Here is a 144179-nt window from a genome sequence, read left to right as displayed (position 1 = left end):
TGGAAACTACAAGTGGAGCTGGAAGTAGGAATTGGGGAAGTGGGAATTGGGCAAGTTACTGAAACTCAGAAACTGAAAAGAGCCCTATTTCCTTATTTGCAGAATGTAGAGCAAGTGGGGTACTTGTAAAGACATCTTCCCCTCACCTTCTTAATCTGTTTTTCATATCTTATGAATTTGTAAGATGGGCTTTTTCTCATAACTATAGAAATAAAACTTGCTGTTTTTTAAACACCTCTCTCTTAAATCCTTATATTTTAATGAAAATGTGTGATCCCCAAATTCTATAACAAATTGACCAAATTAGTTATATACATTATAAAGAAATTGCCTCCTTCATATATCCTTTTTTGGGGGAATTGCCTTTTTATATATATCCTTCTTTATTCCTGATCATTTTCATTGTTCCGAACTCATTTTCATTTGTTTGCCATTAGTACTGTATATGCTATAGTTTGGATATAGTTTGTCCCCCAAAAGTTCATGTACTGTAAAGCTTGGTCTCCAGTGTGGCTTGAGCTCCTGCTTCCTGCCTGGTAGTCAGGAAATGGTCATGGCAGAGGGAGTTGGTATGATCCTAGATCTCATCTTATAGGCTTCTTTTTTTTTAATAGGCTTCTTTTTTTTTTCAGCCACTATAATCTTGTACTACCTCTTATCTCTTTCTCAAAAATAGCTGCTTCATATTTTTTTAACCATCTTAATAGTTGTTTGTGGCAGGAGAACTAGTCTGGCACCAGTTATTCTGTTATGGCCCAAACTGGAAATCTCTTGCTGTGTCAATTCAAGCTTTTGGAAGCCAGACCCCTTAGAATGTCAGCTTTATCCTCACCATTTTGGGCAGTTCATTTACTAGTATAATTTCACCTGTTAGGAGGCATGAGCGCTATTTTGAGAAACATTATTCCAGGTCTCTTTTTGCCATTGGTGAAGGTCTTGCTGTGTTACACAGTACTTAAAACCTCTTCCCCCACTTCTTTGTGAGAATTAAAACATTCTGGATATACAAAAAACATCAAATCATTGAAAGACAGTTCCATAGGAAAATGGGCAAAAGAATAAGAATTAGAAATTATAGTAGAAGAATGTAGATGACTAATAAGTAAGCATTTGTCTGGTAATTATAAAAAGGACTCATTCTACAGAAAGAGAATTCCTTTCTACAGGGAAGAAATTAAAGACTTTTTTTTTTTTTCCCCCTTGTACTGGAGATTGAACCCAAGGATACTTTACCATTGATCCACATCCTCAGCCCTTTTTATTTATTTTTTTATTTTGAGTCAGGGTCTCATTGAGTTGCTTAGGACCTTGCTAAGTTACTAAAGCTGGTCTGGAACTTGCAATCCTCCTTCTACCTTCCCAAGTTGTGTGCCACTATGCCTGGCAAGAAATTAAGATGTTTGATTACATATTTTGGCCCCAACATAAGGAAGTGGATATTCTCATACATTGCTGTTTTCAGGTGGGAATGTGCATTAATACAGCTTCTTGAAATGACAATTTGGCATTTCTCTTATAACATAAAGCAAATGAATAATCCAGCAATTTGCCTTCTAGGCAGTTGTCTAGAGAAATAGGTGCACAAGGAGCTTTATGCAGAAATACTTATGGAAACTGTGTTAGCAAAATGTTGGAAACAACAGAAAGCTCTATCACAGGGTATATTGTCACATTGTTCTGTGAGCTTGATGCATATCAACATACTTAAAGTTCTAGGATGCAAAACAGCATAAAATCAGCATACAGTGTGCACTTCTGTAGCATATATGCCAAAATTAGAATGATATAGAGATGATTAGCACAGCCCCTGTGCAAGGATGACATGCAAATTCACAAAGTGTTCCATTTTTTAAATTCTTATTTTTTACTATGCCAAGTTTAGTTTTTCTTCCATAGGATTTCATACAAAACAGGAATAAGCAAATTATGGCCTACATGGCAGATTTATTTATTTTCTATTTTACTGTGGCCCATGAGTATCTTTGTTGTTATTGGTTATAATTTCTTTGTAGTTGTTGTGTGGTTCTTAGTATTCATGTGACTTAAACTGTGTCTTTAAGTAGCATTATACCATTTTATATATAAGAACCTTGTAGGGGTATACTTGTGTTTATTTCTTTCCAGTACCATGCTTGTTGTGTACTTTACTCCTACATGTTATAAACCCCACAAAAACTTGTTATTATCTTGCTCCAAGTGGTCAACACATTTTTAAAGAATTTGAAAATAAGAAAAAATAAATCTTTACTCATCCACAAAAATAACACATTCACAAAAAAATACATGTTGACTAATTTCTCTGTTGTTTATGTGTTAAGGGTATAAATAAAAACTTCTGGAAGAGTGCCCACACCTAGCGGTGGTTTCCTCAGGGGAAAGCAAGGACTTGTGGGTGGAAGGCAATGGTAAAGGGAGACTTTAGTCTTACTTGTACTGTTTTATTATTTTTTCCCAAAGGAGAACATGGTTCACTTATTATTTGTATAATTTAAAGTTACATAATTAAAAACTAAAGCCTAACTCATATTTACAGTGACACACCTGTCCTCAGCCAGCCACGACTGTTTCCTTTGCACTTGGGCATGGCAAGAAGACATGTGGAGGTCACTTCTGTGTTTAACCCTCATTACAAAGCTATGGAAAATGTTAAGACTCTGGGTGAGATGGGGAAGCTGTGAGCACTGCCTGTAACTCTTTGCTTGTCACCCTGCAGCAAGGGGGACTAAAGCTGATTGCCATTTAGGAACATGACCTCTGTTTGTTGCATCCAGACTCAAGGGACAGGATGCAGAGGCAGGTAGACTGTGGAGATGACCTTCCTCACTTGTTCATCTCTGGGGTATTACTTGGCATCCTTCCTTGAGTTCAAAATGCAGGATGCTGGCTCCTGGGTCAGGCCCATACTGTTCCAGTTTTTGTTGGTGCCATAGGATCTCTGTATCCCACATTGTTTCTTCAGCAGCCTTGTTGGCAGTAAGGTCTGAACTTGGGTAGCTTAACTAACACAGATTGGTGTAAGGAGAGAGGCATCCATGCAGTGGAGCCAAACTGAAGCCAGCTCATATATGGAGGCCAGGTGGTCCTCACCAGATGACATGCCTGCACCCTTCTCAGAGCTTCAGATAGTCTTCCCCTGTCAGATAGTTAATCTAACTGCCTCAGGGCCATGAGCCCTCGAAAGAGACTTGTCACTGTTTTTCTAATTAAGTTTTCCCTTATAGTACTATCATTAAAGGAAATGTAGTACAGAAAGGCACTATTTAGATCAAGCAAGAGGATCAAAGTTTTATTTTATATAGAGCTTTAATTAATCTTTACTTTTTGGGAATACATCCCACTTTCCTGACACACAGCAGCTAAATACTGTAGGGAGATGCCAGGTGGCGGGAATGAGAACATGAGAAACCTATGACTCAGTTCCTTTCGGCTTGTTGCCTCTTCTCTGAAGTCTTCCCCCTCATCAAGCCACAAAATTACTAAGAGTCTAGGTCCATACACACATGACAGCAGTGGAGCAGACAGTCCACCCTTGAATAATTGGACATTATCTGTCTAGACTTTAATGCCATCTTTTATAATTTTTTAAATGGAACTTAAAATTACTCATATTTTTTAAAATAAAATCTATAGAAGCCATGCTCTTTGAGATATATAGTAAGCAAATTATTTTGTCTGCTTTGCACATGGGAAAAATAGACTGAAAGAGAATTTTGATGTGTCTAGGAAACAAGTACTCTTTTCTTTTGTGATGGTCCTGATTGTCTGTTTCTTTGTCATTCATTCATTCATTCAGTCATTCAGTATATAACCACTGATGGCTCCCTGTGCTCTCTGCATTGCACAGGAACTGGTCTACAATGATAAGCCAGCCAGCTACTTCTACCTTGTGGAGCCTCACAGCCTAAACCTTAATCAGAGAGTATGTAAATAGTAGACTTCAAAGCAGCAGAGATAAGCATTGCTCAGGAGAGCTCCACAGTGCTATGAATATGACCCTCTGCAGAGGCACTGATAAACCTTCCTTGAAGCTGTGACTCACCTTCAAGTGGCAGGAGGGGTGTGGGTCCAGAAAGCATGGGAGCAGCACCTGCCTTGAGGAGCACAGACCTGGGGCACTTACTGGAAGGGAGTGGGTGTTGGAAGGCAGGGATTGATGACCATCATGAATTCAGTTTTGGAACGGTTGCTTGCAACCCTTGAGGGACCAAGAAGAAGGGTCCTAGAATTGGATGTGGTTGTTCTTTCTGTCTGTTCCCTGAAGTGTTTCTCAAGTCTGAGGAGATTAATGAGTCTTTGCCAAAGTGAGCAATTTAGTGTTCTTGGTGACAGTAAAACATAATGAAGATATATTTCGCTTTTTGTAAAGTAGAAAAAATGTTAAAACTTGTGCTTGAACTTGAAACACCACAACCAAAAACTTTGTCCTTCACTGTGCCCATATCTCACGCAGGCTAACTACACAGACCCCCAGAGCAAGCTTCGGTTCAGTACTATTGAAGAATTTTCCTATATTAGGAGGCTGCCATCTGATGTCATCACTGGATACCTGGCTCTAAGGAAGGCCACAAGCATTGTTCCCTGAGCCTGAGCAGTGGAGATGAAGTGGGAACTGTTTCAAAGGCAGACTTTGGGCTCGTGATTTTGTTTCATGGAAACAAACTCATTCTGCTGTCAATCTCAAAATGTCAATGCTGTGCCTTGGAAAGAATGTTTGGCTTTAATTTAAGGGTTTTTAAAATTTTTTTATTTCTCTGTTTTCCCTCCAAGTGTGATATTTCCTGTTGAATTAAATTATATTTCAGTTGTTGCCTCAAGTAAAATTGTTTGACAAGAAAATACAATAAAATTGTGCTTTTAATTTAACCCAAGTAAGTTCCATATTTTTATTTCTTAAGCTGTGAACTCTTGTCTAACATTTAAAGACTCTGCAGTGAATCCACAACAGATCTGAATTATTCTTGATCCTAGTGACTCTTTTTAGAGCATGTTACCCTTTCTCTTGGATTAGAATGATCGGAAGATTGGAAGAAGTCTAAAATTTGGAATGAAGAAGAAAGAGCTGTGTGCCCCATCCTATCACACTGGACCAGTCCTTTGCCCTGTGTCTCAGCCTTTCCTTGTCCCTGGACACATGGGAACCAACACTGATGTTCCCTGTCTAAGAATAATCTTGTCTTGGTGGAGGATGCTGCCCCTTGGGCTGCAGCCTGCTCCAGGAAGTTGGCATGTGCTTCCCTGTTCTACAAGGAGAGGAAACATTTCCTTGGACCAGGAAAAGGAGTCTGGAGACATGCCTGGCTTTGCTGAGCCCTGTTGCCAGTTGTCATGTTTCTGTAGGATAGGTGGTAGTACCAGGCCTTGGATCTTCTGGGCCAGGGCCACCTCTACTTTATAGAGGATTGGACACCCAGATGCCCTTTCTGGGGACAGCCCCTCCTACAACCCACCCCAGGCATAGAGAAAAGAAAAAACAAAGCCTCATCAGCTGGGAGTGCAACCTGCTAGCTGGTAGCAACTACCTAAAACTTGAGTTTTCTCCTGCCAGGTACAGTAGCCCCAATGTCCTTCGGTACCTTCTCACTAGTGGTAACAGAGAAGGGGTGTTGTGTAGCATCCCCTTCCCCATAACAAGGGACCTATGGTGACTAGGAAAGGAGGGAGCTTTCCTCAGCCCATGGTCACCAAGCATTTGAGCCTCTGGTGCCAGGGTTCTCAAACCACAGCCACATCAGAGTCACCTGAGGGCTTTATAATAAGAGATGTTGTGAGGTATGCTCTGATGGTGAAATTGAGGTGTCTGAAAAGTCAGAGGCTTCTGCCTGGCTCCTACACTGGCCTTCACACTTCCTGCCTTCAGGAAACACCCCAGCTTCCTTTTCAATGGAGTACAGTTAGTCAAGGACACTTCCTGCTTCTGCTTCCATTTTCTATTATGTAGAGTAAACTTGGGGTCAGTCCATGTCTTCCTCGAAGACCCTCTCACCAAATGGGCATTTCCATTCAATACTGATGCTAGATGCTGCCTCAGTCCTACCTATTCAGGCTCTATGGGTTGTGAGGGACTAAAGAGAGAAGCCCTGCCCTGCACATGTCCTCTGAGATGTGCAGACTGTTGCTTCCATGGGCCTCAATGTTTCTGGATGTGTATTCCATGAACCCTCTGAGTCAAGTGGGGGACTGCTAAAATGCAGTCTCCTGATTCACATTTGAAACCCTTCTGGCAGACTCAGGGAGTGAGGCTCAGAAATCTGCATTTAAAAAGTGTGGTTATAATACACACAGGAGTTTGAGAATCACTACCTTCCACAGGCAGAACGCAAGATTGTGTACTGGACAATTTGGTCCTATCTTTCCTGTTCCTCTGCTAGGTTTTCCCCATGGGCCTCTGTGCTGAAGAGCTGTGAGTTCCAAAGTTCAGGTCATTTCTCACCCCAATCTCCAGAAGTTCAAGCTGAGCCAAACCAAGCATCAAACTCTGAATATTTTCAATGAGTCCTATAGGTTTAGAATGGGCAGGTAATCAATCCAGTGCTGAAATAGCCCTTGCCATCCATGTGGTGGCCCAGCCCTGGCTATGTGTAAGAATCGTTTGTGTGTGACTCACTTTCTCCATTTCTTTTTCTATATTTTTAATTTTGTTCTAAAGCAGGAACTAGAACCAAATAAAATTAAAGCATTGTTTTGGTTTGATTGGTTTAATATTCTTCAAAGAGCTGAGGATGACTCACAGACTGTGCCCCTTTTATTAGTAATTAAACTGAAAGATCATATCAGCTCATAATAGCTGATTAAATACCAAGGCTATACCTCACTGAACAATACTCCTAAATTTAAACTGATATTGTTTAATATTGCTCTCAGATAATTTTAATATTTGATGTTTCAGGGTAGTTATAGCAAAGTAGCATTAAGTACAGCCATTTTAGTTTGTTATTTTCATTTTTGTTGGAAAGGGGTTTTCACTTTGAGTAGAAGAGAACACAAGATAAATAATGTGATATCTATGGATTTTATTGCATTGACAATGCTTCTGTAGCTTTCATGTTCCATTTTTGTGAATTTAAAAAATTATTTGTTTTACTCTTAACTAAGTAATCCATGTATGTTCTAGAAAATTTAGGAAGTACAGATAAATAAAATGAAAAAATTCAGAAACTATGCACAATCCCCCACCTTGTAAGAAACTACTCTTAACATTTTAGTGTACATCTTTCCAAACATTTTACCCATGTACATTTATGCATGCATTTAAAAAGAATATAAACCTTAATATATTAAAAAAAAAAGAATCCAGCTATGCGGATGGGGAGGGGGAATGGTGAGGGACATCTTAAAATACCCAGAGAGATTTTGAGGTTTGTTTTAAAAACTAGATTTATTAAAGTATAATTTAAACAGTATAAATTGCTAATTTTAAGTTACTATGCAGTGAGTTTTTTTAAATATTTATTTATTTTTTCTTAGTTCTCGGCGGACACAACATCCCTGTTTGTATGTGGTGCTGAGGATCGAACCCGGGCTGCACGCATGCCAGGCGAGCGCGCCACCGCTTGAGCCACATCCCCAGCCCACTATGCAGTGAGTTTTGACAAATGAATACCATCAAGTCTCCCTCAAAATCAACATATGGAAATTTTCATTCACCTCAAAATGTAGGAGCTTTTTTCTAAATCATTCATATTGTAATGAAATATAAATGGAGGAGTTATATATTTCCAAGTTTTCCTCATGCTCATATCTAATTTATAATTAACTAAATTCCTGGCCTTAAGAAATTAAAAAGCTCATATTCTGATTCAACTGGGCTGAGCAGGGTCTAGGCATAGTATTTTTAAAACTCTTCAGATGATTTAAATATGCAGCCCCTTTTGAGAATTTTTGTTAGAAATACAAAGAAAATATCTCACATGGGATATGTTTTCTTATTCCCAGATCAACCTTCTGTCTCAGGACCATGGACAATCTGGAAGGGGGTTCAGGGTGTGTGTGTGTGTGTGTATGTATTTTTCATTATATTAATGGAATACCTGAGGCAGGCTAACTTTATAAAGAAAAGATATATTTAGATCACAGCTCTGGAGATCGAAGGGCATGGTGCCTGAACATGTGTGAGAAGAGGGATCGCATCGAAAACCAGGAAGTCAGAGAGAGACTGGGGTGGTTCATTTCCTTCAGGGGGCACACCGGAAGACCTAAGGACCTCCCACTTAGAGACCTCACCTCTTAAAGGTCCCACCAACATTGCCACACTGAGGACCAAGTTCCCAACACATGAACCTTTGGGGGACAAAAACATAGAAATCATGGCAGTGTGTATTTAGGATTCCTATTTATAGCATCCCACACTGGAGTTGGAAATCTGAATGTCACTGCAGACTCTTTCTTCCTGTCTTTTCCCCCTACATTCAGTTTCTTCCTCCTCAGTTCTCACACTGTCCCCCTCCTCTTCTACTTGGCCATCCTCCAGCCTTACTTCAGGAGTACCCTACCTCGGGCTTGCACACTTTCAATGTCCTCCTAACTCCTCTTTCCTGGATGCTGACTCCTCCCTTCTGCTCTCTACTTTGCTGTCAGAGGGGTTTTGAATGACTTTGCCCATCAAGACCTGTCCACGAGTGACTTGTCTCTGATACCTGGTCAATTCTGGCATTGGCCTCTAGGGCCCAAAGGATAAACACAGCCCTTAAGGAAAAACAACAATGAGCTGGATTTGAGAAATCAGATTTTCTTTTTGAAACCACACTGAGATACAATCTAATCTAACTGGAGTTTGAAAATATCTGATGCATGTTTTCACAGTAAGATGAGAACAATCTAGGCATATTTTAGGACTATGTGTAATGTTGGAGATGTGCTTTCCAGAACTGTGGGTAGCACTCATGGGTGAAGGAGACCTATTTGTCCTACCTCCCAAGTTAAAGCATGCATCCATCCAGATTTGGTATGTGTTTTGAAATTGATTTGGCACCTGATGGAGGGCTAAAAGTGTTTACAATGAGAAATCTCTATTTTATGAACTCATGGCTCTTTGGAGGAGATATCAGACACCTGATGCTGTTTCCAGAGCTTTATCTGTAAGTTGGAAGTGTTTGTTGAACTAAGTAAATGTAAAGGAAAGAAGCAGATATTGGCCCCTCACCGAACAGGACAGACACTTTGCGGAGAGATTGCAAATTATGTCCTCTTACAAATGTGTGGAATAAACAAGTGTTATTTACAATGTTAAAAGGAAAGGTTCATATTCTTAGAGACGCATGTTGAAATATTTATGGGTGGAATGATATGATTTCTGGAATCTGTTTTAGGATGATGTGGGAGGAAGGAAGTGGATAGGAGTAGTGTTGAAACAAGATTGACCATGGGTCAGTTATTGTTAAAGCTAAGTGCTAAGTACATGGAGGTTTATTCTACTTTTGTTTGTGTTTGAATTTCTCTGTAGTAAAAAAAATAAAAACAATTTTAAAGAATATGATGTTCTCATTCCTAAATATCGTGATGAAATTGATGATCTATCTGCATTTACTTGAATTGGCTTGTGGATGCTGAAAGTTTGAGAAATGCTGCCTGAATGATGAGATGTTGAATAGAGAAAACACTCAATGCCTAAAGCAACTCACAAAGAAGAGATTAGGAGAAAAGAATAAGGTAGATGACCCTGTCCTTTACATGTTCTTAATAGAAATCTTTGTTGGATGTTCAGTTGTTCTGGAGGATGGTCAGAGTACTTAGGAGCATCTTCTGAGAAGTAAGTGAGCATGAGAATAAGGAGACCAAAGATATCAGCGTTGAGTGTCTCATGGGATATAAATAAATCATGCTAAAGAGGGTTTGGGACACACTGTAATGACAATAGTTTGAGAAAATACCTGTTACTCAAATTCCAATAGATTCTACACATAGAGAAGATTGGTAATGAGAAGGCACACATGCTTAGGCTATAGTTTCTCTACAAAACCTTCCAGACAGCCAAGCAAAGAGTTTGGGGGAATTGTACAAATGTATATTTTTGAAGCATTATTTTCAAGGTCTGGTATGGCTTTGAAGAGACTTTTTTTTTTTTTTTTTTTTTTAAGACCAGAAATTCTCATCTTTATCTCTAGTTAACAATTTCCTCCACAGTTGTTATGAGGGGAACTATCAGTCAGCAAGGCCTTGGCTGGATCCCCATGAAAGGCCCTTGCAGTTCCATACTGCAGACCCCTAGGCCATGCCCTCCTGCTTTCACCTGGAAACACAGGGAAGGGAATTAGATCATCAAAGTACTAAAGCGCATAATTAACTGTTGGGATTTAAGAAATTGCTATCACTAAATTTCAACTGGGTTTATGCTTTTCAGCTCTTATATTAAGGAACTTCACTGAAAGAGGTGAAACAGGCCTTCAAAAATAAAAATGCCTATTATGTCTTTGCAGACTCACCCCCTAGAATCTCCCGCTTCCCTGCAGGGTAAGCTTTCTGGTTCAGCACCCAGATATGGAGGAGCCTGATCACCTGGGTTTGACTGTCACTTTTACATTGGAATAACTCTGTAGTTTTGGAAGTTACTAGCTTACTCTTGAATTCTTACGTTTTCTTATGTGTAAGATGAGCATAATGGTGTCCACCCCACATGATGTGTCAGGATCAAATGGGAAAATGTCAGCTGAGCATCAAATTCAGTCCTTTGCCGGATAGATGGTGATCAGCCACCTCCCCTGGTCTGGGCATTACAAAGGCAGATCTCTTCCTGACTTGCACCTTCTGACTTGTCTCTTCATTTCTTGGACTTATAACTCTTCGATCCAAATTTGTGGCCCACTCTGGTAACTGAACTACATCCTGTGATAGAAAATAAAGAGGAGCATGTGACAATACCTATCAATTATTTTCCTTATCTTTTTCATGGATTATCTTGGACACTTACTCCATCCTTTATTCTGTGCATTTTAATAAGCCAGCTCAAAAATTTTATGGGACAAGGGAAAGAATAAATAACCAGCTAAAAATATAAGTAAATGATCTGTGATTGAGGCTTGGAGGGGAGAGAAGGTGAGGGGGTCTTAGGGTGGACACTGATGGATGAGCTCCTACAGAATAAAGATGACAGAGGAGGAACCAATAGAAACCACTTGCTGGACTTCTTGAAAATCATTGCTTTATACCTTCTTTGGTATTCATTGTATATATACCACTGTTTGTTTCCCATGTGAACACAAGCTGTAAAACGCTAAAGACAAAAACAGGGCTCATTGCTCACTTCTTTTGGAGACAGGGTTGGGTGGGGAAAATGGGGGTCCTTCTTCCCAGCGCAAACACAGGAAACTTGGATCCACCTGGGTTTCTTCCATGACTGAGTGGCCTCTGTCCTTCTGTTCCAATTGCAGACAAAGGCTTTCCTGGGAAGAGTCAGTGTTTTCCTGGCCTACAGGATGCTGACTGATGACAGGTGTGCGGTGTGCACCGATGATACCACTTTCCTCTGCTTGGGGTCAGGAAGATGAGTCATATCCACCAGCCCTGGTGACATGGAACTTTGGATCTTTCCAGCATGAATGCAGGAGGGCATGGCCGGGGGTCTGCAGTGTGGAATGTAACAAGGGCTTTTTTTGCAGAGATCTAGCCAAGGCCTTGCTGGCTGATAGCTTTCCTCATAATAAACAGAAAGGAAATTGCTAACTGGTGATAAAGATGAGAGTTCCTGGTCTCTTCAAAGAAAAAGTCCCTTCAGAGATAATACCAGACCTTAAAAATGATGCTCCAAAAGTAGATACCTTTGTATAATTCCCCCCAAACTCCTTGAGTAGCTGTTTGGAAGGTTTTGTAGAAAAACAGTAAACTAAGGATCTGTACCCTCTGATTTCCATTTTCTCTGAAATTTAATGCTGCCATTTCTTTGCTTATGAAGTGGCAGAGGGCCAATGCTTTTGGCTCAGCCTGAAAGGCAAACATGACTACAGAGGCCAAAAGAAAGACAAGACACTCTAGGGATGGAGTTAGTAACTGGGTCTTCTAGGTGCAGGTTGGGTCTCAGAGACCAAAGGCAAGAACTCATGGTCGCATTGACTAGGCCAAGGCCCTTTCAAGGGAAAAGGGGGCTACATAATGTGGACATTCCCTCTCAGAAAACTGATTTCCTAGCAAGGCTCATCTTTTATTTGTAAGAAATCTTTTTTTCTCTCTCTCTTCTCTATTTTAATAGAGAATAGCAAAATTTAAACCCCCCACACACAAAAAGTCAAGCTTTAGATATGAAAAGGCACATATGGTATGTGGCGAAGTGAACAACAGCAATAAAATCAGAACACCATAGACAAAATCTTCCATCCTCTGAAAACATCCCCCAAGTTCACGTGCTGGAAATTTACTCCGCGGTGTAACCGTGTTGGGAGGTGGTGTCTTTAAGAGATGATCAGATCACAAAGGCTCTGCCCTTATAAATGGATTAATGGTTATTAAAAGAGTGGGTTAATTATCTCAGGAGATGGTTCCTGATAAAAAGGATGAGCTCAGCCCCTACCCCTGTCTGTCTTGTGAGTGTTCAACTGCCCTTCCACCATGGGATACCACAGTACAAAGCCCTGCACCAGGAGGTGCCATGTTCTTGGACTTCCCAGACGCCAGAACCAGGAGCCAAATAAATTTCTGTTGTTGATAATTTACTCAGAATGTGGTATTCTGATGTAGTAGCAGAAAATTTTTTAAAACAAATTTCATTTTTGTAGCAAAAATAAAAAAAAAACATTAAGAAAAAATGTGAAATGATTTGTGCCAAGGAGTTAATAGTTGTTTCCTTTGAAAAAGGGAGTAGACTGGGGTAGTTTGTGATGAAACAGGGGAACTTAGACTTTTTAAGTTGAATTTTTGGAAAAGAGCACATAGTAATTTAAGAAGAGAGAGACACTCAATTTAGGAGCTCAGGGCTGGGAGAATTGCTGATGCTTTCCCATGAAAGCCACTCTCATCCTTAAAGTTAGTTTTTCCTTTCCCTCAAGGAAAGTCCACCCAAAACATGGAACCCTTTCTGCCCCTCTCTATGTCAGAGCACTCTAGCTCTTCCTGATAGGGCAATGACTGAACTTAGGAGAAAACAAACACCGCCACCCCCCCCCCCAATACATTATTTCCATCTCACACAATAATCCAGCAAGATTGGTAAACAGAGTAGTGTGCTCACTGGACATGAAGGAACGTGAAGTTCAAGGGTAAAAATGCTAGGGGAAGAGAGGGCTGTGAGCCAGGTCCCTCTGTCCATGCACAGGATCTCCAGCCCCCCACACTCGCTGGCAGAAGGTTGGCCTAGAGCTACCTGAACTCCACCTGCATGTGCATGGGGACACCAAAATTATCCTGTAGTTCGTCATCCTGTGTCATGTTCTGTAATGGTTAATTTTATGTGTCAACCTGGCTAGACCACAGTATTCAGATCTTTGATCAAAGGTGTCTGGCTGTTACTGCCAGGGTACTTTTTTAGATGAGATTAATACTTAAACCAAAAGAGTTTAAGCAAAGCAGATTATCCTCTATGATATGGATAGGCCTTATCTAATCTGTTGAACCCCTTAAAAGAACAAGGTCTCCCAAAGAGGAGGAAATTTGGGACTCAAATATTCCCTGGGTCTCTAGCTCACTCATCTTCTGTGTGGTTCTTAGATTTTCCAGCCCCTATGATTGTGTGAGTTAATTCCTGAAGATAAATCCCTCTATATGTATACACACATACCACCTTCTTCAGTTTCTGGAGAATCCTGACCAGGGATTCTTTAAAGGGAAGACTTGACACACTTAATTCAATCTACTTTCATAGGCATTGCCACACCTAACAGTGAGCTTTTTACATGCTTCACAAATTTTTAAGTGAAAATTAATGGTAAACCAGGTGTGATGGTGCTTACCTGTTGATCCCAGCTCCTAGGGAGGCTGAGGCAGGAGGACTGCAAATTAAAAGCCAGCCTCAGCAACTTAGTGAGGCTCTAAACAACTTAGAGAGACCCTGTCTCAAAATAAAAATTAAAAAGAGCTGGGGATGTGGCTCACTGGTTGAGCTCCCCTGGGTTTAATCCCTGGTACCACCCACCCCTGTCCCGCCCTAAAAAAAAAAAAAAGAAAAGAAAAAAGAAAGAAAGAAAGAAAGAAAAGAAAAGAAATAGCAAGACAAACCACTGGATGGTTTTGCCAGATGCGGTATTTATTTAAACTACCACTTTGTTCCCCTATGAGTCATTTAATCTAATGGAAAGGAACAGAAATTGTTTTGATGAAATTGGCGGGAGGAGGAGGAGGTGAGGTTCATTCAACTTCTGACCCATCATTATTCCAGAAACTCTTAGTTTTTGTTTTGTCTTTTATTGTATTTTTTTAAATTTGTCTTTTAAATTAGAGTAAACAGGGGCTAGGAGGGCCAGAAAGAGAGCTCTAAGGCAGGCAGCATCATCCTCTTCTGACCCCAGGTACCCTGAGCCTCTGTGCAGACCCTTCCTCGCAGAGAAGCCCCATTCCATTCCGTCCTTGTCGTGAACACCACTGGCTGTTTTCCTTAGCTGTTCCCAGTGCTGTTCCCCTAGGACTCCTTAGGCAGGCATTATTAATTTTGTTTTCAAGAGACATGGAGAGGTGTCAGGAGGAAGTGTCCTGGCTTCCCTGAGAGCCCATGACCCATCTTTTCTGCTGCCTGAAGAGCAGATCCTGATAAAGGTATGAGACTTTGTATTGTGGCTTCACCTATATTCTGGGTATGGAAGAGTGCTTCTTAATTCCCATTAACGTTTTTGGCCTAAAAGTAAGTTGTATCCAACATAGCATTTCATTTTCCACAACATGGCAAGCTTACCCGGCCCCTTGTCCTCTGGAGTGCTCCCTTATCCTTCAACTCTCAGCTCAGTAGTCACTTCCTCCAGAAAGCTTCTCTGTCCCCTCCTCTGCCCCGCCTTTCTCCTATGGCAGGCACCCTGGCAGTCCCTCACTCCACAGATGTTGCCAGCTCATCAGGTTGAGGTCCTTAAGGACAGGGAGGCTGACTCCCAGCTGTGCCTTCCCGTGGCAGAACTCTGTATGCAGTGGTGACCAAGCTAAGAAAGCAGCCCACAGCAACGTGATATGAGTTAGTAAATCAGTGAATTTTTTGATAGGAGAAAATAACTAGAAATTACTAATCATCTCTTACTCAGTGTTTACAGTATAATGTGTAGTTCTTCAAAGTGACAATCATTAGATGGGTGTGGTAGTACAGGTCTGTAATCCCAGCTAGCCAGGAGGCTGAGGCAAAAGGATCACAAGTTCAAGACCAGCCTGAAGCAACACAGTGAGACCCTATCTCAAAATTAAAAAAAAAAAAAAAAATTAAACAATTTTAAAAGGCAGCTTGATGGTAAAGCACTCCCAGGTTTAATCCCCAGTATCTCCGTGACACACACTAAAGAAAAGAAAAACTGACAATAATGGATGGTTCTCTAAACTGGAGAGAATATTCTGAGAATAAATATCTTCTCCAATCTAATATGTGCTGTGGGGACACTGGGTAGTACCACTGTCATTTCTGAGTAAACATGCCAATGACTAGGAAGAAAACATTTTCAATATTAAGTTTTCTTCTCAGAATTTTCCAAAACTATAGGCATTCCTTGTTGCCTATCTAAAATCTAGTAATTAGTCCCAAATTTAGCCCCAAACTATGTATTATAGGTATTTTAAACTTGAAAATCCAATATGACATGATTCTAGGGACCTACCACTTATTTAAGATACATAAAATAACATGTAGACCAATGGTACAGAATAGAAGACACAGAGACAAACCCAAATAAATACAGTGATCTCATACTAGACAAAGGCTCCAAAGGCATACACTGGAGAAAAGATAGCCTCTTCAATGAATGGTGCTGGGAAAACTGGAAATCTGTATGTAGCAAAATGAAACTAAACCTCTATCTCACACCATGCACAAAACTCAACTCAAAATGAATCAAGGACCTACCAATTAGACCAGAAACCCTGCGCCTAACAGAGGAAAAAGTAGGCCCAAATCTCCATCATGTCAGATTAGACCCTGACTTCCTTAATAAGACTCCTAAAGTGCAAGAAATGAAATCATTCATAAATGGAATAGACTCAAAACTAAGAAGCTTATTTTCAGCAAAGAAACAACCAATGAGGTGAAGAGAGATAGAGTACTAATCTCCTTATATATCCTGGAGATTAGTACTCTGTCATGCATGTGGCAAAAATTTGCTCCCCAAATTTTTGCCACATGCATGACAGAGTATTGGATATATAAGAATATATAAAGAACTCAAAAAACTTAACACCAAATAAACAAACAATGCAATAAATAAATGGGCTAAGGAGCTGAACAGACACTTCTCAGAAGATATACATTTAATCAACAAACATATAAAAAAATGTTCAATATCTCTAGTAATTAGAGAAATGAAAATCAAAACTACTCCAAGATTTCATCTCATGTCAGTCAGAATGGCAGTTATCAAGAATACAAACAAATAAGTGTGGGTGAGGATGTGGGAGAAAAGGCACACTCATACATTGCTGGTGGGACTGAAAATTGGTGCAACCACTCTGGAAAGCAGTATGGAGATTCCTTAGAAAACCAAGATTGGAACCACCATTTGACCCAGCTATCCCACTCCTCGGTTTTTACCCAAAGGACTTAAAATCAGTATACTATAGTGATATATCCACATCAATGTTTATAGCAGCTCAATTCACAATAGCTAAACTGTGGAACCCACGTAGATGCCCTTCAACAGATGGATAAAGAAACTGTGGTATATATACACAATGAAATATTAATCAGCATTAAAAGAGAATAAAATCATGGCATATGCAGGTAAATGAATGGAGTTAGAATATTATGCTAAGTGGAGTAAGCCAATCCTCAAAAACCAAAGGCCGAATGTTCTCTCTTAGAAATGGATGCTGATCCATAATGGGGGGAGGCATGTGCAAAATGGAAGAACTTTGGGCAAAAGGGAGGGAGGGGTGAGGCCATGGGGGCAGGAAAGATGGTGGAATGAGATGGACATCATTACCCTAGGTATATATATGACATAGGGTGTGACAGTACATGGTGTACAAACAGAAATGAAAAGTTGTGCTGCAATTGTGTACAATGAATCAAAATGCATTCTGCTGTCATATATACCTAATTAAAATAAATAAATTGATTAATAAAAAAGATACACAATTTTGACACTTCAAATCAAAATTTCTGTCCAATTCAACAAATTCAAATTCACTTGGTTTAAGTGTTTGGCATCATTATAATAGTTCATTTTCCATCCATTCTTCCAGCCATTCACATGAGGAATGGGAGAAACCTCCTGACAAAAGAAGTTTAAAAAAAAAAAATGGTCAGTTTTCATGTGGAATGTAACTACTGAATTTCCTGGAAAAATAAAGTCAAAAGATGGTCAAGGCTGGGGATGCAGCTCAGTAGTAGAGTGCTTGTCTGGCACGTGTGATGCCCTGGGTTCCATTCCCAGCACCATAAAGAAAACAATATGGAAAAAGATGGTCAAGGACACAAAAGAGTGATAAGCAGAAAGGAGAAGGGTCACCATAGATGTGTGTGCCTGGGCCAAACTGAGAAGGATGGGCTTGACCCTTGATCAAGTAGTCAAGGAAAACTAGGTAGAAAGAAAAGCCAATGTAATGTTATAGTCAGAGGTGAAGGACAGCAGGGATGGGATCGGCTTGATTTTTTGAGCAGGACGCAGAAAAGGTGAGGAGATAACTTAGGAAGGGAAACATTTCTGAGGTAATAAATGGTCATTTCGTGTAGGCAATAAAAATAAATCTGGGGTGTTTATGGAGAAAAGAAAAGGACAAGCAAACTATGGACAGAGGCCTGGTCCTTAGGCCAAGCTGGAAGCAAGGCAGTCTGGGGCCTGAAGCAGTGACTCAGGCAGGAAGAATGTGGCTCAGGCTGCCTGCAGCTGTGATAAGGAGGACAGGATGGGGCACTGCTGAGGACATCTTGGAGCAGCCTAGGGACTTTCCATGCAGGAGCACATGTGGAAACACACAGTCTGAGAGAATTCAGGCCTGTGCCAGGCAGAGTCCTTGAGTGTGGACAAGAGGGCTGGAAATGCTCTCTCTTCATCACCCAGGGGTAGTGGGTTTGGGGACATGGGATGGCCAACGTCCCCTGGGTTATACAGACCCTGTAGGCTCCTGCCTTTTGGGGCCTAGCAGCCCATTAGTTGTGCTAAACCCTTTTCCTGGATACTCTGGGGTATGCCCATGCCCTGCAGCTCCTGGCCCACACTTCTGAATCTCAGGCATGTTTCTGCTGCTGGCCTGGTCTGGTTTGTGCCATATCTGCGAGGAGCTTATGCCTTAATGTACTTAGGATGCTCCTTAAACAGGCCCATTTTAAACACAACGTCTGCCCCTAAGCCGATACCCATATTCACAAACAAAAACTCCTACCCAAGTCAGTGCCATCCCCACCCCCAAGAGATTCCTGGGCTTTCTTGAAGCACAGTAACTACCCATTTGGATATCTTCTCCCAGATACCAGGTGGGTTCAGGTGGCAGGCACAGGTTCCCTCCTTGGAAGCAATCTCCTTCCCTCAGCAGTGTAAGTGACAGTGGCTTCTTGGGAGGCACTCTCAAGGTCCCTGCCTGGTTGAGGTTCTATCCCATTTCCATTGCTGGATCTGGAGCCCAAACCCCTCTCCCTACAGCCTCTTGCACACATGCCTAGGAACCGGGTCTGGCCCACCCTTTAGGAAGCTCTGTGCTGCCCCCAGGAGGTCAAAACCATCTTATTGCCACTCACAGTGAAAAGTCACTTTGATCTCAGGAGTCCTTGGTAGGACACAATGAGAATGGTGCTTCATCTCTGTGGTTTCTCCAGAACCCAGGATGCCCAGTCTAAATATGAGGACGTCAGATGGACCCCACAGGAGGGACAGTCTACAAAATACCTGACGAGCACTCCTTAAAACTGGGGAGGTGATCAAAAATAAGGAAAGTCTGAGAAATTGTCACAGCCAAGAGAAGCCTAAGGGGCCAGGACAACTCCATGTAATGGGGGTGTCCTAGATGGGATTACAGAACAGGCAAAAGCTAAGGAAATCTGAATAAACTATGAGCTTGAGTTAATAATAATATATCCATTTTAGTTCATTAATTTTAACAAATGTAGCATACTTATGTTAAGACATTAACAATATGGGACACCAGGTATTGGGAATATAGGGACTCCATGTAGTATCTATGCAACTTTTCTATAAATCGAAAATCAGTTTTAAGTTAAAAGTTGATTAAAAACAATAAAGGGTCCAAAGACATCCTACCACTCTCAATGGAGCAATAGCTGCTTTTTTAGATATTGTGGAAAGAACTCAGGAATCCTATGGACTGCCTTTAAAACTACAGGCCTGATAAAGTATGAACTAATTACCAAGCAAGAACTCATCTGCTTTAGTTTCCTTATTAGTATTTTAAGTATTTTTTGTACAAACCACAAGAATTGTTAATATGTACTTTATTTTTATTTATTTATTTATTTATTTATTTTTAAAGAAAGAGGGAGGGGGGGGAGAGAGAGAGAGAGAGAGAGAGAGAGAGAGAGAGAGAATTTTAATATTTATTTTATAGTTATCGGTGGACACAACATCTTTGTTTTGTATGTGGTGCTGAGGATCGAACCCGGGCCTCATGCATGCCAGGCTAGCGCGCCACTGCTTGAGCCACATCCCCAGCCCCTATTTTTATTTTTTTTAGTAACAGTTTGTTTTTTGTTGGTTTTTGTTTGTGGGTTTTTGTTTTTTTGTTGTTGTTGTTTTGTTTGTACTGGGGATTGAACTCAGGGACACTCGACCCCTGAGCCCAGCCCTATTTTGGATTTTATTTAAAGACAGGGTCTCACTGAGTTACTTAGCACCTTGCTTTTGCTGAGGCTGGCTTTGAACTCGTGATCCTCCTGTCCCAGCCTCCCAAGCTGTTGGGATTACAGGCATGCTCCACAGTGCCTGGCTAATAAGTACTTTAAAATTCTGTTTGGACTTATTTCTGACTCAAAAGGCAACTTGTTACTTGGTAGAACCTGAAAAAAACAAATTGCTGTCAACATTGTTTCTACATTAAGAAGGAGTATTATTTGAAGAAATTCCCTTAAGAGAACTTCTGGAAATGGCTCAGAATGCCCACTTAGTCCACCACATTCTACCCAGTAGATAAAGAAGCAGCAAGAGCCAGGTGTGCTAGCCCCCAATCAAGTAGATCCCTTATATCCTTGTGAATATGTCTAGCCCATCTTTCCTGCAGTACTTCATGAGGTTATAAATACATGTTATTCTGATTTTCATCCCTCATGTGTTTCTCATGCTACTCTTGTTTTATAGAAAAAGGGAGGAAATGTTATTAGGGGAAAATTTGGGAAGGAACTTTTCTCAGTAGAAATATCTCAAATATAACATTAGGGCTTTAGTTGGCCTATTTGTGTCACATAACACATCATGATACCATTCAAGTTATGGAAGATGTTCTATTGAAGGAAATAAATGGAAAAGAACCAAGTAGGCAAATGCCTTTGAAAAACTGAGCTATAAACTGGGCCTGGTGGCACACGACTGTAATCCCAACGACTCAGGCGGCTGAGGCAGGAGGATCACAAGTTGCAACTTAGCGAGGCCCTAACCAATTTAGGAAGAACCTGTCTCGAAATTAAAAATAAAAAGGTCTGGAGATGTGGCTCAGTGATTAAGCAGCCCTGTTTTCAATCAATCTACAGTACCAAAAACCAAAAAAGCTGAGATATACATCACGAAGCTTACACACACAGACCTGAGTACCTCTGAAATCCTAATAACATCTGTTTTATTTTACCTACCATCTCTCCAACTTTCTTTTTTTTTTGGGGGGGGGTGTGTGTGGGTGGTAGCCAGGGATTAAATTCCAGATGCTCAAATTCCACTGAACCACACCCCCAGCCTTTTTATTTTTTATTTTTTATTTTTTTTTTTATTTTGAAACAGGGTCTCCTAAATTGATTAGGGCCTCATTAAATTTCTAAGGCTGGCTTGGAACTCGCCCTCCTCCTGCCTCACCCTCCTGAGCCACTGGCAGTACAGGCATGTGGCACCATGTCCGGCCTCCAGCTCTCTTATCTCTTGGGATGTTCGTATCTCAGCCCTGGCCTCTTGTTTTCTGCCCTTTGCCAGCTTCTTCCTGGCTTCATGTCCAGGGTATGACCTTTACCTGTAAATGAGTCAACACAGAAAGATCTATCCAAAAGGGTAGAGTTGAGGAGGTCAGAGGTGAGGAGGCAGTCGGCCTGACTCACTTCTTTCTTTCCCTCTCTCTCTCTCTCTGTATTGAAAGTTTCTTCTTCTCCTATAAGGGGTTGACACGACTTCTATTGAGTCCCCGTGTATGCCCAGTTCTTTGTCAAGCATCCTCATGGCTTATCTCATTTAGTTAGCAATATTTGGGGCATTTCATGATAAAATGAGGGTTAGAAACACAAATCAATCAGCCTGTCAAAAGTTTTAAAGCAACCGAGGGACTTCAACATCTTAAAATGCATGTCTGAGGCTGGTCCACAGCCACAGGGAAGGCCCAGTGGAATGAGTCTCTTTGGGCAGTGTCCTCACATAAGTTAGTGGTAACCAGTGAATTAAAGGATCCCCATGTTAAGCAAAATCCAAGTGGTCTGCTCACACTTGGAGGTTCTAATGCTGCCTGCTGCCACCAAACAACAGCTGGGAGTTCCCCCCACCTTCGTTGGCCTTATGTTTGCAGTTTACACAGCACAAAGTAATGCTGGGATAGGCAAAGATATCTGGTTGGCTCTGTCACCATTCTATACATTTAGTAAATGTTGTTTGCATGTGGATTCACTCCCCACCCAGCAACCCCGTGCTGATGAGGCAGAATTAGTGGCTATTTCTATTTCTATTTCCTGGCAATGCCGTAGGAAATACTTGACCCGGAGTCTGAAGATCTGGGTTTCAGTTCCTAGCCTTTACTTACTAGGTGGGTCTAGTCAGTTACAAGAATGTTCTGGAATCTTAATGTGTTCATCTTAAAAAGAAAATAAGAATCCCTGTGTGTTGCGGGGCTCATGTAAAATTTCACATGACTGCCCTTTTTGCGGGGTGCTAGAGATCTGAAGTGCTTTATTTAGCATTGGCAGTATAAAACCATACAGAAGATGCTTCTTGAGCAAGCGTAGGTATTACGCAGGCAGTTTCAGAACTGTCAATTTCATCATGACATTCAAAATGTGGTTCTTAATGCCATAAGTGCCTAGAGGTTGGCTACCAATTGAATGCTAAAAAGAGTGTTGAGAAAGCTACGGCCTATTGGTATTTGCAGAGATTTCAATAGAAGTATAGTATTTGCTGTTAGAAAGCTCTTGAATTGGGAGGTGTTTTAGTCAGCTTTTTCACTGTGGTGACTAAAAGAACCTAACCAGAACAACAGAGGAGAAAAAGTTTATTTGGGGGCTCACGGTTTTAGAGGTCTTAGTCCACAGAAGGTTGGCATCATTCCCCCATGCTTGAGGTGAGGCTGAACATCATGGCACAAGAGTGTGGCAGAGGGGAGCAGCTCACAGGATGACCAGAGAGCAGAGAGAGACTCCAGGCTCTTTTAGATACAAAATATATACCCCATAGCCACGCCCCCCACGGAACCACTGCCACCAGCCACACCCCATCTTCCTCCAGTTACCACCCATTAGGGATTAATTTGCTGATTGGGTTAATGTTATAACCCAATAATTCTCCTCTAAACCTTGCATTGTCTCATATGTGAGGTTTTGGGGGACACCACATCTAAACCATAACAGGAGGGTTGTACTCATTTCTCACAACTTGTTAATCTGTCAGTCTAACTGAGAGAAAGATGGGTAGCAATTGACAAGGCCTTTTTTTTTTTTTTTTGGTACCGGAAATTGAACCCAGGGGTACTCATCCACTGAGCCACATTCCCCGATTTTTAAAAAAATTTATTTAGAGACAGGATCTCACCCAGTTGCTTAGGGTCTTGCTAAATTGCTGAGGCTGGCTTTGAACTCACAATCCACCTGCCTTAGTCTCCCCAACTGCTGGGATTAACAAGAGTGTGCCATCACACCCAGCTTGCCATTACTTTTCACTTAAAAAAATTTGTGAAGCACGGGCTGGGGTTGAGGCTCAGTGGTAGAGCGCTTGCCTAGCACATGCGAGGTACTGGGTTCAATCCTCAGCACCACATTAAATAAATAAATAAATAAATAAATAAATAAATGTATTGTGTCCATCTACAACTAAAATTTAAAAAAAAATGTGAAGCATATAAGATACACAAGGCTCACTCCTGGGCGTGGCAATGCCTATGAAAAATAGATTGAATTAAGTGTGTCACCTGGCTTGACAAGGTCTTTTAAATGATCCAATCCTTTGGAGCAGGAAAGTGAAAAGCCAGCAAGTTGCTGGGGCTAACGCCACTAAATAGAATGTGAGAGTCCATCATTCTTGTAATTTCTAAATGATATCTTTTGATGAGCCGAGTCTTTTTTTTTTTTTTTTTTGCAGGGGGTTGGGGGCTAAAAGGGATTGAACTCAGGGGCACTCAACCACATCCCCAGCCCTATTTTTGTATTTGATTTAGAGACAGGGTCTCACTGGCTTTGAACTCGAGATACCCCGGTCCCAGCCTCCAAAGCCACTGGGATCACAGCCTCTACCTCAGAGCAAAGCCTGTCCAAGGAAGGGACATGACCTTAGTCCTTGGAAAAACCCACAGAGCACTCCTAGGCACATTCCCACCCTGCTGAGTTGTTTATCTATAAATAACAGGAGAGATCTGCTGCACCAGGTGTCCCTGACTCAGTCAGGCTAGGTGGGGATCCATAGCAGCCCCCTAGCAGCCACCAATCAGCATGAGACAGGGAAATACCTGGGATTCCTGATGACCCTCCCAGTAGTTTATGGTGGTTGATAACAAGTTGGGAAACCATGCAGTTCAGCACGTACACCCCTCTTGGCTTAAACCAATCAGTTCAAATGAATATCCCTTTTGTACTGACCAATCACCCCTACCCAACTTGTTCCCGCCAGTGAATGTGCTAATCATGTTTTAGAGTTGTTATTTGATTTTCCCGCGGTGTGTGATGATTTGCTGTGATGTATGTGAAGTCCTTGCCCTCTCCAAAGAATGTATAAAACTGCTGCAAACCCTGGGCTCGGGGCCTCTCAGCGTCACCAGTTGCTGTGTGAGTGTGCGCGCGCGCGGAGGACCGAGCTAGCTTGCAATAAACACCTCTTTGCTGCTTGCATCGGTCTTGGGTCTCTGGTGGTCTTTGGGGGTCCCGAATTCGAGCATAACATAGCCACCACACCCAGCAAGCTGAGTTTTAATTTTGATGCCCTTTTGAATCTATTGTCCCCTTTGCAGTTGGTGCTTTTTGTGTTCTAAGACATCTTTGCCTACTTCAAGATCATGAAGATAGTCTTCTTTCCTTTAGAAGTGTTATAGTTTTACCTTCCATATTTCAATTTGTTATCCATCTTTAGTTAATTATTTTGCATATAATGTGAGATAGGGTTCAAGGTCCCCCCACCCCAGGACATTCAGTTATTCAAGTAGTATCTTTTGCAAAGACTTTGTCTCCCCAGTGAATTACTTTGGTGCCTGTCTTGAAAAATCAATGAGACATCATTGTGTGAGCTTATTATCTGTCTTTTCTGTTTGATCCCATTGATGGTCTTTTTATGCTAATGGGGAAGCCACATCCTGAGTTAAAAGACTTTTTTTACTCCTCCTTTTCTTCTTTCCAATTTCTACAACTTTGTTTTCTTCCTGCACTGTGCTCCACATTTAATGACTAAGTGTACAATTAGTTAAAATGCACAGGCCCTTTCCTTGTGCACTGCCCATCCCCAGGTTACAGGAAAGGTCACAATTAAAACGTAGTTGTCAGGAAAATATAAAGCAGAGACTGGTTGTGATGGAAACCAGATGCACAGACCTTCAAATAACAAGCCTCTGAACAATCCTTACTTTTTTAGAATCACAGGTCCAGGACGCTTGTGATCTCCAGACCAAGATAGGTGGTTCACATGGCATGTTCCAGAACTGGAAATTTCTCAAGACTAATTAACTAACCTGGCACTTGCTTGCCTGAAACTGAGATAATATTCCCACAAACGGTGCTATATAAACCTTCTCTTGGCAACACGAGGCAAGATGGTCACAGGCATTAGCTGTCGGGTTGCTAATAAAAACCTTTCCTCTCCCACCACTCTTTCTCTGGGGTTACTGGCTCTCATGGGCGGTAGCAGAACTGGACCTTTCAGTCAGTTAAAATACTTTGCTGCCACAATGACTATAGATTTACAGAAGTGCTGAAGTCAGGCAGTGGAGGTCTTCAACTTTGTCTTTTTTAAGATTGTCGTAGCTATTCCAGGTCCTTGTTTTTTCCACATAAATGGTAAAAGACTATTGTTTTCTAAACAAAAGAACCCCCCAACAAAAAAGCCTACTAGGATTTTAACTGAGATTGCATTGAGTCTATAGATCAATTTGAGAAGAATTAATATCTGAACGGTATTGAGTCCTCTAAAATATGAACTTGACCTGTCCCTGCATTTACTTAGGTCTTCTTCAGTTTCTCTCAGTACTGTGTCATGGTTTCCAGTGTAGAGGTCTTGAATATATTTTATTATATCTATTCCTAAATATTTCATGGGGTTTTTTTTGGTTACAATTAGTAATGATATTTAAAATATTTATTTATGCACAGTAATATTCAGAGTTGTTGTTTACATTTCTATGTTGCAAATACTCTTTTTTGAAAAATTAATATGTAATTTACACACAATAAAAACCATTTTAACATATATACTTCAATCATTTTTAGTATACTAACAAAATTGTGCAACCATTACTACTACCTGATTTTAAAACTTGTCCACCATCTCCCTCAAGAAACCCCATATCTACTTGCAGTATGTCTCCATTGCTCTCTCTTCCCAGCCACTGATGGCCAATCTCATTTTGTCTCTATGGATTTACTTGTTCTAGATATTTTATATAAACAAAATCCTATAATATATGGCCATTTGTATCTGATTTCTTTCACTTAACATGATGTTTTCAAGCTTTAACCATGTTATAGCATGTATCAGCACCTCAATACTTTTTTTGCATTTAAAATTTAAAAAATTTTTCTAATTAGATATACATGACAGTAGAATTCATGTATGCACTTTGATATATGAGTGGAGTATAATTTCTTGCTTTTTTCTGATTGTACATGTTGTAGAATCACATTGGTCATACAGTCATATATGTACATAAGGTAATAATATCTGTTTCATTCTACTATTCCTACCCCCATATCCCCTTCCCTCCTTTCAGTCCCCTTTATCTAATTTAAATAATTCTGTTCTTCTGCATATCAGAGAAAACATTCAGCCTTTGGTTTGGGGGGACTGACTTATTTTGCTTAGCATGATATTCTCCAGCTCCATTCATTTACTGGCCAATTCGATAATTTCATTCTTCTTTAAGGCTGAGTAATATTCCATTGTGTATATATACCACATTTTTTTTATCCATTCATCTGTTGAAAGGCACCTAGTTTGGTTTTGTGAGTTGAGCTGCTATAAACATTGATTGAGGATACATCACTGTAATTTGCTGTTTTGAAGTCCTTTGGGTATAAAACAAGAAGTGAGATGGCTGGGTCAGATGGTGGTTTTATTCCAAGTTTTCTGAGGAATCTCCATACTGCTTTCAATAATGATTGCACCAATTTGCATTCCCACCAGCAATGTATGGGCATGCCTTTCCCCCCACATCCTCACCAACATTTATTGTTGTTTGTAGTCTTGATAATTGCCATTCTGACTGGGGTGAGATGAAAGACACCTCATTACTTTTGATGGCTGAATATTATTCTCTATATGGATATATCATGTTTGGTTGGCACATCTATCCATCAATAGATACTTGGGTTGCTTTTGCTTTTGGGCTACTGTGAATAACTCTGCTATGAGCATGTGTGTACAAGTTTTTGTTTAAATACTTATTTTCCATTATTATGAGTAAATATCTAGGAATGGAATTGCTGAATCATATGATAATTCTAAGTTAAACTTTTTCAGGAACCACCAAAGTGTTTTCCACCTTGGCAGCGCCAACCTACATTATAGCAGCCATGTGTAAAACTTTCAATTTCTCCATATTCTTTTCCACACTTGTTCATTTGGGTTTTGTTTTCATTAAGAGTCATTTTAGTGGGTATGAAGCAGTATCTCATTGTGGTTTTGATAAACATTTCTCTAATGGCTGGAGATGTTGAGCATCTTTTCATGTGTTTATTGTTTGATATGTGTATGTAAAATCCTTGAGCCACTTAAAATCAGATTGCTATCTTTTTATTGTTCAGCTGTAAAGTTCTAAATATTCTGGATACTAGATCCTTATCAGATATTTATTTGCAAATGTTTTGTCTCATTCTGTGGGTTATCCTTTTACTTTCTTTTTTTAAAAATATTTTATTTTAGTTGTAGTTGGACACAATACCTTTACTTTATTTTTATGTGGTGCTGAGGATGGAACCCAGGGCCTCGAACCTGCTAGACGAGTGCTCCACCGCTGAGCCATAACCCCAGCACCCCTTTTACTTTCTTGATCATGTATTTTGATACACAAAACTATAACATTTTTGAAGTCCAATTTATTTTTTCTTGTCTTAGCCAATAAATCATTGCCAACTACAATATCATGAAGCTTTTTCCTTAAGTTTTCTTCTAAGAGTTTTATAGCTTTAATTCTTACATTTAGATCTTTGATCCATCTTGAGTTCATTTTTTTATATAGTATAAGGTAATGGTCCAACTGCATTTCTTTGCATGTGGACACCCACTTTTTCCAGCATCATTTCTTATAAAGCCTCTAGTTTCTCCAATATCTGACCTTGGAATCCTTTTCAAAAGCCAGTTGACCATATACATGAGGGTTTACTTCTGGGCCCTCTATTCCATTCCATTGGTCGGTATCTGTTCTTATGCCAGGTACCACACTGTTTTGACTACTGCAGACTTTCAGTAAGTTTTGAAATCAGGAAGTCTGAGTCCTTCAGTTTTGTCTCTTTTAAAAATTGTTTTGGCTGTTCAGGGTCCCTTGAGATTCTATTTGGATTTTAAATGGATTTTTATTTCTTTTTAAAAATTCTGTTGGGATCTTGAAAGGAATTGCATTGAGTCTGTAGATTGTTTTGGATAATATTGCCATATAAACAATGTTAAGTCTTCCAATCCATTTTTAAAGATCTTCTTTAATTTCTTTCAGCAATGTTTCTTTTTTCAATATCAAACTTTTTTCTAAACAATGTATTATAGTTTCCAGTGAACAAGTATTTCACCTCCTTACTTAAATTATCAATGGTATTCTTTTCAATGCTATTGTTAATGGAATTGTTTGTTTTATTTTTTTGAGGGGGGGTGGTACCGGAGATTGAATCCAGGGGCATCAATCACTGAACAACATCCCTAGCCTATTTTGTATTTTATTTCGAGACAGGGTCTCACTGAGTTGCTTAGTGCCTCGCTTTTGCTGAGGCTGGTTTTGAACTCAGAACCCTCCTGCCTCAGCATCCTAAATCGCTGGGATTATAGGTGTATGCCACTGCGCCCAGCTAGAATTGTTTTCTTATTTTAATTTCAGATCATGCATAACCACTACCACAAATGTGAGTCCATCCCAAAGTCTTTTCTCAATCTGACCCTCTCTAGTCAAATGATATTTTTAAAAAATTAATTTTCCAATTGTTTGTTGCTAGTGCATAGAAATACAATTGATAAAGGGATTTTGCATCCTAAGACCTTGTTAAATTCACATAAGTTAAATTCACATAGTTTCAGACAGTTTTAATTCTTTTTTTTAATATTTATTTTTCAGTTTTCGGTGGACACAACATCTTTATTTTATTTTTATGTGGTGCTGGGGATAGAACCCAGCGCCCTGAGCATGCCAGGCAAGCGCGTTACCGCTTGAGCCACATCACCAGACAGTTTTAATTCTTTATTCTCAGTCTTTGTACCCTTTATCTCAATTTTTTTTGTCTCACTGTAATGAATAGTAATCTCTAATAGTAATCTCTAATAGAAGTGGTATAAATGGACATCCTTCCCATGTTCTTTTTTTAAAAATATTTTTTAGTTGTCGATGGAACTTTATTATGTATTTATTTATATGTGGTGCTGAGAATCGAACCCAGTGCTTCACACATGCTAGGCAAGTGCTCTACCATTGAGCCACAACCCCAGTCCCATGTTCTCCTTTTTCACCTTAAAAGGTGAAACTTTCGATATTTCATTATTATGTATGATGCTATCTATAGGGTTTTTTTTTTAAATGCTCTTTATCAGGTTGAAAAAGTTCATTCTTGTTCCTAGTGTGCTTAGAGTTTGTATCATGAAGATGTTATGAATTTTGTTAAATGCTGTCTCTGCATCAATTGAATTGGTTGTATGATTTTTCTCTTTAGTTCTAATAATGTGATGAATTATTTTGACTGATTGATATTGAAATAATAAAACAATCTTGCATTCCTAAGGAAAATTCCACTTGGTTGTGTTGCATTTTCCTTTAAAACAATTTTTGGGGTTCAGTTTGCTAATATTTTGTTAAGAATTTTTGTGTCTACAGTTGTGAGGGATACGGGTCTGTGGTTTTCTTTTATTGTAATGTCTGTCTGGTTTTAGTATTAGGGTTTGTGTTAGTCAGCTTTCCATTACTATTAACAAATACCTGAGATAATCAACTTGTAAAGAGAAAAGGTTTATTTTGGCTTACAGCTTTGAAGGTTCCAGTCTATGATTGATAGGCTTCATTGTTTTTAGGCCCGTAGTAAGACAGCATATTATGGCAGGAGAAAATAGTAAAGCAAATCTTTAGACTCTTGCTAAATCTTAATTACCTTCTTATATGCCCTATTTTGAAATATAGTCACATAGGGAGTTAAGGCTTCAATATATGAATTTTCTGTGGACATAATATTGGGTGGACACAAGTCTATAGCAAGTCTCCAGAAAAAGGTATTCCACTTCCCTAGTTGGAAAAAAGCCAGGGATTTCCCAGGCATAAATTAGGTCAGCCTCTGCTCAAAAAGCATGTTGAGTGATATTCTACTGCTCTGGGTGAAGGCAAACGCTCAGTTGACAATGTGGGATGTTATGTTACACAAGTCTCTTTCAAATTGAGCTGATATGCAAACACAGGAGCTGCACATTGGCTCTCAGTCTTGAGACCTAGACAGGGGGGAGAGGTGGCCCACTGGTACATCAAAAACTGCCTACTGGCCTGCATCCTCCCTCCCCCTCCCTCACCTGTGCAATGGGGATAATACAGTGAATTATTATACAAATGCATGCTTGACACCTTGAAAAACACAAATTACCAAAATAGGCAGAGGAAGAAGTAGAAAATCTGAAGATCCCATGTTGATTTTAAAAGTTGAATGTGCAGTTACTTGCAAAGAAAACTTCATTCATAGATGGTTTTGTTGTGGGGCAGGTCGCTCAGAAAACAAGTCCCAGTTTTGTTCAAATTGAAGAGTCTTTATTTAGCCAGCTAGCCAGCAACTGCTCCCCACAGGACCCATAACTGTCTCTGCAAGGAACAGCCCTGAACCTGAGCATTTAGGATATTTAAAGGCAAAAACTACATCTGTGTTGATGTAGCAGTAAGCAAGCAGATACAGAAGCTGGATTGGGCAGTCAGTGAGACAATGCAATGGGTACATTGGTATTTCCCACCTGTGGCCCACAGTGCCCACCTAGCATTAATAGTTAGTCTTTGAACACTGTCTGGAATTGGTTTTGCTTTTCTCCCACAAACTGATGATCTTCCTCAGAGATTGCCTTGAAGCCTGCAATGAAAATGCCTTCCTCAGACCTTCACCCTCCACCCTAGGACACTGTGAATGTCCCCACGGTTCCCATGATGCTTTGGGCTGCTAAGGACAGAGCTTTAGGGCACCAGGACAGGGGCCAGGTTACACTTGGTATGGAATGGATCTGGGAAGGAGCAGGCTGGATTTAGGTTAGAGAACAAAACTGAAGAATGCCCTCCCGGCTAGGTCACTCTTTCCAGTTGCCCAGGGATGAGGGCCTTTGTGCTGAGGGTCATGGCTCTCTGCTAGGCAGGGTGGTTTATTACACTAAGCTTGCAGTATCTTGCATATCTCCATTATGGAATCTGATGCTTCTGGGCTGAGGCCCAGAAACTAACAAAAATTAGTTGAATTGGTTTAAGCTTTGGTTGGGAAAAAGAAGGGAGAAGAAATGATAGGATAAAATGAGTAGGAAATGAGTAGAAAAGAAAGATGGCAAAAAGAATCGCAGGAGTCAAAGCACAGAGGCCTTCAAGTTCCATGACTGGGTTGAGAGGGGCAGACACTTAAACGTGGTGATACCTGAGTCCTCTCACCTATCTTCGATTTCTCCTTTGGATGATAAGACATGTAAGTTCCCATCACTCAGCCACCAAGCTCAGACATCCAACACACAGATGAATGCTCACAGGCTACCTTGCCCATGACAAATGGCCGATGGAAAGTGTATGATTACAGAAAAAAACCCTCTTAGAGGAGTGGCTCATTTTAGCTGGTTTGTAAAGCTGGTGGGTTTTTGTTGTTGTTTGTTTGTTTTTTGTTCTGTTTTGTAGACTAGCATGTTTTTGCAAAAGCAGCACAAAAATCAGGCTGACATCATCTGGTGTCAGTGAGAATGCCATAAATGTTTCCATTTTAAGTCAGGCCAGAGCATTATTTTACAATACTGCCTAATCATTTCTTCCAGCAATCACCCAATCAGTTCAAATGTCAAGCAAATGCTCAAAACCAAAGAAATCAATAGATTGAGAAGCAAATGAATTTATACTACTACTACTAATTACCACCAGCCTGCAGGCTGCGGGCTAAGTACATAGGTTCTGGATTTCTTCCAGGGGCTTCCACAGAGCCAGGAATGCTTTTGCCATTCAATCACACAGCTGAGCTGGCCAGCTGCCCTGACCAGGAGATTTGTTTATTTGGTTTTCACTTTTCAGCTCGAAATAAAGTCTTGATTTCTCTGCCTCTGGGGCTCTCTGACTGTTTTTAACTAGAGTCCTTTCTGCTCACTTGCAAAAAAAAGACTCCCTCCGGGGGGACTGACGGGTGCCTGGAGGCTCCGTTGCGGGGTGGGGGGGTGTTCTGCTTGGACCACAGCTTGCTTAGTCAGCTCGTAAATCAGGAGAGTTTCTGAGTTAAGGCTCTCCTGCGGTAGTAAGTTTTATTTAGGGATAGCACTAATTTGGCTTTTGAACTTGATATGATTTTCTTGTAAACTTAGCAGAGTGCCTCATCCGGGGAATTTGTGCCTGGGCTCTGTCCTGTCATCCTAACCACATTACGCAGTTTGTGGGCACGTTGGCCTCTGTGTGTCCTGGTGATCCCAGAAAGCTTTCCCCTGATTGAGGATGATTATCAGAGGTCTGACTTCAAATTTAGTGTCTGCATCAGTGCTTCTTTTAAAAGGCAACTGGGGTAAAAGGTATCTGATGTTTGTGGGGGTTGAGGGGTTACCGTTCAAAGGAGAATGGCCAGAGTTTCTTTACAAGTAAATATGCAGCTAATTTAATATATGGCCCAGAGATTGTATGCACTGGCATTTATCCCAGAGAAATTAAAACTGTGCTTATACAAAAAAACTACACATGAATTTTCATGGCAGCTCTAATTGCAATTGCCCCTAACTAGAAACAATCTGGCTGTCCTTCAGCCAGAGAATGGCACAACACTGCAGTCCACCCATGACATGGCCTACTACTCAAGGAACAAAGTGTTAATTCATACAGTCATCTCATGAGGCACCAGAGAATTATTCTGAGTGAAGAAAGTCAGACCCCAAAGGTTAGATACTATTTGCTTCCATTTTATAACTTTTTTTTTTTCTTTTCAGTACTAGGGATTGAATCCAAGGCCTCACCCATTCTAGGCAAGCTCTCTCTACCACTGAGCCACACCTCATCAGCCCTTTTTATTTTTTTTTTTTAGTTTTGGGACAGGTTCTGACTATGTTGCCCAGGCTGGACTCAAACTTGCTATCCTCCTGCCTCAGATGGCCAAGTTGCTGGGATTATACATAACATTCTTGAAATGAAAAATTATAGAAATATAGAATTACAGAACAGATGAGGGGTTAGGGATTATGGAGGATGGATGAAGGAAGGAAATACATGGGACTATAAAAGGGCTACATGCGGGATCCTTGTGTTGGTAGAAATGCTCGGTATTTTGACTTCATAAATGTCAATATCCTGATTATATGTAGATTTGCAGGATGTTGCTATTGGGAAAATCTGGGTGAAGAGAACAGGGACCCTTCCCTCCTCTTCCTCCTCCTCCTCCTTCGTCTTCTGCTTTTAGATGGAGTCTTGCTATGTTGCCCAATCTGGCCTAGAGTGTGGCAATCCTCCCATGTCAGCCTCCTAAGTACCTGGGGTTACAACCATGTACCAGGGAACCTTTCTTTATTCTTGCAACTATGTGTGAATCTACAATTATCTCACAATAAAGAGTTTAAAGTGGCCAAGGTCAGACACGAGAAGGTGGCCTTTGAATGAAGACTTAAAAGAGGTGAAGCAGACTGCCAAGCATCTATCTGGGCAACAACATCCCTGACAGATGCTCCACTGCAGGAGAGCATCTAGAAGGCTCAGAGTCACCTAAGGGGTCTTGTGAGGACATAGAAGATACATCAGAGAGGTAGCTGAGGTCAGACCCCCACGGGTCTGAGTCAGCAAAGACTTTCACTTCGTGTGACCTGGGGAGCCACAGATATATCAAGCAGCGGAGTGACCATTTCAACAGACCCTCTGGCTTCTGAGTGAAGACTAGACTGTAAAGAGAAGTTGGGAGACAATGAGAAGTCCATAGCAGTCACCCTGGATGACCTCTAAGTTCCCCACACCCAGAAAGATGGAGATTGTATGACCTTGTCTATGACTCTCCTGGATGTGTGTACATTTAGATGGTTGATCCTTCATATAAGAGCTGCCTGTAGAAGCAGTGATCCCCATGCTGATGATCCACGGAGAGTAGACTACACAGTCAAGTATGAGGGTTATGAAAGTGAAGATGAAGAATTGTCCAAGGATGTGGACCTCAGGCTGCAACTTATTCATGAAGCCTTGGGGCCAATGAGATGCAACTGTGAACGCCTAGTGGTCCGGACAGTAAAAATGCCCTCAATGGTGGGCAAGGTGTTTGCATATATGTCAGTGAGTCTTTGCAAGTAGAAATACATCCCATGAAAGTTTTTGAGCCCTCAATATGTGTTGGGAGCTGGTACTCAGTGTCAAAGGTACATAGCTGTTACTCTCAAACAGCTCACCATCATAAGTGAGTAGACAAATAAGTAAAACGGTGAGGAGTCATAAAGGATGTTGTGAAACAAGCAGAGAATGGGCTGGGAAGGATGTGTGTAGGGAGGAGACAATTGCACTCCCTAAGTCAGAAGGTGGCCCTAGGTTGAGGCACAGAGTAAGTGAAGGAGCAGATCAGAAAGTTCCCAACAGAGGGAACATCTGTGCAAAGGCCTTGACTGGAGGAATGAGGCAAGATGGGATCCAGAGATGCAGTCGTCTGCCATTGCCACCATCCCTACTTGGCTCTCCCAAGGACAGCACTTGGCATCCAGGGTCCCAGCTTCACACTTCTGCCATTTCTCACATGGAGTCATAATTGGGCCTGCGTAATTCTTCACTAGAGCCTAAGAAACAATAAATGCAAATTATGCTTTCCTCTGTAAGTATGAGGAATCATGGGAATATGAAATGAAATCTATTAAGTGCACTGTTTCCCATGGCCTCTCCTGCACTTGGTGTAGGACCTTGTGGCTCAGGAGAAGAGGACATGGCAAGTGGGCTGGTGTCCCAGGGAGCAGGAATGGGAACTATGAAGTCTGCTATCTTGGATATATAGAAGATGGAGCAAGCAGACTATCAACATAGGCTTGCCATGTATATCTGTTTTCTAGGGCTGCAGTAACAAAGTGTCACAAACAGAGTGACTTCAGATAACAGAAATGCATTCTCCCACAGTTCTGGAAGCTGAAGTCCAAAATTAAGGTATTGGTAGGGAAATCTGTCCCCCCACCCTGAAATCTCTAGGGAGATTTCATCTTTCCTACTTCTCTTAGATTCTAGTGGCCCCAGGTGTCCCTTGGCTTATGTGTTATCTGACCTCTGCCATCATATTTACATGCTAGCCTCCCTCTGTGTTTATCATCTTTCCTCCTCTAATATGGACACCAGTTTATATTGGAGTGGGACCCACCCTAATGACCTAATCTTGATTCATTACATCTGCAATGACCCTATTTCCGAATAAGATCACACTCTGAGGTACTGGGATTAGGATTTCTTTTAAGTGACGCAGTTCAGTCCTTAACCAGGCCAGGCTAGGAAGGAAACTGTAACAAGAAAGGACTGGGAAGCTTTTATTTTGTAGGAACAAGTTACAGATATTACACAGAGAAGCCATTCTGAGTTCATGTCCACACCCTGGGTCTGCTGATTCTGAATCACTCATACAAATACCTTTAAAAATATGCTTTACTCTGGGTGCTCTTGTTACTGATTTTAAGTTAAAAAAATATATTTTTATGCTCCTAAAGACTAGGGCATTTTTGTTAGTAGTGCAAACTCTCATGGTCATGCAGGCCTGAGGGGATGGTTTTCACCCCTTTCTTTACCCCATGACTGACATGTCTTCTAGATGGGAAGTAAGGAGAGTATTAAAGGCCAGACTAGATCATGGGAGCCAGTAGGACCTGGACTAGATTGGGTAGGCAGTAAGCATAGTCATCCAGGTCCCAAGTGGAGGAGAGATATGGGAAACACAGGGTCTCCCAAGGCTAGGCAAGGCAGAATGAAGCTGACCAATCAGGAGATATCTGGAAGTGGAACGGAGGTGAGAGTCCAGCAACTAGGAACTGTCAAGATGAGGGAGCAAGCAGGTTATTTGATGCTCTCAGGGGAGACAAAGATGAGCCATGGAGCTCTTCTTTAGGAAAAAATGGATTGGTCTGTGATGAAAACCAGTGCACGCAAGACAAAGGAGACCTTCAAATAGAAGAGAAAGCTAAATGGCCTCTTGCATACTAGAGGAAAGTGTGTGGTGGTTTTCATAGGAAGTCCTCCCTCTCTAGATGTCCTCTTCATCCTCTTCAGGATGGTTCCTTGCCCTCTTTCTAGGATCCTGGGATGTCTCTGTCTCCCCAGGTACCATATGGTCCCTGAGGCCAGGATGGATGTCTTTCTGACCCTGGAGCCTCTCTCTCCTTATCAGCACATCAGCAGCAAAAAGAACACTCTGGAAAGGAGTAGGCTGGAAAGACACAAGGGAAGTAGCCTGATTGAGAGCTCAAAACGGTCACAATCCTGGCTTCAGGCAGGTTTCCACAGTCTCCTGGTGCCATGGACATTACAGCTGAACCCATATAAATAAGGAACATAAATATATAAATCATGATCTCAACTGTCCTTCAGCCTCTCATGGGACACCAGGGAAATATTTATATTATGCCTTAATAACAACCAAGGTCAGTGATAAATTTAGCATTCTTTAATTTAGGCTCCAGTTCATTCATACATTTGTTGCTAAATTAAATAATTGACATAATTTCCTACTTTGAAAATATGAGACTCTTGCTATTCAGATATTTTCAAATCAAAGACTTGAAATCTTAGGAATTTTCTCAAAATGCTTCTGATCATAAATATGAATGTCATATTATTGTGAACTGCAGATTTTCTAAATTTATCTTTACTTATTAGTCCTAATCTAAATTAATAATATGTCATGCTTTAAAACAATAAATGCTTTTCTTTAGATATAAAGTATATGTAGATAGGTCTTCCAGTTATGATAGAGAAGAGATCAACAAATCCTCTCCTCTCAAAACAGCTATGAAATTGAACTGAATTGTCAAAAATGATTATTTTGGCAACGATTAATTACTAATTTCTGTAAATTGACCACAGACAAAATAACAAATTGAGGAACTCATATTAACAACAACAACAAAAAAAAAACTATGGAGATTCAGGTAAGAATAGGTGGAGAATTATAATCTGTTGTATCTGCTTCCACACCCATGGTTTCTTTACCAAGATAGGACTGGCCTTCACTTGATTTAGACTGAAGAAAAGAAATCCACAGCTGGAAGTAAGCGGGAAAAACTTGCAGAACTGGCCTGAAGTTGCAATCCTGGTTGAGATGGATGATATTGGACTAGGAAGATCCTGGAGATGAGATAGCATTCCATATACCTGTGGCTGGCTGGGAGCCCATATGCATGCACAGTGGAAACACAACAGGGCCTGGAATTAAAATAACTGTTGGGTCAGAGTTGAAAACTGCCTCAAACTTTATTACATTCCCCCAATTCCAGATCCACCATTAACAGAATGGAGTATTTGAGCTCAGCCTCTGACCAGCCATTAAGTGACCATTGAACTATGCAGACACAGAGGTGACTTAAGAAGCCGACCTTTCTCCCCCCACAAAAAATACAAATGAGAATTATTTTTAAAAGCCTTAAGAGAGCTATCCACATATTCACACTTCAGGGCAAAAGGTTCTGTATTTCAATTCCAGGCAAGTTATAAAAAAACATAAAGCAATGACAACCAAGACTCTCGAAGGATAAAAAGAAAACTGAATCTAGAGTTGATGTGATATATTATCTAAGATATCCAGTTTTCAACAACAATTTATGAGTTATGAAAAAAAAATCTTTTAGGGTTCCAGATGTTGGATTTAATAGAAAAAGAATTCAAATCTGCTATTTTAAATGTGTTGAAAAAGTTGAATAAAATCAAGTTTAAAGAATTTTTTTTAATTTTTGCTTTAAATTTTTTTTCTTTTTTATTGGTTGTTCACAACATTACAAAGCTCTTGACATATCATATTTCATACATTAGATTGAAGTGGATTATGAACTCCCAACTTTACCCCAAATGCAGATTGCAGAATCACGTCGGTTACACATCCACAATTTTACATAATGCCCTATTAGTAACTGTTGTATTCTGCTACCTTTCCTATCCCCTACTATCCCCCCTCCCCTTCCCTCCCATCTTCTCTCTCTACCCCATCTACTGTAATTCATTTCTCTCCTTGTTTATTTTCCCATTCCCCTCACAACCTCTTATATGTAATTTTGTATAGCAATGAGGGTCTCCCTTCATTTCCATGCAATTTCCCTTTTCTCTCTCTTTCCCTCCCATCTCATGTCTCTGTTTAAAGTTAATCTTTTCTTCCTGCTCTTCCTCCCTACTCTGTTCATAGTTGCTCTCATTATATCAAAGAAGACATTTGGTATTTGTTTTTTAGGGATTGGCTAGCTTCACTAAGCATAATCTGCTCTAGTGCCATCCATTTCCCTGCAAATTCCATGATTTTGTCATTTTTTAGTGCTGCGTAATATTCCATGGTATATAAATGCCACATTTTTTTATCCATTCATCTATTGAAGGGCATCTGGTTTGGTTCCACAGTCTAGCTATTGTGAATTGTGCTGCTATGAACATTGATGTGGCAGTATCCCTGTAGCATGCTCTTTTAAGGTCTTCAGGGAATAGTCCTAGAAGGGCAATAGCAGGGTCAAATGGTGGTTCCATTCCCAGGAATCTCCAAACTGCTTTCCAAATTGGCCGCACCAATTTGCAGTCCCACCAGCAATGAACAAGTGTACCCTTTTCTCCATATCCTCGCCAGCACTTGTTGTTGTTTGACTTCATAGTGGCTGCCAATCTTACTGGAGTGAGATGGTATCTTAGGGTGGTTTTGATTTGCATTTCTCTGACTGCTAGAGATGGTGAGCATTTTTTCATGTACTTGTTGATTGATTGTATATCCTCCTCTGAGAAGTGTCTGTTCAGGTCCTTGGCCCACTTGTTGATTGGGTTATTTGTTATCTTAGTGTCTAATTTTTTGAGTTCTTTGTATACTCTGGATATTAGGGCTCTATCTGAAGTGTGAGGAGTAAAAATTTGTTCCCAGGATGTAGGCTCCCTATTTACCTCTCTTATTGTTTCTCTTGCTGAGAAAAAACTTTTTAGTTTAAGTAAGTCCCATTTGTTGATTCTTGTTATTAACTCTTGTGCTATGGGTGTCCTATTAAGGAATTTGGAGCCCAACCCCACAATATGTAGATCTGAGCCAACTTTTTCTTCTATCAGACGCAGAGTCTCTGATTTGATATCAAGCTCCTTGATCCATTTTGAGTTAACTTTTGTGCATGGCGAGAGAAAGGGATTCAGTTTCATTTTGTTGCATATGGATTTCCAGTTTTCCCAACACCATTTGTTGAAGATGCTATCCTTCCTCCATTGCATGCTTTTAGCCCCTTTATCAAATATAAGATAGTTGTAACTTTGTGGATTAGTCTCTGTGTCCTCTATTCTATACCATTGGTCCACCCGCCTGTTTTGGTACAAGTACCATGCTGTTTTTGTCACTATTGCTCTGTAATATAGTTTGAAATCTGGTATTGCTATACCGCCTGATTCACACTTCCTGCTTAGAATTGATTTTGTTATTCTGGGTCTTTTATTTTTCCATATGAATTTCATGATTGCTTTATCTATTTCTACAAGAAATGCCATTGGGATTTTGATTGGTATTGCATTAAACCTATAGAGAACTTTTGGTAATATCGCCATTTTGATAATGTTAGTTCTGCCTATCCATGAACAGGGTATATTTTTCCATCTTCTAAGATCTTCTTCTACTTCTCTCTTTAGGGTTCTGTAGTTTTCATTGTATAAATCTTTCACCTCTTTTGTTAGGTTGATTCCCAAGTATTTTATTTTTTTTGAGGATATTGTGAATGGAGTGTTTTTCCTCATTTCCGTTTCAGAAGTTTTGTCGCTGATATACAGAAATGCCTTTGATTTATGTGTGTTGATTTTATATCCTGCCACATTGCTGAATTCATTTATTAGTTCTAGTAGTTTCTTTGTAGACCCTTTTGGGTCTTCTAGGTATAGAATCATGTCATCCGCAAATAGTGATAATTTAAGTTCTTCTTTTCCTATTTTTATGCCTTTAATTTCTTTCGTCTGTCTAATTGCTCTGGCCAGTGTTTCGAGAACTATATTGAATAGAAGTGGTGATAGGGGGCATCCCTGTCTTGTTCCAGATTTTAGAGGGAATGCCTTCCATTTTTCTCCATTCAGAATGATGCTAGCCTGAGGCTTAGCATAGATAGCTTTTACAATGTCAAGGTAAGTTCCTGTTATCCCTAGTTTTTCTAATGTTTTGGACATAAAGGGATGCTGTATTTTGTCGAATGCTTTCTCTGCGTCTATTGAGATGATCATATGGTTCTTATCTTTAAGTCTATTGATGTGGTGAATAACAATTATTGATTTCTGTATATTGAACCATCCTTGCATCCCAGGGATGAATCCTACTTGATCATGGTGCACAATTTTTTTGATGTGTTTTTGTATTCGATTCGCCAGAATTTTATTGAGGATTTTTGCATCTAGGTTCATTAGAGATATTGGTCTGTAGTTTTCTTTCTTTGAGGTGTCTTTGTCTGGTTTCGGAATCAGGGTGATGTTGGCCTCATAGAATGAATTTGGAAGAGCTCCCTCTTTTTCTATTTCCTGAAATAACTTGAAAAGTATTGGTATTAATTCTTCTTTAAAGGTTTTGTAAAACTCCACTGTATACCCATCCAGTCCTGGGCTTTTCTTGGTTGGTAATCTTTTGATTGCTTCTTCAATTTCATCCATTGATATTGGTCTGTTCAAATTGTGTGTATCCTCCTGACTCAGTCTGGGCAAATCATATGACTTAAGAAATTTATCGATGTCTTCACTATCTTCTATTTTATTGGAATATAGATTTTCAAAATAATTTCTAATTGTCTTCTGTATTTCTGTAGCATCTGTTGAGATATTGCCTTTTTCATCCCGTATGTTAGTAATTTGAGTTTTCTCTCTCTTCTTCTCTTCATTAGAATGGCTAAAGGTCTGTCGATCTTATTTATTTTTTCAAAGAACCAACTTTTAGTTTTGTTAATTTTTTCAATAGTTTCTTTTGTTTCCATTTCATTGATTTCTGCTCTGATTTTAATTATTTCTTGCCTTCTGCTACATTTGCTGTTGGTTTGCTCTTCCTTTTCTAGGGCTTTGAGATGAAGTGTGAGCTCATTTATTTGTTGGTTTTTTCTTTTTTTGAGGAATGACCACCAGGCGATGAATTTCCCTCTTAAAACTGCTTTCATTGTGTCCCATAGATTCTGATATGTTGTGTCTGTATTTTCATTTATCTCTAAGAACTTTTTTATTTCCTCCTTTATGTCTTCTGTAACCCATTGATCATTCAGTAACATATTGTTCATTTTCCATGTGATGTAGGATTTTTCCTTCCTTCTTTTATCATTGATTTCCAGTTTCATTCCATTATGATCAGATAAAATGCATGGTATTATCTCCACCCCTTTATATTTAGTGAGGGTTGCCCTATGGCATAATATATGGTCTATTTTTGAGAAGGATCCATGTGCTGCTGAGAAAAAAGTATATCCATTTGATGATGGTTGATATATTCTATATATGTCAGTTAAGTCTAGGTTATTGATTGTGGTATTGAGTTCTATAGTTTCTTTATTCATCTTTTGTTTGGAGGATCTGTCCAATGGTGAGAGAGGTGTGTTGAAGTCACCCATAATTATTGTGTTGTGGTCTATTTGATTCTTGAACTTGAGGAGAATTTGTTTTATGAATGTTGCAGCACCATTTGGTGCATAAATATTATAATTGTTATGTCTTGTTGGTGAATGGTTCCTTTTAACAGTATATAATGTCCTTCCTTATCCCTTTTGATTAACTTAGTCTTGAAGTCGATTTTATTCGATATGAGGATGGCCACCCCTGCTTGCTTACGAGGACCGTGTGCGTGGTATATTTTTTCCCATCCTTTCACCTTCAGCCTGTGTATGTCTTTTCCAATCAGATGTGTCTCCTGGAGGCAGCATATTGTTGAATTTGTTTTTTTAATCTATGATACCAGCCTATGTCGCTTTATTGGAGAGTTTAAGCCATTAACATTCAGAGTTACTATTGATATATGGTTTGTACTTCCAGCCATGTTTGATTATTTATCCTTTTTTTAAAAAAATTTAGTTTGTTTATCCATGATTATCTTTCCCCTCGCCCTCTGTCTTTACCAAGACACTTCCCACTGATGGTTTTGGTTATTGTTTTTCATTCCTTCCTCGTGTAGTGTTTTGCTCAAAATGCTTTGCAATGCTGGTTTTCTGGCTGCAAATTCTTTTAACTTTTGTTTATCATGAAAGATTTTTATTTCGTTGTCATACCTGAAGCTTAATTTTGCTGGATACAGAATTCTTGGTTGGCATCCATTGTCTTTCAGTGTTTGAAATACATTGTTCCATGACCTTCTTGCTTTCAGCATCTGTGATGAAAAATCCGTTGTTAACCTTATTGGTTTACCCCTGAATGTAATCTGTCTCCTTTCTCTTGTAGCTTTTAATATTTTCTCTTTGTTCTGTATTGGATATCTTCATAACAATGTGTCTTGGCATTGGTCTACTGTGATTTTGTGTGCTCGGTGTCCTGTATGCATCTTCAATTTGTATATCTGTTTCCTTTTTTATTTCTGGAAAGTTTTCTGTAATTATTTCATTCAGCAGGTTACTCATTCCCTTGGTTTGAATCTCTGTACCTTCTTCTATCCCGATGACTCGTAAGTTTGTTTTTTTTATGTTATCCCATAACTCTTGGATGTTTTTCTCATGATTTTTTACCAGCCTTTCTGAGTTGGCTAGACTCTTTTCAAGATGATATATTTTGTCTTCATTATCTGACGTTCTGGCTTCTACTTGCTCCACTCTGTTAGTGATACTCTCAGTTGAGTTTTTAATTTGGTTTATCGTTTCCTTCATTTCTAGAATTATTGTTTGATTATTTTTTATAATCTCTCTCCTGATAAAGATGCTTAACTTCTTCTTTTATCCGTTTATGTAATTCATTCTCAATGTGTTCTTTTGCTGCTTGAATTTGCTGTCTCGTATCCTCTTTAAGGTTCCATTCCATCTGTCTAAGGTGTTCCTTGAGTTCTTTATATGACCATTTTTCTGATGACTCTAGGTCCTCCTGAATATTTAGGCTGTCCTGCATTGTTTGTACTCCTTTTCTTCCTTGTTTTTTCAAGTTGCTCATGTTACTTCTTGTTCTGTTTGACTGCTGAGTTACTGTTTACTCCTATAAATTTATTTGATGCTGTAGCCGCAGGTTTCAATGAAGTTATCTCCTCCGTCGCAGTCTGGTGACGTCAGTTCTCTGCCATGGTGGTATCTCTTGCAAATGGCGACAGTTCGTTTCCCTTTGCCGGGTGACCAATGCAACGGGTGGGTCCTTACTGTCTCTCCCAAGCCCCGTTTCAAACCTGTGGCCACTACCTATGAAGGCTCGGTTGGCATTTACCTCCGTAGGAACAGAAGGGCCGACCAGTTGTTTCAGCCGGATGGATTAGTGCTGAGTCACAGCTGTTTGTCTGCGGGAAGCAGGCAAATGGGAGCTTGAATTCAGCCGATTCGGGCTCAGTGTGTGTTCTGAGAGGCCCAGACTGTTCGTCCCAGATCCATGTCAGTTCAGCATTGGCTAGTGATCCATCAGCAGGCTGAGAGCAGAGTCCAGCACCAGCTCTACTGCCATGATCTCGGATGCCGATTCCCATGCACAAACACTCCTGCCGAGTCAGTCCGCCTGGGCCAGGGCAGCTGCAGAGTATCCACAAACACCTACAGTAAACCAGCCGGGAATCCAGACTTAGGGTGCAAACGGCTCAAGGTGAAACTGGGCCGCATTTCCTATGGGGTGGGGAGGAGTGCAGGGGGATGTTGAGAGGATCAAGTTTAAAGAATTTAAAGAAAATATTATGAAAATGACTCAATATGTAGAAATGTCAATAAAGAAATAATTTTTTAAAAAAGAAAAAAATGTAAAATAACCAGGTGGAAATTCTAGGGTTGAAAAATACAATAACAAAGTAAAACATTGATTATATGGGATAAGCAGTATATTTGAAATATCAGAATAAAGAATTTGTAAATTTTAAGATAGATAAAATGTTATCCAATATTAAGAATAAAGAGAAAAAAACTGAAGAAAAATTAACAAGTCTCAGATATTAGTGGGACAACAGGAAGTATACCAACTGCATAATGGAAGATCCAGAATGAGAAATGAGAAAGAGGTGAGAGGGAAAAGAGAAGGAAAAAATGTAAAGAGATAATGGCTAAAAGCCTCTGAAATTTTATGAAAAACGTTGATCTGGAGGTCTAAGAAACCCAATGAACTTGAAGTTGGAAAAACACAAAGAGATCTTCACTCAGTCACATCAAATTGTTGAAAGCAAAAAGCAAAGAGAAAATATAGAAATCAAGAAAAAAACTGATCATCTATAATAGAACAACACAAATAATGACTAAATTCTCATCGAAAAAAAATGAAGGAGAGGGGCTGGGGTCATGGCTCAGGGGTAGATCACTTGCCTATCATGTGTGGGGCACTGGGTTCAAATCTCAGCACCACATATAAACAAATAAAGGTCCATCAATAACTAATAAAAACATTTTTTTAAAATGAAGGAGAGAAGGTAAAGGAATTCAAAGTGTTAAACAATTGTTAGCCCAAATTTCATATCCAGCAAAACTATCTTTTTTAAAATTTTTATTTATTTATTTATTCTAATCAGATACATATGACAGCAGAATGCATTTTGATTCATTGTACACGATTGCAGCACAACTTTTCATTTCTCTGGTTGTACATGAAATAGTATCACACCATATATGCAGTTATATATGTATCTACAATAATGATATCCATCTCATTCTACCATATTTCCTGCCCCCATGCCTCCTCCCCTCCTCTCCCTCTCCTTTGCCCAAAGTTCCTCCATTTTTTCCATGTCCCCCACTCTCGCTGCATTATGGATTAGCATCCACTTATCAGAGAGAACATTTGGCCTTTGGTTTTTTTGGGGATTCACTTACTTTGCTTAGCATGATATTCTCCAACTCCATCCATTTACCTGCAAATCCCATAATTTTATTCTCTTATAATGCTGAGTAATATTCCATTGTGTATATATACCACAGTTTCTTTATACATTCATCTATTGAAGGGCATCTAGGTTGATTCCACGGTTTAGCTATTATGAATTGAGCTGCTATAAACATTGATGTGGCTGTGTTACTACAGTATGCTGATTTTAAGTCCTTTGGGTATAGACCAAGGAGAGGGATAGCTGGTTCCATTCCCAGTTTTCTAAGGAATCTCCATATTGCTTTCCATATTGGTTGCACCAATTTGCAGTCCCACTAGTAATGTATAAGTGTGCCTTTCTCCTCACATCCTTGCCAACACTTATTATTGTTTGTGTTCTTGATAACTGAAATCTTAGTTTTGATTTGCATTTCTCTAATTACTAGAGTTGTTAAACATTTTTCATATATTTGTTGATTGATTGCATATTTTCTTCTGAGAAGTGTTTGTTCAGCTCCTTAGTTCACTTATTGATTGGGTTGTTTTTGTTTTTGGTGTTAAGTTTTTTGACTTCTTTATATATCCTGGAGATTAGTGCTCTATCTGATGTGTGTGTGTGTGTGTGTGTGTGTGTGTGTGTGTGTGTGTGTGTCAAAAATTTGCTCCCAAAATGTAGGGTCTCTTTTCACTTCATTGATTGTTTCTTTTGCTGAGAAGAAATTTTTTAGTTTGAATCCATCTCATTTATTGATTCTTGATTGTATTTCTTACACTTTAGGAGCCTTGTTAAGGAAGTCATGATGAAGATTTGGGCTTACTTTTTCCTAATAGGCGCAGGCTCTCTGGTCTAATTCCCAGATTCCAGAAAAACTATCTTTCAAAAGTGAAAATGAAATGAAGATATTCTCAGATAAACAAAGACTGAAATAATGTATTGCTAACAGACCTGCCTTACCAAAAAAATAATAAAGGAAGTCTCTCAATGTGTTAATTAGCTTTATATCACTATAACAAAATACCACAGATAGTAAACTTATAGAGAAAAGTTTTATCTTGGCTCACAGTTTGTAAGTTCAGTCTGTGATCAGTCATCCCTATTGTCTTAGGCCTGTGGTCAGGCAGCACTTCATGGCAGGAGTACACAGCAGAGCAAAACCATTCACTTCCTTTCCAGAAAGCAAAAGAGAGGAGAGAGAGAGAGAGGCCAGGATCCCACAATCCCTTTTGGGGATGTGCTCACAGAGACTTAAGGACTTCCCTTAGGGACCTACCTCTTTCCAGTAACATCACTCTGGGTCTAAGCTTTTAAGGTGACCCTTGGAGGACATTCAACATCCAAACTAATGATTCAAAATGAAAGAAGATCACTCCAATTCATAACTTGAATCCACAAGAAGAATCAAAAAAGACTAGAAATGGCAAATATGTAGGTTAATACAAAAGACTTAATGATATACATTTTTTTCTATTATTTCTGTAAATTTCCCTAGATTATATTAAACAACTACATTGGATGGTTTGTAACATATATGGATACGGTAATATATGATGTTAATAGTACAAAGTTAGGGAAGGGTAGGGAGGAAATGGAGCTATATTAGAGTAAAATTGCCATATTTTACCAGATTAAGTTAGTTTGAGCTTGAAATAGATTGAGGTATGTTAAACTGTATATTGTGATTCCCAGAACAAATTCTAAGACATTAAATCAAAATTATTATTTAAAAATCAGCCAAGGAATTAAGTATATACAAAATTATTAGCTTAACACAAACGGGGAGTAAAAGAGAAATGGAGGGGGGGAAAGGCATGAAGCATGTAGAAAACAAATAGCAAAATGACAAATATAAGTCTGACCACATTAATAATTGCATTAAATGTGAATGAAATAAGTATTCCAGTCAAAACTCAGAAATTGTGAAACTAGAGAAGACAGCAAATCTGACTATATATTGTGTACAAGACACACACTTTCAGTTCAAAAATACAATTAGGTTGAAAGATAAAGGACATCTGCTCTCACCATTTTCATCTAACATATTATTGGAGGTTCTGGCCATTACAATAAAAGATTGGTCAAATGAATTGTGTATGGAATGGAAAAGCAAAATAAAACTTTTTCCCCCAAACAACATGATCTAGTATGTAAAAAAAAAAAGTGTGTGTGTGTGTGTGTGTGTGTGTGTAAAATTTGGTCATGTCTCAGGATAAAAGATCAGTATACAAAATGTAACATTTTTACATTTAGCAGTCCAAAAATGAAATTAAGAAAATCTTATTCATAATAGCATCCAAAAAAAATCAAGTACTTCAGACATACAAGATTTGGGCTGGGAGTATGGCTTGGTGGCAGAGTTCTCAAGGCCTTGGGTTCAAGGACCACACACACATATAAAAAGATACAAGACTTGTACACTAAAATGTATAAACCATTTCAAGAGAAATTAAAGATCTAAATAAATGGAGACATAGTCCATCTTCATGGATTGAAAGAAATACTATTATTAGGATGGCAGATCTCTCCCCAAATTCCCTATAGATCCAACAGAATCCTTATCAAAATCCCCAGTATGAGCCAAGCACAGTGGCTCAAGCCTATAATCCCAGAAACTCAGCAGGATGAGGAAAGAGTTTGAGGCCAGTCAGGCAACTTAGCGAGACCTTGTCTCAAAATTAAAAATAAAAAGGGGCTGGGGATGTGGATCAGCGCTTAAGTGCCTCTGAGTTCAATACCTGGTACCAAAGTAAATAAATAATAAAAAAGGGCTGGAGAAGTAGCTCAGTTGTAAAGCACCCTGGAGTTTAATCCCCAGTACCAGGAAGAAAAAATTCTAGTAGGATTTCTTGTAGAAATTGGCAAATGAATCCTAAATGAATATTAAATGCAAAGAACCCAGAATAGCTAAAACATCTTTATAAAAAACAGAATACTCATACTGCCTGATCTCAAAACTACAAAGTGACCATAATCAAGACAATGTGGTATGAACACAGAGATATGGGTCAAGAGAATATATAGCTCATACATATAAATAGACATAGACATATAGATCAATTGAGAGTTCAAAAATAAGTCCTTGTATTTATGGTCAACTGATTTTGCAAAGTTGCCAAGATAGTTCAATTGAAAAAGAATGGCCTCCAACAAAATGTTGCAGAACACTTGGATATACACATGTACCAAAATAAACTTAAGCCCTTACTTCAGAACATATGCAAATATTAACCCCAAATGAATCATGAGCTTAAAAGTAAGCCTAAAATGCCAGATGCAATGCTGCATGCTGAGACAGGAAGATCATAAGTTCAAGGTCAGCTTCTGCAACTTAGGGAGATTCTGTCTCAAAATTAAAAATTAAATTAAAAGATCTGGGGATGTAGCTCAGTGATAGAGTGCCCCTGAGTCCAGTCTCTAAGTGATACACATACACACACACACACACACACACACACAGGAGTAAAAACTATAAATCATCTAGTGGAAAAATCTTCATTAATTTCAAATCAGGTAATAGACTTCTTAGCTTAGACACTATATATATATATATATATATATATATATATATATATATATGCATGTGTGTGTGTGTGTGTGTGTGTTATATAACACCAAAGGAAGCAACTTATAAATTGAATTCAAATTTAAAACTTTTGCTCTTAAAAAGATAACAGTAAGAAAATATGAATATAAATCACAGATTATGAGAAAATATTTGCATATCTGTGTTTTATAAAGGATTTATATCAAGAACACATAAAGAATTCAATAATAAGTCAAAAACTCAATTTAAAAATAAGCAAGAGATTTTAATAGGTATTTCACCAAAAATGATGTTCTAATGACTAAACCAGCGCACAAAATTATGTTTACACAAAGACTTTTACATGAATAGTCATAGCATCTGGGCCCTGAGGGGCTGGCTATGTAGATGCAGAGAGTTGGGGTTTGCGTTGTCCTGCTGTGCTTGAATGAAGCTGTGATGCACAGACCAAATCTATCATGAGTAGTTAGTAATGATGAGAAGAACAATATTAGCATGTAATCTATTCATTACAAGTAACCATCACATTCTGCCCCAGCACACGCTCCGCCATTTTCAGGATGCATTGATGGCCACCACATTATCTGGGCCTCACTCATGCACTGAGTAAAATTCTTGTTAAGACTTGTCTCCCCTGACCACCTAGCTACCTCTTTGCCCCTTCAGGTCACCTAGTCACCTTTTCACCTCCCTGCCACAGCCTAACAGCATCCCAAATGGCACTGGCCCAGCTACTAGCCTGTCATTCCTGGGAAGGTGTATTTTACTTGGTTAAGACTGAACACTCTTGTTCTTCTGATTTCTGTCTCTTTGAAATCAAAAAAGATGTGTCCTACCACTCTGTTATGTCTATAAAGAGAAGAACAGAGAGAGAAATGAGAACATTTACCACGACATTTCCTGGGAGTCCATAGCCATGACATGTAAAAACCAGTGCAAAACCACAGTAGCTAAGAAGGAGGGAGAAATGTGGTTTTCTGAGCTTTGCTGAAAAGAAGGAACTTCTCTCATCGGGCAATTTGCTTGGAAATAGAAGGAGCTGCAGTCGAGACATGTGATTCTCATTACCAGCTACATCCTTTCAGACAGGAGGCAGAAATAATTGGATCCATTTCTATTTTAATTATAACTCTTTGGTTTTAAAGAAATCACCAATGGAAATCTGAAAGCCACTACAAACAACACCATTTCAAATGCCCCGGATTTTAGTGTGGCCTGTATTTCCTTCAGCAGGGCCGAGGCCACCCGCCACAACTGGGGTTTCTTGTTGTTACAGACCTAGGTTTTCTTGAAACAATGAACTGAACTATCTCTCTCTCTGTTTTTTGCCCCCTTTCTCACCATCCCTGCCTTCCTTATTCTATTTTTCCTTTTGAAGCAAAGTGGGGAACTTTTTGTATTTTGCCAATCCTTCTCCTACAAAAAATTAGGAGGCAGAAGAAAGTCTCTTATGATGAATGACAGCTGAGGACAGGCACACAACACAACACTTCCTTTTGTTCTCCTGTCAGTTCCCAGAGTGATTCCCCAACCTCTCTAGGGTCCCACATGGAGGACAGGCTCCTAGCAGTCAAGCAGCTGTGAGGTTGTGGGGTTGGACCTCAATGGAGCCATTTCCACTCACTGTCTTCCCATCAGCCCCTGTCTCAAAGATGTTCTTGGCAGAGTTGGAATCTTAGCACCATCAATACCATCCAGTGCCCAAGGCAGGGGATGTAGTATCCATGGAGCCCCCAAGAAGATTTCTGCTCCCAAGATCCTGCAAGAGAAACCTGATGGACATCTGAGGTCCCCATGCCATCCTGACATTGATTAGCCCCACAGGAGGTTGGCAGCTTGTTGAACATAGTTGGCACAAAACAGAAGCTAGATTCATCTTTCTTTCGAAGCTAAGTGAATAAATATAAGGAGCACAATCCATGCAGTAGCCACAGTTTTCTGTTTTAAATTAAAATTCAGATAAAAATGCTAGGAGAGTATTCCAATGTTTTGCTTGTTTTTAATTTGCCCTGCACATAACTGCTTACTCAAATTCACTATAATTTGACAGTTCTTAAAAAGTCACTTTAGTGTGGAGGCAGAACAGTGGTTGGTTCGTTGGGTGGTTGATTTCTTTATACACATATGCAAATAAAAGTGCAAAACATTCATGGATACACGCCCACATATACCAAAACATACAAATAGCTAAATATTGCAGTTTCATAAAACTAAACACAAGAAGTATGCCACATTAATAACACTATCTTATCATTTGAATCCGAAGTGTCCCCCGAGGGTGCTGACCTCATGAAATCAACCCATCTATAGCTTCATAGCTTAATGGGTTTGCGGGGGAGGGGCTTTGCTATCAAAACAAGCTCTTTGCTTCCCAGGTGCCATGAGCTGATAGCTTTGTTCTACCACATTCTCCCCATCATGATATTCTGCTTCACCACAGGCCTAAAAGCAGTAGAGAAAGCTAACCATGAACCAAAACTTCTGAAACTGTGAGCCAAAATAAACTTTTCTTCCTTAAGTTAATTTTATCAGGTTGTATGTTACAGTGATGGAAAGGTAGCAGACACAATTTTAGAATACAGAAAATACATGAACGCGAACCTTCAAAATGTTGTTATTTGAAAATGGTTTCTGAATTAACCATATAATCAAGAGGTTTTTATTTTAGCACATGAAGGATAAGCAGAAAGTACAGAGCCTGTGTGAGTGTGCTTATGACAAGAATTCTGGAAATCAAGTCTCTTGAACAAGTTAAGCTTGGGTTGATAAAAGCCATTTCATGTGTAGAAATAAAGCCCAAGAGATCATTATAAGCCAGCCAACAAGTGTGTTTGTTGTTGTTTTGTTTTTTAGTTTTTCTTTCTTTCCAGAAAAGGAAGGAATGTTTTATTAATAAAGTTTCATTAATAAAACTTTATTAATAAAACTTTATTAATAAAACTTAATAAAGTTTCATTAATAAAACTTTATTAATGAAACTTTATTAATAAAACTTAATAAAGTTTAATAAAAACTGAACAAATTAAGTTTGATATTTCCTAATGTTTTAAAAGAGGAAGAAAACTAAAGCGATAATAATAAATAATAAAACTGAAGTGATCGATAATAAATAATAAAACTGAAGTGATCAATAATAAAACTTTCTTAATAAAACTTAATAAAGTTGAATAAAACTGAACAAATTAACTTTGATATTTCCTAATGTTTTAAAAGAGGAAGAAAGCTGAAGTGATCAAATACCTCACTCAACAATATTTTTTCTAGGTTTGTGCTCTCATTCAGAAGAGAGATATCCAAGACAATGTGCCTTTTGTAAGCTTATCCAGAGAGAAACACTAAGGCCTCTGTTCTTTTCTTGAGAGCTATTCTTTCTCTGAGCCTCTAGTCTTTCCTGCAACACCTAACAGCAGTGAGAGCCAGCAACCTCATTAGATGGGCCAAAGTCTTGTGTCAACACTGGTTTTACATTTCTATAATTTAAAAAGTTCCACAGTAACTCTTCCTATTATCATCAGGGACCCATGACTCATAACTGAATCTCTTTAGAGAAGTAAGGGCCTTATAACCATCCTCCTCCAAACACTGAAGAAAGCCTATTCTGGAAATTTCTCCATTTCCCTTGAATCTTTTTCATGGGGATTTCAGATTTCTTGTCTTCATGATAAGGGTACTGGATGACTTTCCCCTGAAGCTTCTTATTGCAAGTTTGAATCCCTTCTCTTGTGGTTTTTCCAGATTCTGATCGAATTTTGCTTCTCCTGGCTTCTGTTCACTATCTTGTCCCTAAAACCTATGTATAAGCATTTTATGATGGGGCCATTGGAGACAGTCCCCCAAAGATGTTGATATCTTAATCCCTGAAAACTACGGCTATGTTAGGTTATATTGGAAAACAGAATAACAATTGAAGAAGAAATTAGAGTTGCTTATGAGCCGACCTTAAAATAGAGGAAATTACCCTGGATTTTCTAAGTTGGGCCCATGTAATGTAAAGTGGACTTCAAAGTATAAGAGCAAAAAAATGGTCAGAGAGGATCATATAACTCAAAAAGCAAATGGTCAAGGAGATATAACACCAATGACTGCAGATGGGGAAAGGGGGGCCACAAGCCTGGGAATGTAGGCAGCTTTTAGAAACCAGACAAGAAAACACTCTAGAACCTTCAGAAGGAAGTAGAGCTGCTGACACCTTGATTTTAACCTACTGAAGCTGACTTTGGACTTTGGACTTCCAAAACTACAAGGTAATTAATTCGTATTGTTTTAAGCTACTGAATCAGTGGTAATTTGTTACAACAGCAATAGAAAACTAATGTAGGATTGAAACACTTCACTGTTGCCCATTCTCTTCTAATACCTCAAGTGATCTTAAAGCTTGTTAAGTGTGATAGTGCTAAGGGGATAATTTTAAAAATGGTATCCTTATCTGATGGAACTGCTAACTTGAATATTTATAGGTGCAATTTCATGGAGGCTTAGGTTTGCTTTAAAATACTCCAATGCAAAAATCAGGTGGAGAGAGAAAGAGAGAGAGAGAGAGAGAGAGAGAGAGAGAGAGAGAGAGAGAGAGAGAGAATGAATCAGATTATTGTTGGTAATTGTTGAAGCAGGATGATGGGTACATGGGAGCTCATTTTGTAATTCTCTCTACTTTCTATGCATGTCTGAATATTTCCATAATATAAAGAAGAAAGACATTTAGGCTCAACAAAATTTCTAATGTCCACTTCAAAGGTAGTTATTTTAGTGTATATAAGCTTAAGGGGATTTTCCATTGTTTTCCCTTACAGTTTAGTTCTTATGGCCTCATTTGTTATTAATTTTATCTGTGCTGGTTGTGGCTCTAGAATCTTGATTTTGACCATCTTCCTGAGATGTTGGTAGAGAAAAAGACATTCAACCTAATGTACATAATGTGTGCAGTGTTACCTTCTTTCTTTGCTGGGTGGAAAGGTTCTGGGGCCTTGGACAGTTGGAGGAGGGACAATAGAAGTAAGGCAGTGCTGGGGGGCAGAGGTGGGTCATCCTCAGGGTTTGATACCACTCTGCTTCCTTCCCTCCAGGCTTAGTTCGGTTTTAAAGCTTCTACAGAGTTTTTATTTTTATATATGCATTTTTTTTTTCAGTTTTTATGAGGATTTAACCCATGGTCTTGCACATGCTAGGCTAAAGTTCTACCACTAACCTCTGAAAGGGGAGCTCATGTGGACACACACACTTGTACACCACCAAGCACAGTGTCCTTCCATAATTTCTTCCCCAAAGATGCCCCTTTCCTGCAAGATCACTGTGCTCCAGAGACACTACCAGCATATTATGTTGCTCTTGAGACCCAGGTGTGCCTGTGTTCCTCTCTTACCAAGGCAAACATCCCTATGAACAGGCTCATGTGGAAGCCTTGGGAGAGACCCAAAGGCAAGCATCTCCTTCCAACTAGATGGAACCCAGAGTGGGCCTGGATCCATTCCTGTCCATCCCTTTCCTTGCCTTTGGGAATGTAATACTTCATAATGAGTTCTCCAACAACAAACAGATGAAGAATTTTGAGTTTTCCATGATTCTGTGGTTGGATACTCAGCTGCAGAATCTATTATGGAGGATGGGTCAGTGACTGGCCTCACAAATCTTGTGGTGGGAATTGTACTATGGGTACAGGCAGGGCTTAATTACATGGAGTCTTTGTCCCTTTCTAGAGACAGGTCTGCATCTTGGCTTCATTAGGGATATTTAGAAAAGAGAAAAGATGGCATTCCAGAGAAACTACAGACAGCCAAGAAAAAGGAAAACAGAGACTTGTCAACAGCAACTTCTGGTATGCAGGGCTCATGGATTGATGAATTTGAAAGAGTTGCAAAAGAATTGAATATTTTTATCCAGAATAGAATTTTTTATCCAGATATTTTGCTATTTAATGTGAGAGTGAAATAAAGATATTCTCGGACACAGAGACATTAATAGAATTTTATTGCACAAAAAAGAAAAACCTTTTTTTTTTTTTTGTGGGGGGAGGGTACCAGGGATCGAACTCAGGGGCACTCGACCACTGAGCTACATCCCCAGCCCTATTTCGTATTTTATTTAGTGACAGGGTCTCAGTGAGTTGCTTAGGGCCTTGCTATTGCTGAGGCTGGCTTTGAACTCGTGATCCTCTTGCCTCAGCCTCCCAAGCCACTGGGATTACAGGTGTGGACCACCACACCCATCAAGAAAAACCTCTTTGATAACACTCTTAGAGAAAAAAAAATTAGCAAGAAGAGAAATAGATACAGGAAGTTACTTGGAAATAAGGGATATTGGATCAGTACATAATTTGGTAAAGTTTAATGTTTGTAAATATAAATTTTGCTGTTGTTAAATAGGCAAGAATTTCTTTTTTTGTGTGTGGAACGGGTACTGAAGAATGACCCAGGGGTGCTCTACCACTGAGCTATATCCCCAGTCCTTTTTATTTTTGATTTTGAAACAGTGTCTCCCTAAGTTGCTGAGGCTGACCTTGAACTCGTGATCTTTCTGTGTCAGCCTTCTAAGTTGCTGCAGTGACAGGTATGAGCTACCATGCAGAGCTTCCAATTTAAATTTCTCTTTTTAAACATGCATGAGAAATCATAGGTCACCTTATGATAGAAGAAAATCTGAAGTATGAATAGAAATCAAATAAACAACAAGAAAACGGTGGTTGGAGACTAAGATGATATAGACAGCAAAAGAAAATGTTTTAAAATATAATTAATTTCCTAGGTAGATAAGATATTACATCCATTAAATAAAAACAGGAGGCTATGAAATAGAAACATTAAAAAACAAGAGACATCTCTTAGAAATTAAAAATGTAATAGCAGGAAATGCAAAATTCAACAGGAGGTTTTGAAGACAAAATCAAGGTCATCTTCAAGAAAGTAGAAAAAGAAATAGAAACACAGAAAGAAACCAGGAGAAAAAGAGAATATAAAATTAGGGGTTAGTACACGGGGTCCAACATTCCAATAACTGGGGCTTCAGAATGAGAACCAAAGTGGGGACAGGAGGGAGGGAGGGAGGGAGGCATAGACAGACATAAGAAAAAGAACTACTTAAAAAAATGTACAAGATATTAATGGTGATTATTTAAAATCTCAAATTAATAAAATAAAGAAAAGGACATTTGCTTCTACTCAAGATGGAATGACAGGGATTAAATTTACACTCTGTTTCAATCAGGATAAAATATATAGAACAATGGCTTTCAGACACTGGGCATCAGGCAACCTTGAAGATTAATCCAGAGAGACAGGAAACAAATGAGGGGAGCCCTGTATTGCCTCAGCTGTACACATTGAGAGAGTTCTGGACAGAGCCCAGAAAGGTCAGAACTGTGTGTCTCAGGGAGATCAAGTTGGACAAAGTGAGAATCCCACCTATCTGCTGATGGTCACTCTTTTTTTGGTATAAGGTATTGAACCCAGGGATGCTTAACCATTGAGCCACATGCCCAGCCCTTTTGTGTATTTTATTTAGAGACAGGGTCTTGCTAAATTACTTAAGGCCTCCATAAGTTGCTGAGGCTGGCTTTGAACTCGTGGTCCTCCTGCCTCAGCCTCCCAAGCTGCTGGGATTACAGGCCTACGTCACTGCACCCAGCTTAAGGGTCACCCTTGAGTATTCAGTGAAGAAGCAGCCAGCAGAGTAGTGAGAGGAAACTACTCCAGGCTAAGAGAAAAATCTGCCTGAGAGGATTAGAGAGCAGGGTCTGGCATTGACACTAGCTGGGAACTGCCCTATTCCCACTAGCCAGGCTGGGAGAGAGTCTCGGGGTTCAGAGAGCATGAGGTAGAACCTTAGGCAGGCACTGGGTTTGATTATCAGCACTGCATGTAAATGAATAAAATAAAGGTCCATTGACAACTAAACATTACTTAAAAAAAAAAAAAGTAAGACCTGAAAGATCAGACTATTTCCAAGAAAACTGACTGCATCTCAGAATAAACCTCAAGAATGTTCTCAGAATAAAAAAAGTATCCAGTGCCCAACAACAGCTGGCATCAAAACCAAAATCACCAGGCAATGACAAGAAACAGTAAAATATAATTCACACTTAGAAAAATAAGCAATCAATAGAAGCTGACCCAGAAGAGAGAGGTATTAGAATAAGCAGACAAAGACAAGTATTAAACTTGTATTTTATAGTTCTGAAAAGTTAAAGATGTGTGTGTCTTTTTTTAAATAAGAACTAAATCAGACTTTTACAAATTAAAACTATAATGTCTGAAAAATTTTTAAATGCCCTGAATGTATTAATGGTAGATTAGATTTAGCATAAGAAAAGAACAAAGAAAAATGAGAGAAGAAAATTGGAGGTCAAAACTAACAAACAATTTGAAGCTGGGTGTAGTGTTGCCCACCTGTAATCCCAGTAACTCGGAAGGCTGGGGCAGGAGGATTACAAGTTTGAGGCCAGCCTTCAGCAGTTTAATGAAGGACTTAAGCAACTTAGCATGACCATGTCTCAAAATAAAAAAAATAAAAAGGGCTGGAGATATAACTCTGTAGTTGAGCACCCCTGGGCTTAATCCCCAATACAAAACAAACAAACAAACAGCAATAACAACAACAAAAAAACACTTTGACAAAATCATGGCTGAAAATTTTCCAAGTTTTCTGCAAACTATCAATCCAAAGATCCAAGGAACTCAGTGAACCCTAAGCATTAGAAATGTGAAGAAGCTACACCGATGCACACAATAATCAAATTCTGAAAGCCGCTGGTGAGAGCATCTTAAAAGCTTCTGTGCATAAGATGGGCAGAGTATTATGTACAAAGAGACAAAAGTAAAAATGAAGACTTCTCACTGGAAACAATATAACCAAGAAGACATCTTTAAAATACTGAAAGAAAAGTTGGCCAGCCTTGAATTCTACACCCAGTGAAGGTGTCTTTCATAAAAGAAGGCAGAATAAAGATGTTTTCTGACATTCAAGAGCTAAAAGAAATAATCACAATCAGATTGGTACAAAAATATTTCGAATATCATTCAGGCAGAGGAAAAAATAATGTCAGAAGAAAATCTGGATCTAGCTGAAGAGAGAACAGAAAATGGTAACTACATGGGCAAATGCATGACACTTTTTCTTATTGTTTCAATCCCTTAAAAAATAATTGGTTATTTAACAAAAGCACTAACATTGCATTGTGAGATTTATAACAGGTATAAAATGGACAATTTAAATTCTAAAAAGAAAAATGTAAGTAAAGAATTATAAGGATCTTATGCTACTTGTGAAGCTATATCACTTGAAGATCAGTTGTAATAAGTCAAAGACATACAATATAAACCCTAAGGTAACTACTAGAATCCAAGAAGGTTTATAAACTTAAAGATAAAGTAATAGAAACTACTCAAAATAAAACACAGAGAAGAAAAACCTGAAATCAATTAACAGAGCAGCAGCAACTTGTGGAATAACTTTAAGCGATTATCTCTGTATCCAGTTGAAGCCTCTGAAAGAGGGAATAAAGCTGGTAGTCAGAGAAAAATATCTGTGGCAATAATGGCCCAAATTTATAATTTGATAAAATTATAGCCCCACAGATCTAAGAAGCTCAGTAAAACCCATGCATGAGGAGGAGGAGGAGGAGGAGGAGGAGGAGGAGGAGGAATAAGTACACTAAAGCACATTATGACCAAATTTCTTAAAACCAGTGACACAGGGTGTAGCCTTAACAGTAGGGTGGGGGGGTGGGGGCAGGGGGAGGAGACATTTCTTGGAAACCAAGAATGACAGCAAATTTCCCACTGGAAAAAGTCCAAGCTAGGAGACAATGTGGCAACATCTTTAAGTATTGAGTGGGACCTCTCCTCAACATAAAAGTCTTTACTCGGCCAAAAGATTTTTCAAAAAGGAAGGCAAAATAAAGTCTTTCTCAGACAAGCAAAAGCTGAAAGAATCCATCACGTGCGCATTCATGCTACAGGAAATGTTTAAGGAAGTCCTCCAGGTAGGACACTGATACCAGAGAGAAGACTGGATTTACTCACAAAAGTGAGAATCAGAAACAGGAATTGCATGGGTAAATAGAAGGAATTTTTTTTTTTTATTCTTTAAATCTCATATCAAGATAAGGGGCTGCTTAAAGCAAAAGAAATAATCATATATTGTGAGGCTTACAAGTAAAATATGTGACAACAATATCACTAAGGCCTAGAGGGGAAACATGGAGGTATACTGTTATAAGATTTTATAATATCTGTATATTATGAGGTAGTGTAATATAGCTTGATACATTGAAGATGTCTTCTATAACCCTGAAGCAAGCACTGAAAGAATATGACAAAAAGTTGTAGCTACTAAGGCACAAATAAGATAAAATCATAAATAATAATCAACACCAAAGCAGGCAGAAAAGGAAGAAAAGGGAACAAAGAACAGATGGAACAAATAAAACACAAATATCAAGATGAGAGATTAAAAGGTAATAATATAATATCATATCAAATGATACATCATATCAAATGTAAATCTCCATCTGTCAAATTGGATTTTAAAAAAAAGCAATACTCAACCATGTGCTCCCTATAAGAAATGCAATTTAAGAGGGGTGGGGGTATGACTCAGTAGAGAGTGCTTGCCTCGCTTGTGTGAGACCCTGGGATCTATCCCTAACACCTAGTCCACGAAAAGAAAAGCAATTTTAAGTATAAAAATATGTGTGCATATATATCCAAATAGGTAAGTTAATTAATGAAAAGCAAAGAAAGGCAATCTGTCCTACCAGTTAATTATGAATTCATATTGCAAAGATACAGTATTAAAACAGTAGATTCTAGCAAAGGAGCAGACAAATCGATCAGTAGTACAGAATATAGAACTAAAAAAATGTATCTAAATGTTATGGGATATGTATGTATATAGTATATGATCTTTAAAGGAAAGCAAGCATTGTTTAATAAATTGTGTTGAGAAAACTGGTTTCCCTATAGATAAAACTAAAACAAGATCTTTACCTTACCCTGTATGTATGTGTGTATGTATATTAAAGATAAAACTTATAGGTCATAGATGAAAATTTCGGAGAATACATTTTTTAAAATTGAAGTTGATAGGGATTCCTTCTAACAGAAGATCTCCCCAAAAACCAACCACAAAAGAAACAGATATGTGGATTTGATCATGTCAGATTTTAGGATTTCTTTTTTCCAAAGGATTCAATAAACTGTTACAGACAGTTGACAGGTGAGATAATTTTTATAATGACAGAAACTGATGGGGGATTAATACCTAGACCCTGCACTGTCAATCATCCATGTCATCTACTAGCCACCTGTTGCCAGTTACATTTGAAGTTAAATTAATAAAATCGAATAATATTTAAAATTCAGTTCCTCTGCGCTAGCCATATTTCGATGCTTGACAGCTGCACATGGCTGGTGATCCCCATCCTGGACAGAGTTTTATTAAACAGCACTGCTCTAAAATACACATGGACATTTTTCAAAACAGGAAAAAGAATAGTGAACTTATTAGAAAAGTGGGCAAAGGATATAACAAAGGCAAATCCAAATGGTTAATATGCACATGAAGAAAAGCTCCACCTTATTAGTCATAAGGACATAAGACATCACTTTGTACTCATCCGATTGACAAAAATTTGAAGGTTGGGTAATATTGAACATGAATGAGCTTGTGAGAAATGGAAACTTCATATCTGAGAGTGGGAGGAAGAACTGGTGCAGCCATTATGGACAACAACCTAACACTGCTGACTGTAATTAAATGTGTGCCTATATTCATGACACTGAAATCCTTCTGTGTATTCCCTGCCTGGAAAGTTATACATTGTATATGGCAACTAGAAGCAGAGCACTAGATCACATGAATAGCAGAAATGTTAAATCAGCAAAAGTTAGAGTTGTGGAATCTTAAGTAGATAATACCCACACCAAAAATCCCAAGGGATGCAAATATAAGAAAAAAGACTGACAAAATTAGAGTTTCAGTCCAGTAGGTCAAATTACCGGATCCTAAAAGCACAATGCCATTGGTATAGTTTAAAACACAACTAAAGAGCCTCATAGATTTTTTTTTTTTAAGATTTGTGAATTATGCAGGAATGTTCACCAGACACACTCTGGAGGAGGTCAGCTGCTAGGACTGGTGCTCAGAGATGAGGAAAGCATGATTGAAGCAAGACAGAGGGCACGCTGATGAAGATAGTGTAGGTCACAAGGAGTATGTGCCCTTATGGAGACAGAGGAAGGTCATGACTACAGGAAGTGTGCCGCTTAGAGAGGGAGAAGATAAATCAAAAGGTTAGTCATGCGGAAGAAACTTTGAAGAGGAACTTCTTTATTTTCTCTTTCCTCCCTAATTGACTGTCTCACACCAGCTCCAGAGGAGCACATGAAAGAGGAAATGAGGTTCATTGCAATTGGATGCTTTTAAAATGGCAATTCAGTAATATTTCCTCTCAAGGGAGTAAAAGTACATACAGTGCAGGCGGAACCTGGCATTTACCTAAATCTCATTTCATTCATAGTAAAGAAATGAGATGGTATGATTTATACCTGTACCAGGAAAATGTGAGAATGACCTTAACTAGTGGTATCTTACCAAGAAACAAGGCAGCAATGCTGCAGAAACACCTTCCATATTTCCCATCACCTGTGCACTGAGATCACTCACCACCTTGCTCCTACTGACCCTTTCTGCTTCAATCTCCATTCTGTTCCTAGCAATGGGAGCTCAGCTTCACCTAAATAGACCAACTCAGCATTCCACCAGCATACCTAGAGGTTTCCTGACCACCTGTCTGTAAAACATCATTTGCTAATGCCTCTTTAAAAAAATGTTTTTTAAGTTGATAGAACTTTACTTTTATTTATATGCGGTGCTAAGAATAGAACCCAGTATCTCACACATGCTGGGCAAGCAGCTGTACCACTGAGCCACAACCCCAGCCCTGCTAATGCCTCTTTTGGAGCTTAATTTAGTCCTTATTCATTCCTGTGACCCTTTCATCTCTCTCCTATCCTAGGTGAATGTTCCTGCTTATGAAGGGGTAGAGCACTTGTTTTCTACACTGTTCACTGCCTGACATTTCCTTTTAGCAGTTTGAAGGTATCATTCCATTTTCTTTTAGATTCTATTGTTTTTGTCTAGAAGTCAGCTAGAAATTTATGGCTTAATATTTTAAAAGATTTTTAAAAATTATTATTAATGCTTGATGTGGGGGTGGGGGGAGATACTGGGAATTGAACCCAGGAGTGCTCTACCATTGAGCTATATCCTCAGCCCTTTTTATCTTAACTAAGTTGCCCAGGCTGGCCTGGAACTTGGGATTCTCCTGCCTTGGCCTCCTGAGTAGCTGGGGTTATATGGTTGCCACCACACCTGGCACAGTTATTCACATTTGGAATACTGCTTCTGTCCCACCTACCCACTCTACTTCTGGGACTGCTTTCCATAAGTGTCTCTTACTTTCACTTTTGTACTCTGTATATTGTCTTCCGACCCATCAAAAGTTCATTAATTCTTTCTTTAGCTGTCTAGTCTGCCATTAAATCCATCTGCTGAGTTACTAATTTTGATAGTTGTATTCTTAGTTCTAGAACTTCCCTTTAACTTTGTTTTTCAAATATTCAGTCTCATCTTTCATCTCTCAATGAACACAGCAGGCATAATTAAAGTTGGAGCCTTATAACTTTATTCTCTAACTCTCTCGTGGGTGAATTTTGCTGGTGGTTATTTTGGTGGTTTCATCCCCTGTGTGTCTGGTAAGTTTTCTTTTTTCAGGTGAAATCCACATAACATAAAAATAACCATTTTTAAAGTGCATGATTCAGTGGCATTTAGTCCATTTGTAATGTTGTGCAAACACTACCTCTATTTAGTTTCAAAATATTTTTACCACCCCAAAAGAAAACCCTGTATCCATGGAGCAGCCACTTCCTATACCACCAGCACAGCCCCAGGCAACTACAGACTTGCATTGTTTTTTATTTATGTCTTTGGGTTTAAAATGGGTCTCTTGGTAGGCAGCTTATAGTTGGGGTCTTGCCTTGCTTGGGCCCCCTTCCCTATACTGATATATAAAAGTGCCCAAAGCAATCAACTAAGGGCAATAGTTTGCTTCTCTTATCTCAGAATCACTGTCCTTTTTTTTTTGCCTGATGGCCAGGGTCTTGAAAACTACCTTTTTCTGTATTTTGTCTGTTATTCCTTTTTGGTTATTTCAGATGGGAAAATAAATACAGTCTCTGTTACTTCACCTTGGTTAGGAGCAGGAAGTCTGCTGCTCTTTTAAAGCATAATTTATGTGCAGCTAAATGCATTCTATTCTATTTTAATTTTAATTAATTCAGTTTTCATTTTAGCTTTCTCTGAGGCATGGTGGCATTTGGTAACATTTTAACCAAGATTTTGACCATCCTGAAATCCTTCGCTGGTTGCTCAGATTCTACAAAATATGCCCACTTCTTCCTCCTTTGCCTGTAATCAGCCAGGTGCCAGTCTCCAGACCCCCTTTTCCCCAGGAGCTGATGAGAACAGCTGCCGATGGTGTCCTTAGTCATCAGATGCGCTGTGACTATTGCTGTCCTGTCTTCTAAAACTGAGATCATCCCATCCCCCACACCCACCCCACCAGGTGTCCACAGGACCCTTGGGCTCCATGCAAACCTGTTAGAGCTCTGGGAGAGTTTTGCTCTCTCTTTTAAAATCTATCCTAGTTATAATGTATAGGTGTTTGTAGACTTCTAAAAACAATCCCCATGTACTCCAAGATATTTCTGAGTTACTTTCTCCTCCATCTCTATTTTTGTCACCGGCTCGTGGTGCTGCCACAGCTCCAGATGATCCCTGCTGCCCAGCCAGACTCTCTCAGGCTGTGAACCTGTCTGAGAACCACTGTCACTGTGGTATATACATGGGATTGGTGCCATCAATCATCTTGCCAAAGGCAGGGACCTGTTTGAGTCCCTCCCTGCAGGCCAATAGATGTCACATTGGCTTTCACCTGCCATAGCCAAGGAGCATCTAAACAAAAAGTGGGCTCTTTTTCCTCCTGCTCAAACCTCACCCATTATAAAAATATCATCCTCACTGCCATTGCCTCATTTCTCTCTGCCCCTTCTCAGCCAAACTTCCTGAAAAAGAACTGTCTGCGCTGCCTCCCTCCATTGTCCTCACGCCTGGCCTGATGGCAACCTGGCATCACGCTCTTCCTCCAGCCTCCCAGCACATCTTTTATGGGCCCTGCCATCTTCCTTAAGGTCCAGTCCTGCTTGTACTATAAAGAGATGCCGCAACCCACTCTCTTCTCTTCCCCAGACCCCTGCAGTGGCTCCACTCTGTCTCTTCCTCCTGTTTCCTCCCTTTGGTTGATAGTCCTAGGGGCTTTGTTTCCACTCCCTTTGTTTCTTCCAGAAGAACCCATGGCTCCTGCAGCTTGATGACTCCTTGCCTAACAGGGGGATGAGGATGAAGGAGGGGAAGACTTGATAACCAGGGGAGGGCTCCAGACTTTGGGTTAGACCTGAGGGCTGCTGAGGAGAATTAAGTCAGCAGGAGGAGAATGGGACTCCAAGGACAAGCCTGGCACTTCTCGGGTGTGGCCTCTAAGCACTGAGGAGTCAATAGCACTTGGGTGTTAAGAAGATGGAAACACAAAATATGCAAGGCAAGAGGTTCCCACAACCGATTATCGCATCTGACATTAGATGCAATACTTCAAACTGGAATGCTGAATTCCAAACTTCATTGTTTCAGATTGCCAAAAGGAGTGTGACTTTGGCATGTCGAAATTCCCCCAGAGGAGAAAGAGCCATTTTCCAGATGTGTCTGTTCCCGTTGGCTTCACACATGTCTATGACATGGCGCAGTAACAGAAGACACCACCCTTCTAAGGTCTAAACTTCAGAACCAATTAACCACAATTTTGTCCAATTGCCAACCTCAATCTGGAAATCTCTCTTCCTGCCAAGACCTGACCCTGCTCCCCAGCCCAGTTCAAAACCACCTTTCCCAGGAAGACTTCTGCCATCCTTGCTTGGCCCTAGATATGAACACCTGGGTATTCACAACTCATTCTGCAGTGTCTCAGGAGATGCCTGGGTAAGATTCTATCTGTGGCCATTCTGTAGGATTTGGAAAGGCAGGGCTGGTCCCTCAAAGCATTTGGCAATGCACCTCACACACCATGAGCACTCAGTGAGCATGTGTGAGCTTAGATTTGTCTGGAAATTCCCTCAGAAAGGTGAGGATTCCTACAGGGGGGTGGCATTGACAAGGCTTGTGGCAGCTCACCCCAATCTCCGCAATGCCTATCAGCCACGGTGTGCCACTGAAGAGCCCTGGTGTGGTACTTTGCCACCCCCTGCACCAGATAAACAATTCTCTACTCTAAATGAAGGAGGAAGAATGGTAAAAACCCTTGGAGCCCTCTATGTCCTATTTGGCAGCACATCCAAGAGCCCCTTGGAGGGCACTGTGACATGGGATAAGGAAGGGAATCAGTGTGTCCCAGCTGAGAAAGGCCCAGGTCAGATCACAGTGTGTGAGAGAGAGAGAGAGAGAGTGTGTGTGTGTGTGTGTGTGTGTGTGTGTGTGTGTGTGTATGCATGCATGCATGAGAAAGAGAGAGAGAGGGGGAGAGAGAGACATATCTAGGGCTTAACAATTGGACATTACCCTGAAGTATTCCAGTCATTCCAACAATCCCTTCTTTCTAGTCTATTCCCCTCCCTTCCAGTTGAGCTTCCTGAAGACTTCCGCTGCCATGACTCTTCCTGCAGCCAACTCTACTCACCTGCTGCTCTGCCTCCTCATTCCATGGAGACATTTACACCTGCCTATCAGCCTCTCCACCCATCTTCTGTCACTGCGGCACCATGAATGAGCCACCACACTCTGGCCTCTCAGTCCTTCATCATCTCAAATCATCCTCTCCTTCCTCAATACTTCAGCTGCACCCACACCCAACCCCACATCTTACTTTCTCAAGAACGTGCACCACTTTCCAAAGCTTCCTTGGAAGCTGTCCTGGCACCTCCGCTGGGTGCACAGCTGCAATCACCCCACACTGAACTCTTAACTCTGCCATGGCTTGCCAGCCTGGCCTTTATATGGAGCAAGTGGGCTACATGGAATGGAATCAGAAAACGCCATTTATTTCCCCTCATGGAGCTAGACTTCCCTGACCCCTCGAGAAAAACCTCAGGCAGCTCCCAAGATTTTTCCCATTACTTCTGAGTAACAGAAGGTCCTCTAGTCACTGTAAGTCCAGTAATTAAAATGTTGCAACTAGTACAATAATAATAATAATAAACTCTAAATGCACTGCTGGGCTGGGTTCCCCTCCTCTGGCAGGGCAGGTCCACTGCAGGCCAGCCACCTTCAGGGAATAAGGTCCTGAAACATTTCTTTTCCCTTTGACTTCTTTTAGTATTTCAGCCCCACCCTTTACTGTGGGTTTTGACTGCACCCAGATGGAGGTTGAGAGTGAGGGTGGGGTGGGAGTCTCACAGCTGGGAATTTTGAGAGATTTGGCATCAGTCCTCTCCTTGAAGCAAGCTTTTTCCTTCCACGGGTACTTTTGTGGATTTTTCAGAGACCCCAGCCCCGAATCTCTGGGGCTCTCTTTCTAGCTGGACTCTGTAGTCACCTTCCTCAGCCCACATGCCTGATGGAGCCTCTGAGCCTTCTCAGGAAAAATATAAAAAGCCCCCTACCAGCTTTCTCACTCAAGTGACCCAATCTTGGGAAGTGCTTCCACATTCTCTTTGCTCCTGCAAACTGCCACCCAAGCCCCTCCTATAGGGCCCCCTCTGCTCCGTCCTCCACAGCTCATCTGGGACCAGCACACCTTTTAAGCCTCTTTTTCAGGCCAAAGGTACAGGTACAAGGTCAATTAAAGCCATAAAACTAGTTTTTGGAAGGCTCCTTTGTAATCTTGAACGTCGCAGCACTATCTATTTTGCAGCCCAAACCAAGCTGACTATAGCTCCATTTGAAAATGCTGCCAGCACTGGTGGCCTGTGCATTTAACTCTTTTGTGGCTGCTGCTGTTTTAAAACAGGAAGACAATGAAAAGTCAAGAGAAGAAATGACCTAAAGGAAAAGGGACAACCTGATCAGTGTAACGTATCAGTAAAGGGTCAGCCTTCTCCACGGGCCCACAGTGCAGGTGGGTAGCTTGTTATAGCCACCAATATGGCACCCCCTGACCCCTGGTAACATTTAAGAAACCTGAATGTGAGCAGAGGTGACAGTGATGCCTCTGGTTTGGCCAGTGAGCCCCGCTTGTCTGGAGAGACCCCTGCATAGTCTGAGAACAGGAAGCACTTTCTCTTTTAAGCAGAGAGGGATTAGGGAGAGAGGATTGTTTACCAGGGTCTTGCAATGACCGGGGAGTGCAGAGAAGGAAAACAGGTGGCGGTTACCTAGATAAGAAGCCACTGCCACGCTGGACTGGTGCTCCTGAGCCTACAGCTGCCTCTGTGCTGCCCAGGGTGCTGGTGCTGGTGCTATAGAGCGGCCAGTGCCAATAGCACCAAACCACTGGCAGGGCCAAAGCCAGTCCAGTCCAAAAATGTGGTCATGTCAGCAGCATGCTTCCAAACCCACTGTCCAAGGTGGGCATCAGGGTGAGTGCAGAGAACCTGAGCCAACAGGAAAGTCTCTGGAGCAGATCCTGGGAAGAGCATGTCCCCTCCCTTCAGAAGTCTGCCTTCTGTTCTTTTCAGAAGCTATACAAATTGAGGTGTAAAATAATTTACGAACTCAGAAAAGCTTACAAGTAGTTGCTGGAATCATTCAGTTCTCCCTGGGCAATTCCACTTGTTTCTCAGCTGAAGAAATAACAGCAATTGTAACAATAGCTATATTTTTAAGTATATATAAAGGATTTTCTAGACACTTGGGAAATTCTACCTCATTTTCATTTCACAGAAGAGGAAACTGAGACTGCACGAAGCAAATTCACTTGACTCAGGTGCCCTGGCCAGAGGAATACCCTGCTCTGGTGGGATTTCCATGACAACATGACCCGACCCAGCAGACAAGCTCAGGGACAATGCTTTCCTAGAAGGATCCAGATTTATTTTTTAGTTTTCAGTGGACACGACATCTTTATTTTATTTGTATGTGGTGCTGAGGATCGAACCCAGCGCCTCGCACAGGCCAGGCGAGCGCGCTACCGCTTGAGCCACATCCCCAGGCCAAGAAGCATCCAGTTTTTAACTTGAACAAAGCCCTGGTTTTGAAAACAGTGTGAGATCAGAGTGAAATGCAAGGGTGAAGCCTGAAGACCAGGCCACAAAAGGAACAACGGACATTGTGGAGACAGTGTCCACTCCATCCAGGAGAGCTCCACAGGTCCTGAGGGTCAGTTCACCTCTAGGCCCTGAGAGAGGCAAGCTGACCAGGTGAAGATGCAGGGGGATGAGGAAGGCAATTCTGGGGCTGGGAAAGAGATGGGTTGAGGAGAGGTAAAGAAACCCAGAGATCAGGGAGGCTCCAAGCAGGAAACACCTAAGAACAGGAGAGGCATTGTTTAGAGGAGATTAGAGGTCCTGGACTTATGTTAATATTTGAGAACCCGCCCTTAGATCATAGAAAAGATCTGAAAGAAAACACCAACCTCTTAGAGGAAATTGTCCTGGACAAGAAAAATGGCCTCTGTGAAGAGAGGGTAAGGACAGCCTGGAGAAGGCCAGGGAGGGACAAGATTGGGAGGGAAGAGAGGAGCTTCAAGGGGTGAGGCAGGGAGAACAGAGCTAGCTGAAGTAGAAAGGGTTGTCCAGGAACTCAAACAAAAAAGAGACCTCAGAATCTGCCCAGTGTCTGGAGGTGGAGTCTTGGCTAAGACACCACTTCTGTCATGGCCCCCCATCTCTAGTGTGCTATTAGCTGTCTCCTACAGTCATCCTGGGCCCTCCCAGCTCCCACACTTGACTTCCTCCTGTACGGCCCATCCCACCCCCACCGTCTCAGCCCAATCCATCACTGAGGTTGCTGCAAGGTACACATCTTACCTCAGTTTGCTCCTCCATGTTCCAAACTCTCTGCAGGAATACCCCATCTCATTACCTTTGAGCTAAGTCCTCCAAATGTAAAATTCTTGATCTATGTGACCCTGCTAGATAGTGAGGGCCTTGAACTGTGGCTTGTTCTTCTGGTACCCCTGGTAGAGCGCCCCGGATCTCAAAGGTTGTTTATGAAGGGGTAGAAAGGGGTGAACCCTTTCCTCACCCATCCATGGTAAGGGTCATGGTCAAAAGACAGGTTAAAAAGAGAAAAAAACCCCAACAAATTCATTTATCAAAATTTTACATGACATGAGAGCCTTCAGAAAGTAAGTCACGAAGACCCAGGGAATGCTGCCTTAGAATCTGAATACTTAGATTCAGATGGTAGCAATGTGATTGGACACGAGTGTGATTGATGTAATAGACTGAGGGGGCAAACCCACCAAGACCTATTCAAATTCTTCTTGGCCTCTGTGCAACATTCTCCCTCCTGGGTATGGGGCAGGAATGAGGGTCTTCAAGGGAGCAGAAAAGAAAATGAGCTTTCTAGGTTTATAGATGGCTTTGGGGGAGAGGGGTTTTATTTTCCACGACTTGCCTTGACGAAGAGGAATTCTGGTTTCTACAACTCACTTAGGAAGAGAATGAGGGGGCCAGACAGGAGGATAGGAGGACAGGAGGACAGGAGGACAGGAGGGCAGACAGGCTTTCCTTTTGAGGCTGCTTCTGTGGACTTCCAATCTCCTTGACTTTAAAGCACTTAGCTGTCAAAGTGCCATACTTTGGGGCAGCATTTTCTGAGCCCCAGCATTAAGATGTTAACGGGAATTTGTCAACTCTATCAAAAAGGAAGTAGGAGCTAGTGTGCCAAAGGCCCAGGCTGAAACAATGGAATAGAAAATTTTGTTCACCTTGCGCCCTCTTGTGGAGAAGAGGACAAAACACTATTTTACTACCTTGGAAGATGGAGGTTTAGTTGTTCCCCTGTCTCCTCCTCTTCCTCCGAATATAGTTATAATACCATATTAATGATGTCTTTACCATATTTCGATTTTGTATGTTTCACAGATTAAGTATTCAGTATTGTATAATTATATTTCTTTTCTGGTAACACCCTGCTGTGTTTTTGTACTGGCAAATCATTACACGGTTTCATTTTTTCTTTAATTTCTAGGTGCTGATCAAAATTAATACCTAAACTGAAGAAGTTGTAAGGCTCTTTTCATATTGTCAAAAAAATCTGGACTCTCTAACAATTTTATTTTTTTAAAAAGTCAGTGAAGCTGTTCTCCGTGCTATTGCTCAAATTGAGACTATTTTCTCTCTTGTCGTTCTGGGATTCCACACTTGCTTACCTTGACACTCATTTGAGGAAGAGAAATTGTGAATTTTAATAAACAATATTATAATTTTCTCCTGTGTGACTAGAGCTGTTAGTGTCCCATTTTTAAATCTCTCCCTATCCCAATGTCTTGAAGATGTTTGCTTACATTATATTCAAAAATCTTTCTTATTTTCTTTTCACAATTATGTCTACAATTCACTTGGAAATAATTTTTGTGTATGGTATGAGATAGGGGTTAAGATTTATTTTATTTTTTTCTGTGCAGATATTTAATGTACCCATGTGATTTGTTGAAAAGATCACCTCTCCTATTCTTCTCTAGTTATTTGTGTTACATGTCAAGCATCTGTGTGTGTGTGTGTGTGTGTGTGTGTGCGCGCGTGCGCGCGCGCACACACACACACACACACACTCAAGAAAGGGAGGGGGTGGGGGGACAATCTACTCCTGGGAATTTATCTCTTCCATTGAATCAGTTTGTTTGTTTTGGTTTTCTGGTACCAGTGATTGAATCCGGATGCACTTAACCTCTGAGTCATATCCCCAGCCCTTTTTATTTTTTATTTTGAGACAACATCTCCCTTAGTTGCTGAGGCTGGCTTTGAACTTTCTATTTTCTCATTTCAGCCCTTGGAGCTACTGGGATTACAGGCATGCTCCACCACAACCAGCCATTGATCAGTTTATTGATCCTAACATTAGTACCACACTGTTTAAATTACTCTAACTTTAAAAATCTTGATAGCCTTTAGAACTAATCCTATCATTACATTAGCTTTTAAGAGTGTCTTGACTCTTAACATTTTGTATTTCACAGTTAATATCAGCTTTTAAGTTTCCTCAAAAAAATTTCAATTTGGGGAGAGTTGTTAAATCTAGAGGTTAATTTTGGAAGAATTGTCTGTTTTACAATATCAGGTCACCTAATCCACAAAAACAGAAAGTCACTCCATTTATTTAGATCTTCTTTAATTTCTGGCAGTAATATTTTTACTGGTCCCTGAACATTCATCTCTATAAATTTTTATTTTATGAGTCCTGTTAGATTTTAACAATTGTGATGACATACACATGACATGAAATTTACCATCTTAACCATATATTATTGTGCAACTCAATAGCGTTAAATACATTCACATTGTTGTGTAACCAATCTCCAAAACTCTCTTCATCTTGCAAAACGGAAACTCTATACCCATTAAAGAACAGATCCTCATTGCCTCCTCCTCTCAGCCACTGGAAACCACCATTTTATTTGCTATCTTTATGAATCTGGCTACTCTAGATACCTCACATAAGTGGGATCATATGGTATTTGTCTCTGTGACTTGCCTTTTACTTGGCATAAAATACTCAAGGTTCATCCATATTGCAAAATGTGTCAGAATCTCCTTCCTTTTTTAAGGCTGAATAATATTCCTTTGTGTATGTATCATATATTATTTATCTACTTGTCTATCAGTGAACTTTTGGGTTGCTTTCATCTTTTGTTAAATGAATATTGCTGCTAAGAACATGGGCATAAAAATCTCTCTTCAAGATGTAGCTTTTTATTCTTTTGGGTATATGCCAAGAAGAATAATTACTTTTGATTCTTTTTCCAATTTTTAAAGAAATTGCCATTCTGCTTTTTTCTTCAGGGCCACACCATTTTACATTTCCGCCAATAGTGCACAAGAGGTCTGATTTTTTCACTTCCTTGCCAACGCTTTCTTTTTTCTGTTTTGTGTTGATAGTAGTCATTCTAATGAATGTGAAGTGGCATCACACTTTGGATTTGATTTGCACTTCCCTAATGATTAATGAGGTTAAGCATCTTTTCACATCATTTGCATAGCTTCCCTGGAGAAATATCTATTCAAGTCCTTTGCCCAGCTTGCAATTAGATTGTTGTTGAATTGTAGGTGTTCTGTTTCATAGAATTTGCTCTGTGCTTCCCAGGTACCTAAACAAGGCTATGGGTTTATTTCACTTTCACACAAAAGTCCCAGTGGTTGGATGATCCAGGCCTCTGTATCTCTGTCTTTTACTGTTATTCAGAGATGCAGGTTATTCTGTCCGTGATGTTAGCCAATCCCTACAGGGTTGTCCACATTCATAAAGTAGAAACTGGTCAATTGCTCCCATGTGCATAGTGTTAAGTCAGTTTTCTATCACTAACAAAAAAGAACTAAAATAATGAACTTAAGAGGAAGAAGCTAGATTCTGGTTCATGGTTTCAGGGGTTCAGTCCACAATTACTTGGCTGGGTTGCCTTGGGCCTGTGGTGAAGAAGAACATCGTGGCAGGAGTTCTTAGAGAAGTTTCTCAACTCATGATAGCCAGAGAGCGAAAGAGAGAGAGAGGGAGATGCTGGGGTCTCAATGTCCCTCTAAAAAAACACATCCCCAATACCTAACTCCTTCCATTAGGCCTCACCTCCTGAGGTTCTGCTGCCTTCTAATAGCACCACAGGTTGGGTACTCTAGTCTTTAACAGATAAGCCTTTGAAGGGATAGTCCAGATTCAAACTATAGCATACATGTTCTATTTTATAGAAATAAAGAACACCTAAGTTAAGGGCAAGGAACTTCCTTTCCAGGATATAACTGGGAAGCAATAAATATACACTAGCACACCTTGCTGTAAGGGGAGCTGGGACATGTCCTTTGCTCAGGAGTGACTGTATTAGTTTCCTATAGCTGCTGTAACAAATTTAATGGCTTAAAAAAAAAAAACAGATTCATTGTTTCACGGTTATGAAAGTCAGAAGTCTGAAAGGGCTCTAACGAGGCTGAAGCCATCATGACATCAGGGCCGTGCTCCTTCTAGAGACTCCATGAGAAAATCTGTGTCCTTGCTTTTTCCAGGTTCTAGACATTGCCTACACCGCCTGGCTCATGGCTCTTTCTTCTATCTTTAAGTCCAGTAATGTGGCATATTCAAATTTCTCACTCTGAATTCCTTTTCTACCTCCCTCTTCTACTTTAAAGACCTTTGTGCTTTCACTGCACCCACCTAGATAATTCAAAATAATCCCTTAAAGTTAACCAATAAAGTTCCATGCCAACAACAACGTATTCACAGGTTCCAGGGGCTAGGACGGGATGTCCTGGTGGGGGCATTAGTCTGACTATCACTCTTGCCATCTTCAGTGTGCTTGCATTTCATCTTTTTGTTATTGGCATCACAGTTTCCAAATAACTGGTGCAACTTCAAGCATCACCTTCTCACATAGCTGCATTCAAATCAGGACTAAGAAGGAAGGAGTAAAGAGCTTCCTTTTGCAAGAGGAAAGTCTTTCATAAAAGCTTTCCAGATTTTTCCTGCATTCTCCTCACTAAGAACGATCTCTCTCAGCCAGCCCTAACTGCAAGTGAGGCTTGGAGTGTGAGTAGATGGCAGAGAGGAGGAACTGGCTTATGATCCACAAGGGAGGCGCACTGGTTTCCCCCCAAAATAAGGGTTCTTTTTGCAACAAAATGGGGAAACTGCAGTTGGACAGGCAACTTCTGTGTCTCTCCACCAGAGAGCCACCAGCCACTGTTTTAATCACTTCCCTCCTGCATTCCTGTTTTCCCACCCACTTGCTGGCCCCATTTTAATTCATGCCATTACCCTTTTATCCTGACTCACTATTGCTTATGCTATTAGATTTATATTTAGGTCTTTCAGATATCCACTTTTGATTTTCAAAGACAAATTTTTATAACTCAAGAAAAAGAAAAGAATAAGGAAATTTCTCAAGAAGTTCACTTTTAAAACATAACTCAAGCCAGGCGCAGTGGTACACGCCTGTAATCCCAGCAGCTTGGGAGGCTGAGGCAGGAGGATTCCAAGTTCAAAGCCAGCCTCAGCAACTGTGAAGCGCTAAGCAAGTCAGTGAGACCCTGTCTCTAAATAAAATACAAAATAGAGCTGAGGATGTGGCTCGGTGGTCAAGTGCCCAATAAAAAAAGTTCAATCCCCAGTAAAAAAAAAAATAAAAAAAGAAAGAAAGAAAGAAAACCTTCAATGTTGTAAACAAACAAACTTAGCTCTAAAGACTATTATGCCTGTTATGAAAATTTAAAAAATTATTTAGCAAAACTCTTTGAGTTTTTCTGTCTCCTGAAAATATCCTCTCAGGCTCATGAGTTAATGTTCATGATAGAAGGCGAGGGGGGCATTTACAGAAGTCCAGGGAAGTTGACATTTCAAAGTCCTGTCCTATTACAACTATCTACACTGATGCTCCTTTATGCTCTCAGAATTTAGTTTCTAACTCACTGGAATCTGCATGTGCTCTCAAACCTTTTTCTGGAAACAGTTCTGGGAAAGGGGATCACAGATCTGCCACTCTTGGATTCAATGAGGATTTTCAGTAAGCAGCTCTAGGCAGAGAGCCCCTGCGAGAAGCTCCCCTGTAGACTCCCAAGCCAGAGCAGCCCTGGCTTCTGAAATCGTTTGCCATGGAGCCTTTAACATCTGGGGTGTTCTACAGCACCAAAGGACTGGGCTGCAGAGGAGACCAGCCCTGAGTCAATGGGTGACAGGCACTTCCTGTTGGCAGAGAGAATTCAGTGAGCTGACGTGTATAAAGCACTTGTCACAGTGATAGGGGACAGACAGATGTAAGCAGGGGGAACAAGAGGTTAAGAGAATAATTCTATAAACTGGGCCCACTGTACTGACCTCCACATGCTTTTTCTTTTAAAAAGCAATTTACCTGCAGTCCTGCCTGGCTTAAGCTGACAGGATATGTTACATTCCTCAGCAAACTACCTGCTATCTACAGGAGAAATAAAGGCCTGGAATGTTGATAAAAACACAAGTTGCCCTTGAAGGGAGGCACTTTTGTGATCCTTATGTGGAAAAGATTAAGATTCCATAACTTAGGGGAGAAAAGGATAATTCCCCCAAACCATAAAATCTATAAGAACCGCTTGCAATTAGAACTATCAACATGAACCAAAGTGACCTAGGGTTGTTATGGCAGTGAGGACTTGAAAGTTTGATGCCATCCTCTTGTCAGTCAAAGGTCAAGAAGTGGACCTGGCAAGACTCTCTGGAAACTACCCTAATAAAACTTTATTGGGACCTCAATGCAACTGGAAGGCAGGAGAGGTGTGCTGCCCCTCTCCTTTCTGAGAGGACCCACTCTCTTTCTTGAGAATATTCCCTATCCCCTTTCCTGTCCCTTCTGATGAACTCATGCCCATTATTCTGAGTGACATGTCTGAAATCTTTCTGGACTGATTGCAAGAATCAGGGTTTGACAGGGGTGCGGGGTGGGGGGGGTCTCTATGCTGCCTTAGTTTGCAGAAGGTCCCAGCCCTGTAACAACAGTAATGTTAAGTTCTTACAAAGTGTAAGTTCTGTTGTTGCTAATATTAGTGAACTGATTTCCCATATGGGAAAAGGAAAAATCTTAAAGTTAGGCTCTTTGGCTTTCTTTTATGGAAAAGAAAATTTGGAAAATGTATAATAATCTGTATTCTACTCTGAACTCCGTTATTCCAAAGGAAAGAATGTCTTTCTTCCTGAATCACTATATAAAATTCCAGGAAAGAACTTTCTATCCAGGTCACAAGCCCACCCCATGTCACCCTAAGGCAGTTCCCTTTAGCAGGGTAAATATCCTGTATTAACTGTAATGGGAGCCATATCTTCATGCTAGTAGAAGTTCAATCTCCTTATTCCAAGTTCAATTTAGTGCTTTACAACAAAAGCATTGTTCTAAAATAAATGTGACTGTGTGTATAATGGTGTTATAGCAGCCTTGTAAATTATTCGGGAAACTTAATTATGTTTCCACTAATAAAATTCTCTTATCAAATATTGCCCTCATTAGGAGATAGAGGTCTATGTTCCAAGGAAGTTTTGCCATTTGCCATTCCTGGTTGACTTCTGAAGAGGAAAACTCATGATAATAACTGGTTTTTTTTTTTTTTTCTGTTTTGCTTCACAGTCAGGATGTCTATTGAGTTTAGAATAGGCACCATGCAGGTTTTCTGGGCTGTAAAGAAAAGAGGAACCAGTATAAACTGAAGGGGGAAGAGAAATGAAGCCGAAAGCCACAGGCTGTAAATCTTTCTAAAATATTCCAGGAAATTTTGCTATTCTGCTTCACCTGGACCTTGTACAGATCTGAAGTGCCTCTAAGAACCTTTCCAACTATGGTTGAAATAAATAATATATGTAAAAGGGCAGCCTCTGGTGCTGTGGTACTGGAACAGTTCCTAGCCTTTTTGTCTAAGGATCTTCAGCCAAACTCCAGCAGCAGCAAATAGAGAAGCAGCTGAAAGTCTGTTGGAGAACTATTCTTCCAGAAGCAATTCAAGAAACACCAGAGCAGCCAGGTGCAGTGGTGCACGCCTGTAATCCCAGTGGCTCAGGAGGTTGAGGCAGTAGGATCGCGAGTTCAAAGCCAGTTTCAGGAATTTAGTGAGACGCTAAGCAACTCAGTGAGACTCTGTCTCTAAATATTAAAATACAAAATAGGGTTGGGGATGTTTCTTAGTGGTGCCCCTGAGTTTAACCCCTGGTACACCAAAAAGAAAAAAAGAAACATCAGAACACTCAAACTGGATCTCCTTGTGCTTTTATTTATTTGTGTATTTAAATAACATTTTTGTTTCTGAGGGGCTCCCTAAACCAGTGCCTTGCACAAAGTGCTAAACTATGCACCCAGGTTCCCAATGTGCAACTTCTTTAATTACCAATGAGATGATCATAGTTTCATGTGCTTATTTGCCATGTTTTGAAAAATCAGATCATTTGATGAGCTGTAAGAGTTTATTTACTATGAAGACAAATACTTCACTGGTTATTTTTTGCAAATATTTTCTCTCAGTTTGCCTTTTAATAGTGTCTTTTGAAGAGCAAAAAAAAAGAAAGAAAGAAAGAAAATTTTCCCTATAGTTCTTCATTCTTGTGTCTTATCTTAAATAAACCTTTGCTTAACCTAAGGTCACAAATGGTATTTTTTGGTTTTTTAATATTTTCATCTAGGAGTTTCAGTTTTAACTCTTATTTGTAGATTGGTTACCTATTTTAAAACAATGTTGTATATGGTATAATGTAAGGGCCAAGATGCACTTTCTAGCAGATTTGCCCTTTACAGAACATTTCAACTTTCCCTTTAGAGGCTTAATGAGATGAGGGGATCAGATAATATAATGGTAAGGAGTCAGAGGAAACCCAAAACATAATGCTTTTGTATGAAATATGGGCCAGTTTTGAACTGCCTGGGTTGTTCAGGAAATCTCAAGGCTCGTGTATGGTTCAAGGTGGTCCTGGGCAGATAGTGCTTCCTGTTTTCTGGAAAGTAGCAAATGAAAGCCTTCCCTAGAAGCAGGTACCTTCATTCTAATCTCAAATTATTCCCATGAGTAGCTTCAAATACAGCCAAGCAGCCAGACATACACCTGTAGTCTTAGCTACTTATATCCACAAAGTGTGTCATTTTGTCTGCCTGATTACTAGAAGCCTCCTCTGCAATACATAGTCATGGCTCACTGGAGAGCAGAAACATCACTGTTGTGCCATAGTAGTGGAACTTGCTGGAAATCTGCCCTTCAGAACTTGCCAGAAATCTTCCCTCTAGGGTGCAGAGGAAAACCATTTACTGGGAAGCAGCTCATTGGAGGCACTCTGTTACAAGACTGCCAAGAACACGCAGGCAACTGTTGCCAGGCAGGGAAGGCTGCTGCTAGGTCCTGGAGAAGCTGGCTGGGAGTTTGCCTTGCCAACACATCAGAATGGGAAGGAAAGCCCTCCTTCCTGCAATGTCCCTCCAGCGCCTTCTACTGACAATCACAGCTCCACATTCCTTACTAGAGGGAAAGGATTGATAAGGTCCATTTTATGTTAGTAGGAAAATAAGGATGAATTTTAATAAATTGCTAGCTGCACCATACTGGATTGGGAAGCAGATATTGCCTTGGTTTCTTTGTAGATAAGATACAGGATCTGGCTTCTAGATTCACAGCCTTGCTACTCAAAACATTATCATCATCTGGGAAGGGTGGGGTGAGTAGAGGGTGTTAGAAATGCAGAAAGTTTGTTCCCACTTCAAACTTATTGAATCAGAATCTGCCTTTTGACAAGATCCCTCAGGGATTCATATACATATTCAGGATTGAGAAAACAATGCTCTGGAGCCTAGATGTACTTGAGAAGCAGATGAAAGATGAAAGACGAAAAGTCTCAAACCCAAATAGCAGGTGGTAGACATGAGAAGAGACAGGTGAAGACTTTGACCAAACTGAGGAATTTATATTTTATGTAAAACAGGTAGTTAGTACTTTACCCTAAGCATTTATCCTAAAGGAACACAGGACCACTATTTCCAGTTTCTTCAGTTTTAAGAGATAATTGAGTGGTATAGCTTTTTGGAGATATAGCTCAGTTGATAGAGTGCTTCGTTTGCATGCACAAGGCCCTGGGTTCAATCCTCTGTACCATCACCACCAAAAAAAAAAAAAAAAAAAAAAAAACCCTTAAATATTTTTTAATGTATAAAACCAAAATTTACATATTGAGAATGAACTTAATTTTTAAACAATGAGTCAAGTAAAACATATCAACATACTAGTTTTTGCCAAAGTTAGTAGCTTGTGTCTTCTGTTAAACCTTGTCCCCAGAAAAGTGCACATGTGCACCTTGAAACACATATTTTAGGAGGCAAACAGTGGTGTCTAATGGAACTTTCTGCAGTGATGGAAATGTTCTATCTGTGCTGTTCTGTATGGTAGCCAGTAGCCACACCAGGCTACTGAGCACCTGAAATGCAGCAACTCAATTTCAGAACTTAATTTCTAATTTGCTTTAATTTAAATTTAAACTGAAGTAACCACATGTACCTAGTGGTTACTACACTGGGCACACAGACAGCCTACATGCCATGGGTTAAAACTCCTCTGAAACATCTACTTTCTCAAAGCTTTCCTTTTGAGGCAGTTTTGCATTTAGGTAAAACAAAGTTGGCTGCTATGTTAAGTTTTAAAAGAATGGCCCTCTAAGTTGTCAGGTACTAATTTAGTGAAATATAAATTTTACTGAATTTGGGAAAAAATGGTCTTTGCAGATGTGATTAAATTAAGGATTTTGATATGAAGAGATTATCCTGGATTATCTGGGTGGGCCTTAAATACAACCACATGTATCTTTAGAAGACAGAAGTAGAAGGACACTTGAAGATGCTGGCCTTGAAGACTGAAGTGATGCAGCTACAAGCCAAGGAATATTGGTTTCTACCAAAAGCTGGAAGAAGAAAAGAATAAATTCTCCCCCTAGAACTTCCAGAGCAAATACTTCCCTGCCCTGCTGACACCTTGACTAACGCCCAGTGAAACAGATGTTTTGCTTCTGGCCTCCAGAACTATGAGGGAATAAAGTTTTATTTTAAGCTGCTAGGTTTGTGGTCATTTGTTATGGAAGCAACTAATTTGGTTGTTCATTGTTTTTTGTTTGTTTGTTTTTAACTTCAGTCTCTGAGATCTGGCTATATGATGGAATCCATACCCATGAATTCAACCCTGACCTCTTGTCAAATCTTACAGCTTTTCACAGTTCCTCATTCTCCTTCCATTTTCTCCTTCAATCACTTGTTGTGACTTCACATCCTGGCCAAATATCACCCTTGTTTCAGAGTCCTCATTGCCTAGAGTCATTTAACCCAAATACATCATCATAATAAACACATTGCCTTCTGCACTTCTGGGCTATCTTGCTATTTGTGCTGCCGGTTGGGGGGTAGGGATTGTTTGAAGTAGGAGTTTCCTCAAAAGTAATGTCATTGTAATTTGAGAACAATTTTAAATTGTAATTTTTCAATGTCTTCAAAGTTAGTGTCTTTGTTTCCTCCCCTAATGCCCTAGGTCATACGGAGTAGTAAATCAGCCTTTTCTTTTTTCACTTCGGGCTCCAATACTAACATACTCTTTTTTTTTGGGGGGGGGGGACGGGTTACTAAAAGGGTTTTAACCTTGTTATTGCTGTTTATGAGTAAGCGAATGGCTTTCTAGCATCTCTGTCCTGTCCCTAATTCCCCACTTCTCTCTACATTTTCCAGGACTCCCTTAGAAACTGGCGGGTGAAGTTAGGATGCTGGGCTGTTATATTTTTTAGTTCCAAACTTTTTTCAATTACACTTAAAGTCCCCTGAGGAAATATAAGCGTATGCACCAGTGACGAAATTATGTGTGGGGACAGGCTCTCACGTTTTTAAGTACCACTATGTCCTCCTGTGAGAAACATGGGAATTGGGAGATTTTTTCTTGAAACGTCCTACTCCGGGCATAAGCACAGTCAGTAGAGCAGAGGGCATCAGAGGAACGCTGTGCCCAGAAAGCACGGTGGTCCTCCCACCCCCACCCCATCTGTGACCTGGGCAAGTCCAGAAACCTGGGGTTTATTTTTTGTAGATTGGGGATAAGTTTACCGAGTTGTAAATGACATGATGTTACGTAGAAGCACTCGGAGAGATAGCAGCGCCGGTTTATTGGAGCCCGACGCAGAGCAGCAGGATTCCCACCGCGCCAGGCGACTCCCCGGCACTTGCCCCCAAGCCAGCAGTAGGAAGCCAGGTCGCGCCGCTCGTCTCCAGGGCAACCTCTCGCGCTTCCCGAGCCCAGCCCTGCCCCGCCTGGAGGACCGGAAGCAGCTTGGAGCGAGGCGTTCCCGGGGTTTCTCCCAGGCGGCTGTGGGCCAATCCTTCCCCGCTGGGAGGTGAGAACCTGGGGTGCCGTAACCGCGGGCAGAAGCGGCCATCACGGGATGGGTCGGGCGCAGACCTGGCGTCACCTGTCCCTCTGCCGCAGGCGCAGCTCCTCTACACCCCCATTGGGGTCCTCTCGGCCCCCCCATCTCCTGCCCACCTGGGCTGGCACCTCCCCTTGACCTTCCAGGTGCTCCTGCCCCTCCAGCTGAACCCACGCCCGCGCCCCACCCACAGCCCGCGCGCCCCGCACGGTCTCGCCGAGGCGAGATGGGGGAGCGGGAGGAAGGGGTGATGGGGCGAGTCCCATACTGCCCTCCCAAGGACAGTTTAGAGTGGTTCTTCCCCGCAAAGACTCCTAGATCCAGGGGTCTGGGGGCAGCCATGGCTTCAGGGACCTCACCCCTTATAGGTCATTGTGTGATGTTGGGGAAATCGTGCCATCTGTAGAGCTGAGAGAGTTGCGGAGACAATTGATTCTTCCCCTGACGATGAAGTGGCAGTGTTTCCCTGGTGACTCTCTCCTGCGACTTCCAGAAGGTTCCTTCAGCCTTAGGGTCCCTCACATGGTCCCTACAGTTCCTGGAAAGCTCCATTTCTTTTACCCTTCCCTTACTCTTTTTCTGGCCCAGGTTCATCTGTGTGTGCTGCTCCTGGCCTTTTTCTTGTCTGCACTGGGCCTGAGAACAGTAGTCCCTCAAAAGGCCTTGCCTGCCTCTGGCCTCATGACCACACAGCACCTGGAAAAATATGAACCTCTTGGATTTATGCCCCTGCCCTGACCTTTTGTTCTTGGCCACTAAACCTAGCTTTGCTTTAACAGGTTCCTTATCGACAACATGGAAATAAAAATAACCTCCTAGGGCTTTTGTGGGGATTTAAGTGTGTTTTATTTATTGAGGGCTTGGAACAGTGCTTGACACATACTAAATCCTGTATGTGTCCACTATTATTTGCCTCATACCATAAATTATATAAAGTTGTATCATTTTATGCAATATGTTTGTGAAGCCACAAACTTTATTCAGGTATCCATCAGGTCTCAGTATGTATAAATGCTTGGTGAAGTGAAGGGGAATCAAATAGCAGCCTATAGAAAGAGGAAAAGTGATAGGGGCACACCTAAGATTTTTAAATTAGTCATTTCTGAACTTGTACAATCATTATAACATACTACTGTCCAGCTTTTAAAATGTGATTAGTTATTGATGTTGCATATCCTAAAATGGTACTAAGAAAATGGTCTTTCCTGCTGCCTTCCAGCTAACAAGCTAATAATAACTTACAGAAATCATCACCTTGACACATTATTGTATTACTGGTGGCACTGTGAATTGATATTGTCTATTTTGCAATTTAGTTGAATGTACATAGCAAGACAGAATTTTTAACACTCTTTTGACCCCAATAAGCAAAGGCCTTGGGACATGCTTGAAGGAAATGACCTGAAAGGAGAAAAATAGTATATTCATGAAGATGATCCTCCCAGCATTAATTGTAATAGAGAAAATTAGACACATGTAAATATTCTATAATAGTTGAGTAAATAATATAGATGTTATGATGGAAAATAGAAGCAATTATGAAAATGGGATTACATTAAGATACATGAATATGGCATTTTTTTTCTTTTAAATGTTTTAATGTCAAAGTAACATTATTTTAACAATTAATGTAAGAATTCACAGCAAGTACTACTCTCATAAGACTGTTTTATCCAGCTCTTTGCAATAGACTAGATAAAACTAATTGATTCTTTGAATGTGCTCCAGAGTCATAGCTTTTCTGAGGTTTCCCTTATTTAATTCTTTGGAAGCTCCTTTGAAATCCTGGCTGATCTCCTTTTGTAATATTTAGCCTCATGGGCATGAATTTCAGAATAAATTGGGAATTACTCATGCACATGAATTAATGTCTTAATTCTTCAGTTCTCTAAGGAAGTATTCTTTGAAAGCATGGTTTATGTTGAGGTTAAGGTTGGTACTTTCTTGCAGCCTTATACTCTAATCTTAGTTGTTTGGTTCTGAGAAACATTTGTCTTTTTTCTTTCTTTTTTAGTTGTATTTAAGGAGTGTCCATAAGGAGAGTATTGCCTCCTTGAGGGGAAAGCCTAGCAGTCCTGAGCCATTGCCAGTCAACATGTCTGCAAAATCGAGAGAGTCGTCAACGTGCCTCCCACAAAATCCACAGGAGCCCAACAGGATTTTAATAGTGAAGATGGAAGAGGAAGAACAGGCCTGTGATCAGGACTCCAGACTCCATTGGAGCAACTGCTATAGCCCAGAGACCTTTCGCCAACGGTTCAGGCAGTTTGCCTATGAGGATTCACCTGGGCCCCAGGAGGCTCTGAGCCAGCTCCGGGAACTTTGTCATCAGTGGCTAAGGCCAGAGGAGCACACCAAGGAGCAGATCCTAGAATTGCTGGTGCTGGAGCAGTTCCTGGCCATCCTGCCTAAGGAGCTGCAAGCCTGGGTGCACCTGCATCCACCAGAGAATGGAGAGGAAGCTGTGATTCTGCTGGAGGATGTGGAAAAAGAGGTTCATCAGCAAGCTGAGCAGGTAAGAAGGGCACCTGCTGGGGCATGACTGTGGCAGGTCATGGGGAGGGGTGTGCTATCAAATCCTATTCCCACTTAGCACAACTGGAGGTGCTGGAGGTATGGGCTACGAAATGTGTTCCTGTATATCTCAGGAAATAGGATGTCTGCACATTTTCCCTCCCTTTTCTTGTGTCCAGGGTACTTTCTTCTGTGTTATTTTATCTTCAAGTCCCTATCCAATGCGCTTCTCCAGCCTCAATTATACCTAACTCTTCCCAGGTCTTTTTTGGACAAAGAAAGGACAGAACTGCAGAGAAGGTGGCACCTTGGGAAATCACTGAGGACTTAGCAAGCAGTCAGCTCAAGCCTTTGAAGAAGCAGTTTCAGTGGACACCGTGGGAGCTACACTCCTTAGGACGTCATGGTGAGGGCGCAGGGGGCAGGACTTAGCTCATGGTGGGGATGAAGGGGGCCCAGCCTACCAAATACAGTTGGCTGCTTTATTAAAGAGGTCCCAAATCTCTTGTCTCATCCTCACAGTGGGAATTTCCAATTATTTGTCCTGTTCAATGAACAGTCTTGGTATTTGGGTTTTGTTTCTTTTTTATAGATTCTTAGAAAATCTTTAGTTATAAAATCCTTGAATCAACTCCATCAGGATTTTCAAACTTTTTTAAAGCATGGCATGACCTTTTCTCATATGAAATTTTACATGGAATTCCATTATATAAACCAAAGGAAAACACAGCTATTTTGTCTGAAGCAGGAGTGGGCAGTCTCAGCCCACAAGACCTCCAGATCAGCCTCATTCTCATCTTTTCCCTTCAGGAAGCCTCTGAGGCCCTTCTGTGGGACTTAAGGTATGCAGTGTAGCTGCTAAACTGTCTCATCAATTTCTGTGTAACCGCTTGCTTAGGTACTTGTGGGAGTTGCCCACAGTACTCCTGAGATGACTTGGCTCTGTCACAGCTTTGAATATATTTCTCTGCTCCTTCACATCCTAACTGGCTTCTTTTGCTCTTTGCATCGGTTTTTACAAAAACGTTCCAAACTGGCTGACATAGCAATCTGTTCTTCCATTGCAGAAACTTAAACAATGAGTGTTACAGGAAGAAAACAAAGCAGAAATAGGGGGTTGAATGCCAGAGATCAAGAGAGAAATCCCATTTGGGAAGGATTGCTACACACACACACACACACACACACACACACACACACAGCTTCATATTCCAGAAGTGGTTGATCAGCTAAGCAAAGTTAGGTTTTTCCAAGACAGTTTTGATAAGAAACTACAGGAAAATGAAAATATAGAAATTTAGAGAGAGATTTACTTTTGCTTGGCACTTAGTACCCCTAGTCTCAAAATCATCTTGGCTTAACCAAGAAGATTAATTGTTGGAAAAAACTGAAAGTCTTTCCATACTCCACTAAGAGTAGGAGGGAAAATATCCCCTTCTGTTGTGGTGGGAACTACAGAAGTGATCATCCTCAAAGCCAAGGCCTGTGCTCCTGGTATTGTTAAGGACCATGTTTCTCCTGTGAATGTCCTCACAGGGACCTTTTCTAAATTTTTTAAAAAATGAATAAAAATTTGAAGCAGCCAAAGACCCCAGGATTTTGCAATACAAAGCATACAGAACCAGGACAGGATAACAACCATCGCTCAAAGCCACAGCATGATTTCAGTGGTGTGGTACTGAGTCATGTTTTATCAGGGCTTCTACAGATGACCTGTGTCTCAGTACTCTAAACTTTGCCAATATTTTGATGGTAGTGACTAAACTTTGAGGTCACTTTATAATGTGAGCTATCAAAAATGAATTTTGAAACAAAATCTTTACAACTTATAAAATGGTAATTATAAATTATAAATAAACATGTAATTTGTGAACAAATGCAAGAAATAATTTAAATTCATTTTGTAATAACTATATGTAGACCCATTTTAAGTTAATTCTAAAGATTAAAAAACACTCATAATTTTCTTAGCAAGTATCATACACAGTACTAACATCTTTTCTCCCCCAAACCACTTTGTTATTCTTTTGATTAGGCCTTGAGAGGACCTACAGAATCACTTATCATCAGTCCCTCTCTGTGTTTCCTCAGTCCCGTTTATACAATTATTTCAGATGAAGGAACCTCCTGCTGTCACAGTTATCCCAGCCAAGTCATGTCCTCAGCCATTCCTCAAATTGCCCTGCTTTGTTTTTGCAGATTAATTTTAATGGCCATCTGTGTTCAGCTTCCATTAAAATGCTACCTTGAGGATTGATGAAGTGATCCTTCAGTGAATACTCAAAATTAAGTTGCCATTCTGTATAATAAGTTCTAGAGCTTCAGGCAGCCTGAGTCAGAAGGTACTCTGCATTGAGCCATATTTGAGTGGCTGCAGATCCTAAGCAGATTTTTTTTATAGATATTAAATGCAACATAAAAATAATATAGGAAACTGGGCTGAGGTTGTAGCTCAGTGGTAGAGTACTTGCCTAGCATGCATGAGGCAATGGGTTCGATCCTTAGCATCACATGCAAATATAAAAAATAAAATAAAGGTATAAAAAATACAGGAAACTGAGCTATTCAACCAATACTAAAAATATATATACAGGAGAGGTTTTCATAGATGGGTATTCTGTGCTGCCCTTTATCTTTTAAGGTGCCAATTTTCTTAGTCTCCCTTTTTTGTCTAAATTTTATTCTCTGACTTCATTTTCCATATTTCTTTTTGATCCCTTGGTTTTCTTCAGCTCATTTCTTAATTATTGATTCATTCATCATTACTAAGCTTTTGTTTATCAATGCTCTTATACTAAATCTTGTTTATTACTCATATTTGACTCCTCTCTTTCCAGTTGCTCTTCTTCTCTAACAGTGCTTTATCTTTTAGGCCCTTTCTTTTCTCCCAGTCTTTCCTCAATCTCTGACATATCTTTTTACCCCTACTCATGATTCTCTGTTTTCCATGGAGTTTTGCATCTTTATATTTGGATACCTTTTTCTTTGCCTTATGATCTCAATATCTTATATTACCCTCTGCATCCTCCACACTGTGATGTTCATGAACACTTTTGTTAATAATTCATTTATTTTTTCATTTGGATCATTCTTTTCCCTTTCTTTCTGAACAGAAAACTGGTGACATTTACTTTTCTGTTTATTATTTCAGATGCAGACACCAAAACTACAAATGTAAAATCTGCTTCAAGGCAGAAGACTTCCTCAGGCATGGGGCTGTGTGCTAATACCCTTCATCTGAGTGCCTCCCAGAGTTTCATATCTAGAGGAACCTGGGAACAAGGTGGCAGGTTTGAAAGAAAACAGGGAAACCTCTCTCACAAAAAACAACACAAGTGTGAAGAATGTGGCAAAATCTTTAGTCAGAGCTCTGCCCTTATTTTACATCAAAGAATCCACAGTGGAGAGAAGCCTTATGCATGTGACGAGTGTGCAAAGGCTTTCAGCAGGAGTGCAATTCTGATTCAGCATAGAAGAATCCATACTGGGGAAAAACCCTTCATGTGCCATGAATGTGGCAAGGCCTTTAGTCAGAGTTCAAATCTTTTCAGACATAGAAAAAGACACACTAGAGAAAAAGTCCCATCAGTATCATGAGGGAATCAAAGCACATAGAGCTTTTATAGATAAGACCCGACCCAAGTAACAAACATGCCTTTAGTATAAATCAGTGGTTTTAGTGGGCACCAGTTTCCTTTCAAGGGTTATAAAAGTCATGGGAAAGGATGTAGAATATCTTATGTCAGCATTATTTGCTTTTCTGCCTATCAGTGCAGGTCAGTTCAAATGTTTGAGATTACAAAGCTTAATTCAGAGTTTCATCCTTAAGCAGCCCTTGAAAGACGTGTTCAGATGTATTTTACTATTTCCATTATCAACCTAAATGATGAACTAGTGTATTTCCTTTTTAGACAAATGTTTTTTTTTCCCTTTGAGAAGGAATGTGTTACTCAGTTTAAAAATAGATATTGCCCTATGTTTCATAGATTAATCACTAGAATTCTGAAGACCCAAAATTCAATGGCTCTTTAAAATTTTTCCAATTTGGTCTTCTGTTACCAGATTTACACTATGAGAGCAGGATTGAGGAGGTCTGTTATGGTTTGGGTCTTAAATGTCCCCCAAAGGTTCATGTAGGAAAACTTGGCCCCTGGCTGATGATGCTCTGGGAAGGCTGTGGAACCTATAGGAGGTGGAGCCTAAATGAAGCATGCTGGACCACTGGGGTAGTGCCCTTGAAGGGTACATTGGAATCCTGGCCCCTTTCTCTCTCTTTGCTTCCTGGCTGCCATAAGGTAAGCTGCCTCCTCCTCGATGAGCTCTGCACTGTGAGAGGGACTATCTTGTCACAGGCCCAAGGACAACAGAGCCAAGCAATCAGGGACTGAAACCATAAGTCAAAATAAATCTTTCCTCCTTTTAAGTTGATTTTTCTAGGGTATTTTGTCACAGTGATGGAAAGCTGACTAATGTAAAATTAGTACTGAGAAGTAGGGTCATTGCTGTAACTACACCTGACAGTATAAAATGGGTTTGTGAGAGGAGTTTGGAAATGTCTGGAGGGGCAGACTAGAAAAACCCTATAGTGCTGTAAGTGGAGCTTAATAGAGACTGATGGGTGAGCAGAAGACCGGTTTCTGTAGGAATGCAGACAGTAAAGGTTGTGCTAATGAAGCTTTGGGTGGAAATGAGGACTCTATTAGGAATTCAACTAGCAGCTATTCTTGTTACAATTTAAGCAAAGAACTTCTCTACATTTTGGCCATGCTCTCAGACTCTTTGTAAGAGACTGGATTTAAAGGTAATGGACTAATTACTAATTAACTCCCAAGTTTTCAATTCTGCAAATATTTCAGTGACCTAGGTGTATTAAAATAGGTTGGAAATCAAATCTGAAATTTATATACCCTTTTTTGTCAATGAGAAAAAATATAGATAGTCCTATAAATAGGACACTGGGACAATACAGTATCTTTTACATATATGTAAGCAATTCTATAAATAGGACATTGGGCACATGTTACATAATATACAAAGAACTAACTTTCAACAGTTATTTTTTGGTGGAAAGGAGAAAGCACTTCAAACAAAGGGTAACATTACATTTTGGATAATATGTTGGTTTCCCAATACATGGTTTGTTTTTACATCATAGTTGTTCCTGATATTTGAGAATAATATGGCTTTTCTTGTTAAATCTGACATCATCTTGAACAGTAATAAGTCTAGAAGTATTATATTTTCTTCCTGATGGGTTCTCCTTCCATAATTTTAAGTATGATAAGCACATGTCTCTTTGGGAATTCAACAAGCTTATGAGGTCTTTCTTATCTCTGTTCATAAATTTGAAATAATTTATGCACATATCAATTATTTAAGTGAAAAAAGGCCAATACCAATTTTATTATGTCTATAATAGCTGATAATAAAGCAAAATATAAACCTACCAATCATGTTTATCCACACCACCACTGAAATTATTACAGGTACACACTACCCTTGGTTGAGTCACACTGGCTCTATTCTCTTTTACTTTGTTGAACTTTGTCAACTTGTTCCACTGTATTTTAATTTATTCCAGTAATTTATTGTGTAAGCATTTTACAATAAGAATTTCATTATTTGTATCAAATCTGAAATTATACAGCCTTCTTGCTTGTTTTATTCATTAGAATTGTCAGTTTCAGAGGACACTGATTAGTCTGTTTCCCCTCATGGTGTGTGTAACTTGGAATCCAATATTTCAAAGGTATTTCAAGAAGTCATAAGCAGTGAATAAATTGTTGGAAAAAACAGGGTATGATTGTGAATTGTCTACCACTTCAAGTTTTCATAAAACTATCATACTCCCAGGCAAAATATGACTATAGATTCTTCTCAAGTGCTTTTTCCACAATATTAGTCACAGTTATAGCAATATCCTGATTCTCCACACAGTACCCAGCATTTATAACCGAATTTTTGGACTTCCCTTTTAAACATTGTTTCAGTGGATTATGTCTATAATAGCTGATAATAATTTCATCCACTCTCTTTAAAGATACCCAATTTCATGCATGACTTTGGAATCACACTTATTAAAGAACAAATTTTAAAAAGAAGCTAAATACTTCACAATGAGACAATAGGAAAGATGCCTTGAGGACATCTCAGAAATCATCAAGATCCCACCCATTGCCAACTCAAAGACTTTTGTTAGAGAAGAGAACCCCAGAGCACCCTGCCATGCAGGGTTGTCTACAGAATTGTTTTCCAGGATTCCTTTTTCCAAGTTCAGCCATCAAGACACTCAGAGGCCACAGTAGCAAAGGTTTAAAATGGCCCTGGTGATAACACTATATGCTGGTGGCAGACTGTGGCATTATCCATGCTTCCTGCAGGAATGCAGGAAGCAAGACTTTGGGAGGCATGAAGGCTTCTACTAAGATTGCAAAGAAAAGCCTGGGAAGCTAGGCAGTGTGTGATAGGAGCAGAATCCCTGCAAGCAGCCTCTGTGAGGGTGAAGCCCAAGACATCATGGAGACACTGGAGAATTGGAAATGCCAGGAACATGGAATGCCTGTTGAGACAAACTTCAGGCAATGAATGTAGCCATGTGGCCGGGTGTGGTGGCACATGCCTGTAATCCCAGTGGCTCTGGAGGCTGAGGCAGGAGGATCAAGAGTTTAAAGCCAGGACTGGGGTTGTGGCTCAGTGGTAGAGCACTCACCTAGCACACATGAGGTACTGGGTTTGAACCTCAACACCACATAAAAATAAAGGTATTGTGTCCACCTACAACTAAAAATATATATTTTAAAAAAGAAGAGTTCAAAGCCAGCCTCCGTAATGGCAAGGTACTAAGCAACTCAGTGAGACCCTGTCTCTAAATAAAATACAAAAAAGGACTGGGGGATGTAACTCAGTGATTAAGTGCCCCTGGATGCAAAAAAAAAAAAAAAAAAAAAAAAGTATCCATGTAGATTATAGCTAGTGAAACCAAAGAGGCAGGGCTTCCCTGTTTGAGGTCCACATCTTGCCACCATGGGTCCTTGGATGCTGGACACAGAGCTATAGGGTTTAATGTTTGCTTGCTAGGTTTTGTTCTTGTATTGGCCTAATTTCCCCTTGCTATTTTCCTAAACCTGCCTTTTGGAACAGGAATGCTTACCCTCTGCCATTAATTTTGGAAGAACATAACTTGTTGATTTTTTTTATGGGTGCCCACAGCTAAGGTTTTCCTCGAGTGTCAGAGACACTTAGGACTTGGACTTTTGCATGTGTGCGTGTATGTGGTATTGGGGATTGAAACCATGGTCTCACACTTCCTAGGTATGTCTCCACCACTGAGTTACATTCCCAGCTGAACCTCAACTTTTGAACAGTTCTGGAACTATTGAGACTTTGGGGATTCTTGGAGATAGACTAAATACATTTTGCATTATGAGGTTAATATGAGACTTTGGGAGCCAGGGACAAATTTCTATGGTTTGGATCTGAAATTCTCCCAAAGGTCATGTACTAAAGGTTTGGTAACCAACTTAAGTAACTATTGAGAAATGGTACAACCTTTAGGAGGTGGGGTAGTGAGGTCATGTGCCCTTGAAGGGCCTCTTCTCCCTCCCTTCCCTCTGCTTCCTAGCTGCCATGGTAGAGCAGCTTTGCTCTACCACATGCTCCCTGTCATGATGTTCTACTACCCAACAGAACTCAAATGATGGGGCCATATGATGATGGATTAAAACCATAGCCCAAAATAAGTTTTTCTTCCTTCCTTCCTTCCTTCTCTCTCTCTCTCTCTCTCTCTCTCTCTCTCTCTCTCTCTCTCTCTCTCTCTCTTCTCTTCTTTCTCTCTCTTTCTCTCTCTCTCTTTCTTTCTTTCTTTCTTTTCTTTTCGGTACTAGGGATTGAACTCGGGGGGGCACTCAACCACTGAGTCACATTCCCAGGCCTATTTATTTATTCAGTCAGATTCCCTGTTTAAAAATAAAATGATAGACGTGTTTGTTAAGTCCAACATTATACAACTTAGTGTTTCTTTTCCTGGGCTTCCCCATAAAATTCTATAATGCATCACAAGAACACATGTATGGTTGTGTTTCCCATGGAGCAACAGTTAGTTACCCATGATGGAGGCTGCCATCAGAAGTAAAAGTCCTTGTAAAGAGAAGAGAAGAGGTTCATAGTTAGCTTCTTTGTCTGACTGGTCTCCTGATAAAGTGTTAACAGTCTATTCTCAGAAAATCCAACCATACCTATTGCTGGATTCCAGAATGAATGTGGAATTAAAAGTATTCTGTTTAATTAATATATTGATAAGTATAAGATTAGTAGGGAAACAAGTAAATGCAAATTTTATTATATAATTTTCTGATAATGATTATTCTTTGTATTTCTAGTGAATATGTATTTGGTTTTGTGTATTATCAGATATTAAAAATTACTTGGGGCTCATTCTCTTTGCAATCAAGAGAGGAATAAGCCTTTTATTATGCAACAATACTTCAGAGATATATGTTTTGTGGATTGCTGCTTACTTGTGGAAAGAGTTTTTTAGATTCTACATGAATAATGTGGCAGGTTTTAAATCAAGTATTCTGAGAGAAGCATCTGTAATACTTTCAAAGATTGTATTCTCCTTATTGTAAATAATCTGAAATTAAACACCATAAAGTAATGTAACTCATATTATCTAAGTATATGATAAATCTTTAGAGAATATTAATGGGCACTTGGAATCATTTTGCACTTGTATAAGTCTCTCCTAATAAGTAGATAGAACTAGTTTGTCTAAAAAGAAAATTACTATGACTTAGACTAAAGTTGATAAAGATTAGCATGCTATTAGCATCCTCATTAGATTGATTCATTTTCGGGGATAATAAGTACTCCAAAATGAAACTGGCAATGTTTTACAAATATTACTTTACCTGGACCATTAATATTACCAAAAATCCTATGTTCTGTCTTTACTTCTCTTCTGTTGTCTTCAGAGACCAAGTCAGATGTTCATTACTTTTATTCATCTTTCTGTATTAGTTTGGAATGCCTGCAGATGCAAAATCCATCTTTGGTGGCTTAAACAGAAGTTTACAACCTGAAATTCAGAAGGTGAGTTGCTGCTGGTTCTCAACAGCAGCGAGACAGTGATTGGTCTGGTCCTTTTGGCTCTTCTCTCATGCTTATTTTCTTGGGTTTTAGAGCTGTCCAAGCTCCAGGAAGTACATCTGGAGTCAAGACAGGAAGAAGGAGGGGGTGCTGGTCATGCCCATATCCTTGATTAGGAGGAACAAAAGTTTCCAAGAAACCCTAGCAAATTCTGCTTATGTTTCTTTATTGCCTGTTCAGCCTCTAGAGGGAAAGCAACAGGGCCAAGGGGAATTTGGACTGAGACTCAGGTCAGGTCAGTTAGCAGTATTAGCCACACTGACCCATTGATTCCTTCCTCTTTATAGGCAGATGACTATGCTTTTGACTACTGCATTATAGAAAAAAATGATGAGAACCCTAACAATCTCCTGCCACTAAATTTTCCAACTTATTTATACTCTACCCATTTTTCCTCTCTCCTTTCTCTCAGGATAAAAGAGAGCTATCTCCTTTGATCCTTACCCTTCCTTCCCATGTATTTTAGTCACCTTTTCTGTTGCCATGACAAAGCCTAAAAAGAACAATTTTAGAGGGGGAAAAGTTTATTTGGAGGCTCATGGTTTCAGAGGTCTCAGTCCGTGGACAACCAACTCCATTGCTCTGGGCAAGAAGTGTGACAGAACATCATAGCAGAAGAGAGTAGTGGAGGAAAGTAGTTCAGGACATGGCCACCAGGAAGCAGGGAGTTTTCCTCTCACCAAGGACAAAATATATAACCCAAAGCTATATCCCAGTAACCCACCTACCACAGCCACACCCTACCTGCCTATGGTTACCACCCAGTTAATCCCTATCAGGGGATTAATGCATTAAGACTCTCACCCATTATTTTACCTCTACACTTTTTTGTATTGTTTCACATATAAATTTTTGAAGGACACATCACAGCTAAACCATAACACCAGTCCATAGAGCTTTGGCTGCCACTGCTTGTTCTCTCTCTTCTGCTTCTTTACCCACTGTCTTCCTTTAGGATCCATCACTTCAACATTTAAAAATGCTGTTGTGATCTCCCTCCAACTTAAACTTTTCCAGCATATATCTGCAAAATCAAGGTGGTAGCTAGTCTCTGAGTGAGGGGACACTTAATGGTTCTTGATTTTTCCCTCTTCATATGCATTCATCTCTTTCTACCAGAATAATCTTTCTAAAGCACAAATGGTATCATGTTCTTTCTTGCTTAAAAAAGTGGGTTTCCCACTGCTTTTAGGATAGAGTGAGACCTGCTTTATGAGTTTTTGAGGTTTTTTATGATCTGAATACAATGGCACTTACAATTTTCTCTCTTGCCATTGGCTTCTTTCATGCTACAGCTATTTTGAATGATCAGAAGTCCTTCTCCTGACTCTGTACCTTTAATGTGTCTTTTTTGAACTTCTAGACAGCTTCCACATGTCATCACACCCCCTTGTATTCCTCATGTTCTCATTAAAGTGCCACTTCCTCCAGGAAGCCTTCTCTAACAGCCCAGGAGTAGGTTGAGGAACAGCACCACTCTGCTATGGATCCCATAGCAGTCTAATCTGGCTTTATATTTATCACATGAAAGAAAATATTTTTAAAATATTAAACTGTGAATATGGCCCCATGAAAGAGGAGGAAAATGAGTGACACTTTGGGAAGGAAGAAGTCATGAGGCAGCAAAAAAGAAAGTTTTAAATGCCCTCCTAGTCCTGGGAATAGGTGAAACAATAATGGGATCAGACAAAGGGGTCCTTCAGAAATTGTGGAGAGGGTTGAGGGAGAACCTGAAAAGAGGCAGGGTTGTTCTTACTTGCCATTGAGTGCATTGGAAGGACAAATGTTGAATAGGTTGCCTGTGCTCCAATACTGGATGTCTATAAAAATGGCAATGTAGTGTTAGACAAAGGGCCTCTACGAGGTTGGAAGAGGTATAGCAGCTTCCTGTGCCCACTGGGGAACATAGAAATTGGCTAGCTATATAGCTGGGGGAGTTGGAATAGTTGTGCAGAGTGAGCTTGTGGATCCTGTAGCTAAGAGCTGGCCACAACCAACTGTGTCTGAGCCAGAGCTTAGAGAGGATCTATAGCTCTTTCTAGAACAAAGTGTCAGGCAAATCAGCAAGAAAGGATACTGGCTCTCAGCCCAGTCAAAAGAACAGACCACTTGTGGCTGCTGTGGTGAGCAAACACCACAGCAGACCAGCTGGCCAGCATCAATACCAGAGAAGATCCAATCCATAGCACTACCTCACCATGAGGAATGAAGCCCTCTTCTCAAGCCTCCAGAGGGCAGGGAGAAGCAGAGACAGAAAGAGTCAAGATAGGAGTCAAACTCAAATGGACTGAGTAATTTAATTCAACTCTTTCACTGCTGGAACCCTTAATAGAATAGAGATTCAAAAAGCAAAAAACATCAGTTATTTTTTTTAAAAAAAGAAGCTACATTTTCCTTTGCATGTTTGAGAAGCAAACTTTATGTATAACTTTAGGCTATAAAGTTATAATTTATGTATAACTTTAGTCCTAAAAGGACACTCTATCTGTTTCTGTTTGGGCCCCATTACTTATGCTTCTTGAAAGCATGAGTTGCCTCATTCACTGTTATTTCCCAAGCATCTGGTTTAGAATATAACCCATAATAGACACTCAAATGCTTGTGGAATAAAAATATTTGAAAATCATATATCTGATAAGGATTAATATTCAGAATACATGAAGACCTCCTTCAACTCAACAATAAAACAGACAATTTTAAAAATGGGCAAAGGACATAGATATTTCTCCAAAAAAAAATTATATATATATATATATATATATATAACTGATAAATGACCAGCACCAAATGAAAGATGCTCAACATCACTAATCTTTAAGGCAATGCAAATCAAAAACCACAATGAAGTACCATTTCACACTCAGAAGGAAGGCTATCACTCAGAAGCTCAGAAGGAAGGCTATTGTCAAAAACAAAAGAAAATACATGTTGGCAAGGATATGGAGAAATTGAATTTTTTGATGGAAATTTAAAATGGAGCAGCCACTGTAGAAAACAGTTGGTAGTTCCTCAAAATGTTAAACATAATTAACACACGATTCAGCAATTCTACCCCTAGATATACCCAAAAGAATTGAAAGCAGAATCTTAAACAGATACTAATACACCAATGTTCATAACAGCAGTACTCACAATACCCTAAAGAAACAACCCAAATTCTCATCTATGGATAAAGAGAAAAACAAAATGTATTATATGTGTATAGTGGGATATTATTTAGCCTTTAAAAACAATGAAATTCTGAAAACATGTTACAATGAGGATGAACCTTGAAAACATGCTAAGTGAAATAAACTTGACAAGAAAAGACAAATATGTGATTTCTCTCATATGAAGCATCTAGAATAGACAAATTCATAGAGACCTAAAGTAGAATGGGGTCACGACATGCTGGACAGAAGGGAGAATGGGAGCTATTTAATGGATATAGAGTTTCTGATTAGAGTGATGAAAAAGTTCTTGAACTATATAGTGGTGATGACTATATAACATTGTGAATGTAGTTAATACCACTGAATCATTCACTTAAAAATTGTTAAAATGGGACTGGAAGTGTGGTTCATTGATAAAATGCTTGTCTAGCATGCAGAAAGCTCTGGGCTCAATCCCTAGAACTGCCAAAAAAAGGGGGGAAGGGTTAAAATAATAAAATTTTTATTTAAAAATTGTTATTAGTACATTATAGTTACAAATACTATTGGGATTAATTTTGACCTAATTATACAAGCATGGAGTATAATTTATCCAATTTAGTCCCCAGTACTTGTGCTTTCTCTCCTCTTCACCCTCCCTTGTTCCCTTTCCTCCACTCTGCTGGTCTTTCTTCTATTTATTTACAGGGTTTTTTTTTTTAAATAGTACATTATAGATATACATAAAGGTGAAATTCACCATGGTATATTCATATTTGTGCATAGGATAGTCTGATCAGTTTCATTCCGCCATTCCTCCTTTTCCCATCCCTCCTCCCTTCTCCTCAATCCCCTTTATCTACTTCATTGATCTCTCTTCTATTTTTATGAAATTTCCCTCTTCTTTTGCCCCCTTATTTTGGTTCAGCTTCTGCATATGAGAGAAGACATTAGATCCTTGACATTCTGATTCTGGTTTATTTTACTTGGCATGATGCTCTCCAGTTCCATTCATTTAGCAGCAAATGCCATAGTTTCATTCTTCTTTATGACTGACTAAAACTCCATTGTGTATATGTACCACATTTTTTAAAATCCATTCATCTGTTGACAGACGTCTGGGCTGCTTCCATAACTTGGTTATTGTGAATTACACTGCTATAAACATTGATGTGGCTGTATCCCTAGAATATGCTGATTTTAGATCTTTTGCATGTATACCAAAGAATGGGATAGCTGAGTCATATTGTGGTTCCATTCCTTGTTTTTTTTGAGGAATCTCCATACTGCTTTCCAGAGTGGTTGTACTAATTTGCAGACCCACCAAAAATGTATAAATTTACTTCCCCCCCATATCCTCACCAGTATTTATTACCGTGTGTGTGTGTGTGTGTGTGTGTGTGTGTGTGTGTGTATGTGTCTGTGTGTCTGTGTATGTGTGTGGTAGTGGTGCCAAGAATTGAGCCCAGGGCCTGTGCATGCAAGGGAAGCACTCTACCAACTGAGCTATATCCCCAGCCCTATCATTTGTATTCTTGAGAACTTGTTTGGAGGTTCTAGCAGGGGACCCGCCCTCCTCTATTGGGGAAGTTCATCCTCTTCGATCAAGTGCACAGCTTTGGGAGGGATGCACATGGAGAGGTGAGGGACACAGCCTAACCAGCCAGATCAGCCCAATCAACCCTGGTGATCAAGGGGGTGACAGATGTCACAGCCATATTGTCCTCACATCTTCATTTGTATTCTTTTTTTTTTTAACTAAATTCTTTTTTTTTTTTTTTTTAGTATTTATTTTTTAGTTACTGGCGGGCACAACATCTTTGTATGTGGTGCTGAGGATCGAACCCTGGCCGCACGCACGCCAGACGAGCGCGCTACCGCTTGAGCCACATCCCCAACCCCTTCATTTGTATTCTTGATAATTACCCTTCTGACTGGAGTAAGATGAAATTTCAATGTAGTTTTGGTTTGCAATTTCCTGATTGCTAGAGATGTTCAACGTTTTTTTCATATATTTGTTGGATACTTGTATTTATTCTTTTGAGTTAGGTTTTTGTGTGAGTGTGTGTGTGTGTGTGCATGTATGTTAAGTTTTTTGAGTTCTTTGTATATTCTGGATACTAATCCCCTGACTGAAAAGTAGGTTTTCAAAGATTTTCTCCCATTCTGTAGGTTCTCTCCTCATTCTCTTAATTGTTTCATTTTCTGTACAGCATTTTAATTTGATGACCTCCTACTTATTAATTCTTGGTTTCACTTCTTGTGCTCTAGGAGTCTTGCTAAAGGAGTCAATTCCTGTGCCAATATGTTGGAGTATTGAGCCTACATTTTCTTCTAACAATGGCAGAGTTTCTGGTCTGAATCCTATGGCTTGATCCACTTTGAGTTGATTTTTGTGCAAAGGGAGAGATAGGGGTCAAGTTTCATTTCTCTACACATGGATATTCAGTTTTCCTAGTACCATTTCTCCAAGGTTTGTTTTTGGCACCTTGTCAAATATCGATGTGGATTTTTGTCTCTGTGTCTTCAATTCTATTCCACTGGTTTTCATGTCTGTTTTGGTGTCAATACCATGCTTTGTGTGTGTGTGTGTGTGTGTGTGTGTGCGCGCGCGCGCGCGCGCACGTGTGTGTGTGTATGGTGCTGGGGATTGAACCCAGGGTCCTGTGCGTGTAAGGCAAGCACTCTACCAACTGAGCTATATCCCCAGCACCCAATACCATGCTTTTTAGTATTATTATTATTATAGCTCTGATTGGTATAAGGTTTGATATTGTGATGCCTGCAACATTACTCTTCTAGTTTCGGATTATTTGGCTATTCTGCATCTCTCGTTCTTCCAAATGAATTTTAGAACTGTGTTTTTAGTTCTGTGAGGAATGCCACTGGTATTTTCATGGGAATTGCATTGAATATGTATAATGCTTTTAGTAATATGGATGAAGGTTCTTCTTGGACATACAACATATTTTATGTCAGTGGACATGAAAGTGGATTTTCTTGGGGAAGTTCCCATGGAGGAGGCATCTCTCTGTTTGAGGAATGTTGTGATATGCTGCAGTGAGGTCAAGGATAGCATCAAGATTCTTACCTTCTCTTGGATGGTCTGCTACAAAAGCAAAGCCTGTAGCTCTTGGCTGTGAGACATATTTATATTTCTGAAGTCCATTATTTTTAGCAAAATCATTACTTTGAGCTTTGCTGTTTTCTGTGAAATCAATCCCTTCTAGGAATATGAGGAACTGAAGTAGTTCATGGATATCACAAAAATAATCAAGCATATCTTCAAAATGGCTTTGTCATCCTTTCACTTGCTTTGATAAAGATATAGGCAGCAGTCTGCATGGCCCAACCAAATCCAGGAACATTTTTGAGATTAGCTTTAAGGCCAATTTTCTCCCAACTGAGGTAGCCATATCTCATCAGACAATTTCACAGACACATGCAGTCCATTCTTGTCTGGTGGCTCATGATTGTAGGAGTTCTGTGTTTGGGATTGGGGTCTCTGATAAACTTTGTGATTGTGGCATGCTTGGTGACTAGGAAGTTTCTGTGAAAAGACACAGAATGCCTGTCTTCTAAGGAGTTTCTGGGCAAAGACATGGAATGCCTGGCTGCTGGGAAACTCCTGTGCAAAAAACAGGATGCCTGGCTGCTATGGCAATGTTCTTCACAAAGAAACTATTTGTTGGAGCCTTATCAGTGTCGACCTTCATCTCAGGCACACAGATCTTCAGAATATAGAATCTTGCAGGTATTCTGACAGTGAAATGTACAGGTCCCTCTGGTGAGCAAACTCCCAGGGGTGGGAAGGGGAGCTGTGTAACAGGCATTGTTTCCCACGCTTGGAATGCCCAGCAGTTTCTCCTTGAAGCTAGCAATATAACTATACAGGTGCAGTATCTAGTCACTATGGTAATATCCTTAGAAAAAAGGGGGCTGTCTTAATCAGCCCTGACTGAGTATCTAGCACCTGGGATTAAAGGAATACTAAATAATAATGTAGTCATGGTACTAACGAGTTATGTGATGTTTGAGATAAATAAACACGGCTGATTGGAGAGGCAGCCACTCTTTCTTTCCCTTTTCTGCCTCTGCATCTTATCTCTGTGTCTCCTTTTATTTTCCTTAGGTAATAACATTTCTTTCTCCGGGTACAAATGCATCACCTGTTTTAATCACTTTTACAACAAACATGGTCCCCAACAATGCCTCAAGCTTTTATTTTTTTTAATTTTTTAATACTGAGGACTTAACCCAGGAACGCTTAACCACTGAGCCACATCCCCAGCCCTTTTTTATATTTTATTTAGAGACAAGGTCTCAATGAGTCGCTTAGGGGCTCACAAAGTGCTGAGGCCAGCTTTTGAACTTTGATCCTTCTGCCCCAGACTCCTGAGCTGCTGGGATTCCAGGTGTGGGCCACCTTGCCTAGCTAGGCTCCTGCTTTTAGAAAATTTGTTTAGTAAATAGAAATCACTTTGTTAATGCTCGTGGGTAAGAAGCATCACATCTTATTTTTTCCTGATATATATATCACCTCGTCCTTTTATTGCCAGCTTAGATTCTAGGAGTCCCAACTCAGTCTTTTAGAGAATTTTTTTTTTCTTTTAGATAAGAATCCACAGCTTCACGATCTCTTGACAAGAGGCTAGGGACACAAGGCCCCAGGTTTGATCCCCAGTGACCAGTTGGCTAGTGCTTACCCCACCACCACTTGCTTTGAATAAAGATACAGGCAGCAACCTGTATGGCCCAACCAAATCCAGGAACATGGATGAGTTCGGGGGAGAGGGTACTGGGGGGTGGAGTGTCAGACCTTGGGGCAGAATATACCACTTATTTATTGCCAGTGTTTATAGTGACTTTATTCATAATTGCAAAAATCCAGAAATGACCTAAAAGTCCTTCTGGGGTTGAATGGATAAGCAACTTTAGTACATATAAGTAGATAGTAATCAGCAATAAAATATTGATTCATACAATAAAGATAATTCTCAAAAGCACTGTGCTGAATAAAAGAAACTAGTCTTAAGAGATTTCATACTTACATCTGGACAAGTCAAAACTATTGTGATAGATAGCAAATCAATGGCTGGCATGGGTTAGGGACATAGGAAAGGTGTGAATACCCTAAACAGATATCCTTTCTAGAGTTTTATAGAGATGGAACTATTTTGTATCATTTATAATTTCATAATTCTATGAATGTCTTAAAACTCACAGAACTAGATGCCAAACACACACTCACACATACACACACACACACACACACACACACACACCCCAAATTTACTGTATGTTATCTTTTTAAAAGAGCAAAATTCCACAAAGAAAACAAACAAAGCTAAAAGTTAATTCTATAAAGACTGATAAAAGTTCATAAATCTTAAGCAAAGCTGATCAAGAAAGAAAAACCAGAAACTACAGAAATTGCCAATTTCAGGAACAAATGAGGAGGCACACTATTGGTCTTACAGACATTAAAAGGATGTTAAGGAAATGTGAACAACTTTATACCAACAACTTTGACAGCTTAAATGAGTTGGATAACTTTTTAGGAAGAAGAGAACTACTCCCTCATACATTTCATTGACTAGAACTAAATAATATGGCTGTTTTTAGCTGCCAGGAAGGCAAAGTGGAAAAGCAAAAGGAAAAAGGATGGTTACGAATATCTTAGCTTAATCACAGTTGTTGCCTATGGCTGGGCATATTATTGCCTGCCTGCATAAATCCAAAATATCAGGATGTCCTAGAAGTAAGGAGGTGGGCTTTATGTAGGAAGCTAATGTCTGCCAGTGTTGGGTTTTCAAATCACTTGTAATCCAAAGATTCCTGGCATCACTGCACTTATTGGCTCAAATGGAAGACTGTTATGGAAACTGCACTCAGCAAAAGACCAAGCACAACTAGGAGGGTTGGAGAACCCAGGCTTATTTATGTCCCATTGGACCCAGATGAGCTAGTGCTGTGAAGTTCTGGGCCTTGAGCTAGGTCACATGGGCTCTTTATAGGAAATTCGGCATCATTCCTTAACCATTACAACAATGGTAGGTTATAATTCTTGACTTTCATGATGAAGGATCTTATGCAGAAATTTTACGATAAGTAGTTCACAGGTGCAGGACAGAGACAGTAAAACATTTGTGTTATCATGAAGTGTCCTTTTCCACAGGTCACAATAACTAAAGATGACTTGAGTTTATCTCCCTAAGATAGATATAGATATAGAATATAGATATTTTAAAAGAGGACCCTATTTTTCCAGGGTATTCTCTTTTTTAAAATATTTATTTTTTTTAGGTGTAGATGGACACAACACAATGCCTTTATTTTTTTTATGTGGTGCTGAGGATCAAACCCGGGTCCTGCCCATGCTAGGGGAGTGCTCCACCACTGAGCATCAATCCCAGCCCAAGAGCTATAATTCTAAAAACTAAAGTTACAGTTTAGACAGCAGTTAACTGTCATGGTGACTTAAAATTTATAAATTTATACTATTATAAATTAATTTATAATAGTAATTAATTGATGTAGCTACACTCCTAAAAGATTTACAAAGCTTAAGAAGAAACTTCACAGGTATCCATTGTCTCTGGTCTTGAAGCTTGTCACAGGGATGTTTACATATCGAGAGAGTCCTCAGGCTTCCTACCTATAGCTATTTACAACCCAATAGATAGGGACCCAAGGTTAATTAGGTTCCCTGCAGAGAAGCTGGTTTAGGGTTGGGGGAGAAATTAACCCTTTCCCCAGCCACTGGTTCTTTATTATAATGTTCATATAATTCCATTTATAATCAGGTTTGGTTTCTCCAACACAAGAGTAAGCTGAAAGATTGAGAGTTCCAAATTAATTTTTAGAGAAAAGCCAAGGAAAGATTGTTTTGGGTAGAATCTGATAACACCAAACCAGAAGGTCTGTGCTTTCCTAACAATGGGAAAACTTTTCTTGTTTCCCCTCCACTATCTAGGGGTGTCTGCCTTTTCTGGGCATAATAATTCATATGAAAGCACCCCTGGTGGGGCTGGGGATGTGGCTCAAGCGGTAGCGCGCTCGCCTGGCATGCACGCGGCCCAGGTTCTATCCTCAGCACCACATACCAACAAAGATGTTGTGTCCGCCGAGAACTAAAAAATAAATATTAAAAATTCTCTCTCTCTCTCTCTCCTGTCTCACTCTCTCTTAAAAAAAAAAAAAAAAAAAGCACCCCTGGTGGTATTCTGTTCTTCTCTATTGTCACACTTCTACACTGCCTTGTAGATATTTGTTTTCTTGTCTATCTCCTGAACAAGATGGTCATGTTCAAAGAAAGAATCATAACTCATTTTCTTTATTTCTAACTCTCTGGCAACCAGGTAGTATCTAACTTTTTTGTTTGTTTGATTTATCATTAATGAATGAATGAGATGTTTGGTATCAAGACCTGGCAAGGTTAAAAGATTTAGTGGTAAAGAAATGAGCATTTTTAGACTTAGATTATTATATAGACAATGGAAGCAAAAGTAGTCAAAGGTGCCAGTCCTCCCTGAGCTTCTGTCTCATGAACTCAAATGATGACAGCAAAATAAAGGGGGCAAAATGAGTTATGGAAACTTTGTTGCTGAAGGGCAAATGCTGTTGCAGCTAAACATTTAATAGCCTACCACTGTACTGTTAGGGGGTGAGACAGAAGACTCACTAGAACCCAGGAAGCATAAGAAATGGCCTCCTAACAGTCTCCTTGAAAGACAGGGAGCTGGGAGGGAAATGGCCTTGTAGTAGCTGCTCACAAGCCTCCCAGGCTCTCATGACCACAGGGTGTTTTGCCAAGACTCAGATTAGCTGTGGTTCAAGCCTTGCCTTGGTGGCCTGTGTGGATTTGTCAGCACTGGTATGGAGCTGTTCCCTATGCTCAGGCTGCCAAGAGGAACACAATGCTCTATCTTGACTAGAGCTATAAGATGTTAACAAGGGCCACCATTCAGGAAACATTTGACACAATGGAGCTTAGAAGGATGGTATTTCAAAGTGGGTGTTGTTGGTCCCCATCTTCAAAAGAGTAACTTAGTGAAGAAAGCGTCATTCTGGTTTCAATTTACTATTTTAGAAAGAATTAGGAAAGGCTTTTGTAAAATTTTGCAATACTTTTAGCTTCTGCAAACATTTTTATTTGATATTTATACTTTTGCTTTCCAATGTTAATCATATGTAAAAACAAAGTAAAACAAAACAGAATAAAAATATCTTGCATAGTCACAAAAGAGGGAAAGGTTGGAAAGTGCAGCCAAGCTGGATGGAGACAGTAGCCAAGAAGGAGAGTTAAAAAGCTGGATTTCTGCAGCCTCCTACAAGACAGTTAGCAGGGGTTATGGGAGGATGAGCTGTGGTCAGAGTGAATAGTAGTGCTATGCCATTGGCTGCTCACTCACTTACCCTTTTATTCGTAAATCTGAGAGAGGCTAAGGGCACTTTTCAGAGGGTACTTTCCTGACTGGGACAAAAAAGAAGAAGAAGAAGAAGAAAAAAAAGAATTCTGAGATTTTTGGAATGTTTCTGGAAGGCTGGACTTAGGCTTCTAACAAAAGATCTTAAACAGCAGGGCTCTCTTGTGTGGTTTCTGATGCCTGACATCAAAGGCAGCAATCTGACCAGCCCACAATTCATTCATTTATTCAACAAAAGTTTACCGAGTTCTGTATGTACCAGGCAGTCAGCATCCTGGGACTGGGTGGGGATACTGTGGTAAACAAGGCAGTAGAAGTTCCTGTCTCTACCGAGGACTTACAGGCAAAAACAAAACAGGTAAATAAATAAATGAGATTACCTCTAAATAGTGCTATGAAGGATGTGGAGGCTTCTAGGAAGAAAGGCTGGCAGTGAGGCTGAAGCTCCTAGGCTACATTGAGCCGAAAAGCTTTGGTCAGAGAGGTAACAAACTACAGAAGATCTTGCAGGTCAATGTAAGGAATTTTTATGTTATACTTAAAGTAGCTAAGATCCATTGGAGGACTTTAAAGGGGAATGAAGTGTTCTGACTTACGTTTTTAAATGATTATGTCTACAACTGTTTTTTGGCACAAAATATCCAGGCTGAAGTCAGATGCTCACGCATTCTGCAAATTCACTGCGACCTTAAACTGGAGTTTTGAGATGAAACTGTTTCCCACTTGGCCAATTTCCTCTGGGTTCTTGTCTCCTAAATTTTGAAGAATAAAGTCCACAATCCTGGAAGGGAAGAGTAAATGGAGCAGGATTTAGTTAAACAAGAAGAGAGAGAACTCCTGCCACATGGAAGGTGGCCTGACAGCAGAAAAACCCATTTTGGTGTGTCAGGTTAGGAGTTTATATATAGTTCTGGCTAGAGCATGCAGCAAAAAATATGTTAAACAGGCATTGAAAAGTATTATGGCTATTGTCTTCCTTTCCATGCGGATTCACTCCCACATTCCTTCCTGGAATTTCCATCTGGGTTCCACCCCTGTCCCCCACCTTCCCAAGGAAGTAATTGACTGGAGGTATTCCCATAGGTGAGCCTCAAGTCTGTTATATTTGAAATAGGCTGTGGTGGTGCTCAATATGACTACTGAATAAGACCGACCATTGATATTCTTATTCAATATCATTGCTAAAACTCAACCTGCCTCATTTTGCTTCTGATATACATACATAAATTGGTCATAATAAAACTCTGTGACATAGCTGGTGTGAGCCAAAGGTTTGGGCCATGTCTTGGTTTCAAATCTTGATTTCCACGTAAGAGTTAGTAGCTCTTGGCAAATTATTTGTGCCTCACTTAGCCTGAAATGGGCATAATAAAAGTTCCTACATCATAGAAGTTTTGAGAAAAAACAAAACAAAACAGTGCATGTATAGCACAGGGACAGTAGCCAGCATCATGTCGTAAGCTTTCATAAATACTGACTTTTACTCTTCCAGGGGATTACTCACATGATATAATGCATGAAAGGGCTTGTGAAACTGAAAAGACTATCTTAACGGCAGCATTCCCCCTTTTCCTTTTTTTTTAAAAAACGGAACAGAATGCTGGGCCATTCCAGCAGAGGCGCCGGGCCAAGCGCAGCCTCAATGCGGTCATTGTCGTTAGGCCGCCCTCCCCCAACCTGGAGTGCATCTCCATGGCAACGCGGGGCTTTGCCTCTCTCCGCCTCCTCGTGCCTGCAGACCGGAAGGAGTCCGCTCCGGGGGCTTCTGGGAAACGGCTTGTAAGCGGCGTTTCTGCGTCTGCCTTGGACAGCGAAGCTGCTGCGGTTCCTGAGCCAGAGGTTTGCGCGAGTTGAGGGAAGGGTATGAGGAGGAGGGGGACGCCGGGCTACGGTCTGCGGACCTTTTAGCAGAAACCGGCGAGGAAGCTGGCGGGAACCTTTCTCAGCTTCCCAAGAGGCGCGGAGAAAGGGCCATGGTCTCCGCGCCTAGCAGTTGAGGGGCGGGAAGGGGTCAGCGGGAGGCCCGCCCGAGCCTTAGGCATCCGTCGGGAGTTCTACGTTTCTTCTGCCCTCCGAAACCCTCGTTTTCCCCCTCCCCCACCTGCCGGTTTTGTTCTATTTCGAGGCCCTGGCGTCTCGCAGAGGCTTCTGGGAGTTATCTCGGCGGAGGTGGAGACTGGGCGGGCCTTGCGCGGGGGCTGCCGGGACTGGTAGTTCCGCTCGCCGCGGGCGGAAATGCCGTGGATTCGAGGCGGTGGTGACTTGTTGGCCTCTGGTCGTCTGTGGTCGCGGCTCGCAGTGCTGGGAGGAGGGGCTGGAGGACTTCGGGACGAAGCTGGTATACACAGCGAGTCTCTGCAGGATTGAGGCAAGATCACCTGGGATCAGTCACCCGTCCAAACACTACTGACTCGAGGCCTGCCTCCCAGCTCTCCGCGTGCCCCACGAGCCGAGTGCTATGTAGCATAAAAGGAAAATAAATTTCTCTTATATAGAAATGCTTGAGCCATTGGTAAGGTCGGATCCTGGGATAGGGATGAGTAAATCTTTTGGCTAGACTGCTGGTAAGACCACCACATCCAGAGTATTTAAACCCGTGTGTATTACCTGCTGGATAAAGCATTTTCGGATTCTTACTCTTCGTCTTGATCAGTTACAAAGTTGTTTTTGTAAGTTACAGCTTTTATATTCTGGAGCTTGTAGTAACTCTATGGCTCATTCTCAATTCGTGGCCTCCGCATGACTATGCAAATACTAAGTAAGGGATCAGAAAGTAGCACAAAGATTCCCTGAAGTTAGAAGCTGGGAAAACTGAGTCATCCAGTATAAGAGACTGAACTACTGCAAGAAGTTAAAGTGGTTCTGAGAATGTCTTTTCTTTGTTGTTTTCTTTTTGTTATTATTATTTTTTGATACTGGGGATTGAACCCAGGTCCCCTTAACCACTGAGCCACATGCCCAGCCTTTTTAAATATTTTTATTTAGAGATAGGGTCTCACTGAGTTGCTTAGGGACTTGCTGAGGCTGGCATTGAGCTCACAGCCTCCTGAGCTGCTGGGATTTCGGGCTTGCCCCACCATGCCCAGCTTTTGAGAATGCCTTTTCTTAACAGAATTTGCTGTTTAATGCCTGTCATTATAAATTTAAATGTATTTATGGTATGGTGAATGAATAATATTTGCATGTTACTATGCAAAATAGCATTTTTTCCAGTTTATGTGATCTGTTACTGAGCAAGTAACATTTTTTCACCCTATATTTTAATTCCACAGAGTTCTTCAATATCTTTTAAAAGTAGATAATTAAAAAGCAGTATGGGTGTGCATGTAACTCAGCTCAGTAAGCACATTTGAGAGCATCTTGACCATGGCACCACACAAAATAAAATAAAATTAAAAAAGCAGTTACTTTTGAGTTGACTCAATTAAGTCAGGGAACACCAGCCCTAAATTGTACATAATGTGTTCCAAGATCAAGCACATTTAGAAGACCCTGACATAGACCAGTTCTTGCTCGGATTCGTTTGATTGTTGAAATAGGGTTTGTCAACTTCGTAGGTCATAGTCTGGCAAGGTTTTTCTGTAAAGGACCAGATAATAAAAATTAAGGTTTTTAGGTCATATCGTCTGTGTTGAAACTACTTAATTCTGCCATTGTAGTATGAACCATGAACAAATAAAACAATTTATGGATATAGACATTTTAAATTTACATTTTCACATCATGCAATATTTTTTCAACCACCAAAAAATTTCAGACTTTTCTGATGTGTTATGAAAACAGGCATTGTGGGAAGCCATTCTAACACGTGATTGGGTGACTCCCCTTAAGGGCCTGAGGCGCTTTGGCTGTGTGAAGCTTTCCTGGCCCTTTCCTGATGAGAGAGCCCATCCCTGTGGGGGTGTGCCTGACCACTGACGCCGGGGACCCAATCACTGACCCTGACCTTGGAGTGCAGCCCCCCCTCAACCTTCATTGGATGGAATTCTCCCCTGAATCTCTTGTTCCCCAATAAAAGGCTACTCCCCAGCGTGTTCACTCTCTCTCTCTCCTGCTACCCCCGAGCAATCCTTGCTGCCCTGCTGGGCGGTTAGAGGAGGGAACCAGAGAGGGGAGCTGTCTTGGACCTGGCAATAGAAATAAGGTAACACAGACTCAGTTACCTTATTTCTATTGCCAGGTCCGAGACGGCTCCCCTCTAGATATCAAGCTAGATTTGGTTTCGATCTGTAGTTTTGCTGACTCTGGTATATGCTTTTTATTGCTCTTGTTGATGATGAACCTTTATTTATTTTTATGTGGTGCTGAGAATTGAACCCAGTGCCTCACACATGCTCTGCATGTGCTCTACCACTGAGCCACAACCCCAGGCCTGGTGTAGGTTTTTGATTGGAATTTTTAATCCAGTAAAAGAACAAATATTTTTTATTTATCAGTATAAATCCAAATTCTTAGTATATTTGGTCACATGTGTTTTTCTTTCTTGTGCCTCAGGAGTACCTGTGAAGAAAACAGGACATTTTTTTTTGAGGATTTTATCCTGCCTTTATTGTCTTTTCTTGAAGTATTACAAATCAGGATGTCTGCACAGTCAGTGGAAGAAGATTCAATACTTATCATCCCAACTCCAGATGAAGAGGAAAAAATTCTCAGAGTGAAGTTGGAAGAGGATCCTGATGGTGAAGAGGGATCAAGTATCACCTGGAATCATCTTCCTGATCCAGAGGTTTTCCGACAGCGATTCAGGCAATTTGGATACCAGGATTCACCAGGGCCCCGTGAAGCAGTGAGCCATCTCCGAGAACTTTGCCGTCTGTGGCTCAGGCCAGAGACGCACACAAAAGAACAAATCTTGGAACTAGTGGTGCTGGAGCAGTTTGTTGCTATCCTGCCCAAAGAGCTACAGACTTGGGTTCGAGAGCATCATCCAGAGAATGGAGAAGAGGCAGTGACCGTGCTGGAGGATTTGGAGAGTGAACTAGATGACCCTGGACAGCCGGTGAGCCTGCTTGCACCACTTTTCCTGGGGTCAGAAGCACTGACATAGCAGTTGGTCAATTGCTGAGTTAATTTCACTTGATTGAATTAAAATTATTTCTATGCCTTCTTCCATATTTCCTTACCACTCTCTTTCTGTGTCTTTTGGCCATCTGGGCCTCTGCAGTAGATATTTTGTATGGTTTTTCTTGGATGTGTTTAGTAACAATTCTTTTTCAACTAAATCAAAATCATCTTTCCAGGTTTCTCTCCGTCGACGGAAAAGAGAAGTACTAGTAGAGGAGATAGTATCTCAAGAAGATGCTCAGGGATTGCCAAGTTCTGAGCTTGATGCTGTGGAGAACCAGCTCAAGTGGGCATCCTGGGAACTCCATTCCTTAAGGCACTGTGGTAAGGACCAAAACTTTGTGTGGGCTTTTTTCCAGAACTGTTTTCTTGTTCTTATTGTGGGGGGACTTTTAACCCAACTCCTTGGACAGACATAAATTATAAAATCCTTGATTTGGGGGGCCAGGGATGTAGTTTAGTGATAGAGTGCTTGTCTATCAAACACAAGGCCTTGGGTTTTGAGTCCCAAAACTACCAAAAAAAAAAAAAAATCTTGGATTCTTTTTCTGATAAAATTTGATTGCTGACTTCAAATCTTCCACCCCGCTCCCTGGGACATCTCAGCCTTTTCTTCCTCTTTTCTGAAGACCTCCCATGTCACACTAGCATTTGTCTTACTCTGAGCTAGCACCCATCTATAGACCAGGTCCTTCTATTTTATACTTAGTATTGCTTATTTGTCATCTGAATCTGTTTTCTATTTACTCTTAGTTTCCTATCTAATTCTATTACAATAAGTTTATCTCATGCCTCTTACCTTTTAGTTTATTATATATCACTGAAGTTTTCTAAATTTTTAGCTACTTCTTTTTTTCCTCAATGTGCTACCTAGAATCATTTTTTAAAAAACTTTTTTGTAAAAATGATTTTTAGGGTAAATTCTTTCCTTTTTCTAAGTATTTATGCAAAAATAGACTTTCTAGCTATAATCTCTGAATGCAGGAAAATTAAGTTAAAATTCCACAATTGTAATAATTCACTTAGATCACTTGTTCTCTCTATATTGGCAATGAATGCCATGTACCTACTTTTTTATACTTTGATACAACCCAGTGTATTTTTAAAATGGCTGGATTTCCTTTTATATTTATGAGTTTAAATGAAATTTTGTTTGAAACTGCTTTGGGGATCATTTCTTGATATAATTGGTGATAATTCTGGTATGCCACAGAATGAAGTCTGAGCAGGTTTCCTTTGCCAAGGGGACAGTGCTAACAAATCAAGTTTGCTGAAAATCTGTAATTGTAGGGCTGGGGATGTGGCTCAAGCGGTAGCGTGCTCGCCTGGCATGCGTGCGACCCGGGTTCGATCCTCAGCACCACATACCAACAAAGATGTTGTGTCCGCCGAGAACTAAAAAATAAATATTAAAAATTCTCTCTAAAAAAAAAAAAACTGTAATTGTACATGTTTTGTGGGACATTCTTCTGTGTAAGAATGTTTTAAGAACCACAGCCCTTGATCTTTGGACGTGTCATTTGCTTGAGTAGAGAAGTTCTCCTTGTTGTGAAATTTAGAATAATTTTTTTACCTGTTTTTAATAGCCTTATTTCAGCACTCTAGTCTCCTCCACATTTGGGACATTGATTTTTTTCTGTGCCCCATTGTCCACACTTGAAGAAATCTTCATACTTCTCTGTTCTTCAAGTTTCCAAGCCTTAGTTAATTAATCTTCTATAAACCCTTAAGAGTCAGAGTCTCCGTCTCTTCTCCTGATTTATTATCTCTTTGTTGATCCTAATACTGTTGACCACTTTTTTGAGTGATGCTACTTACCCTGTCTATATCAACCATAATTTTTTGAGACTTGAAGTTTTAGGGAATCCTTACAGTATAGACTCTTACTTCTGACTATAGGTTGGTGATGGTACTTCTTCTTCTTTTTTTTTTTTTTTAGAGAAAGAGAGAGAGAATTTTTTAATATTTATTTATTAGTTCTCGGTGGACACAACATCTTTGTATGTGGTGCTGAGGATCGAACCCGGGCCGCATGCATACCAGGCGAGCGTGCTACCACTTGAGCCACATCCCCAGCCCCTGGTGATGGTACTTCCTGTTGGTAATTTAGGCTTTGCTTTCACTGGACATCTCTTACTGAGGCTTAGAAATGACAGTTTTTCTAAATACCATGACAGATACCAAGTAGGGCAGGTTTCTTTTATAGGAAACCTCTTATTGGTTAAAGGTATATTGAATTTTTAAGTACCTTGTCTTCAGTTAACATAGGATGCTCTCAACCCTTCTTCAGACCCTTTTTTTTTTTTTTTTTTTTTATCAGAATCTGTTGTCTGCTTTTAATTTAATCTTGGCTATGATCTGCCTTGCTCATTTTCAGAAATAGCTACTTTATGACAGACTACTTATTATTTACACCTTTGTGTTTTGATTTAATTTTTTAAAAAATATTTATTTTTTAGTTGTAGATGGATATAATACCTTTATTTTTTATGTGGTGCTGAGGATCGAACCCAGGACCTCGCATGTGCTAGGCGAGCTGTGCCACAACCCCAGCCCTTGATTTAATTTTTCTTAAAAGAACATTATGATTTCCTAATGGCCATTTTTTTTTTCCTAACAAAATTTCTTCTAGACCTAACCATTTCATTTTGACTATCTCCCAAACTATCTTAGAATCTACCATTTATTATTCTCTAGATTAGTGTTTAATTTAAATAGAACCTTTTATGTCATCATGTTATGCTGTTACTTCATTAGCTTTATAATTAGTCATTTTATCTTATTTTTTTGGGGGGGAAGCAACCTTAACACTAATTATCAGAATGCTGTTTATAGATGTGCAGAAACAATTTATTCTTAGTTCATTTAAATTTTTTTTTCTTTCGAACATCTTTTCTCTCCAGATAGGCTGTGCATTTTATCTTTATTTCATATTTGCATTTTTCTCTTTGTTTCAGATGATGATGCTCGGACTGAAAATGGAGCACTAGCTCCAAAACAGGAAATTCCTTCAGCAGTAGAATCTCATGAAGTTCCTGGTACTCTCAATATAGGTGTTCCTCAGATTTTTAAATATGGAGAAACCTGTTTCCCAAAGGGCAGGTTTGAAAGAAAGAGAAATCCCTCTCGGAAGAAACAACATATATGTGATGAATGTGGAAAACACTTCAGTCAAGGCTCAGCTCTTATTCTCCATCAAAGAATCCACAGTGGGGAGAAACCTTATGGCTGTGTTGAGTGTGGGAAGGCATTCAGCAGAAGTTCCATCCTCGTACAACATCAGAGAGTCCATACTGGAGAAAAACCTTACAAATGTCTTGAATGCGGGAAAGCCTTTAGCCAGAATTCTGGGCTCATTAATCATCAGAGAATCCATACTGGGGAGAAACCTTATGAATGTGTTCAGTGTGGGAAATCCTATAGTCAAAGCTCAAATCTTTTTAGACATCAGAGAAGACACAATGCAGAAAAACTTCTGAATGTTGTGAAAGTTTAAGAAGTCACACACAAACACACACACACAAATCAGCACTCAGGTCTTTTTCTTCAGAAATGAAGACACAGTTAAAAACATGAAGTGATATAGAATAGTTTTTTTCCCTATTGACTGTCAGAAAATCCACTGGGAAATATAAAAAAGTCTTCATTCACCATTATTATTTTATCTTGGAAAAAAATGGTGTTATACCTGCCTAAAAACTGAAATTTTAAACTTAATTCAGGTGTTAATGCCTAATTTCTCCATGTGATGTTTATATTCTCTATTTTTTCCAAATAATGAACTACCTGATTGTTTTTCCCTTTCTTTTAAGTTTTATTTCCTAGACAAATACCTTATTTCTATGTTGATCATTGAAATGTTCTTTGTAAGGATACATTCCTTTCTACTTTAAAGGGTAACATAGGAACTATAAAGACTCAAAACCATCTTTTTAAAAAATATATCTTTCTGTTTTACCTAATTAGAATATACATTTGAGAAAACAGAAGATAAAGAATGGCTGAAAGTATCAAAATAAAAAGAGCCTTAAGATCTCAGATAAGTGATGGTGATAAAATCTCAAAAAAGTGAATGGAATGTCTAGGTTGGGAAGATATACAAATACTTTGATCTCTGCATTGAAATGTAGGAATTTTAAGTATAGTCCATCTCCCACAGGAAACTGACAAACTGCTCATTGTATCTTAATTGGGGCCTGTTAAGTAATGAAAATATTTTCCCATTTATTATTTAAAAGTAGTTTAACAATAATTGTAGAAGTGTTAAGGTAGAAATTTTAACACTAAAAATGGCAGTATTGAAAGGCAAATGTAAACACAAGTTAATGGTCTGACTTGGCTTTTGAGAAAAGAGACTCAAAAGATCTAATTCATCATTCTTTTGCCTTCATCTTTATTAAAGACAGATGATTACCTAACAGGCATCATGTATCAGGTTTGGTATTTTTATTCCTTTGGTACAAAAGGGTTGAACACCAGGCCAAAGCAGCCATGCATTTATTATTAAAACATTTTCTACCGACAAGGCACTGTGCTAGGTACTGTAATCCTACCATTAAGTTGGTAGGTGTTTCTTCCACTGTAAATCATAGGGGATTTAATATAAAGCTGTTTCATGTAGTTACCCTCTTTCCCCCTGTCAGCATTCCCAGGAATGTCACCTCTGAGATTCCCAGAGCCATAGTTCTCTTACCAGGGTGTTGTATTTGGAGGGGGATGAGGAATCAGCTCAAAGAGCTAGCCAGCTCTCCAGCATTCTTCAGAGGTGAGTCCAGGATACATTCTTATCATAGTTTGGAGGTTTATGAATCTCTTTAAAAAAAAAAAAAAAATCAATCTCTAGTAGTGTTGAGGTTGTACCTACATGTTAAGTTAAATGGACTGTTCTTTAAAAATAAACAACTAGGCTATTAACAACTAGTTTATTAACTATCAGATTGATTGAACTATTTTTAATTTTCAGTCTTAACACATTTTTAAAAAATGTATTAAAGTAATACATTGTTAGTAGTAGGATTATATACTCCTTGACTGAGAATTCCAAGTACTGTGTTTCTACTGCTTAGTGGAAAACTCTGGAAGTTAAAATATTGAATGAGAAAAGGCTTTTTACAGTGGGCATCATTGTATGGAAAGTGATCCATGCAAATCCAAATATTTCATAGTTGCAGAGATTTGGGTTGTATTTGGTGCTTGGATCAAATTTTAAAATGGGAAGATGATTTGCATGAGCCTGATAAAAAGCATAGTAATAAATGCAAGGCCAGCCGATGGAGAAGTGAGGCAGAATGGAGCTTGTTTATAGATTTTCTGATAACAATTATAAGAAATGTGCTTTATAGATTAAGATTTATTGAAGTATAAATATGTAGTAATGATATAATGTATTTTAAGTTATACAAGAAAATGTAGGGACTTTTGTTGGGGTCTTTTTTCCTTGTGACTGAGAGGAAACAAGTCAATGTCCAATAAAGCTATAAACTCCTCTGCTCTGAGATAAAATGATCTTGAGTTGATTTATTTATTTATAACTTGCTTCTTTCCAAGTACGTTTTAGGTGGCATATTTGGAAGACTGCTGGGATGACAGGATTCTTGTATCAGAGTAGGTAAGAAGGGAGTGATGTCTCAGAAGTTGGATTTTGTGCTTTCTAAGATCTTATATTTGAGGAAGCTTCCCTTTGGTAGATTTGTGAGAAATGCCAAAGATGTTGGGTGTTGTGAGAGCACAGAAAAAGTAGTATTATATTTGGCAAATATGTTTTTGTTTTGCCAGCTGATACCTGTGCATAGTTCAAATTCTAAGGCAAGGCATGTGGGGAAAGCAACTAGATAAGGAAAAAAACAGATGGTGGTACACAGGGAGAGGATGTGATGGGATGTGTGCTCACCATCTTTGGTTAGGGTTAACTAGACATTGATTTAGAATAGCTCATTAGTGATTTATGGATTCATTCAGACATTTCACTTATGCCCATACAGAAAATCATAGTAAATTGGTGCCAAGCAGTGACCTAACCAGAACATGTGTTTGGTTAGCAGTGAACTAGGGGCTTGCAGTAGCCTTTAGGTACTGGGAGCATTTGCCTAGTTACTGTTAAGTTTTATAGTTTTCTTGGAGGTTATGCTCTTTACATTCATAGCAGTCGATACTTGACCATTTAGCAGTGTCTTACATTTGTGTCAAATGAAGGGGAGGTTACACGTATTGAAATAATCTGCATGCTAAGTATTGGATTAGACATTACCTATCCCACCTAGATTTGTAGACTAGGAAAACAAGATTCAGAGATACATGACTTACATGTTTCCAGTTAAAACTAAAACTCAAATCTAGTTCTGTGGACTCAAGTACAGATAGTTTTCACTATAAGGCTGTTAAATCTTGGTTGATAAATCTTACATTTTTATGTTTTTTGGTTAACAAATGTGAAAACAAGATGCTCATTGATGTTTTTAAAAAATTTTTTTGTAGTACAGAAATGTAAAGTTAAAAAGGACATATCCTTTCAAAGCCTTCCTCAGAAGTGATGGCAGTTTGATTTGTTGTTCTTCCAGATTTAGGTATATACATATTTAAGCAAAAATACTTTATTTGGTAACACTTGGGGGTTGGGTTGCTGCCTATAGGCACCTATTAAAGTACTTTACCATGGATTAACTCTTTAACCCTCAGCAACCATATGAGGTTGGTACATATGCCCATTTTACATATATTGCACTAAGACTTGCCCCCCTCCCTCTACACTGATGTAGACATTTTTTTATAGCTGAATACTATTTCATTGCATGAATATACTCTTTAGTTAACCAACCCCACGTTGATGGATTATTAGGTTTTTTATAAATAACAGGCATAGTTAACTCCTGTACATACATATATTTTGTTACCTTTGTGGGTATTTCCGTAATACAAATAGCTAGAAGTGTATTTATTGGATCAGGGAATGCACATTTGACATTTTTGAAAAATCAAAAAAAGATTATACCAGTTTACAACTCCATTCAGTAGTAAGAATGACTGTATGCCTACACTCCTACCAATGCTGTGTCCTTAAAATCTTTTGCCTGATAGGCAAATGTGGTTTTTGTTTGTTTTGTTTATTTCTTTTCTTTGATTAACAAGGAGGAACATCTTTAACATCTTTTCATATGTTTACTGGGCATTTTTTTCCTATTGTGAATTGCTTTTGCCCATTTTTTTTAAAATTAGGAAGGTATAAATGACTACCTTCTCATTATACAAAACTTAAAAGATACACAAGTATAAGAGCAAAGAGACTGTTTTTTTCAGGGCTTCCAGTCAAATTCCACTTTCCATAGTTCAGTATACATCCTTCTAATACCCCTTTCTATAAATTTCCATGTGACCATTCATAAACACTATTTTTACATAGGATCATACATCTGAAATTCATTTTTTTATCTCAGAAATGACACTGAGGTCTTTAAATTTCTTTTACAGTTAAATGGGATTAAAACTATGAAAATACCATTATTTAACTATTTTCCCCTTTTTTCTTCTGCTATTACATTGCCAAAGTAAACATTCAGATCTTTGTGGATGTGTTGAATAATTCCTTAGGTTGGAGTCCTGTAAGGTAGATGGTTGGGTTTAAAAGTTTGCGGTCTTACAGACCCACCTTAGCCTTCCAAAAGGTCTTCATGAAAACTAATATATTTTCACCAACTGTATGGAAAGTGCTCCTTTTCCCACATAGCCTTACCTATACTTGATAGTCTTTAAATGTTGGGCAAAAAAGAAAAAAGAAAGCCCTTTATTTTGCATTTCCCTGATAAATAGTGAAGTTGGAATTATTTTTGTGGTTATCAGTCATCTATAGTTATACCATGGATTGTTCGTTTCTTTTACCTGCTTTCCTATTGGGTTGTGTGCATTTGTTTTTATTTGTTCATCTTTTTTCCCATCTTCTGATAACAACCCTTATTTATTGCGGTGAACCCATTCTCTTGTGGCTTAGGTGAGCACGTGTCCTGGCCTCCTCAGTCCCACAGCTCCCTAGCAGCAGCTGTTAAAAAATGTGTGTGTAATTTAAGCCAGGCTAAGGAGAGCCCTCAACAGAACTGCTAAAACTACTGGAAGAAGGCTTCACAGAGATCCCAGGAACCAAGAACCACTCGAGCCTGAATTTTTACTATGTGGAGAAAGCCTGTCTGAGGAGAAACTTGGAGGCCAACTAAAATGGAAAGAGAACTAAGTTCTGATGTCATTTTTCTGGAGGCCCTAGATCCAGCTGTGCCTAAAGCCTGCCCTACCTCCGGACTTTACAGTTTTGTGAGCCAATAAAGTCCCTTTCTTGTTAAGATAATTGGATTTGGTTTCTGTCCTGATAAACATATAGATTATTTGTATTTTCTCATTGATTTGTAGAAGACCTTTGTAATTTGAAATTCTAGGCTTATACTTCACACATTATATGAATTAATAAAATCTGCATGGCCTTCCATTATTTGGCCTCTGTCAACCTCTGCCATTTGTCATCCTGCTCTCCCTATACCACATGCCATACACACACACTTTACTTTTCAACAGTAACTGCACATCTATGTTGAAATGCATGAATCAACAGTTTCACACAGCCACTTTGACAGTTCTCTTCCCATCCTTCCTCCAGATTAATTTGTGTGAGACTCGGGTATAACACTGTTGGGTCTGTGTTGCACCTACTTTCTAATGCTGCTCTTAGAACACTCCCTATGACTTGATATCCACCCCACCAACAACAACAACATGGTTCTTTGAGGTTATCAGACCTGTGGATTTGTAGATGCTCAAGACCTGCGCAATAAATTTAATACGTTTGGTTTAATACTTAGAAATGGGGACAGGTCTTTAAAGAACATCCATATGAATGTATAGAGAACAAAACGTTAGTGGGGTGTTACTAGAACTACACATGACTGGGTGATTTTTATTTCTAAACTTACTATTACATTACCTTCATAAAATATGTAAAGAAACATTTTAAGAATTTAAAACCAGATGGTGATTTTGTTTTGTTCAACTGTTCTCAGCATCCTGTCATATTCCTTTGCCCAAAACTTCTAGTGGTCTATCATCTCGTTCAAAGGAAAAGTCAGTTCTGCCAGTGGCCAACCAGGTCTTCACTGACTTCCTTCCCCCCTCACCCCCTTTATCTCTCTGGCCTTACCTTTTCCCCGTGTTCATTCTCTCCAGCCACATTATCCTCCTTGCTAATCAAACATGGCTTCCACATCAAGTTCTTTGTAATTGCTGTCCCCATGCCTGGAATAGCCTTCCTCCAGAGTCATGGTTGGTTTCCTTAAAGTTTGCTTTGTGCAAACTTCCCTGGCCAACCTGTCTAAATTGCATTACCTTTCCTCAATACGTATGTACCTAAAATGTATTTATTAGAAAACAGGAAACCACTTACGATTATCACAGGTTGACTAGTTAATCTTGTATCTTTCTTCCTTCTCAATTTTAGACCAACTGCTTCTGTGTAAGGCTAACCTCTCACTGGATCCAAGTCCTTTCACATAACTCAACATTCCAGTAATCCTTAACCTCACATCAAATCACCTTCTGGGTTTTTCTAATTAACAAATAGTTATACTGTTTTTGTCACTGAAAACACTTGCGAAGCCAGAGGTACATGGTGGAGCATACCTGTGATCCCAGTGACTGGGGAAGCTGAGGTAGGATGAGGACAGTTTGAGGCTAGTCTCAGCAATTTACTGAGACCCTGTATCACTAAAAAAAAAAAAAAAGTCTGGAATGTGGCTCAGTGGTTAAGTGCCCCTGGGTTCAATCCCCCAGTACCAAGAAGAAAACAACCCTTCATGTCAGATGGGGTACAGGGACCAGATTTAACCTGCCTGACCAAGTAGCGTATTGGACAAAATATATCACACAGAGGCAAAGAATGGGAAACATGAAATCTCCACAAGAAAAGAAACCAGTGACGTAAACTTAAATTGCCCCAGTTTAATACCAGGCCACAGCACAGGGACCAGGAAACCAGACCTAGCTTGGAATTAAGTGGAGAAAATGGAGCAAGGGGTCCCAGGAGGCCATTGTAGCTGACTTTTGCAGGTCAGAGTACCAGAGAGGAGATAAGTGCACAGAAAGAAGACATGAATTTTGCAGAGGATTCCTCCTTGAGTATTCAGTTGAGTACTTAAAAGCACAATTGAGTTTGGGGAAAGAACAAAGAGATTAGAGGGGGAAAATCACTAGAAATCACAAAGAGCCAGAGTAGGAAACTTTGTGATCCACCAGACATGGGGTAGAGCAGTGGTTCTCAAACAAGAGCAACTATGCCCCAGGAGACATTCAGCAATGTCTGAAGATGTTTTTAGCTGTTACACCAGGAGAGATGGGCACTATTGGCATCTAGTGGGTAGAGGCTTGAGATATGTTGCTAATCATCCTACAAGGCAAAATAATGACCTAGACATCCCTGAATGTAATATATATACATTAATATGTACATGTGCAATATATAGTGATATATACAGGGTATATATATGTATATATGGATGAATTTTGAAATATGCAGCACCCAACAAAGCACAAAATATACAATTCCTGTCATCTAATGCCGCAGTCTGGCTGGACACAATTCAGGAGCCACTTGTCAAAAGAAACTAACTTTATTTTTAGAACTACAAATGCCCAACAAAACAGCTCCTCAGGAAAAACCCCTCAGAGCCCAACTGCCACCACCGGCTTCCCACAAGCCTCTCACCCCCACACAAACCTCACCACCTCCCACAATCCTCCTGCTCTTGAGGCTGATTGGCGGGGTCGTGTGGGCGGAGCCAAAGATGTCCCCCAATGAGCAGCTCCGTGGAGGAGCCAATCAGCTAGATGTTGCTGGGGCCGCTGTGAGCCAATCATCAGCTGGCATTCTGAAGGGCAGGGAAACAGCCCAATGAACATCACCACAGAGGAGCCAATCAGCTAGATGTTGCTGGGGCTGCTGTGAGCCAATCATCAGCCGGCAGCTGGAAGTTTGCTGGCAGCTGGAAGTTTGCTGGGGCCCCTTTGGCTGTGGCTCTCAACAATCTAATGAAAAAAGTCATACAAAGATTTAACTGTATACCAACATATGAAGCTTGAAGTTAAAAACAATACCAGTCCCTCTAAAAAAAAACAATACCAGTCCCTCTAAAACATGGATATAAATCTAACAAAAATTTCATAAGATCTATATGAGGAAAGCTACAAAACTTAGATTGAAAAAAAACTAAATAAAATGGAGGCATCCATATTTATGGATAGGAAGCTTAATATCAAGATGTCAGTACTCAACTTCTCTAGATTTAATGCAATCCCAATAAAATCAAAGCTAATTTGTGAATACTGACAAACTGATTCTAAAGTTTACATGGAGAGGCAAAATGCCCATAACAGCTAACACAGTACTGAAGAATAGCAAAGCTGAGGACAGGCAATATCCAATTTCAAAATTTATTATAAAGCTACAATAACAATAGTCTTGGTGAAAGAATTGTCAAGTAGATCCAGGAGACAGAATGGAGACCTCAAAATAGACCTACATAAATGTAGTCAACTGATCTTTGACAAAGTAACAAGGGCAATACAATGGAGTTAAAAGATTGTCTTGGGGCTGGGGATGTGGCTTAAGCGGTAGTGCGCTCGCCTGGCATGCATGCGGCCCGGGTTCGATCCTCAGCACCACATACAAAAACAAAGATGTTGTGTCCGCCAAAAACTAAAAAATAAATATTAAAATTCTCTCTCTCTCTCTCTCAAAAAAAAAAAAAAAAAAAAGATTTTCTTTCCAACAGATAATACTGGAACAGCTGGGTGGAGTAGGACACACCTATAATCCCCGCAGCTGTGGAGGCTGAGACAAGAGAACTGCAAGTTGAAGCCCAGCCTCAGCAACTTAGCAAGTTCCTAACTAATTTAGTGAGAACCTGTATCAAAATAAAAAGAGCTGGTGATGTGGCTCAGTGGTAAAGCGCCTCTGGGCTCAATCCTCAGTACAAAAAATTAAAAATAAGAATCAAGACAGATCTTATATCTTTCACAAAAATTAAATCAAAATGGATCATAAACCTAAATAAAAATTGCAAAACTAAAAAACAACAGAAAATCACATACTTCGGGGCTAATTGAAGGATATGGGTTTACCATAACCCCCAGGACAGGGAAATGACAACCTCCCAAAAGTGTCTGACCCGAAGGAGGAGGAGGAGGGTGGTGGAAAACAATTATTAATCCTCTCCCAGTAAGTCTTTTCCAAGAAACAATGGACCCCGAGGAAAATAAGCAATACTCATCCCTTTCCAGGTTCAATCCCCAGCATCTCCACCAAAAGCAAACACTCATCCCTTCCCAACAACCAAGGGTCCTGAAGGTAGGAGGTGGAAACTGAAACGCTGGGTCCTGGACTTTCACCCTTTCCCATTGTGCATGAGTCCAGGAAGGAGAGGGTAAACAGTGAAGCTCTGGGTAACAGTGGACCCCAGAGGAAGAAAATGAGCAGTGGGGGCCCGAACTCTGAGCTTTCATCCATCCCCAGTAACAATGAGTTTCGAATCTTTACAACTTTGCCCAGACCGCCATGTTTTGCCTGAGCCTCTGAAAATTAACCACTCATACTGTAACCTATAAAACTCAGAATCCTTCGTAACCGGAGGCCATTTTCCACCCCAAAAAATGAGCCCCTCCGATGCCTGACTGATTGACTCCACTGCTGAATAAACAAAAGCTTGCTGATCCATTTGAGGTCTGCTTCCATTTCCAGTTATTTGTGCTTACACCAACCAGTGACTTTTTAGATACAACACCAAAGGCATGATCTATGAAGGAAAGAATTGATAAGCTGGTCTTCATTAAAATTAAAAATTTTTCTTTGTGGAAGACATAATCATGAAAATAAAAGGCAAAGCCAGCTGAGAATGGTGGCACACACCTGCAATCCCTGCAACCCAGGAGGCTGAGGCAGGAGGATTGCAAGTTCAAGCCCAGCCTCAGCAACTTAGTGAGACCTGAGTTTCAAAATGAAAAATAAAAAGGACTGAGGATGTAGCTTAGTGGTAGACTACTCCTGGGTTCCATTCCCAGCACCCAGAATGAGAGAGAGAGAGAGACAGTGGGGGAGAGATGGAAAGGGAAAGAGCACATGCAGGGGTGGACTCACAAACTGGAAGAAAATATTTACAAAAAAATACTTAATAAAATACACTATATAACACTGTACAAAGAAGGTCATGTATTTCCCATATACTCTATACTGAAGTTAATCTGAAGAAGTTACATATTGTGTGATTCCTACTATATAACACTGTAGAAGAGGTTACTAACATACCATGTGATTCCTACTATATAACACTGTACAAAGTATATTTTCAAAATACACAAAGAACTCTTAAAACTCAACAAGAAAACAAAAACCTGATTTAAAAATGAATCAAAGTCCTTAAGATACACCCCACTACAGAAAATATATTGATGGCAAATAAACACTTGAAATGATGTTCCACATCATATTATCAGGGTAATGCAAATTAAAGCAAGAATAATATATTACTACACAACTACTAGAATGGCCAAAATCTGGAACACTGACAACACCAAGTGCTGATAAGGAAGTAGACCAAGTGGTATTCTCCACACATGACTGGTGGGAATGTAAAACAGTAAAGCCACTGCAGAAGACAATTTGGCAGTTCACAAAGCTAAATGCAGTCTTACTATACAATTGAACAGCTCTTGGTTTTTACCCAAAGGAGTTGAAAACTTATATTCACACAAAACCTCCATAAAGATGTTATAGTAGCTTTTTAAAATAATTGCCTACATTTGGAAGCAACCAAAATGTCCTCCAATAAGTGAATGGATTAACGTGGTAATTCCAGATGTTGAAGTTTTATTCAGTACTAAAAATAAATGAGCTATCAAAGCATGAAAAGACCTGATAAAAACTCAAATACATATTATTAAGTGAACGAAGTTAATCTGAAGAGGTTACATACCATGTAATTCCTACTATATAACACTATACAAAACAAAACTATGGAGACACCTAAAAAAATCAGTGATCACTGGAGTTAGGGGATGAATGGGTAGAGCACTGAGAATTTTTGAGGCAATGAAACTACTCTCTATGATTCTACAATAGTATAGTATAGTATTATATACATATAATGTTATATATAATATTATATATATAATCTCCAAATCCACAGAATGTACCACACTGAAAGTAATCCTAATGTAAAATACAGGCTTGGGTGATGTGTCAAGGTAGGCTCATTAATTGTAATAATGATATCACCTTGGTAGGGAATAGTGATAATGAGGGAGGCATGCATGTGTAGGAGTATAGAGTATATGGGAAATCCATGACCTTCTGTTCAATTTTGCTGAAAGCCCAAAACCACTCCTAAAAATGTCTATTGCCTCCTCACAGAATCACCACCCTGCTCAGTGTCTAAACCATGCTGTGGTTTCCTGAGCTTGGTGCACTCTCTCCCACTTTCTCCCCTTCTCTCTCTACCTCCTCACCTACACTCCTCTCCTTATTGTTAGTTTTTGTTTTTTGCTGGCTTGTTTGGTAGTATTCAGGGTTGAACTCAGTGGGGTTTCCACTGGTTCTACCACAGAGTTATACTCCCAGAATTTTTTATTTTTTATTTTGGGACAGGATCTCACTAAATTGCCTCCAACCTGAGATCCTCATGCCTCAGGTTCCAGAATGACTGGGATTATAGGACCTCACCATTGAGCCCAACTATTTGTCATGTCAATTGTACAAAATAACAGGATTTATGGTGATGAGCTCATATATGTTTGTTAAGTAGTTCGTACTTGGATCAATCTGCCCTCCCTTAATTCCTCCCCTAATCCCTCTCCTCCTCTTCTTTATTTCAATAACCTCTGGATGATCTGATCCACTTGTAAGGTATCAATTTTTAACAACCAGATCTACCACAGATTTTACCTCTACCCAGAATCATAATTACAACTGCCTAGAGGATATTCTGACTTGAATGCCTTGTGACAGATTTTTAAATAGTCTATTAAAATAATACCATTAATAACTAATGAGATAACAGCTAAAGTAGTACTAAGAGGAAAATTTGTATCAATACAACACCTATATTAGAAAAAAAGGTTCTCAATTCGATTACTTCAGCCTCTACCTTAAGAACATAGAAAAACAATAAATTAAACTCAAAGAAAATAGCAGTTTAGAAATCAATAAAATAGAAAAGAAAAAAATATAAATTTCTTCTATTTACACCAAAGGTCTTCTTGTGAAAAAAAATTAATGAAATCAATAAACTTCTAGCCTGAAGGATCAGAAAAAAAGAAGATACACATCTGTACTAGGCAGTAGAAGGGTACAATTACCATATATTTTATACAAATTCTTTTCCACATAAAGAGTTATAGCAAAGTTTGCTAAAATCCCTGTTATTGATAACAATTCTCGTTTCTTAGACTTAAATTGCTTAGTTATCCATAGTATTTTGCAAAATTGACAGTTTTATTTGGTTTCCAGAACAATGTTCTTTGCTTCCTCATCTCTCTGGTCTTGTTTTTATATGTTGGAATGCTAGAGGGCACACTGTTCAGATCTCTTTTCTTTATCTATTTACTCCTAGTTGATCTCAGTTGGTCTTATATCTTTAAATACTATCTACAACTCCAAAATCTACATCCCCAGCCTCAACCTCTTCGTGAATTCCAGATTCACATCTCTTTGCCTACCAGTTATGTGAGCTTTGATGCCTGCCTTACTCTGGATTCCTGAAAGAACACAGCCTATGGCAAAAACCTTATTGCTAACACATTGTCAGAATGATGCAATTCCAGAAAAGCATGACTGAGGGCAGATGAAAGGTGAGGCAAGGAAGAGCAAATATGAGTAGGTGTTATTGAGACATGCAGCTTGTAAAGAGGCACAGGTGTTTGCTTACTTTTAGTCGGCAGCCAGCATAGACGGTGTGAATGGTTCAGTGGCGAGAAAGGACACATGGATGAGTCTCAGACTGAGGGAGATGAGTCAGACAGTGAAATCTACGAATTACCAGGTATTTTAACAGATTATGTCTAGCAGGACCTGCTCCAGCCATTCAGATCTGGCCACTTCCAGTAAAGAGGATAAATTTTAACAGGTACTCTGAGCGAGCAATGACTTTTCTCATACTGTTACAATGCGGATTCAGGAAGGCTCAGGAAGCCAGGGAGGACATTAGTGGATTTTAGTTTTTCCCAGTTTTTGAATAGGTTAACGACCAAGATCAGCGTGTTCGTGTCCATGCGGTAATACCATTTAAAACTATTAAGGAGTTAAAAAATGCTCGTGATGTATATAGTCCTAATTCGCCATTTGTGCAAAGCTTACTCAAAACAATTTGCCATCAGCCACTTCCTCCCAGTGACTGGGTGTCTATCGCGTGCTCTTGTTTAAGCGGAGGAGATTTTTGGCTTTGGAGGTCCTATTGGACTGATTATTGTTCATAGCAAGCAGAAAGAAATCGAAGGCAGGATATTGAAACCCCTGTGGACATGTTTTTAGGGATGGGTGAATTTGTGGACTTGGAAAGACAGTTGAATTACGAATCTGAAGTCTACTATCAGATAACTGCATGGCACCAAATTAACTCTCAGAACCAGTCTAGTTTAGTTCTGACTAAGGTTAAACAGGGCACAGACGAGCTGTACTCATACTTTGTTGATAGACTTTATCAAACAGCTAACAGATCAATCAGAGACCCAGGTGCTTGTGAATTTATTATTAAGTAGTTAGCATTTGTAAATGCAAGTAAACTTTGTCAGGATGTTCTTAGACCCCATAGCAAAAAAGGAACTGTTTCAGAATTCATTCGCTTGTGTTCAGATATTGGCCCGGCTAGTTCAGTCAGTAGAGCATGAGACTCTTAATCTCAGGGTTCATGCCCCACATTGGGCGCCACATTTAGTCTGCAGCCAGTGCAGATGGTGTGAACAGTTCGGTCACGTGAGAAAATCCTCAGGGAGTTTAAATTAAAGACACAGATTCCAATTACCTTTAAACCAGCTCCAGGACAGCTCCTGGAACCTCCAGTCTCAAGCTACCCCGGGAAGTAGTGAGGTTTACTGAAGAGGGGAGAGAGAGAGAGAGAGAGAGAGAGAGAGAGAGAGAGAGAGAGAGAGAAAGCACTCTAGGGAGAGAGCTTTTATTGGGGAACAAAGAATTCTGGGGAAAATGCCATCCAATGAAGGTCAAGGGGAGCAGTGTTCCAAGGTCAGGTGAGATGACTGGATCTTCGAGGGCAGTGGTGAGACACGCCTCCACACGGACAAGCTCTCAAACCCAAGAAGGGTGGGGAAAACTCTAACACAAAAAGTGTCTGAGCGCCTCACACCCAGCTGGGGAGGAAACTCAGTCACGTGCAAGGATGGTCTCCCACACTTACTGAACAACTTGAGAGTGCAGGCAGTATGAACTCCATTTCCTCTCACTATGTGGTATGCAGGAGAGAGAAGACTTTTTGGCAGACTCCCCTCCTCCTCCGGTTGACCTTACACTAACAGAGCACCAATTCCTTCACACTTCCAGTTCCCACCATTCAGTCCCTCCAGCAGCAACCCCTGAAGAAGTCAGGCTCCAAGAAAACAGCATAGGATGAGAGGCAGGCAGTGATCAGGAGTCAGCAGCCTCGGGGGTGGATGGCACCAAGCAATCTGCATCAGTAACAAGCAGCTTATAAGCTTGGTTTGGCACAGTGACTAATTAGGCAGGAGTGCAAAACACATGAAAGTCAGACCATACCATACCTCTGTCCCAAATCCTCTTTCATCCTACTTTAGTTAAATATCAAAAAGGAATTGTGGGGCTGGGATTGTGGCTCAGTGGCAGAGCACTTACCTAGCATGTGTGAGGCCCTGGGTTGGTTCTCAGAACCACATATAAATAAATAAAATAGAAGTTTCAGGCAGATGGTGGAGATGCACGTGTCTTCAAGTAGGTGAAGTCCTATCTTCGGAAGGCTGCCTGGCCTGCTCTGCTCCTGGCCAAGAAGCTTTGTCGCCCTCTGGGATGATGTCCCATCTGTCCTTTCCACTTTGAGGTTCCTGGTGAGGATGTGGGGCCTCCCACAAAGGCAGCCTGGCGCTCACCACTGTGCTCCTGTTGGACATTGTGGATCCCAGAGGAGAGTCTCAGTGATGTTGAACATTTATTTCATATATTTGTTGGCCACTTGCATTTCTCCTGTGATGTGCCTGTTCAGTTCCTTTGCCCATTTGGCGATTGGAATACTTGTTTTTACAGTGAAAGAATGAAAGAAGAAAATGGATAAAAAGGCACAGGAACAGATAAGAGAAGCCAAATTGTAAGACTACAAGCATATGGAAGACAGGGTTACATTCCCAAGAGGCTGGACTATGGTACCTGGAGTCTTCTGTACCATCCATAAATAAATAAATAAATAAATAAATAAATAAATAAATGTCTATTGAATATAAAATAAAGGTCTAAGGAATTGTGCCTGCAACTCACTCTATAATACAGGCAAAACTTCAATACACATATGGCAATACACACAGTATATGTGTATATATATGTCAGAATGAATAGATTCATAAGTAGAGAATTATAAAGCAAATGTGACAAAATGTTAACATTTGATAAATCTGGTTTTTAAAGTATGTTGGAGTTTTTCACATTATTTTTAAATTTTTCTGTAGGTTTGATATTATGTCAAAATTTAAAGTTCAAAAAGCTAGTGGTCCAGAAGGAAAGTGACTTATCTCAAGGAAAATTAGATGAGAAAGCTTAGAGTAGGGCTGTGGGGGGTGGGGGGCTGAGAAAGTAATTACAAATATCCACTATAGACATAATTTAAAGTGATGATGTAAAGCTATGCTTATGGATAGGTAATGTGTTATGATAGAACAATAGGGAAAAATTTTATTTTATTATTATAAATCAATAAAATTTTGTAAAAAGAAAATTCTCATTTAAATCAGAGGTTGGCTACTGTTTTCTTTAAAGGGACAGATAATAAATATTTACAGCTTTGTGGGTAAGTTTCTGTTGCACATACCCAACTCTGCCATTGCAGCAGAAAGAAGATTTAGACAATACACAAATAGGCTGTGGTTGTGTTCTATTTCTTATAAAAGCAGGTGGCCATCTAACTTTTCCTGCAGTGTGCAGATCCTTGATTTTGCAAATGGCCACTTTTTCCTCTACAACATGGTTTATAGGGAAGGAGCTCCTGTGAAGCTTCCTGTGGGCCCCCTAGACCTATAGGCAGGCAGTATGAGAGTTCCACTAGTCCCAGGTAATTGCCTTTTGATAAGCAGATCAAACGAAATTTAGTGAAAACGTTAAATCAAAGCTCAGTACCAACATAGTGAACTTCTATACAGTTAGAATACTTACTGCCATTCAGAATAACTGAAGCTATAGAGGTTTTACATTTCATAGTTTCACTATCAATTAAAGTTTTATGCTAAAGTAACCTGGTCATCAGAGTTGATTTTCCATTTCTTCAACTTGAACTTCTTGATTAGACTAACACATTTGCAGTTCTGCACTGTTTAGCACCTCACTGAAAACCTTACAGAGCTTAATATCACTCTGGTTCTTGGCACAGTTCAAAAATTATTTTCTCATAAAAGCAGAGGCCACCAAGCTGCTGCTAGCTGCCTTCCCTAAGGCTCTTGGTAAGTGATATCACTTATATTGAGGGCTCAGCATTACTTCCTTGACTGAAGCTCCCAGTGATGTCATGGCCCAGCATATGCCAGACAGCAGAGCCCAAAGCCACACCAGCTACAGTGGTTGCCACCTTAGTCCATCAGAATTGGCTTCTGGGGTGCAACAGCAGGTGAGCCAACTGCAGATGATGAGGCTGCTGCTGGTTACTGGCCTAGTCACAGCTCTCATCTGAGGGGCCAGGCTGGCTGGGGACGGGGGTGGGGGTGAGGTGAGGCTCTGGCCAGGCCAAATGCTAGGTTCCTGGCAGCTGGCATCCCGAGTGAGAAACTCTGTTGTTTCTATTTATGCAAACTTGTCATTGGGACTTTGATAGGAATTGTACCTATCTTTCCACTTACATGTGTTTTCTTCTTTAATGTTATTATAGTTTGAACCTTAAAATGTTCTCCAAAGACTCATGTGTTAAAGAGTTAGTCCCCAGCCAATGACACTATTGGCAGGTGGTGGAGACTTTAGGAGGTGGCACCTAGTTGGAAGAGGTGGGTCACTGGGGGTGTGCCTTTGAAGGGTATATTTTGTCCCCAGCCCCTTAAACCTTCTCTCAGCTTCCAAGCTGCCATGAAGTAAGCAGCTGTGCTTCCCCACAGCCTTCCACTGTTACGAGCTGCCTAAAGAGGGACACAGACAATGGAGCCAACTGACCATGACTGAAACCTTTGAAACCATGAGCCAAAATAAATCTCCTGCTTAGTTCCTCGGGTGTTTTTGTCATAGCAATGGAAAGTTACTAACAAGTGTCTTTGAGCAGTGTTTTGTTGTTTTCAGGACTCCTTGGTTAAGTTTATTCATAAGTTTTTTTTTCTTGGGTGCTATTATAAACAGAGCTGTTTTTTCTCACCTTCTTTTCAGACTGTATGATTGTATATTGTTCATTAATAGTGTGTAGAAATATCACTTATTTGGGGATTTTTTTTAAAGAGAGAGTGGGAGGAGAGAGAGAGAGAGAGAATTTTTTTTAATATTTATTTTTTAGTTCTCGGCGGACACAGCATCTTTGTTTGTAAGTGGTGCTGAGGATCGAACCCGGGCTGCATGCATGCCAGGCGAGCGCGCTACCACTTGAGCCACATCCCCAGCCCTTATTTGGGGATGTTAATTTTGTATTTTTTTTCTTTTTTGTGGTGCTGGGGATCAAATCCAGGATCTTGCACATGCTAGGCAAGTGCTCCACCACTGATCTACATCCCCAGCAGTATCCTGAAACTTTGTTTCATTAGTTTATTAGTTTTAACAGATGTGTGTGTGTGTGTGTGTGTGTGTGTGTGTGAGAGAGAGAGAGAGAGAGAGAGAGAGAGAGAGAGAGAGATCTTAAGTGTTTCCTGTATATAAGATTATGTCATTTGCAAAGAGAGATTTATGTAATTTGAAAAGAGATAATTTTACTTCTACCTTTCTAATTTGGATGCTTTTTGTCTAATTGATCTGGCTAGGATTTTTAGTACTATATTGAAGTGATGAAAGCAGCCATCCTTGACTTAGAGGAAAGCTTTCATATTTTCACCATTGAACATGAAGTCAACTCTAGATTTTTTCTTTTTCTTTTTTAATATACAGCCTTCATTATGTTGAAATAGTTTGCTTCTATTCCAGTATGAGTACTATCATGAAAGAGTGTTGCATTTTGTCAAAATGTTCTTTCAGCATCTAATGAGATTTATGTACCAGCATCTAATAAGATTTATCTTTTCTTTCTTTCATTTATTTCTATGATATATTGACTGATTTTTTTGTTAGATTATTCGTGTTACTTCAAAATTAAGTCCCACTTGATTTAACAATATACACTTGATTTACTTTAGTGTATGTTGATTTTTTTTGGTAGCATTTTGTTAAAGACTTTTGCATCAGTATTCACAGAGGGTATTGGTGTGTGTGTGTGTGTGTGTGTGTGTGTGTGTGTGTTTTAATAGTCATCTGGCTTGGTAACAGGTAACTTCCAAACTCATAAAGTGATTTTGGAAGTATTCCCTGTACTGCAATATTTTAATAAATTTTGGTGCTGTGGTTTGGTTATTGATGGTCTTCCAAATGCCCATGTGTTAAAGTCTGGTCCCCAGGATGGCATTACGGGGAGGTGGCAGAACCTTTAGAAATGGGAAGTCTTTAGGTCACTGGGGGTATGCCCTTGAAGGGGAGTATGAGACCCAAGGTCTTTTTTTTTTTTTTTGGCTATCCATGACATTGACTACTTTTGGTCAAAGCAACAAGCAACAAGGACAATCATGGGTTGGAACTCTAAAACTATGAGCCAAAATAAAACTTTTCTCTTTATATGTTGATTATACCAGGTATTTGTTACAGTGACAGAAAGCTGACTAACACAACTGGTGTTTCTTCTTTAAATGTCAGTGAAGCCATTTGGCCCTGGGCTTTTTGTTGTTTTTTTTTTTTTTCTGCAAAAACAAAAATTCTGATTCAGTCCTATCAGTTATAGGTATATTCATATTTTCTATAAAATTAGTAAATTGTTTCTAGAAATTTTTCCATTTTTATTTGGTTTATCCAATTTGTTGGTATACAATTATTACTCTCTTGTATTCCTTTTTTTGTAGTATTATCAGTAAAATGCTCTTTCATTTCTGATTTTAGTTATTTTAGGACTACAAATTATTTTTTAAAATACTATAGCTGGGCATGGTGGTGCATTCCTCTAATCCCAGTGATTTGGGAGGCTGAGGCAGGAGGATTACAGGTTCAAACCCAGACTCAGCAACTTAATGACTTAGTGACACCCTCTCTCAAAACTAAAAAGAAAAGAACCACAAATATAGCTCAGTGGTAGAGTACCCCTGGGTTCAAGACAAAAAAACAAGCTAAAAACAACTATAGAGCTGAAGTGATCTTCTAGTTGCATCATACCAAGTGGTACATAATATCTACAAAAAATAATAGTTATTATAATCTTTAGGTATTGCTTCTCAGGCAGAAGAGAAGCCTCTCAAGGGCAATTTGACAGTATCACACACATTTGTTTTTGAGAGAGAGAGAGAGAGAGAATTTTTTAATATTTATTTTTTAGTTCTCCCCGGACACAACATCTTTGTATGTGGTGCTGAGGATCGAACCCGGGCCGCACGCATGCCAGGCGAGCGTGCTACCGCTTGAGCCACATCCCCAGCCCTTACACACATTTTTGATTGTCATAATTAGGAAAGAGTTGCTACTGGTATTTAGTCGATAAGGAGAGGGATAGTAGTAAACATTATATTTGACAAGTCAGGTCCACCACAGCAAAGAATTATCTGGCCCATAATATCAAGAGTGTGAGGTTGAGAAATCCTACGTTAAGAGTTTTTGCCAGATTCCTCCACTATAGTTAGTATTTTCCCCTTTACACACTGCATTTCTTTGAAGCATGTCAATAGTTGCAGTTTCCTCTGAGGGCCTGGGGTTCAGATATGTCCCCCACATCCTGGAGGAGGTTAGAATCTAAATATATCATTTGGCATTCTTCCATAAGGAAGCTCTCTCTTCCATGTTTACTTATAGTATGGACTCATGTATATTCCACCTTGTAAACGCCTTCTGGTTGGCTTTGTGCTCCTTAAAAAAACAAAACAAAAAAAAAAAACATACACACACACACACACACACGTGTGTATTTTAGTTTTAGATGGACACGATCTTCATTTTTTTATCTTTATGTAGTGCTGAGGATCAGAACCAATGCCTCACACATGCTAGGCAAATGCTTTACCACTGAGTTACAACTCCAGTTCAAGGCTTTGTGCTCTTCTGACATGCCTTTATCCTCTTGTCATTAGATTTCTTGTTTATTTTCTGTACTACAGGATGATTCAAGTTCATCTCACACTTTCTGTGTTCTAGCCCTAGAATCATCCATTTCTCAAAGGAGCCCTGATTCCTTTTCTGGAGAATAATACTTAGAAACCAAGATCTGGGTAGCCTGTTACTGGAGTATCATTTCTTCTAGGTCACCTTGGAGAACAGAGCCGGGTAGTGTGTGTACTAACTCATATATAGAAATATGTCCTGTAGTTGCTTTTCTCTCTGTGTGTGTTATGTATGTATACAATATATACATGAGTTAATATTGATGTCTCTGACTCCAATAGATCTGATAATAGATCTGGTAATTTCTTATTCAACACTTATTCACAAATTATAGGCATGAAAAATTAAAGTGTCTGGATCAGGTGATCACCTTAAAGGATGACAAATTTAGGTGCTCCACCAAGCTCCCTTTTCTTTCTGATCAAAATGGAATCCTTCCTACTCTTCCTCCTTTTTTTTTAAGTTGTAGTTGGACACAATACCTTTATTTTATTTATTTTTATGTGGTGCTGAGGATCAAACCCAGGGCCTCGCACATGCTAGATGAGCACTCTAGTGCTGAGCCACAACCCCAGCCCCCTACTCTGAATTCTTATAAGCATCTTATGATTACATTGAGCCATGTGTTTTCTCAATCACTAGCAATACATGCTTTATTAGAAGAGATCATATATTCTTTGCATAGAGTATAACCCCCCAAAAGTCTTGACTACATAATTTAACAACATCTATTAAATTAAAATATTTAATTAGATAATTATGGGAGATAATCAAAGAAAGTGAGAGTAGAATTTATCAAATGGCTAACACCAAAAAGACAAGGATAATTTTTTATACTTGTCTTTTTAAAAACTATATTTTTCAGTTGAAAATTCTGCATGTATGTTTCCCTTTATCAATACATAGTTTTTTTTTAAGTCTGATGAATGCTACCACTTGAAAAACAAGAGTAAAGTTCTTTTTATTTTTAGACAGATTATACCATACAAATTAATCATGTAGGTCATTACTTTAGCTTCTGTACAGGAAAAATTTGCTATCTTCTCTATACTTACACATGTCTGTTACCAGAGATATGTGGGGTTTTTGAACTCCAGCAATGGGATATCACATAATTCAATTCTGACACTATCTATCTGGAGTTCTCTCAGACTTCTCAGACTATAGACAGTTTCATAAGACTGTCAGCAACTTTAGGCACATATTACATGTTCATATTTTCACTGGTGCTTCTGACTAACTGACTATAAATCAGGGGTTCCTATAACCCTCTCTATGGGTTTGATTTTTTGCTAAAATGGTTCATTGAACTCAGGAAAACAGTTTACTTACTAGATTACTGGTTATTATAAAATAATGCAACTCAGAATCAGCTAGCTGGAAGAGATGCATAGGGCAAGGTTCTGTGAGAAGTGACACAGAACTTCTATGCCCTGTGGGCTACCTTCCAAGTACCTTCTGAGTGTCTCAACCTGGAAGCTCTCTGAATCCTGTCCTTTTGGGCTCTTTTAAAGGCTTCATTAATGTAGGCGTGGTTGACTAAATCATTGGCCAGATTAGTCATCTAGTAGCTGTTTTGGTCATCAGACAGACTGACTTATACCATACTGTGTTCAAGTAACTTTTGTTTTACTAAATAATGGCCCCAATGCATAATAGTGGTAATGCTGGCAATTTGGATATACCAAAGAGAAGCCAAGACACTTCCTTTAGTAAAAAGGTGAAATTTTTATTTATGGAAAGAAAAAAAATTGTATATAGAGGTTGCTAAGATCTATGGAAAGAATGAATCTTCTACCCGTGAAATTGTGAATAGAAAAAACGCATTCTAGCTTTGGTGTTGCACCTCGAATTGTAAAAGTTACAGCCAAAGTGCAGGAAAAGTGCTTAGTTAAGAAGGAAAAGGCATTGCATTATAAAGTTCAGTGCTGTCCAAAGTTTCAGGCTTCCACTGGGTATACCCTGTGGATACAGAGGAAATACTGTATATATTTCTTATTATAAATAACAATATCACAGCCATCATTTTTGTTCAATAGATGACAAGATAAGCAGTAATAGAAAAATCTTCATATTTTGACAAAGAAATTTGCTTTTAAAAATCCTGTTCCACATTTCAAAGCTGTAATTAAATGGCAGTGACAAAGTGATTTCACATTTTAAAGTTTATGGGCTGCATTACTGACAGTGAAATAAATCAGCATTTGTTGTGTATAGTACAGGAACTCACACAAGCTCATGCTTACTAGGAAAACCAAACCAAAACAAAACAAAATAACTTTTGAGAAAAGGGAGGACTTGGATATCTAGTTAGTAAGCTTAATACCACAATAGCATAGTGTGTTCACACACGATGAATGCATAGATACCTAGTGTGAGCATAAGGTAGGACTCTCTAGTTGTCAGACATCTATATAAATGTCAACTTAGATATGAAAGGGATTTGTTTTCTCCACATTCTCTAAAATAATTTCTATATACCATTGGTAATATAGACTCACTAAAGATTTGAGATTCTAAAACTAATACATTTCCTTTTGAGTTTTGATTAAACACCTCTACACATTGAGTTTTAAAATATTTGATAACTTCTGCATTAATGTTATTATATATTTCTTACAATGATACAACTCCTCTTTTGTGGACTATGTCTGAATAAAAGACAGCTTTTCTTACATTATAGCAAAGATAGAATTTCTTTCTATTGTTGCTAACAGACAATTGGTAAAAAAAAAAATTATTCACACTGAAGAGTTTCCCACAAATCTCAGAACTCTTCCTCAGATTTTTTTCTTAATTTTAGTAATGTATGGGCTTCAAATTAAATTGTCATTATAAAAACTGATTTAGTTTTCTCTCCAGTGGGTTTTGTTTTTAAATTGAGCATAAGAGCTAAATATTGATTAAAACCTTTTTCATGGTCATCAATAGCATTCATAAGATTTTTGTTCTGGTATAGTGTCTCTGGAACTGAATAAAGTTGGTGTATACAGTAAGGGTTTCTTCCCATTCATCACATTTAAACTGTCTTGCCCAGAATGGAGTTTCTCATGATTAATAAGATCAGAGAATTGGCTAAAACTTATGCTGCACTGAACACACTGGTACATTTTGTCCTCAGTGTGGATCTTCTGGTGATCAATGAGATCTGTTCCCATAGTGAAGGTTTTCCCACACGCATCACATTTATATGATTTTTTCACCTGTGTGGATTTTTTGATGATTAATGAGTTCAGAACGATGACTAAAGCTTCTGCTACATTGGTCACATGGATATGGTTTCTCTCCAGTGTGGATTCTCTGATGCAGGATGAGAGCTGAGCACTGAAAGCCTTCCCACACTCATTACATTTATAAGGTCTTTCCCCAGTGTGGACTCTTTGGTGTCTTATGAGGTCTGAGTTCTGACAGAAACTTTGGCTGCACTGTGTGCATGGATATGGTTTTTCTCCAGTGTGAATTCGCTGATGAAGAATAAGGTCAGAACTCTGACTGAAGGTTTTCTCACAACTATCACAACGATAGGGCTTTTCACCAGAGTGCACTCTCAGATGTTTAGTGAGGTCTGAACTTTGACTAAAACTTTTATTGCACAAATTACAAGCATATGGTTTTTCTCCAGTGTGTATTCTGTAATGCTTTATGAGATCTGAACGGCGACTAAAACTTTTAGTGCAATCACTACACGGATAAGGTTTCTCTCCAGTGTGGATTCTCTGATGTAGAATAAGGTTGGAGCTCTGACTAAAGGTTTTCCCACAGTCGTCACATTCATAGGGTTTCTCACCTGTATGAATTCTATGATGTTTAACGAGATCTGATCTTCGACTAAACATTTTATTGCACTGATTACATGGATAAGGCTTCTCTCCAGTGTGAATTCGTTGATGATTAATAAGATCTGAAAGCCTACTGAAAGTTTTGCTGCACTGATTACATGAATAGGGTTTTTCTCCGGTGTGAATTCTTTGATGCAGAATAAGAACTGAGCTTTGATTAAAAGCCTTTCCACACTCATTACATTTATAGGGCTTCTCTCCAGTGTGGATCCTTCGATGTTTAATAAGGTCTGAATTCTGACTGAAACTTTTGCTACATTGATTACATGGATATGGCTTCTCCCCAGTGTGGATTCTCTGATGCAGAATAAGGTCTGAGCTCTGACTGAAGGCTTTCCCACATACATCACACTTATATGGTTTCTCCCCAGTGTGGATTCTTTGATGTTTTATAACATCAGAACTTTGACTAAATTGTTTGTTACACTGGTTACATGTATAAGGCTTCTCTCCAGTGTGAATTCTCTGATGTTTAACTAGGTCTGAGCAATGGCTAAAACTTTTATTACAATGACTGCATTGATAAGGTTTCTCTCCTGTATGGATTCTCTGATGTATAATAAGATCTGAACTCTGACTAAAGGCTTTCCCACATTCATCACATTTATAAGGTTTTTCACCAGTGTGGACTCTGATGTTTAATAAGGTCTGAACTCCGACTGAAACTTTTAATACACCAATTACAAGGATAGGGTTTCTCTCCAGTATGAATTCTCTGATGCATAACCAGAGCTAAGCTCATTCGAAAGACCTTTCCACAATTATCACATTCATAGGGTTTTTTCCAGTGGTTTCTCTGGTGCTGAATAAGGCCTGTACTCCAAGCAAAGCTTTGTCCACATTCCTCACAGTTATATTGTCTTCTTTTAAAAAGGGTCTGATACTTTTTATTCAATTTATCTCCAAATACACAGAATTCTCTGCCTTCAGAGTTCTGGAGAACATCCTCTTTGGGGTTACCAAACCCTTCAGTCAACATTTCAATTTTTGCTGTAATTTCTTCCTCTGAAGCTGGTTGTCCAATTTTGATCTTAGTCTCAATATCTGGAACAATAAACAAAATCCAAATGGAAAGTGTTCTCCATGCTGTAAGAAAGTTCAGGTGAAACAGATTACAAATATAACAATATGGGAATGCTGAAATTACCCTTTTCTTTCTTTCTTTTTTTTTTTTTTTTTTGGTACCAGGGATTGCACCTGACAACTGAGCTACATCCCCAGCTCTATTTTGTATTTTTTATTTAGAAATAGGGTCTCAGTGAGTTGCTTAGTGCCTCACTTTTGCTGAGGCTGGCTTTGAACTCACAGTCTTTTTGCCTCAGCCTCACAAGCTGCTGGAAGAAACAATAGTAATGGATCATATTAATCATTTATAGAAGTGACTTACCAGATGTGCTCTGTATGATTATTAAAGGACATCTGGGAATACTGAAACCTATTTACTTTGATTGGGAAAGTATGACTAAATTAGAGCTAATACACAAGCAATTTATTTTATTCACATATTTAAGGTAAGCAGTGTGAAAGAGTGCAGAAAAATGAAAAGAAGTTGATTGGGCTCTACCCAGCATTGTGCGGCTATTTGGGCCAAAAAATAAGGTATTAATTAAAAAAAAAAAGAAAGAAAAGGAAATCAAAACCTTTCCATTGTTTTTTTTTTTATTTTTAAAGACAGAGTGGGTCTCATGAAGTTGCTTAGAGCCATTTCCTCTTCTGACAAAAGAGTTTTCTATGTGAAGCAAATCCTGGCTTATTATTTATTGGGCACTGTTAGACTTAATGCTTGATCACAGAGTTCCAGGTAGCTATATATTACAAATGGCCATTGTGTACTTGTTACCGATTATAAAAAATGATGCAAAACCCAGCATTCCACTGTAAGATTAACTAGCAGTAAATTCCAGGGGCTAGGGATTTGGATTCCATATTACTTTTTCCTATGGTTTTGTTACTTTTCTCTCAACGACCTTATAAGAATTCCCTGTTACTAGTTAACAGACAAGCGGAAATTAAACAGTCAGTTTTCAGATGGGTTTGGCAGCATGTGAGCACCAGCCCAAAACTTTTACTTATACCCTTATTTAGTGATGGCCTCAAATACATTGATAAAGGCAAATCTTTCCAGTTGGCAGAATTTCAGGTATACACGTGGTTATATACATCTGTCCACTTTTCATGAAAGGCAGCACAGTCTAAGAAATATGCCTACATTGATTTTTAGGTAGTTACTAATGGGTTATCAGAATATATAGTTACTTTAAAAGAATTAGATTGGAATAGCAGAAATGAGGATTATAGAAGCAAAATATGAGGATGGACTTCCTAGAATAAGCAAAGAATGTGAAAATATTTGTGTTCCTTGTGAATCCTCAGTAAAAGGCATCTACTGTAGAGAAAGAAGCCCCTAGAACAATTAGGCATAATGATCCATAATATGAATGTTAATCAGCCTTCTTCCAATGCTTATACAATGGACTTATGTACGGAGTGGTCATAGCAGCAGGAATGGAAGCTGTAAATGGCTTCAACAATATGGACTTCCCCTCTCCTGTTACCACTGCTATGTGCCCAAACAGCCAATATTCAAAGTGAATACTATACCCCCCCCCCCCGCCCAAAAGTACCACTCCCTAGAGAAGAACCAATTAGCCTTTAGAGGATAGATCCCTTACTCTGGACTACTTATATCATATAGACAGCAACAATTTGTTTTCAAAGAACGAAATACATAGTTCAGATACAAATTTGTATTGACTTAAGAGAATGATATTTTTAATACTATGGTATTCTATACAGTATTGCCTCCAAATAACTCATCTTAACAGGGAAAGAAGTATACCAGTGAGTTCAGATATGTGTAATTAATGAATCTACCTATATGCCCCATCATCCAGAAGTATGTGGATTGAGATAATGGCTAAAGGCTAAATCTGGGGTGATGTCTTATAGGACACAATATATTTCCTAAACTAAAGACAACAAAGTTTTTTCTCCATGACCAAAATACATAAAGAGGTATAGGAACCAAAGAGAAGGAGAGAGAATGGTTCCTCTCATATATCTAATAATCTATTTGTATTATTTTGTTTCATATCTTCATAATCTTGGATTTGGTGAGTTTTCCAGTACTCAAAGGAGAAGTGCTTCTACTATGAAGCAAAGTAATGATTTTTGTTAAAATTGAAGGTAAGACTGCCTCTTGGCCATTTGGGGTTCCTTATGCTATTCAAACAACAGATGAAGAAGGTGTGCAAGTGCTCTGCTACTGAACCACAGCCCCAGCCCCTTCCAGATCTACTTCATATTTGCTTTGTGGCTCTGGGGATTAATACTGATAAACTGCAAAACCTGTGGTTCTATGGTCTGGCTTGCAATTAAATTTGTACAAGAGCAGGAGAATAGTTGAGAGACCAATTGTTCTAGTTTGCCCAAACTGAGGGACTATTGGGATGTGAGACTGTTAGTGCTAAATACCAAGCCAAAAGGAAAGTTGTCCACCCTATATCCTTGATTTTTTTCTTGCTGAGCTAGTCATTCTCTCAGTATCTGCAGGGAATTGCTTCCAGGATCCCTCTTGGATTTCAAAAGCTTCAGATACTAAAATCCATTATACAAAATGGCATAGTATTCACATATAACCTATATACATTCTCCCATGTTTTAATTCAACTCTAGATACTTATAATACCTAATACAATGTAAGTACTATGTAGTCATTAATTTGTATTATTTTTTATGGTTTGTTCCCAAAGTATTTTTAATATTTTTTTTTAGTTGTCAATGGACTTTATTTTGATTCTTTATTTGTGGTGCTGAGTTTCAAACCCACTGCTACACACATGCCAGGCAAGCCCTCTATCACTAAGCCACAATCCTAGCCCTCCCCTCAATTTTTAAATTTTTTTTTTTTGGTAGTTGTAGATGGACAACATGCTTTATTATTTATTTATTTTTATGCAGTGCTGAGGATCAAACCCAGTGCCCCACACATGCCAGGCAAGTACTCTATCATTGAGCCACAATCCCAGCCCTCCCCAAATATTTTTGATCCACAGTTGGTTGAATCTGTGGATGTGGAATCCATGGGTAAGGAGGGCCAACTATACTTGTATTTCTTTAAGAAAAGGCAAAGTTCATATCAAGTGGTTCTATCCTCCAGGATACAGTAATCAATCTCTCCCCTTCCTAAATGTAATAATGGATTTCCACTGTTGTATGCTCAAAGCTGTTCTCAACCCCATAATTTTTGTAATCTTAGCCATCATTCTCACAAAACTTAATTACTCAACTGAATAAGCCATGTTTCCTGCTAAAATCCTAATACTCCTGGCTTAATTTCTCTGTAACTGCTATAATTATGTGATAACATAATGTACATTTATTTATTTTCTGTTTTCCCCCACTGGAATGTAAGATTCATAAGGGTATGGACTTTTTCTATATAGCAATTCACTGCTATATCCCTTGCACTTAGAACAGTGCCTGGCACAAAATAAAATCTCAATAACTAATAAAATTACATGACAAGAAACAATAAGCTATGATTTTATTAATTAATACACATTTATCAATGGAAAATATTTGTTGAATAAGTTAGCTAAATGATATAAAGGATATATTGATGTTAACTATGACTACTTCTAGCTGGTGGAGTTGTAGGTTATGTTTAAATTTTGTTCTGTGTTTTTCTATACTTCACAAAAGGACTCTAGTATAATTGTATAACTCTATAATAAAAAAGTGTTATTTTTACACATTCTAAGAAACATAAACATATGGGATAAATATGTTTACATAAAATTTCAAGGAAGAGGCCCAATTCTACGCTGATTCTCAGAAAGGATGAGGTGCCATGTAATAGATTTTTAGGGAAGGACAAATTCTAAATTCAGGAAATAAACTAAATAAAATAAAATATAATAAAGATGCTCAGAGACTAAAAAGAGGCCATATCTAGAATGAAAGCAACGACAATGCAAGGTAAATTTCACAAGCAAACAACAGCAATGGGAGAATCAAAATGAAAAAGAGTAATATGATGTAGAAATGGAACCCTGTAGCACTTCTGAACAAAGTCAGGATCAAAATGATCTTACTACTAATAACAGTGGCCACTATTTATAAAGGATTTACTATGAACTAGGTCTGTTCCAACCTTTACACATAGGATTGCATTTAGGGTGTATGGTATTTCATATAGTAGTAACAGAACCCAATGAATCATATCTCCATACCTTTGTGTACTTCCCTTCCACAACTACTCTGGAACTGGGCATTGGCCAATGAGACATTAACAAATGTAACATGTTTATAGGTATGAAAAGTGCTTCTGTATCAGAGAGCTTTCCCTTTCCTTGAGTTTGGAAATTTGAGTACTGTGAAAAAGTCTAGGCTACCCTGCTGATGATGTATGATCCAAGCCATAACAAACAGCAACAGTTACACATGTGATTGATACCATCTTAGATCCAGCCCTATCAGAGACACTAGATGACTTCCTGAATGACCCCAGACAGTATTAGGAAAAAAAAAAAAAAAACCTGCCCAGCTGAACCCAGCTCAAGTTAGTCACCTACAAACTATAAGAAATAATATGGTTTAAAAATGTGATGTCGGGGCTAGAATTGTGGCTCAGTGATAGCACTTGACTAGCATGTGTGAGGCACTGGGTTCGATTCTCAGCACCACATATAAATAAATAAATAAAATAAAGGGCCTGATGTTTTAGGTCATTAAGTTTTGGGGTCCTATATTTTGGAGTAATACATAGACACAATTCTCAAGAAAACCCCCAAGACATGAACTATTACACACTTATAAAGTGGGGAAACAGAACTGTAAAATTACGGAGGCAGTGACAAAGCTAGTATTTGGATCCATGTCAGCAGACTCCAAATGTTCAAATTTGACCCTATAGGAGATGAGAGAAATGATGTGAAAAGATCATAAGGAGGACATTCCAAACATTGACAGATTGATACTAAGGTGATAGACCATAAAGGCAAAAATAGATGACTCAGGTCCTAAAAAAAAAAAAAAAAAAAAAAAAGGGAACTGCATGAGAATTTGATAAAGATGCAAGACTTTGCTTGAAGCACTAAAAGATATAGTATTGCCTGACACAGTGTAGACATAGGTAGTGAAGAATACCAATATTATTTCAAGAAACCAGCATGGGGCAATATTCTATCCCCTCAAAACACTAAGATAAACTATGTTGCTCCTCACTTGAAAGAAGGTGATGTTGTTGAAAATCACAATTGAACTGGATCTCCATGGACTGAATATGGACACCTCAGGGAGCAACTGGAGAATTATCGTTTCTTCTGTAAGATTTTCTTGTCCACAAAAGGGTCTGAGACCTGGAGGCAACTTGGCACCACTGGGCTCAGAAGGGAATCATTGTGCAAACTAGAGATGTAATTTCTGAGACCAGTCCACCAGACACAGCCTCTAGATATAAAAGAAGGGAAGGAGAAACCGAAATTTTAATTTCCAAATGCTTTTCTATTAGAATTCATTTATTTTCCTTCCCATTATCCAGGAGTCTGGCATTAGCCCTCATGGACATACATTCCCCATTCCAAGTCGAGAGCTAGCTAGTAAAACAAAATCGGGGGTTAATTCTACCGAAATTGGGGTAACTGGAAAGAACGCTGGGGAGAGAATTTTGGCATTTGTCTCAGTGGTTAAGAATACGTTATTTGCTGCCTTTACAAAATGGTCACTACTGATCATCAACGTTATCGCTTTCCTTTCTTTGCCTTCTAACACTCACAAATTCAGGCAGCCCTTTCCTGGGTCGGTCGGCTGGTTCGCGAGGATTCCTCCACGCACGTGATTCCACCAGCTCCCCGAATTTTCTGGCGTTCATTCATTTGAACGCGACGCCCAAACCGACAGCCTCCGGTGCCCAGGAGCGACCCTGGCGGTTCTGACTATCCATGGACTCAGGAAACCGCTTGTCAGACAAGATCACCTGGGACACCTCCGCCTGGGGTGGGCCGACCTCACGCGTACCTCGAGCATCTCCCCGTCTGCCTATGCCGACTCACACGCAGCGAGCCAGGCATCGCCCTGTCCACTCTAGGAATCTGGGAGGATTGCTCAGCTCTATGGCGCATGGCCGCGCGTGCGCAGGGCGGCACCGAGGGTTGGCGATCGGATTCCCTGGAATTAACCCAGGAACATCCGCTGAGCTGCTACCGGCAGATCCTTAGCTAGGTACTCTGCCAGCGACAGATCCCTTGCTGTCCCGTCTATAGATTCTTAAGGTGAATGTCGGAATCCATTGTCTTTCGGGAAAGCTCTCAGGGGCTGGCTAGGTTTTCTGACCGAATAATGAATTCTTCGTTAGCTCGCACGCGCTTTTTAACCCATCCTCTCTCACGTAATCAGATTCACAGTAGAGCGTTCATTCAACTTTCTTACTGTGCTCTCCCCCACCACCCTCCAGCCTCAGAATAGGGGCAAGCAGAATCACGTGGAGGCCTCCTTAAAATACTGATCTCTGGACCCAACCTCCAGAGATTGTGACTCCGGTTTGGGATGGAAGTCCGTGTTCTCAAGTGATCCTGCTGGTCCTGAAACCACACTTTGATAACCGCTGCCTTAGAAATAAATGAAGCTCAGCAATAAATCCTTTAGTGACTGGAAAACTGGGGGAAAAAAATGAGGTTAAGGAATGGCAGGAACCAGGCGTCCTAGTGAACACCTGTAATCCCAGCGGCTGGGGAGGCTGAGGCAGGAAGATCACGAGTTCAAAGCCAGCCTCAGCAATTTAACGAGGCGCTAAGAAACTCAGTGACGCTCTGTCTCTAAATAAAATACCA

The 144179-nt window shown here is 39.6% G+C and overlaps 4 protein-coding genes and 1 long non-coding RNA gene across 18 annotated transcripts in view; 3 read left to right on the top strand and 2 right to left on the bottom strand.

The window, feature by feature from the left end:
* Positions 1 to 4863, top strand: part of INO80C (INO80 complex subunit C) — a 16134-nt gene extending 11271 nt beyond the window's left edge. For all 3 annotated transcript variants that reach the window (XM_081262719.1, XM_081262718.1, XM_081262720.1), the window contains exon 5: positions 4451 to 4863. In XM_081262719.1, coding sequence (XP_081118845.1) covers positions 4451 to 4582 — 132 coding nt within the window. In that variant the 3' untranslated portion in view covers positions 4583 to 4863. The remainder of the gene's footprint in view (positions 1 to 4450) is intronic.
* A 73787-nt stretch (positions 4864 to 78650) lies between these two features.
* ZNF396 (zinc finger protein 396) lies at positions 78651 to 89201 on the top strand. Of its 2 annotated transcripts, XM_081262691.1 has the most exons (4): positions 78651 to 80657; positions 82705 to 83205; positions 83466 to 83610; positions 86356 to 89201. In XM_081262691.1, exons 2-4 carry the CDS (start codon positions 82786 to 82788, stop codon positions 86799 to 86801), a joined length of 1011 nt encoding a protein of 336 aa, XP_081118817.1. In that variant the 5' UTR covers positions 78651 to 80657; positions 82705 to 82785; the 3' UTR covers positions 86802 to 89201. The 2 variants fall into 2 exon arrangements, with proteins under 2 accessions (XP_081118817.1, XP_081118818.1); XM_081262692.1 differs by lacking the exon at positions 78651 to 80657 and having other exon boundaries at positions 82278 to 83205.
* On the bottom strand, positions 83031 to 105723 carry LOC308631458. 2 transcript variants are annotated; one of them, XR_014018212.1, is made up of 4 exons: positions 105589 to 105723; positions 104508 to 104692; positions 103901 to 103958; positions 83031 to 83163 (listed from the first exon to the last, which is right to left on the bottom strand). It is a non-coding gene; the product is annotated as an uncharacterized lncRNA (long non-coding RNA). The 2 variants fall into 2 exon arrangements; XR_014018213.1 differs by lacking the exon at positions 83031 to 83163 and adding an exon at positions 92120 to 92410.
* ZNF24 (zinc finger protein 24) lies at positions 105624 to 117091 on the top strand. Of its 6 annotated transcripts, none has more exons than XR_014018210.1 (6): positions 105624 to 105750; positions 108406 to 108910; positions 109152 to 109299; positions 111933 to 113740; positions 114533 to 114583; positions 116957 to 117091. XR_014018210.1 is itself a non-coding variant. In XM_081262688.1 (4 exons), exons 2-4 carry the CDS (start codon positions 108491 to 108493, stop codon positions 112469 to 112471), a joined length of 1107 nt encoding a protein of 368 aa, XP_081118814.1. In that variant the 5' UTR covers positions 105676 to 105772; positions 108406 to 108490; the 3' UTR covers positions 112472 to 114516. The 6 variants fall into 6 exon arrangements, 3 of the variants coding, with proteins under 3 accessions (XP_081118814.1, XP_081118815.1, XP_081118816.1); XR_014018211.1 differs by having other exon boundaries at positions 114523 to 114583; XR_014018209.1 differs by lacking the exon at positions 114533 to 114583.
* Positions 117092 to 133860: 16769 nt separating this feature from the next.
* On the bottom strand, positions 133861 to 143424 carry LOC308631952 (uncharacterized protein). Of its 5 annotated transcripts, none has more exons than XM_081263500.1 (3): positions 143368 to 143424; positions 142576 to 142800; positions 133861 to 137391 (listed from the first exon to the last, which is right to left on the bottom strand). In XM_081263500.1, the coding sequence occupies exon 3, from the start codon at positions 136342 to 136344 to the stop codon at positions 135433 to 135435; it is 912 nt and encodes a 303-aa protein (XP_081119626.1). In that variant the 5' UTR covers positions 136345 to 137391; positions 142576 to 142800; positions 143368 to 143424; the 3' UTR covers positions 133861 to 135432. The 5 variants fall into 5 exon arrangements, with proteins under 5 accessions (XP_081119626.1, XP_081119625.1, XP_081119624.1 ...); XM_081263499.1 differs by having other exon boundaries at positions 143327 to 143417; XM_081263498.1 differs by having other exon boundaries at positions 133861 to 137433; positions 143126 to 143387.
* Between the last annotated feature and the right edge of the window lie 755 nt (positions 143425 to 144179).

Source organism: Spermophilus citellus (assembly GCF_964194105.1).
Source record: "Spermophilus citellus genome assembly, chromosome: 12".
NCBI lineage: Eukaryota > Metazoa > Chordata > Mammalia > Rodentia > Sciuridae > Spermophilus > Spermophilus citellus.
The sequence above is the reverse complement of the archived record's forward strand: the minus strand, read 5'-3'. Positions and strand labels throughout refer to the sequence as shown.

Coding starts and splice junctions, on each gene's coding strand:
- ZNF396 (XM_081262691.1), top strand. CDS start 82,786: ATGTCTGCAAAATCGAGAGAGTCGTCAACGTGCCTCCCACAAAATCCA. Junction 83,206..83,465: donor TTCATCAGCAAGCTGAGCAG/GTAAGAAGGGCA, acceptor AACTCTTCCCAG/GTCTTTTTTGGACAAAGAAA. Junction 83,611..86,355: donor ACACTCCTTAGGACGTCATG/GTGAGGGCGCAG, acceptor TTATTATTTCAG/ATGCAGACACCAAAACTACA.
- ZNF24 (XM_081262688.1), top strand. CDS start 108,491: ATGTCTGCACAGTCAGTGGAAGAAGATTCAATACTTATCATCCCAACT. Junction 108,911..109,151: donor TAGATGACCCTGGACAGCCG/GTGAGCCTGCTT, acceptor TCATCTTTCCAG/GTTTCTCTCCGTCGACGGAA. Junction 109,300..111,932: donor CCATTCCTTAAGGCACTGTG/GTAAGGACCAAA, acceptor TCTTTGTTTCAG/ATGATGATGCTCGGACTGAA.
- LOC308631952 (XM_081263500.1), bottom strand. CDS start 136,344: ATGTTTAGTCGAAGATCAGATCTCGTTAAACATCATAGAATTCATACA.